This window comes from Anabrus simplex, chromosome 1 (genome assembly GCF_040414725.1).
Source record: "Anabrus simplex isolate iqAnaSimp1 chromosome 1, ASM4041472v1, whole genome shotgun sequence".
Classification (NCBI taxonomy): Eukaryota; Metazoa; Arthropoda; class Insecta; order Orthoptera; family Tettigoniidae; genus Anabrus; species Anabrus simplex.
This window is the reverse complement of record NC_090265.1, coordinates 377109468-377253646: the sequence shown is the minus strand read 5'-3', so window position 1 is coordinate 377253646 and position 144179 is coordinate 377109468.

Below are 144179 nucleotides of genomic sequence, written 5' to 3'. Positions count from 1 at the left end.
CGCCCAAATAATATAATTATGACTATTTCTCCAAAGGTTTTCAGTACCCTTTTGAAATCCGTACCTCGTCGATTTACTGCATTTTTCTCGACTAGAATGTCTCTTATTAGACGATCAACTCAAGAATTTTGGTATGTCACTGCAATTCCATAAGGATACTCTTCTAGTCCTTGCTGCAACACCGATGGGTATGTCAATTAGTTTGGATGGCATTGTGATTAGAATTCCTCTTCTTCATGTGCCATGTCCTCGCAGAACATTGGCGATCAGTAGCATGATCTGTTGATTGTTCATAGCTGTTCTGAACAGAATAAGCTTTGTCACCCCAAACCACTGGATCAAGTTGCCGAGCCATGATGTCCTACTTCACCCCGGACCACGTTTTCCATTAATTTTCCCTTGGAGTATTACTTGCAGAAGGTAGTATTTACTGTTCCGCATCATATGACCAAAGCATTCTAGCTTCCTTCTCTCGATGGTAGTGAGAATTTCTTGTTCTTTGTTCATACGGAGCAAAACGTCTATATTGGTCATTTTAGCTGTACAAGATATCTTCAGCATCCTTCGGTACGTCCACATTTCAAATGCTTGCAATTTCTTGCGCATGGTCTCAGTTAGTGTCCACGCCTCAACGCCGTACTGTATAACAGAATGCTGAAAACGTAGCACCGGGGTAGTCGTGTCCGTAGTGTAATGGAAAGGTCACGGCTTGCCAAAAGTTTTCTAGGTCTCTGAAAAGAACTTCTGGCCTGCTCAATTCTGCATAGGATCTCGTGAGTGAGGTCCCAGTCATCATTGATGTGACATCCCAGGTATTTAAATGTTGCCACTTGGTCTTCATTACATTAAGCCTCAAGCCCATGGCGCTGCTGGCTTCAGTGACAGCATTAAATAGTTCCTGTAGATCCTGGAGATTGATTTCAAGTAGCACAGTGTCATCGATGTACCTGATGTTATTTATGATGAAACCATTAACCATCAAGAGCATCTCGAAAAATCTTTTATGATATTTAAAAGCATGGGGGAAAGAATAAAGTCTTGGCGAACTCCTTTCATAATTGAGATTTCTTCCGAGGCACGACCATCAACTCTTATGCCAGCACTCTGGTTCCAGTAGAGATTACCAATAATACGGATGTCCCGCCCATCAAGTCCTAATTATCGAAGAACGTTCATAAATTTATCATGGCGGACTGTATCGAAGGCTCTTTCGTAATCGATGAAACAAACACATCGACATTGACATCTCGGCACCGTTGGACTAATATCTGCAGACTGAATAATGCCTCTCTAGAACCAAAACCATGTCTGAAGCCAAACTGTGAGGTTCCGATATTTTCCTCACATTTGTGATAAACTGTCGCACGCAAGACCTTTAGGAATATTTTCAGAACGTGCCTTATCAAACTAATTGTTCCATATTCATTACAGAATTATGCATTGGCTTTCTTACTATTGAGAAATAAAAAGTTTAACAATTACAGCTATAAAGGCAACTGTTTACGGTAATGGTGATGTGACAGAGATTGCTATTTCAAAGGTAAACTAAGACAATATTCATTCCATCGCAACATCAGCCTCGGAAGAAGGAGGAATCATTTCGATTCCTCACAGAAATGGAATCGATAAAGAAAGGGGAGATACATGAAAGGCGAAAATTTGAAGGACTTCGTAAGTAGCACGAAGTTAAATCTGTCGAGGTCGGATGAAGAGTTTATCGAGAGAGAAATAGTGTCCGTTTTGCGTTTTCTTATTCTTCTTCATGTGCCATGTCCTCGCAGAACGTTGGCGATCAGTAGCATGATCTGTTGTTTGTTCATAGCTGTTCTGATCAGAGTAAGCTTTGTCACCCCAAACCACTGGCTCAAGTTGCCGAGCCATGATGTCCTACTTCTCCCCGGACCGCGTTTTCCATTAATTTTCCCTCCGAGTATTACTTGCAGAAGGTGGTATTTAGAGTTCCGCATCATATGACCAAAGCATACTAGCTTCCTTCTTTTGATGGTAGTGAGAATTTCTGGTTCTTTGTTCATACGGTGCAAAACGTCTATATTGGTCATTTTAGCTGTCCAAGGTATCTTCAGCATCCTTCGGTACGTCCACATTTCAAATGCTTGCAATCTCTTGCACATGGTCTCAGTTAGTGTCCATGCCTCAACGCCGTATAACAGAATGCTGAAAACGTAGCACCGGAGTAGTCGTGTCTGTAGTGTAATGGAAAGGTCACGGCTTGTCAAAAGTTTTCTAAGTCTCTGAAAAGAAGTTCTGGCCTGCTCAATTCTGCATCGGATCTCGTGAGTAAGGTCCCAGTCATCATTGATGTGACATCCCAGGTATTTAAATGTTGCCACTCTCGCGATCTGTTCCTTCGCTGTTGTGAGATTGCGTTTTGAGGAACAAAAATAGAATTATCAGCCGCTTTCAGTGATAATCAAAGCTCGCCTGGTAGCCATGATTATTAAGGCGTTGAAGTCTATATGTACTGACACCGTGGTTAGCCGGTTCGAGTCTCGTTGGTCGAAACAATTTTCACCATCAGAATGTTGGAGGTGGTGGAACACAACTTTTAATCACTAGATTGCTTGTCAAAAGCCTCTAATAAATTCCAAGTCTTTCCATAGTGCTCATATAGAGTGAGGGCATAGACGCTGTTGATGGTGATTCGTCCGTCAGATGGGGACGTAAAGCTTTGAGCGGGCAATTTGGTGTTATTCGACAGGAGTAGGCTACGTGCAGACACTGGATTTCACCCTCTCCCTACCTCATTATCGTCATCATCATCCAACATCCAGACGCGCAAGTCGCCTATGGTTATCAAATAGAAAGACCTGCACCAGGCGAGCCGAACATGTCCTCGGACACTCCCGGCACTAAAAGTCATACGATAAATAAATAAATAAATAAATAAATAAATAAATAAATAAATAAATAAATAAATAAATAAATAAATAAATCAGAGAGAGAAAATGGAAGGGATCCAACATTTCGAAAAAGAAGGTATCGGCCAAAGAAAGACAACGGCCATGAAGGACGTGAAAATGAAAGACTCCCTAGGCCTCGAATGCTCTAACACCGTCGGGGTCGGAAAAGAACAAGGGTTGACCAAGGTAGATAGGATGGGATAGATAAAGATGAGAAGCCTGACACAAGTAACCGAAAGTAATGCCAGGACTCACCTAAGGGCCTCGTGGTCGACAACCGACGCTCCTAAGTTCAGAGTCCCTGGCGTCCCTTTCAGTCACCTCTTAAGACAGGTGGATGTTATTTAACTACCCCGCCCACAGGAGGCACTGGCCCTCAGATTTGCATTTTCATTTATAAGGTATCTCGGATAATAAAAAAGAAGCGAGTAGCCGGAGACAGGAGGATAAAGGGAGCTCCTGTGTGAATACCTGCCGTGTCAGATAAAGAGAGGTATGCCCGAGGAAATACTACATATACTACATTAACACATATCGCATAAGAGAAGAAATACTGCATTTAATTCTACTTAGAGCTATACTGTTGATGCGAGTTACTAAGTCCCTTGCAGCCCCACACCTTTCTTAAAGAAATCCCTGCTAACTACTCTAATAGTTTAAAGATGCAGAAGAGTCAGAAATTCTGTCTCGCAGGAGTTCTTTTACGTTCTTATATGCAATACCTGATCAACAGTGTCTGGGCACCTATCTGAAATTTCACTTAGACTTATCCATGTTACTTTCACTATCATAGGACATTTATATGGGGTGGGTCCACCCTTCGCCTTTATGACGACTTTAACTCTGCTGGGGAAGTATTCAACGAGGTGTCGGAATATATGTGGATGAATGGCAGCTCATTCTTCTTCAAGGCCGAAACCAGAGAAGGTAATGCTAGACGTTGGAGTCTAGAGCGAAGTCGACGTTCCAACTCATCCCAAAAGTGTTCCATTGAATTCAGGTCGGGAATGTGGGCAGGGCAGTCAATTTCAGGAATGTTATTGTCCACAAACCATTGCCTCACAGATGCAGCTTTATGAAAGGGTGCATTGTCACGTTGGTACAAACAATCATCATTTCCGAACTGGTCCTCTAATGTACGCAGTACCTAATGGTTAAAGATGTGTTCATATCCTTCCGTATTTAGAGTTGTTTTAAGCGCAGTAGGAGACCACACCCTTACCACGAAAAACACCCCCATACTACAACACTACCTCATCCGTACTTCACTGTTGGCATTACACATGATTGCAGGTAACATTCTTCAGGCAAACTCTTCCACCCGATTGCCAACGGGTGATTCATCACTCCAAATGACTCTTTTCCAGTCGTCCACTGTCCAGTGGCCTAACTCTTTACGCCACCACAAGCGTTGCTTAGCACTGACTACAGAAATGTTTGGCTTATGATCAGCAGCGTGACCATTGTACCCTATTCTTCTTTTAACTCCCGTCGCACAGTCATTGTGCTGACTGTACTGACTTCCAAAGTACTCACGAGTGATTCCTCCCGCTGATTTATTGCGATTATTTATAACCACTCTTCACAATGCTTGGCGGTCCCTGTCCATCATTAAATGAGGTCTACCTGGTCTTGGTTTAGCTGCGGTTGTTCCGTCGCGTTTCCACTTCACAATCACATAACCAACAGTAAACTTGGGAAGCTTTAGAGGGGTTGAAATATCCCTGATGGATTTGTTACTCAAGTAACATTCAATGACTAGTCCACATTTGAAGTCACTGGGCTCTGACCGAATTATTCTGCCGTTACTACTTCTCTAATGACAACACATTACTCCCCACCTCCTTTTTAATTCCGCATTAAATAGGGGTGTCCGGATACTTTTGATCAGGTATTGTATTGTATTGTATTGTATATCCTATGCAAGCAAGTTCTGCTCTACATAATAAATCAACAAGTAAAACCGTTTCTGCAACCTCAGATATCCGCTGAACCAGCAGGCTTGTTGCAGGTAAAGGAACACGAGAGTCTGTCCTGAACATGAGACAAAAATTGAGAAATGTCGCAAGTTTCGTGTCCCTGGCTTTATTTGCTTCCTGGACTACAAAAAGGCCTTTCATTGTGTTATGTGGAACAAGTTGTGGCAAGTGCTAAAGGAATTTGGGATTCCACTGCATTTAATATCGGTATTGAAAAGCCTGTATAAAAACCACGCAGCAACCATAAGGGTGGATGGTGATCTCTCAGGCATTTTCAATGTGACAAACGGAGTAAGGCAAGGTTGTATAATATCACCTCAACTCTACAACATCTATGCAGAGTGTGTCATCAAAAGAGCTCTCTTGCATCCGTGAGATAGTGGGCTCGAATCCCACTGTCGGCAGCCCTGAAGATGGTTTTCCGTGGTTTTCCATTTTCACACCAGGCAAGTGCTGGGGCTATACCTTAATTAAGGCCACGGCCGCTTGCTTCCGACTCCTAGGCCTTTATTGTCCCATCGTCGCCATAAGACCTACCTGTGTCGGTGCGGCGTAAAGCCACTAGCAAAAAAAGAAGAGAGCTCTCAATGCCTGGAATGGTGGAATCTCGATCGGTGGCAGAAAAATAACCTGCGCTTTGCAGATGACACTTCCCTCATCGCTGGTAGTGAAGAGGAACTTCATGACCTGCTTAGAAGGGCTAAGAACACTAGTCTTCAGTATGGTCTAGAGATAAACAGCAAAAAGACCAAACTAATGGTAATTGATCGGCAAGGTCAAATCCAACTTACGGGATGCCTAAAGGACCTGGATATAGTTAAGGAATTTGTATACTTGGGGTCTGTCATTATGTCTTTACTGGCGAGATGTAGTGTTTACAGTGCACTATGTCTTCTGGTATGGGCTATATCAAATTTGTTACTTTCACTGACGTGTCTCAGTCTCATCCTTGGCTTTGACAATATGAAAGTGACTGAGGTATGAGTGATGCTAGTAATAACAATGCTTATGCAGCCAGTCCCTGTTATGAATGGTGTGAAAATATCGCTCATAGGGTCGGTTGGTGCATGCATTTCAGTGGGCTTAGAAGACTGATATGTAATAGCAACGGCTGGCCCGGTGAGGAAAGCAACGGGAACTACCTCACTCCTCATTTCCCTAGTACGCCTCTTCAGTGACGCCTAGGCTATTTATGACAGCTGTTGGCGGAGCTGCAGAGGAACAAACCAGCCTTCGGGATGAATACCCAACATACATACGGGTCTGTCATCAATGACACGGGAAGCTGTGATAAAGAGGTAAAAATACGTATTGTCGTAGGTCGTGCTGCAATGGTTAAACTTACTAAGATCTAGCAGAACCGGGCAATACCAAAAGCCACGAAGATGCGCTTAGTAGAATCACTAGTGTTCTCCGTCTTTTTGTACGGCAGTGAGACCTGGACCGTGAATGCTAAATACAAAAAGCGCATTGATGTCTTTGAGATGTGGTGTTGGCAGAGAATGCTCCGTGTACCCTGGACAGAAAGAAGAACTAATGTTTCCATTCTGGACGAACTCTGCATCAAGAAACGCCTATCTTCCCGTGTGAGTGAGCGTTACCTCCAGTTTCTTGGCCACATTCTAAGACGAGACGGAGAGAACTTGGAAAAGGTCATTTTACAAAGTAAAATCAAACGCAGTAACCACGAGGAAGAACAGCAAGCAGATGGATAGATAAGGCGAAAAAGATCACTGGTCTACCACTTCAGACCATATTAAAGAAATGTGAAAACAGCTCGGGATGGAGACATCTTGTCAAGTTTGCAACACGGAAATGATAGAGTTATGAGGTCACGACGCTCAGTAATGAGCACAACGACTATTGCTGATTATTGTATCTGCCAACATGAAGATGGCATATAGAAGCACCTCCAAATACCTTTGGACTAAAACGGGGTCAAACCTGCCAACCTGGCTTAGCAAATTGTGACCTGTACCGGAAGCTAACTGTGGTGGAGTGTTCATCTCCACGGGGTCAGTAGTAGTACAAATGGTTCAAAATTGAGTCTAAGGCGTATGCAATAATATTTCGGTAGTGTTCGTGACATATTTAATACAAAACAAAGGTACAAATATTAATTGGAAATGTAAGAAGCAAAAATGAAAATTTTTATGATACCTAGTAGTATATTTAAATTTAAATATGACAGTGATTTTAACCCCTCCCCACAGTCACCAGACCTGCAGCTGTAGGCGACATCCCGTAGTTTTCGATGTTCACATCATATTAAGGGCGCGTTCGCTACCTTGCCACTCCCAGCCCTCTATTCTTCAACCGTCGCTAAAAGCCTAAAGAAGTTAGTGCTACATTTAAACATTAAAAGGAAATTAAGATATATTAATAATAAAACAATATGGATTACATGAAGGGCATAAGCAGGAGGAAGATATAATAAAACATAGTGGGGGCCGACGACCTTCGATGTTAGGCCCCTTAAAACAACAAGCATCATCATCATCATCATCATCATCATCATCAAAACGTAGTGGGAACAGAATTATCTTACTTATTTTCAGGGAATTATTGAACTTGGCATAAGATTCAGGAAGTTTGCTTCTGGCCAGGATAAAGAGAGTTATCAAAACTTTATGACAGTCGAGAATAGTAAGTCACTGAGTTACTTCTGTTCTTTTTACTAGACGTTACCCAGCTGCAACAGGAGTTCACATTCTTGCCTTGGGATTATTCCCAGCAGAACGGGTGTGCAAAGCTCTGGACGTACCTAGCGCCGGTCAATATACCCTCCCGAGACGTACAGGAGTATTGTATCTTAGTATCACGTGTCGCTAGGAGAACTTTCACTCTCGAATTCATTTTTAAGGGATTTTAATGTGTATATTTGGCCATGGACTCATACACCTATAACCTACAGTATGTGTTCACACTTTCTGGTTGCCTGTACTACGCTAGAATGTTAGAGAATCTATGTATGTATAATTGTCAGGACATATTTTATTTTTTTACAATTTGTTTTACGTCACACTAACACAGATAGTTCTTATCGTGACGATGGGATGGGAAAGACCTCGGAGTGTGAAGGAAGCGGCCGTGGCCTTAATTAAGATATATCTCCAGGATTTTCCTGGCGTGAAAATGGGAAACCACGGAAAACCACCTTCAGGGATGCCGACAGTGGGGGCTCAAACCCACTATCTTCCACATGCAAGCGCACAGCTGCGCGCCCCTAACCGCACGGCCATTCCGCCCGGTCAGGACATTTTTAGATTATGACTTCATAAAAAGTTAAAGTTGTGGTTGATATAGGGAGTGGAAATTACATAGAATCTGCGTACTGGTTTTCTACTTTATCTATGAAAGCTTGGCAGAGGAAGTAATTGAAAATGAGGTACTATCCCAGCGTTTACCTGGAGTTCGCTTCGCAAGATGAGATAAAAACAACAAAATGTCAGCATATTTGTTCCTCATGACTGATTCACGGGATCTACAGTTTCAGGTGATCTACAACATTTTGTATCAAGCAATTCACATATATCAACAGCGGGATTCAAACTAGGGTCGACATGGTGCAGTGTCACTGGTAATATCACGGAAATACTGTTCTCGACTGCTGGCAACGTCGTATCAAAACTAGACGTCGGAATTTGAACTTATGATTTAAGAACGTTTAAGTTTCTCTTTCCTATCGTACAGTGTACGGCTATGAAGGTAAGCATGCAAACCGGTTGTTGGATTCCATTCATCAAGGCTATGACGAATTCCATAATCGAACTGGAACACAACACACTCGCCATTCATTTTTCCATGCAGTCTTGTGTTAACACTGTTCGAGGCGTTGTTCCATGCTATGCTATTTGCGGACGTTCGTGCATGGCCGTTTATGTTCCCTATCCAACTGCAATCCAAAGATGGTTGATATTAATACTACTCGTACACTTTATTAGCTCTGATTTGTGCCACAGGTGCTGAGCATTTGTGACAGGCATAGTTCCTTTACTGTGTTGATCTGACTGTGAACATGTGCGGTTTTAGCGCACAGACGAAACTTAATAGTTATGGGTCCCTACAAATAACCATTACATCTACCATCGATAAATAGTTAACATTAAATTTTCAGTTCTTATAATGTTTGAATCCCACTGTCGGCAACCCTGAAGATGGTTTTCCGTGGTTTCCCACTTTCACACCAGGAAAGCCCAACTCCAAAGTACAAGTTCCTTTCAATTTATACGAAATATTAGGATTATGGAAAGGATACAGAGAAAAGAGAATACATAGTTGAGAAGATGGAAGAAAATTAATTCTAGGATAAATAAATACGTAACTTATTCGACGAATGGATCCTAAATAGGAGTTCTTGTGCCAATCACACACTGTATTGGGCTTAATGAGAAACTCAGTCAAAATATTAGAACCGGGCGAGTTGGCCGTGCGGTTAGGGGCGCACGGCTGTGAGCTTGCATCCGGGAGATAGTGGGTTCGAATCCCACTGTCGGCAACCCTGAAGATGGTTTTCCGTGGTTTCCCATTTTCACACCAGGAAAATGCTGGTGCTGTACCTTAATTAAGGCCGCGGCCGCTTCCTTCCATCTCCTAGGCCTATGATGGTGGTGGTGGTGGTGATTATTGTTTTAAGAGGAAGTACAACTAGGCAACCATCCTCCTAGGCCTATGACATCGTCGCCATAAGACCTATCTGTGTCGGTGTGACGTAAAGCCACTACCAAAAAATATTAGACAAAGAAGGGATTTTTTTTTTAATTCCAGGGAAGAAGGTACAGATTACGAAACTTCTTCAATACAAATTGTCTGAAACTGTTAACGAATGTTGAATTGGTGACTTTGTGGACATTTAAGGGGGTTGTAGATGGCCTTCTTACAGTTGAATTGGTGACTTGGTGGACATTTAAGGGGGGTTGTAGATGGCCTTCTTACAATATCAATGTTGAAAAATAAGTGACAGATTTAGCCAAACGCCTGTCAAATTGGGATGACAGGTATAGTTGGCATACATTATGAATAAAGACTATATATTCCATTAAAACTATTGATGTATTACTGTTTACTGTGTTACTTCTTGTTTCCGAATTTGGCCGCCTATGGACCACATTGAACTTTCTTCTTATTCTTCTTCTTCTTCTTCTTCTTCCAGAACCTCTTCATCCTTTCACTTCTGATCTTTCTTTCCTTCTCAGATATGACCAGTTTGGGTCTACATTTTGGTGGTTTCACCTGGAATGTTTTGATGCTGTCCACTCGGCTTCTGAATTATTTTCTGTTGTGAATCATATCCATTGTAAGTTCACTTTCTATTGCATCTCTTTTTACCTCTTCTACCCACTTCATCGAAGCTTTCAGTCCAGTGATGTACTTGAATATTTTCTTAGTTAGTCGTTTCTCATCCATTCTTTCTAGATGCCCATAGAATTTTAGCCTTCGCTTTCACATGGTGACAGTAATTTTTTCGGTGTGTTTGTAGAGATCATCATTTTTTCTATTCCTCCACTCCCCATCAGCATTTTTCTGTGGTCTGTTTACTGTGTTTAATGATGATAGTATTATTAATAATAACAATAATAATAATAAGACCACTAACACATTTCATGTGAAATCGAAAGAATTCCCAAGAGCACTCGTAAGCAACAAAGAATCTGGCTCATGCAGTGTTCAATCAGAGCAGGACTTAGTAGTTGCCAACAAGTCCTGTGCTTTTTCTAGTGGTTTAACGTCGTACTAACACGTCGAATTTTTTCGGCGGCTCAAGGATGGGAAAGGACTGGGATTAGGAAGGGAGTGGCCGTAGCCTTAATCAATGTACAGCTCCAGCATTCGCCTGGTGTGTAAATGGGAAAATACGGAAAACCATCTTCAGGGCTGCTGACGGTGGGATTCGAACTCACCATCTTCCGAATACAATCTGACAGCTGCGCGCCCCTAACTACACGGCCAACTCGCTCGGAGTTCTGTTAGTAAGGAGCTTTCAGATAATGTGTGAATGTATTCGTAATGTTCTACGAGAAAGGACAAGAGAGATGTCACGGTATTTAACCCAAACCACAACCATGGCACGTGCCTTTCATGGGTGATCTAAAACATACATATCGAGGAAGATCTTCACTCGAATTGACAGTCTTGGGTGGAATGTCAAAAACTTTACTTTCGCATCTGAGTTCATTTATGTGCAGAAGATGCACTACATATTACATTTCCCAAACACAGTATAACGTTAAACCGTTACATCAAAAGAATCCCAGAATACATGCTTGTATACGTTCCAAACATCTCTTATGGTCGAGAGTTAAAGGTTTACTGGTAATCATTTTTGAGTAAGTTCATAACACTAACCTAAGGATTTACATTCTAATTTAAAAGTCAGGCCTATATTGTTCTGGAAAGGTGTCCAGTCCACTGCTTGTCAATGAAACTGGTGGTCACGAGCATTTGGATGGATGATGCAATAATTTTGAGTAACACCGTAACTGCTGTCAGTATGAAAAGTAATATTTCAAGTGTAATACATTTTTGAAGCAAGGTTGGTTTGACAATAACAAAGAAAACTCTGAAACATCTGAGCGACCGGTTGAACAGTACAATTGGTTGTGGGATCAAATTCCGTCTTTATCAGTTTTAATTTAAGGGTGGATATCTGCGAGAAAACTCTATAAATAAATTTGTTTGCACTTTAAATCTCATTAGGTACAAAACTGCACTACCTCGACGTCTCTTAAAATGGAGTTTGAAGCGACATTAAAGAAATATCAAAAGATTTCCAAACAGAGACCATTGACGAGCGGCAATACTAAAATGAAAAATGACCTAACTTACAGAAACTGCGTTCTGTTAAATTCATCGCAATATCTGTGTGTTTTAATATTCTATCCCTAATTCTATACAAAATTACAAAAATTTCATCGGTGGTACTGAGCGTGATTTCTGCGCGATACTTGAGGCAAAGGATTACATAGTAAGGCATCATATTGAGTAAAGAAGTTCAGTTATTTCTAACTGAAAAAAGTCATTTTTATAATGTCACAGGGTGAATACAGGTGTTCCGTTACGCTGGTTGTAAGTCCGAAATTACCTCAGGGGTTTGTCATGTGTTTTGAATGTCGTCCAATCACGAGGACAGAGCTATGTAGTCTTCCGCAGCATTCAACAAGTTATATCTGAGCGTGCCAACATCTTTCGCTGTGTCGGCTACCCTATGGTCAAGATTTTATTCTCATTCAGAGTTAGAAAAGAAGGGACGTGGATAACGTTCGCTATATCAACTGCTGAATGTTACCTAAGTTCTATGGACATTCATGGTATTTACTACAAACATAGAATAAATCCCATTTGTCAGTAATATATCATTCCCTCCACACTGTTTTATCCACTGGAAATAACTGAGAAGTAGATAAAAGAAATATGCATTGCTTCCTTATTATGAATGTCATATTCATTCGTTTTCTTGCCTATTTTCTACGAACAGAAAATATTAATAATAATAATAATAATAATAATAATAATAATAATAATAATAATAATAATAATAATAATAATAATAATAATAATAATAATAATAATAATAATAATAATAATAATAATGTTATTGGCTTTACGTCCCACTAACTACTATTTTACGGGTTTCTGAGACGCCTAAATACCGGAATTTGGTCCCGCAGGAGTTCTTTTACGTGCCAGTAAATCTACCGACACGAGGCTTAAGAATTTGAGCACCTTTAAATACCACCAGAATGAGCCAGGATCGAACCTGCCATGTTGGGATCAGAAGCCCAGCGCCTCAACTATCTGAGCCACTCAGCCCAACGCGAACGAACAGAAAAATCTCAATATAATTCTAAGTGCGACTTTAAAATGATGTAGAAAAATATTATTTCTGTAGCAAGAATAAATCAATATATTCTTAAAATGACTTCTTTTTTTGTGCCCACACCATTAAGAAAAGAAAATGACAAAATCTTGATATCTATCTTCGTCTAGTTTACTCATTAATGATGAATATTCTTTGTCTACAGGACTAGTTAGAAAACCGCCAGTTAGATGTCACCTCCAGTCTGCTACAGACCTAGTGTTTACTCATTGAATTTTGTTTTGGCGGGAAATGGGCGTATGTTTTAAACTGGTTCCCGTGAGACAGCAATATAATTCACATTTAATGGTGAATATTAAACAGCAGTTTCAAACGATTGTCTATGATCCTGCCACATCATGCTCACTTACTAGTATTGCTGAATTATTGTGGGAATCATTCTGGCTTTTTTAGTAATCCATAAAGCAATCTCTGTGTTATATTGTAATCATAGATACGGGGCCTCCAGTTTTATGTGGAATCCGAAACAGGCGAACAGGACATTTAATTTCAACAGTCCCAAATGCATTGACCGGGATTCGAACCACAGCCACCTTAATGAGAATTCAGTGGCAATGCTGGTATATAAATCATTTCAGTAACTACATAATATTGCAAGAAACGTACGTCTTTAAATACTATGCTGCTGCTACCACGGGTATTTACACATGACAATTACAGTTATTTTAAAATTATTATTAAACTGATAGCAAAAACTTCACTATAATTGTCCGAGTCACGTACATCCGACATAAAATAATTACTTCACTAACTTATAATATAACTTATAGATCTAGCACTTCACTTGCACTATTAAAAATCACAACAAAGTATATTATGGTATAATTTCAAATAATTATAGTGATATTTTATGTGCGAAAGTTGGCCTACCTGTATCATAATTAGGCGCCTCTGTCGATTCAAAGTATGGCGGTTGTTGATAATACGGAGGTTGGTAACAGTGCGGAGGATTCGCGTGGTGATAAGGATAGTGTTGCTGATTGCGATATTCCAGATAGTTACAGCAATCCATTGTTGATAAAGCTGTCAATGCTGTACCCTGATTCACAAAATTTCGTTAAGAAGGTAAATGTCTTTAGTTGTTGCACGCTAAAGTGAGGTTAGGTTTACTCATGCGGGAACATCTATGTTGGCGGGACACATGAACAGCTAGTAGACACCAGACTACTCTCGTCTACTTTGATCCTTAAATCATTCAACACACAAGAGTCTTTATAAGTAGTAATTATAAAAGACAAGATAAAATATAACTAGGAAACACTGGTTATATAAAATTGAAAGGTTTTTCTCATCTTTCTAAAAAGAACAATTTCACTGATCCGTTAACGAGAAGTGCTCAGTGGTCCACTGATCCAAGATACGTAAAATGATATATATATATATTTTTTTTTTTTCAGATGTTACTGCAACAGACTACCTGATACGGTTCAGTACGAAGTAGAATTAAGATTATTATAATTAACTAACTTTCTGTCTGATGGACTTTTATTAATAGAAAAGGATTAATAATAAAGTTGATACAACAGACTTTTCATCTTCACAGTCAATAAATACAAACTTCCTTTGTGTCATAGCTGTCAAAACACCGTAGCAAACACTTTTCACTCTTATACTTCAAGCTGTAAACGATTCTTCTAAGGGTGAAGGGTAGATCTCTCCGTCAGTTTAATACAGCTAGTCTCATTAACTGTCAACACTCCACTCTTATCATACTTTATCTTCGAATAACACGCGGCAAAATACTTTTTCTCGGCAAGTTTCTTGCGTTTTAGTCACATACGCTTAAGTTAGATTAAATGACAGCCCAAGATATTTTGTTAGTGAGATAAATCATTAAAAAGGTGATATTTTAAGCTGTGTCAGCCGAGCTGCTATGGTATTGTTAGGCAGCGCGAGTAGGGACTGAGAGCAGTGCGCGGCGCCCGCAGCCTTGGTTCGTTCCGTTCAACACAGGCGAGGCGACTGGAGAGCGGAGCTAGATAGGAGGTCAGCCGACAACACCATCCACGGCCAAATCAATACCTTGACGGGGAGGCGGACTTGCCTGCCTAGTTGCCTGCAGCCTAATATACCCCACCCCTCCCCTCACCCACCGCCACCCCCACCACCACCACCGTGCTTCTACCATATTCTATCACATAGCCTATACAGGCTGGGTGACTGCCTTGCTTACATGTCTCTATAAACTCAACTAGATAATAATCACTGAGCAAGCTTGGTTTTCACTTGATGGAGAGAAATATCTGTCACATCGATTAGTTCGCTCAAGTAATACTGTTTTGTAACACGGAATGTCAAGCATATGGGATATATACAGCTCAAAATGTATTCCTCAGTTACATGACATTCGTAAGTTAAGATGGTATGTTTTTCATTTAATCAGTTTATTTTATCTACAATTTCATATCATTTATGTTATTTATTTATATATTTATTTATTCGCCCACTTCTTTAGCTGAGTGGTCAGCGTACTGAACTTCGGCTAAGAGAGCCCTGGGTTCGATTCCCGATCGGGTCGTGTATTTCAACTACATATAATTCCTCTATCTTGGGGTCTAAGTGTTTGTGTTCATCTTAATAGTCATCTCCCCAACTACACACTACACTACTAACCACAACAAAAACACGCAAAATTGAATATATTCCTCCATGCACGGCTGGCGTCCGGAAGGGCATCCCGTCGAAAAACTGGGCCGAATCCACATAAAGTGTAAACTCCAAGAAATTGGAGAAAAGTCCAGGAAGACGGATGTATTTATTTACTTTTATATGTGTATTTTTTCGCAAACCCGTGACGCAACAGTCCATTAAGGGCTTGGCCTGCCACAACGGCTGCTGCCGAGCCTGACTACCTGCAGATGCTGCAGTGCTACGCGGGCAGCGTGACAACATACTCTGTTTATCGCTAGGCTTTCTTGATCAGGTCCGCTACCCCTCGTATCAGGCTGATCTTCAGTTGGTCATATGACGCTGAGTGAAATCCGTTCCTCTCCACAGTCCAAAATCCCTCACAACTGGCTGGGAACCGAACCTGGAGGATTTCAGGTTATAGGATTCCTGTGGGTGAGGACGGTGGAATAACACCCACGGTATTCCTTGCCTGTCGTAATAGACGCCTAAAAGAGGCCCCTAAGGCTCTGAAATGGGGAGCGTGGTTTGGCGAACACGGGGCCATTAGCTTAGTCCTGGCGTTGCATCCACTTACTTGTGCCAGGCTCCTCACTTTCATCCATCCTATTCGACCTCACTTGGTCAATTCTTGTTCTTTTCAACCCCGACGGTATTATAGCATTCGAGGCCTAGGGGGTTTTCATTTTCACGCCCTTCCTGGCCGATATCTTCATTTTTCCATTGTTTTCTCTCTGATTAGCGTTAATAGAGGATGGTTGCCTAGTTGTACTTCCTCTTAAAACAATAATCACCACCACCAGGATAGAAGCAATCACGCTGCATGTACACTATGGAAAGGTATACCGTACTTTGGCACACAAGTACTGTATATTGACGAAGACTGTGAAAAAGAATTTGTGAATGCTTTGGTCACCATTCTTTACGCAAACATAAAAAGCTCAAATACTGTGTATTCTATTGTAATGCCAAACTCGTAATCATCTATATATATAAAATAACTTTGGCTGACTGATTCATCATCGCCAAGCCAAAACTACTGGACATAAAGAAATTACATTTTGGGGATATATTCACATTAAGATGTAGGTGCTCGCTATGAGAGGATTTTTGGATATTCCGTCGCTAAGGGGGTGAAAAGGGGGTGAAATTTTAAAATGCGTGCATCTATATCTCAAAACTTTAAAAGTTTACAAATATAAAAATTGGTATTTAGAATCTTCTTTAAAAATAAGAAAACACAAATTCTTTGTTTTCAGAAAATCCCAATAGGAGGGGTGAAAAAGGGTGAAGAAGGGGTTCAATGCCTTTAATCAGGATACCGGTACTCATATCTCAGAAATTGAAGATATTACAGACTCGAAAATTGGTACTTTTATCTCTTTTAAAAATAAAGAAACACGTATTTTTTGTTTTTGGAAAACCCAGTTAATGGGAGGGTGAAAAGGGGGGTGAATTTTTGAAATGAGTGCATCCATATCTCAAAACTTTTAAAGTTTACAGATGTAAAAATTGGTATTTAGAATCTCCTTTAAAAATAAAGAAACACGTATTTTTTGTTTTCGTAAAATCCCAATAGGAGGGGTGAAAAGGGGTCTGACACAGATAGGTCTTATGGCGACGATGGGACAGGAAGGGGCTAGGAGTGGGAAGGAAGCGGCCGTGGCCGTAATTAAGGTACAGCCCCAGCACTTGCCTGGTGTGAAAATGGGAAACCACGGAAAACCATCCTCAGGGCTGCCGACAGTGGGGTTCGAACCTACTATCTCCCGATTACTGGATACTGGCCGCACTTAAGCGACTGCAGCTATCGAGCTCGGTGTTGAATGCCTTTAATGAGGATACTTATAACTCAGAAAGTGAAGATATTACAGACCTGAAAATTGCTGTTTGGGATCTGCTTTAAAAATAAAGAAACACGTATTTTTTTTGTTTTTGGAAAATCCAATTAATGGGGGTGAAGAGGGGGTGAATTTTGAAAATGAGTGTATCTATATCTCAAAACTTTTAAAGTTTATAGATGTAAAAATTGGTATTTTGAATCTCCTTTAAAAATAAAGAAACACGTATTTTTTGTTTTTGGAAAATCCCAATAGGAAGGGTGGAAAAGGGTGAAAAATTGTTTTGAATGTCTTTAATGTGGCTACTTATATTTCAGAACCTGAAGATATTACAGACCTGAAAATTGGTATTTGGGATCAACTTTAAAAATAAAGAAACACGTACTTTTTGTTCTTGGAAAATCCAATTAAGGGGGGGTGAAAAGGGGGTGAATTTTTAAAATGAGTGTATCTATACCTCAAAACTTTTAAAGTTTATAGGTGTAAAAATTTGTATTTAGGATCTCCTTTAAAAATAAAGAAACACGTATTTTTAGTTTTCGGAAAATCCCAACAGGAAGGGTGGAAAAGGGAGAAAAAGTGGTTGAATGCCTTTAATGAGGCTACTTATATTTTAGAATCTGAAGATATTACAGACCTGAAAATTGGTATTTGGGATCTACTTTAAAAATGAAGAAATAGGTATCTTTCCGTTTACGAAAAATCCATATAATGGGCGGGGTGAAAAGGGGGGTGAATTTTTATAAATGAGTGTCCCTACATCTTAAAACTTTAAAAGTTTAGAGATGTAAAAATTGGTATTTAGAATCTCCTTTAAAAATAAAGGAACACGTACTTTTGTTGTTTTCTGTAAATCCCAATAGGGGTTGGGGGGAGGTGTAAAAGAGTGAATAATGGGTTGAATGCCTTTAATGAGGATACATATATTTCAGAAACTGAAGGTATTACAGAACTGAAAATTGGTATAGGGGATATCATTTAAAAATAAACACGTATTTTTTGTGTTTGGAAAATCCAATTAATGGCGGTTAAACAGGAGTGACAAAGTGGGGTGAATTTTTTGAAAGACTATATCTACAGAATATCTGAGAAACGTAAAATATTACAGACGTAAAAAGTGGGTATTTGGAATCTCCTGTAAATGTAAAGAAACATAGGTGATTTGTTTTTGGAAACTCCACTTAATGGGAACTAAAAAGGGGTGAAATTTCAAAATGAGAATTTCTACTGTATATCTCAAAAAACTTAACAAGTTACAGAAGTGAAGAATGGTATTTTTTATCTTTATTAAAAATAAAGAAACGTGCGATTTTAGTTTTCGGAATTACCACTTGGGTGGAGGGGGGCGGTAAAAGTGACTGAAAATGGTGTTGAATTATTTTAATTAGGCTACTGATATCTCAAAAATGAAGACGTTACACATGTGAAATTTGATATCTGGAATATGCTTTAAAAGTAAAGAAAGACGTATTCTCGGAAAATCCAATGAAGTGGGGGGGGGGGTGAAAGTATTGAAAATGAATTGACTTAATTGTATGAGAATACATACATCTAATAAAAATTAAAGTTGTTACAGACGTGAAAATTGGTATTTGGATCTCCTTTAAAAACAAAGAAAAACGCGTTTGGGGGGGGGGAACCATCTTGGGGGGCGGGAGTGAAAAGGAGTTGAATTCCTTTCACGAGGACACATAAATCAAAAACTGAAGAAGTTATAATCGTGATAATTGGTATTTAGAAGATCCTTTACTATTAAAGAAAGAAGTATTTTTGCCGGAAAATTCACTTAGGCTTAGGGGGGAGGAGTGTGAAAGGAAGTGAAAAAAGTTAATTATTTTTATGGGGATACTTATATCTCAAAACTGAAGGTAATAGACGTGAACATTGGTGTTTGGAATCTCCTTTAAACATAAAGAACCACGCCTTAATTTTTTTTGGGGGGGGGGGGGGTAAATAAACTTAACGGCGGTGGGGTTTAAAAGGAGGTGAGCACAATTGATTTTACTGTTCACAATGTACTTATAAGGAGCCTCCGTTGCTCAGGCGGCAGCGCGCCGGCCTCTCACAGCTGAGTTCCGTGGTTCAAATCCCGGTCACTCCATGTGACATTCGTGCTGGACATAACGGAGGCGGGACAGGGATTTCTCCAGATACTCCGGTTTTCCCTGTCATCATTCCTTCCAGCAACACTGTCCAATATTTCATTTCATTTGTCATTCATCGATCATGCCCCAGAGGAGTACTTCGGCAGCCGGCATAATTCCTATTGTCGCCGCTAGATGGGGCTTTATTCATTCCATTCCTGACCCTGTCGAATGACTGGAAACAGGCTGTAGATTTTCGATGTACTTATTCTGATCATAAACCGATCATTTTTAATCTTTCTTGGGGTTCGTTTTCAACAGCCATATTTTCCTTCGGAGAACGTTCTTAGATTACAATAGATTCTCCTGCCAAATAAATAAAAATGTAAACACATTTGAAATAAACGATAGGAATGAGATTGACCGTCAAATTGTTCACCTCTATAATAAGGTCAATAATGCACGGAAGTATGTCATTCGTATCGTCAGAAGTCCCGCACACTTGCCCACGCGCGACAAGGGTGCTGGTAACATTGCAGCAGATGTAATTTACCCCCAAGTAGCGGTCTTTCATCTTGCTGTGGGGTCCAGAATATCTAATAATAATAATAATAATAATAATAATAATAATAATAATAATAATAATAATAATAATAATAATAATAATAATAATATTAATAATGTTCTGGACCGTCGTCGAATGTGCGGACCGGGCTGGAAACGGGTTCTGGCCGGGTAATGATTAAGAATGCAGTACGGCCGCGGGTTCAGTACCGCCAAGGCATCCAAGACGACACCACGCCGGATCTCCTGAAGGATATTATCCATATTAAAAATGCTTATAGGAAAAGATGGCAAAGATTTAGAGACCCAACTGACCGGGTAGAATACCTGGACCTAGCCCGGGAAGTACGAAATCGATTGCTGGAAAAAGATTGAAAAATGGGAGGAACGTTGCCGTAATCTGTCAGAAAACGAGTCAGATCGCGAATTTTGGCTGAACCTCGCAGAAAACGAGTCACATCGCGAGCGAATTTCGGCGGATTATATATCTAAAACAATAAGCATTCAATTATAAATTTCAGTATAATACCGTAGCGAAGCACGGGTATCTTGCTAGTCAGTTATAAATGTACCTACGAAGTTAACACAATCAACGTTTTAACATCAAGTTATTCATATTTTCCGATCCCACCATAGAGAAGCAGATGGCAATACGTGTGTTAGTAATAATATTTTCTTGCACATACTTTTAATGTACAAATTGAAAATTAAAATAAACCCACAGGATCAATACGCAGGCGAGATTCGATCCGTGGATCACGAGCTTGTGAATTTGATGCCTTGCCCGTTACGCTGCGCGTTTATTATGGGAATATGTTGCGAGTTGGTCTTGTGAGGCACTCTCGAATTATTCCATTTTTTCGCAGTTGGATGAAAGTTGTGTCTTGCAATTTGAACAGGTGAAAGTTCTCGTCGCGACCTACACGTATATTGAAAATGGATCGAATCTGTGGGGACGCGTTAGCACAGTCTCCTTGTCACATATATACTCCGCCGCAGAATGGGTGATGAATGAAATAGCCATTCGCAGCAAGATACAGTCGCAGAAGTTGCCGAATGTTGCTGGGACTGCAGACTAACAGGCAACTCAACTTGCTGTAACGCTGCGTGAGGGTTATGTTTATTACTCAGGGCTCAAACAGTTTTAGCGCGTAAAAATCCAGCCTAGCCAAATGCGCACGAATGGAATAGCCACTTTATACGAATGGTTTACTTGTGGATACTGCTTATACTTTGAGAAAGTAATCGAAACGAACGACAAACAGCTACGTTTTATTCACAGCAATATCCAGATAAGACAACATCTAGATTGCAGTACATTCCTTAATGTAGGAAAGAGACTACGCCAGCATGATACGCCACTGTACACGTAGCAACTCGTCCAAAGAGATCCGGAGGAAGTGAATGTAATAAGAACACCTGTTGCCGCAGAGTATCGTAGTTACTTTTTAAGATCTTTCAATTCAGGCTTGAGTAAACAACTCTACTATTGCCTCGAATTTAGTGTTTACTTCAACACTTGGATAATTTTGGCGTTTCTAATATTGGTGGTGAAAGGCCATCATTTTGGACTGATGCAGATGATCATCCTTTATCCACTGCAACATTTGAATGATAATTCTAATAATTTTTTTCTAGGTCATACAGAGACGTATTACTTGAAAGGTGTGTTAAACAATCAAGTATATACCGACCAGCTGTGCAACGATTCGATTCTGCTATCATAGGTGATGAGTTTTTAACTAACTATACTACGCAGCCTGAAGTATCACACATAAAACTGCAGAGTATTAATCTTTCGTTTTAGTAATCCTAATATTTTTCTTTGACGAGTTAAATTATATGATTATAAGTTACAGGCAATTACCATCTTTATGTTCCTGATAGATAAACAGCAGAATCCACTCTGTTTTGTCAGACTTTTATATTAAATGAGTAGCCACATTAATATTTGAAACCACGACTTCATTGACAGCTTTATGACGTAGTCGAAGTGCGCTAGGACTGACATCTAAAATAAGGAAACAATCAACAAATGATAAAACTGCAGAATACAGCGGAATATTTCTGGTAAAAGGTGAGGGCCGAGTCTGAAGACACGTATCGTATATGTCAACAGCTGCAGCACTGTTGAAATGCTGACTACCAAATGCCGTATGCTGGGTCACTTTGGAAGAATATCATGCACCGTTATCATTCATCCTACACTCGCACATACTGTACTGTACGGGAGCCTATGTTTTTACCCAGGATTCATCTGTGTAAAGAAGTTGTGTTGCACAGAAATACACTGACTGACAGAGCAAATGCAACACCAAGGAGGAGTGGTTCGAAAGGGATGAAAGTTGGGGAAAAAACAGAGACGGCACGGACGAATAATTGATGTTTATTTCAAACCGATATGCAGGTTACACAATGCGCACGGCATCGACTCAGTAGGATGTAGGACCACCGCGAGCGGCGATGCACGCAGAAACACGGCGAGGTACAGAGTCAATAAGAGTGCGGATGGTGTCCTGAGGGATGGTTCTCCATTCTCTGTCAACCATTTGCCACAGTTGGTCGTCCGTACGAGGCTGGGGCAGAGTTTGCAAACGGCGTCCAATGAGATCCCACACGTGTTCGATTGGTGAGAGATCCGGAGAGTACGCTGGCCACGGAAGCATCTGTACACCTCGTAGAGCCTGTTGGGAGATGCGAGCAGTGTGTGGTCGGGCATTATCCTGCTGAAACAGAGCATTGGGCAGCCCCTGAAGGTACGGGAGTGCCACCGGCCGCAGCACATGCTGCACGTAGCGGTGGGCATTTAACGTGCCTTGAATACGCACTAGAGGTGACGTGGAATCATACGCAATAGCGCCCCAAACCATGATGCCGCGTTGTCTAGCGGTAGGGCGCTCCACACTTACTGCCGGATTTGACCTTTCTCCACGCCGACGCCACACTCGTCTGCGGTGACTATCACTGACAGAACAGAAGCGTGACTCATCGGAGAACACGACGTTCCGCCATTCCCTCATCCAAGTCGCTCTAGCCCGGCACCATGCCAGGCGTGCACGTCTATGCTGTGGAGTCAATGGTAGTCTTCTGAGCGGACGCCGGGAGTGCAGGCCTCCTTCAACCAATCGACGGGAAATTGTTCTGGTCGATATTGGAACAGCCAGGGTGTCTTGCACATGCTGAAGAATGGCGGTTGACGTGGCGTGCGGGGCTGCCACCGCTTGGCGGCGGATGCGCCGATCCTCGCATGCTGACGTCACTCGGGCTGCGCCTGGACCCCTCGCACGTGCCACATGTCCCTGCGCCAACCATCTTCGCCACAGGCGCTCCACCGTGGACACATCCCTATGGGTATCGGCTGCGATTTGACGAAGCGACCAACCTGCCCTTCTCAGCCCGATCACCATACCCCTCGTAAAGTCGTCTGTCTGCTGGAAATGCCTCCGTTGACGGCGGCCTGGCATTCTTAGCTATACACGTGTCCTGTGGCACACGACAACACGTTCTACAATGACTGTCGGCTAAGAAATCACGGTACGAAGTGGGCCATTCGCCAACGCCGTGTCCCATTTATCGTTCGCTACGTGCGCAGCACAGCGGCGCATTTCACATCATGAGCATACCTCAGTGACGTCAGTCTACCCTGCAATTGGCATAAAGTTCTGACCACTCCTTGGTGTTGCATTTGCTCTGTCAGTCAGTGTAATTCAAATGGCAGTTTTGAAGAATGGAACAAAGTATGCTTGCATTTGGAAACAAAAACACGAAGCTGAAAGGCTATCACGAGTGGTTTCTACAACATAATCAGATGGAAGTGGCTGAACAATGTGTCGGGTAATTAAATGGCAGGAACTTAGCGCTAAGTACTGTAATACATGTGGTCGTACGTATGAATGGATCTATTAGTGCCATATACTTGCTCAGTAGACGCACCTCATAATCTAACATTCTTTTTTTTTTCTTTTCGGGATTGGGATGGTAATTTTTATAGGGAAGAAAGCGTCTTACTCTCGCACGTAAAATAATAGTGTGTAGTTCTTTTTTTTTTTGGTTTATTAACATATTCATCAACTGCATGCTCCATTACAATTTAAGTAATACTACATGCATTAGTGTTCTTTTTGTAGTCGTAATTACATTTTTCTCTTCGTTATGTTACCTATACCTACGTGTTTGATTTTAGTGTGTCTAGCCTAGATACATGTTACAGTTCTTTCAGTGATAGTGTTCTTTCTTGAGATAACTATGCCCTACATCAGATTATCAGAATTGATGCACTTCACAAATGGTCTAAAGAACTTTAAGTACTTAAGTTCATTCTTGCTTGTAGACCAGTGCCCTCCCGAGTTGATTACATTCGTCTTCAGGTTTATCCTTTCGTGTTTTAATAATTCACACTCATATTGGATGTGGTCCACACTGCGTTCCTTCGCCACACCGAAACGTCGCATGCTCATGGATTTTATAGTGTGCGATTTGAGGAACATACGTTTCAGAACTAGCTTATTAATTGGCCACCAAAGGGCTCAGAGCAGTTCTGGACGTCTGGAATCTCTACTCACCTTGATAACCGTATTGAAGATCGTACAATCCACAAGTTGGTCGATGAAATCTCCTGATGACTACCGGCATCTTGTTGAACAATGCCAGGTTGCATACTTGTCGTGCAACCCGTAAAAGGGGGATTCAAAATACGTCCTTGGTCATAATTCAGAGAGCACTCACCGCCACTTAATAGGCCTATTCTCAAGGAAAATGCCAGTCGGACGTCCCTTAAAATTTCTTCCTGTTTATTTGTTCTTGAGATTTCACGTTCTAGGACGCGTTCTCATGTTTCAACCAGTTTGCCTAGGTCCTATGCTTAATAGTGGCAAAATATAGGCAATATTATCCCGAAATAATCGATATGAACAAGGACATTAGTTTGTGACATGTAGAATATTCTGGTACGTCACTTAGCAGATTTGGTCTAGTGAACTCTGGAAGCCTAACTGGTGGAGATTTCAAGACAATCTTAAATGGTCACAATCCTCTTGGAAGGACAAAATCAGTAGGACCATTCCATGGACTAAAGATTCAGACACTGGATCCATAAGTTTAGGATGTAACAACAGCACGGCTCCCAGACACAAACGCTAGCCGCAGGTATTTACAGGATAATGATAAATAGTCCACCACATACCGATGACAAAACGATTCAATATTCTGATAATATAGATTGAAAGGATAGTACTGTAAATTCGACAGATCTCTGATAAGGGCGACACAGCCCGCGGTTCCATGTTTCAAAATACTCAAATACTTTCCTTTTGTGGTCATGACAGCTCAGTAGCATCATATCTGATGTCCCATCAAGAAGACTAACATTCGCATTTCTGCTCATGCTTGTGAGATTCTTAAAATGAGAAATGAAAACTCTGTACAGAATTGTCCATAAGTAACGTGGCCCCTCCTTATTTCATTTTATTTTATAAGTACAACAGAAATTAACATTTGATTTGTCATAAGGTGTATTAACGTCATTCAGTGTGAACACCACAATTATTGTAACAGAACTGAATAGGACGCCATGGTCGGTGAAAAGTTTTGTTGTCAGCTTGCATTCGGAGATGGTGGGTTCGAGCCCTACTATCAGCAGCCCTGAGGATGGTCTTCCATGGTTTCTCATTTTCACACCAGGGAAATGCTGGGGCTGTACCTTAACTGAGACTTCGGCCACTTCCTTTCCACTCCTAGCCCTTTCCTATCACACCATCACCATAAGACACATCTGTGTCGGTGCGACATAAAAAAAGTAAACGTTTTGTAGAGAAAATATTCCTCCTCCTCTCACAGCAGCCCGAAGTTCATCCGATGTCGGCAGCACTGTTGCCCGACTTTTCCTGAATCCCCACAAGGCGTTATCTGGAGTGGACAAGCCAGGGCTCTTTGGTGGCCAGGTAATGAGGGGCCCGTACAGCCTCCGACCCACGGCCAATCCACCAGTCTGGAAAGAATTCATTAAGGCATTCTCTAAAGCTCATAGCAAAATGCGCATCTTATTGTGGGATTATGGTATCTGCTATTCCAACTTCCATAAGTTACGGGTAGAGCCATCGTCGGAATATATCTTCGTACGACTGCCCGTTAAGGTAAGACAACTCAAACGGGGGTAAAAAAATTCGTTTTTTTAATTTTTCAGTCATAATTAAAGTTTTGGGTCTTTAGAACACGGATATGAAGTTTAAAATCAATTTGAAGCATAAATAGGGTCCTATCTCGCTTATAAAGTACAACCATGTGCAAGAATATGGCACGCCTCTTTGTGCAGGGTTGCTTTTCTGGGCTTCTAAACTGCAAACTGTCAAGTATACATCTCTAATCAAACCCGTTCACTATACTGCACTATTAACACTACCTGTTGGTACCATTATTAACTTACAGGTGACCTTCTGTTGTTCCTCAAAAGGGCGCTAAATAGTTTTGTTTACTTTGTACCTCACAAGCGTACTAAGGCGTTTTCTTTACTTTCTTTGTCGATAGTCATATTCTAGTAATATGGGCAGATATAAGGTGTTTGGCAAAAGAAAGTCTACTGGAAATGTCCATACGCACAGAAACAGACAAGAAGGTAATAATGAAATGTTGGTAGAGGAAAAGTGCTACACATGTTAGGCGTAAAACCTGGATGGAACACAACCACCATTGTGAAAAGTTTGGACAATTTACGTATTTACAAAGCCGACCTGGTGGTTGAAAAAAATGGCAAACAAAGCCAGAAATTTGAAGATAAATGAGGAGAAGCAGAAGGAAGATGAAGATTATGGAGCTGGAATGTTTTAAGGTTGAAAAATATTAAGTAAAACTTCAATTCAAATTTTCTCTGTTCCACATTATTTTTATTTCGGTGTACATTAGTCGAATACTATCAAACCTAAACCTATGAAACTTTAAACTGGTGTTACTGGCGTCTCTAAGAGTAATAATAGGAAGGATTATTTTTCCATTGTTAGTAGTTTGTATTTTGTTGTGAATTATGTGTTGTTGGTTTTCATTTTTTATGTTTACAAAAATCTACATAAAATAAAAACTAAGAGCATTTTAAAAAAATTCTTCCTATTACCAAACATATATAGAACAACCTCAAAAAATTTTGAGACTGTAACTACAGTACATTTTATGTAATGTGCACCAAAATTTGGCAAATTTAACATGGGCGGTATAAGGAGTTATGTCTTACCTTAATAGTATTATCAACAATATAGTTCAAGGTGTGGTTCGCAGTCATACTGGTCCAATCATAACATGTGTGAGGGATTGTCCTTAGCCCACCACAACGTTGCGATTTCTTAAATTTTCGGTAAATTGTTCACTAATCTGTGAATATGACGTTATTGCGATCGATCGATCAATCTATCAATCACTACCAATCTGCGTTTAGGGCAGTCATCCAGGTGGCAAATACCCCATTTGTTGTTTTCCTAGCCTTTTCTTAAATGATTTCAAGGAATTTGGAAATTTATTTAACATCTCCCGTGGTAAGTTCTTCCAATCCCTAACTCTCCTTCCTGTAAACGAATGATTTCCCCAATTTGTCACCTTGAATTTCGACTTTATCTTCACATTGTGATCTTTCCTACTTTTAAAGACACCCCATGCAAAGTTATTCGTCTACCGATGTCCTCCCACGGCATCTCTCCACTGACATCTCGGAACATACCGCTTAGTCGAGCTGCTCGTCTCTTTTCTCCCACTCTCCCAGCCCAAACTTCGCAACATTTTTGTAACGCCACTCTTTTGTCGGAAATCACCCAGAACAAATCGAGCTGCTTTTCTTTGGATTTTTTCCTGTTCTTGAATCAAGTAATCCTGGTGAGGGACCGATACACTGGAACCATACTCTAGTTAGGGTCTTACCAGAGACTTAAATGCACTCTCTTTACATCCTTACTACAACCCCTAAAAACCCTCATAACCATGTGCAGAGGTCTGTACCTTTTATTTAGAATTCCATTTATGTGATTACCTCAATGAAAATTTTTCCTTCTCTTAACAACTCGGTACTGACAATGATTCCCATAAGGAACTTTCACCCCATCATCGCAGTAATTAAAACTAAGAGGACTTTTCCTATTTGTGAAACAACCTGACTTTTAACTCCATTTACCATCATACCAATGCGTACTGTTCATCTCACAAAATTATCGAGCTCATTTTGCAGTTAATCACAATCTTGTAACTTATTTATTACTCTATACAGAATAACATCATCCGCAAAAATCCTTATCTCTGATTCCACTTCTTTACTCATATCATTTATATATATATAATCATCCAGATCATAGCGGACAACCGAGCTCGATAGCTGCAGTTGCGTAAGTGCGGCCAGTATCCAGTATTCGGGAGATAGTAGGTTCGAATCCCACTGTCGGCAGCCCTGAAGATGGTTTTCCGTGGTTTCCCATTTTCACACCAGGCAAATGCTGGGGCTGTACCTTAATTAAGGCCACGGCCGCTTCCTTCCCACTCCTAGCCCTTCCCTGTCCCATCGTCGCCATAAGACCTATCTGTGTCGGTGCGACGTAAAGCAAATAGAAAAAAAAATCATAGCGGACACTGCGCTAAAATTTCGCTTGAGAGACACCTTTTATACTCCCTGACCTCAAATGCCATGTGTTGGATATTTTCCAATAAAATCAGAAAGAGAATGTCCACCTGATGGTTGACAATGTACATTTTGAATCATAACTCAAACCGTGCTTCCATCTAATTAAATCAACAGATAAAAGTAATTAAACATTTTTCTTACGAACTGATTAAGGAGATCTATCATTTTAATTCCGTAAGAGAGGTGGCTGTCTGGTGGATTATCTCACTTCTCCTCGATATAAACGTAACCGCGTACTTTGCTAGCTTCATAAAATTAATATGTATTAACGACTCATGAATAATCGTTATTCATTCGACATTGCTGTTTATATTGTGAAGTTCCTTCCGTCTGAGAAACTACAGTATATTTGGAGTACACTGTGTTCAGCACTATCTAGGAACTCAAAAATGTTTTTATTAACTTTACTTTCCCTTAATAATCAACACCACCAACGCTCCACTTTATAATCTGCGATGTTGACCTCAGTCATCAATGATCTGCATTTAGGGCAGTCGCCCAGGTGGAAAATTCCCGATCACTTGTTTGGCATAAATGGAAATTTAGAGCTCTAAAAGTTGTTGGTTAGTCGTGGGATTTGAGTGTAAATATCATGTAGTGTAGATACATTTATTTGGACAGTTTCTAAACCATAAGGAAACAGGAGTATCCAGGAGAATTTCTTAACATCTTTACTACCCATCTGATATTCAATATCCGACAACGAATAATTTCAATCATATTAAAGGAACATAAGCACGCGGTCTCACCATTTAAACTATAAATATAGGAGCTGTGGAGTACGAGGCAATTGTTACAATTTTTCTTTACGTCGCACCGACACAATTAGGTCATATGTTGATAATGGGATCGGAAAGGTCTAGGAGTGGGAAGGAAGCGGCCGTGGCATTGATTAAGGTACAGACCCAGCATTTTCTTGGTGTAAAAAATCCTTCAGGGTTGCCGAATGCAAGCTAACAGCTCCGCGACCCTTCGCCGATTCGCTCGGTGTATGTGGCTATATTTACGAACTCAAGAAGCACCTTAATTCATTAGTTTTTATAATAATCGACCAAATACTCATTAGACTGTAAGTGAATTAATTACTTCCCATTTAGGGAGATAACTAGACTCAGTTTGAATTACTCACTGATACTTGGCAAAGAATTTGAAGACTGGCTTTGTTTCCTTTGTACTCCATTATTAGATGTTACTTCACCCCTCTGTTTATTCAGCTGCTAGACTCATTCACACTTCCCCAGTAGGTGCGCTTTCAAATGAAATAAATGAGCACGGTTGGTAGGTATGTGTTTATAATTGGACAAGCTCAGATTACACGAGTCACCAGTAAGTACGGGTATACGAGCTTTATAAATCTAAGAGCTTTTAAAAGATGTGAAGTCTTTCAAGAGAGGATTACTTATCCCCTGGATATAAAACGTAAGAGCAGACCATCCACTTTAAAAGGTATCTCAATGAATTAAACGACCCCAGTCATAATAATCCTAAGAGGGAATAACCCTCATAAAGGAGGAGATTGCACATACAGAGTATGGGCCACACGCTTTTGATAAAGTCAGTCAATTCACGAAACATCTATTTCAGAATGGTCTCCCAAAGCAGTCTTAAAAATTTCCTGGCCTAGTTCTCTAATTTACGAAAATCATGATCTATCTCACTACATAAAATGTCATCTCTTTCGCAAATGCCAAGTAAGAAATAAATGTTATTAATAATACTAATTTACATTTCATGGATAGAACAATGTTGTTCTGATCTGTTCCCAATAAATTAACTTTCAAAAAATGAAAATAAAAACTGCTATTTACAGCGTTATATTAATTAAATAACAATACAATATAAATAACTATCTAGTACCAGTTGGTAACTATTAACTCAGCGAATTTGAATGGGGGAAAAGCGGCGAATTATCAAGGTACTCGGATAATTAATACAGTCAGAGATATATTATTCAGTTATTATCACAGGTCTGAAAATTTCATATTAGTGGTATATATGAATTACGGTACGATCAGCTGAATATGAGGTTTCTCCGCTCGAAAAGTAAAGATACACACATTTATCCCACCATTGAAAGTGCAACAATATGTGAAATTGCTAAGTACTTGAAGTTTCACTGAGCACTGTCACCGAATGTGTTAATTTATGACGATATTTTTTGTACAAGTGCTGTTAAACCGACTCAGCTCCATGGTCAAATCTGCTGACTGTCCACAATGATATATAGAGAAAACAATTTTTCGTAATTATCCACAATAAAGAATACGCTTGATTCTAGTACATTACTAGCTGATGTACCCGTGCTTCTCTACGGAATTCTACATTGTATACAGAATTCTAGGTTAGGTAGTGTGCAAATTGTGAATATTGAATTAAATTGCATAGCTATTAACGTTACCCCCAGAAACGCGATGGAGAAGTCACCAGTCTTTTCTCATGTGAAGACTGAGTTAAGGAATTTTCATTATAATGGTAGGTCCTCTAGCCTCAACAATCAAGTCGGAGAATTTCCATTACAATGGCAGACACTCAATCTCCACCTGCCTTTCTACGTCCTCAGAAAGACTTGTGATTTTCCAAACTGAAATCAACATAGGTCATTACAATGAGGTCAGTAGAAATTAGAAGCAAAGCCATAATATTAAATACGAGATCAAATGAAAAACCACACAAGTTCTCACTTTTAACAAACAGTACTTCGATGCCGATCTGACAGTCTTAAGTTCCAGACCTGGAATGACCAGGTCGCAGACAGCAGTGAACACTCCTCTACTACTACTACTACTACTACTACTACTACTACTACTACGACTAAATGTTTTCATTCCTCCCTGCCATAATTTCATTAAGTGTGTGCACTGCTCATTCCAATCAGCGCCTCGGAGTAGGGATCGTACAGCTGGAATACTATGATGAACCAGTGGGTTACGTACCAGTAGTATCAGAAAATGTATGAACCAGAGGATTGGCATGCTAAAGAAGAAAGTTATTTAATTCCTCCGCTATTTCCCGCCAATATTTAGGCAGGCTGTTAATCTCGGTACGCAGCAGTACTCCCATCTATCTGAGATGAGTGGCACCATAAGAGACAAAGAACATCACAACAAACAATGTTCAATAAAATGTTATTCTTGATTAATTTTATGAGGTTTCGATATTATAGGCCTTCATATTTAGTTTTCTTTCGACTCTGAAATGCCATTCTCATCATAGTCGGTAGGCCTACGGCAAAACTGAAGAAAACATAAATGATCGGAAATTCTATTCTCTATAACTCTTTTTATGTAGTACTTTTCGATATGGTCAATTAAATGAAATTGTGTATGGCTTTTAGTACAGGGAGTGACATGTTCCGCTCGCCAAGTGCAGGTCTTTTGATTTGACTACCGTAGGCGACCTGCGCGTCGTGATGAGGATGAAATGATGACGAAGACGACACATACACCCAGCCCCCGTGCCAGCGAAATTAACCAGTGATGGTTAAAATTCCAGACGCTGCCGAAATTCGAACCCGAGACTCCTGTGACCAAAGGCCAGCACGCTAACCATTTAGCCATGGAGGCGGAAGATATGATAACATTAGGTATTTAAAAAATTAAATGTTAGGCCCTTTCCCCTAAACTACAATTTCAACCAGGGCAAATAAAATTATTTACATCCTAGACTGTAGTTTCTTTTTCTCCAACTCCACATACCCATTTTCATTAAAATCTGTTTACCCATTTTCTCGTGGCTCGGCGTTGGTGTGAACTTAGCAACAAAAGTACTAATTCATCAATATCTGCTATCATAGCCGGTACGATAAAATGTATAAGACGTAAATGATCGAAAATGTAATTCTATATAACTTTAGTTACGTAGTATTTATCGATAGTATCACTACTGACATAAATATTTGAGAATTCAATTTTAGGCCTTCCTCTAAACTAATATTTCACTCAGTGGCAATAAAATGATTTATAGCCTAGGTTGTAGTGACTCATTCCCTCTTTACATGCCGATTTTCATTAAATTCTCTTCAGCCATTTTCTCGTGATGCGCGTACATACATACATACATACATACATACATACATACATACATACATACATACATAAACAGACAGGAATTACGGAAAATTAAAAAGTGCATTTCCTTGTTACTGCGGACACGTCCCATACAGAAATGCCATTCTTTTTAAATTCTGAGCAATGTACAGACAGAACTCTTATTTTTTATATATAGATATCTTGCGTCTTAGACCCAGTAGGGAAATTTGAATTTGAACTCTTCTTCATCTGTAAAACACACACGGCATTTTTATACTCTAGGCTTGAGTCCTTTAATGAGGCAGCATTTAGTTTTGAAGTCACAATTTATTCGTGGTTTCCTTACATAATTTTAATATAATTAAATACTATATTTTGGGACAGCACAAGGCAGTCAGGGTAAATACAGCATACACTATCAAGCGTGGAATGATTACAACAGGACAAGATTCCACACATGAAATTCATGCTCACAAAATCAACCCATAATTAACCTTCAAGCTTGAATGAAATATTTACAATTATAGGATGCTGCTACCCCCACCCACAGAGGGTAATACAAATACCTTGAACTGTAAATGCCTAAAGGTTTTTAAGAAGTGCCGGCATTTTGACCTGGAAAAGGATCCTTCACGTTCCAGTAAATCTAATAGCACGATCTCTCGAATTTTAATACTTTTAAAAGTAAGGAAATGTACAAGAATTCGATCCAAAAATTCTGCATAGAGATGGGTTACGTAAAAAGGAACCGTGCATCATATTGGGTATCACGAACAGAGTGACATATATCTGACTCCGTTTTTACACGTTGTACACTAAGGATCAAAGTAAGCTTCAGATAAAATCACATTTTCTCCTACAACAATTCGTCACCAGATTTGTCACAAGTAGATATGTAAGCCAGTAATCCTCCTTCCCGTTTTCCCACGGTTTCAGCAGCTCACATCCGCAATCCGTGTAAAACACACCAGCACAAGCCATCATGCAACACTCGTACTGCAAATAGATAACCTCAAGAAGAAGATTTTTTTTTTTGCTAGGGGCTTTACGTCGCGCCGACACAGATAGGTCTTATGGCGACGATGGGATAGGAACGGCCTAGGAGTTGGAAGGAAGCGGCCGTGGCCTTAATTAAGGTACAGCCCCAGCATTTGCCTGGTGTGAAAATGGGAAACCACGGAAAACCATTTTCAGGGCTGCCGATAGCGGGATTCGAACCTACTATCTCCCGGATGCAAGCCCACAGCCGCGCGCCTCTCCGCGCACGGCCAACTCGCCCGGTCAAGAAGAAGAAGAAGAAGAAGAAGAAGAAGAAGAAGGCTTTAAGCTCCTCAAAAGAATATAGGCTACATTTGGCCAAAAAGTTACAGCTTTTACCAGAAAACTTCAAACTCTTAAAATTTGAGGCATTTCACATTAACGGACGTTGGAGGTTAGAAAGCATGTTCAATGTTTGAGTAGTCATGGTTTCACTTAAACTGCCCATAAATATGTTTCTTGTCATTGATGATTATGATTCTACTGGGATTAGCGGACATATTTTTAATGCTATTTTCGGGGCGTCGACCCATGTGGATATTTTGCCCCTACTGGCACCATATTGTATGAACCTGCGTGCAATTGGAATGGCGGTAGTGTGGAATGTTGTAGCGGACATATTCAATCATCAGTTATCCATACTGCGAAGGCTGCATGAAAATATTTTTTTCCTGTGACAAAACTATTTGCAAAAAGCAGTACTTATTATTGTAACCACTTCAAAAACTCAATTACCGTAGTTAAATTATTCTTCGTAAGTTATAAATAATTACTTTACAACATTTCAAAAAACACTATATTTACAAGTGTTTTTTCGACTCCTTGATGAACATTCAACAAACTGGCCTTTGGTTCGGGGGCCCCGGTTCGATTCTGGACTGGGCCAGAGATTTTAAAGGCGTATGGTAAATTCCTACGGCTCGGCGACTGGGTGTTTGTGTTTTTCCCAACACATTCCTCCTCATATTCACCCAACACACCACACTACAAAGCACCATAGAAACATGCAATAGTAAATAGATCCTCAATATAGGGTTGGTGCCAGGGAGGGCATCCGGCCGTAAAAATGAGCCCCGCCCAGATGTTATACACAGTTCACACCCGCGACTCCACCAGTGTACGAAAAATGGTAGAATAATTATAACGGTTTACTTCTTAGGAAATAAAATTTAATATTTCTTTCATAATAGAAGAATACTTATTTGGACGGGTCCAACATGCAGGGTTATTCAGCTAAGTTGTCCATGGTGTCATGGTGTTAGTATCTTCCGAGATAATGGTACTCACTTCATTTTATTAATGGAACTACATTGTTTTTCTACACCCAGCGTTAAAGATACAAACGTTAGAAATTTAGCCACGTGATTATTTTGAAAATAGAACAACTACTTGTCCAGAAGATATTATATATGTAATGTATTCAAATGTGCGTCATATTCCGGCTGAGGACTGCCCTATTCGATTCTCACTACGTATGAAATAGAAGCTAGCTGTTGACATGCAGACTTCCTGAAACTTCTTCTGACAGCTAGGCATTCGCTTTACTGAGCCCGTAAATACACTATGAGAAAATATATAATGTTTTACCCCCTTTAATATCACCGAAGGTTACAAATAAAGGAAAAACGGATATGCGACGGGTTCTATGGGACAATGACGTGCCATTTAACCACACAGGACTGAACGAGCTAGCTGCGCGGTGTGGGCCGCGTAGCTGTTAGCTTGCGTTCGGGAGATGATAGGTTCGAATCCCACCATCGGCAGCCCACAAGATTGTTTTCTGTGCTTTGCCATTTTCACATTTTTAATGAAGGCCATGCCCGCTGCCTTCTCTTCCTATCTCATCATCACCGAAAATCCACCTGAGTTAGGGCGAACACTAGGAAAATATAAAAGAAAATCGTACATGATTGACATCAGGAAGGAGATCTGCCCTTTAAACAGGGCCAGATCCAGATGCGTAGCACGGATCGCAACACTTTCTTACCAAGTTGTGGGAAAAGTGGCAGAGAAAGGAGAAACAATGAACAAAAAGAAAAAAAAAGAAAGACTTAGTATGAGGGATAGTAGTTTGAAAGTAATAGTGACAGTGGGAGTGAGTATTATTTGAAGGAGTAGGTCTACTACTAGTACAACTGGGCAATCTTAACACTAAGCAGAAGGGAAAAAAAGAATTGGTTCGATCCTTCGAAGAATGAAAAAAAGGAAAGAGAACTGCCATGAAGGCCGTGAAAATTACAGACTCTCTAGACTTCGCGAACCAAATACCATGGAGATTGGAAAAGAACAAAGGTTGACCAAGGGAAGTCGGACAGAAAAGGAAACCCGTCGCATATCTGTTTTTCCTTTACCTGAAATCTACGGTGATATTGAAAACCTACGACCTGTTTTCCAGTCAATGACCGGGTCAGGAATGGAATGAATGAAGCCCCCACCTTGCGGCGAGGATTGGAATTGCGCCGGCTGCCGAGACCTATCGCACTTCTCTGGGGCAATGATTAATGACTGACAGATGAAATGAAATGATAGTGGAGTGTGTTGCTGGAATGAAAGATGACAGGGAAAACCGGAGTACTCGGAGAGAAACCTGTTCCACCTCCGCTTTGACCAGCACAAATCTCACATGGAGTGACCGGGATTTGAACCACGGTATCCAGCGGTGAGAGGCCGGCGCGCTGCCGCCTGAGCCACGCAGGCTCTACGGCGATATTAAAGGTGTTAAATAATTCAGTTAATCATAGTGTATTTGTGAGCACAGTGGAGCGAATACCTAGCTGTCAGAAGAAGCTGAAGGAACTCTGCCTGTCAACAGCTAGTTCATGTTTCATTCGGAGCGTGAATCGAACAGGCCAACCCCGGCTGGCAAATGCTGCATGTTTGAATAGATTACATTTTCCTGATAAGAACTTGTCTGACTTTCGTAATAATCACCGCGCTGCTATTTTAACGTTAAAGTCTAGACATACAGTAGAAAACAGCTTAGTTCTATTTGAAAAACAACTTTAATGCTGTTATCTCAGCAGATACTGATATCCTGGAAAAGTATTGTAAATTCATTATGAGCCCCTAGGTAACATTACTGGAAGCGAAAACAGGATGTCGATATCTTGAACGGTTCAGGAGTTATTTCAGGTGAACTTATTAGCTGAATAACCCTGTATATCAGGGGAAAAAATCAGGAAGATTCTAATCAAATTGTGACGGATTATATTAAGAATAAAAACAAAATTGCTGTGGAGAAAATGAGCTGTTGGTTACATACTTGTCACCTGTGCTTGGGTTGTGGGATTGAATCTTTATTTCACCGAGCTCGATAGCTAAAGTCGTTTAAGTGCGGCCAGTATCCAGTATTCGGGAGATAGTAGGTTCGAACCCCACTATCGGCAGCCCTGAAAATGGTTTTCCGTGGTTTCCCATTTTCACACCAGGCAAATGCTGGGGCTGTACATTAATTAAGGCCACGGCCGCTTCCTTCCAACTCCTAGCCCTTTCCTGTCCCATAGGACAGAAAACGGGTACAAACGGAAGCAGACTCAATTTAGAGTTATCGAAAACTATGTTCGAAACGGTGTGAGATTTTGAAAGAACTTCACTGACGGAAAAAACGAAAATAATGGTTAAATTTACTGAAAAGTAATAATTTTCCTTTAGGCTATTGTTCCGATACTGTGTACTTTTGCTGTTTTATTGAAAAAGCATGGATACGATATATTAGTTTCTCTTCATCAGACATCAGGTCAAAGAATAGATATATTCACAAACTGTAATAGTTCAGATTAATATATTTGTCTAAGTCACCGATCCAAAGCATGAAGATTTTAGTACTGTACACACTTTATACACTGTTTATAGCTTACTAGGAATAAATGAGAAGCCACGAAAGGAGGTAGCACAGGTCTAAACAATAAATGGGCACTTCTGCAAAGTGGTTATATAACCTGGTGAATTTTTAAATATAGATGGAAATTTGACGTGGATAAAGAGAGCTTGTTTCACAACTTGAAGAGAAGAACTGTCTGGAGCCAGGCGTTCGCAGACGTCATCTCCGATCGCAGACCTCCTGTCACCATTCTTGTCAAACATGAGTGGATGGATATCTGTAATCGATCACAAGTCTCTCAGTTCACTCAATATGGGCATGCGGAACTCAAAGAGGGGAAAGCGATCCACGGGTGGCTCGTACATGATTCATAAGGTGGTAGAGATGTACATTAAAAGTGGAAAAGTTACCTTTAACTTATAAATGAAAAGGATAAAACTATTAAAACGGTGGAGGACGCATCTATATGAATACAATAATTTTTTTCAATTATTTTATTAAATTGTTTCTGAATTCAAGGAATCCGTTGAAGGTAGGTCTTCAAACTTCCAGAAAAACCTATAAAATATTTTGATTTTCACAAACCCATTCTCCATATATAGAGAGAATATTATATCATATTTCACTGATTTGCAGTTTGAAATTTTGGAGTTCCACAACAATACCACAATTCACACCAATTTTAAAGAGGTACTTAACAATCCAGCTTCTCTCTGGAAAGGTGATGGTGGTGATTATTGTTTTAAGAGGAAGTATATCTAGGCAAACATCCTCTATATAACACTAATCAGAGGGACCAAATGAAAAGGAGCCCGTCACTTCGAAAAATGAAGATATCGGCCAAAGGTAGACAAGAACCACGAAGGGAAATATTGTGTATTGCCGTCCTCGCGCAGGATAAGATTCCTATCCACAGGAAATTTCTTTGGTGAAGATTCTAGCTGGCCGCCTCTGTGGTGTAGTGGTTAGCGTGATTAGCTGCCACCCCCGGAGGTCCGGGTTCGATTCCCGGCTCTGCCACGAAATTTGAAAAGTGGTACGAAGGCTGGAACGGGGTCCACTCAGCCTCGGGAGGTCAACTGAGTAGAGGAGGGTTCGATTCCCACCTCAGCCATCCTCGAAGTGGTTTTCCGTGGTTTCCCACTTCACCTCCAGGCGAATGCCGGGATGGTCCCTAACTTAAGGCCACGGCCGCTTCCTTCCCTCATCCTTGCCTATCCCTTCCAATCTTCCCATCCCCCTACAAGGCCCCTGTTCACCATAGCAGGTGAGGCCGCCTGGGCGAGGTACTGGTCATACTCCCCAGTTGTATCCCCCGACCAAGAGTCTGAAGCTCCAGGACACTGCCCTTGAGGCGGTAGAGGTGGGATCCCTCGCTGAGTCCGAGGGAAAAACCGAACCTGGAGGGTAAACAGATGATGATGAAGATTCTAGCTGACATGCATGAGTGAAAAAGTATTTCCATTATGAACCGCTCAGAACTCATTGACCAATATCTGAAATACCTCCTTATTTTTGCAGTTTTATGCACCCCAACACCGAACAATGTATAACAAGGAAATATGAATGACCCAAGAAGAATTATGATTTATGATCATCCACAAACATTACGCACTGACCTAGCTCAGCACATAGGCCTATCGCAGGGAGAGCTGACGTATCATTCCCTGACTCGACACGTGTTATCTACTCGATGCATAATGATAGAACGAGAATGAATTACTTGTACTCATTAGCTGAACGATCATTGAATCATTGGATATTGAATGAATGCCTATCTTCTCAAAAGCCGTGCCACTCAACTATCAAGCTCTTCTACAATGTACCAGACGAAAATACAATAGAAAGTCGCATAATTTACATGGGAGTGTTTCAGTGGTTCTACACTCAAGAAAGTTCGCATTGCCCCATAAGTAGTGTCAGTTTATTGCTAACATGTATATTCATGTGCAGACCGGAAAGCCGACCCTTAAGTTGCTTGTGAATATATCTGTATTTACCTCTACCTATATTAAAAAAAAAAAAACACGTCAAACTGAAATAGTAAGCAGCATTTTTTATGATCTTTTAGCACCAGTACAGAAATACACCGTTACCATATTATGACCGTCCGGCTCCATGGCTAAGTGTTTAGCGTACTGGCCTTTGGTCACAGGGGTCCCGGGTTCGATTCCCGGCAGGGTCGGATATTTTAACCATAATTGGTTAATTTCACTGCCACGGGGGCTGGGTATATGTGTCGTATACATCATCATTTCATCCTAATCACGACGCGCAGGTCGCTTACGGGTGTCAAATCAAAAGACCTGCATCTGACGAGCCGACTTTCTTCTCGGACACTCCCGGCAATAAAAACCGTACGCCATTTCATTTTTCACCATTATGTCCACTCTGACCACGATCATGCATTACGCCTGGAACGTGCATTTTTAAAGGTGATTGGCAGCGTGATATACACAGGGAAGGTCTAAAAGCTCACCGTTAGCTGCGTCGCCGGAGTCCGAATGTGAAATATGAGCGTCCTCTCCAAATCTGGTGTCAAATTGTGATGGCACGGTGAATTGGTACCAGCATCTCTGAATCGGTGCGGCTACTTGCCTGCTATCATGTCACTTTTGTGCGAACGTATCGAGAAAAGTAACGGTGGGTAAACAACGAAGCATCGTCTAGCCTTGAGTCGACAGGGGTTCAATCATGTCAGAGACCAGCAAAGGCCATCGCGTTATTGTTCGTAGTGACTGAAGCCACAGTTCGAGAAATCACCCAGAAGAAAAATGGTGACCAGGCCAACGTTTCACAGCACACGTTTCAGCGAACATTCTGCGCACGGGACTGCAGAGTCGAAGACCCAGTCGTACCCCAATTATGACCATACTCCACTGACAACAGTGCATAAGATGGTCACAAAATTGTCGGCAAAGAACTGAGAATGATTGCAAAAAGGTTTCCTGGATCAATGAATCCAGATTCATCAAATCAACGGTCAAGCGCATGTTTACCATCGGAGGATATAGCAACTGGTTGCACTGTTAGGCGGAGACAGGCCGGTGGACAATGTGTGATGGTCTGGACGATGTTTTCATAGGACATTCTGGAGCCCATTTTTCCAACACAACAATGTCTGACAGCTGTCCGGTATCTGGACGTTATTGAGAACCAAGTTCATCCATTCAGGTCAACAATATTCCCAGCTGGTTACGGCAGCTTCGAATAGGAGAGTGAAAAATGCCACTCTACCAATATTGTAATGGACTGGTTCGAGAAAAATGACAGTGAATTTCCTTTATAGCCACGGCTCTCAAACAACCCGCGTATGAACCCAATTGAACATTGTGGTCCAACTTCAAGAAGCAGGTTCGTTCTAAGTCAACAACGCTCCGTAGTGTACGCGAACTGGAAAACCTTCTGTCACGCCAGTGGTATGATATATTCAGAGATACCTTCCGCCAACCCTGTGAATCGATGTGTGGTGGTAAAAGTGGTGGTGCTTCACCGAGTGGTCACGGTTCTACAGGCTAGAGGTAGTTCTACGCCGTATTAGGTAAGGTGGTCGTAATGTAATAGCTCATTGATGTATTTGAGTCATCTTCTCAACATTATAGTTGAAGTCCATTGTGGCAATAAGCACAACATCAACAATAAGTGTGTCGGCACCATCACTTTACGTCAAGAAGGGGTGTCAACGAGGTAAATTGCTTGACGAATGTAGCATTAGTTAATCCACACAAGCCGTCCACGTTGTACGGTCACTATTTTCCAAAAGATAGCTCGGAGGAACCCGAGCTGGATGCTACATCACTGAATTAAGCGTCCGTGGTTACCTCAGAACGTCACGTATTCTGGCGAACCGATATACTGGCTGCATGATGTCAATCTACATTTTCCACGACTATGCCGAGGTCAGTCCTTTACAAACATCCCGTTACAGAAGTTCAAGAAGTCCATGCTGAATGGACACACCAGAATTGGTGTAAGGTGATGTTTACAAACAAATGTTACACAGACGATCGGGCTGTATCATGTAATACGGTATATTTCATATGACGTGCCCAACCATACTCGTATAAGCTGCAGAATTGCCAGTAAAGACTGGACCATGAAGAGCTTGATGACCTGATAGCGGTATGCCATTGTGGATAAACTATTCGAGCAAGGATACTTACTATATAATATTTCGTTATTAAATATGTATGTGAAAGAATCCAGCTGAATAAAAAACGATGGCAGCTTGTACAGAATGTTCTTGCTTTTGGTTTGTCGAGCAGAAAATAGCGCAAATGTACTATACTTTTATAAATCACATCAATATTTGTGTTATGTGTCATGAACAAAATACTTCGTAGAAGAAACCATTTTTTTAAATCTTTACATACGTTTATCGTCGTGTTGAAAGTGTGTTTTCTCTATATATCATACAGGGTGTATCTAAATTCTACTGACAAAAAGTTAGGGATGTCATTCGTGTCATGCATGAAACGATGACGCAATCGAATTGGTGAAAAAATACATGTCTTTTCGAGAAAATGAGGTTGTCCGCCTCCGTGGTGTAGTGGTTAGTGTGATTAGCTGCCAGCCCCGAAGGCCTGGGTTCGATTCCCGGCTCTACTACGAAATTTGAAAAATGGTACGAGGGCTAGAACGCGGTCTAACTCAGCTTCGGGAGGTCAACTGAGTAGAGGGGGTTCGAATCCCTCCTCAGCCATCCTGGAAGAGGTTTTTCGTGGTTTCCCTCTTCTCATCCGGGCAAATGCCGGGATGGTACCTAACTTAAGGCCACGGCCGCTTCCTTCCCTCTTCTTTGTCTATCCCTTCCAAACTTCCCATCTCCCCACAAGGCCCCTGTTCAGCATAGCAGGTGAGGCCGCCTGGGCGAGGTACTGGCCATCGTCCCCAGTTGTACCCCCGATCCAGAGTCTGCATCTCCAGGACACTGCCCTTGAGGCGGTAGAGGTGGGATACCTCGCTGAGTCCGAGGGAAAAACCGACCCTGGAGGGTAAACAGACGAAGAAGAAGAAGAAAACGAGGTTACCTTTTTACTACCGGGCGTGCGATTCAAAGTGACGAACTCACCGTATTTGCTGTTCTGCTGCCCGCTGCTGTGCTTCAGGGAAGCGAGGAGAAATGGGGTGATAATGCTCCGCGCGAATGTACAAGTTTATTCGTTCGACTCGCACAGAATTTTCCTTGTCAATTATAGGTAAAATCCACAGTTAGTTCATTAAGTAGCCACAAAAGCACACACAGCATAAGACCATAGTAATTAAGACACACGATTCACCCGACCATTTCTCCTCTCGCCTGTTGGTCTCAGTAGCGTTCTTTATGATTTAACATGCGCGAAGCTGGATCGCTGCCGCCACAAGATCGTTCATTCATTTACTCACGACATTGTGAAAGGAATGAAATACTGAACGAAAGAAACAATACGTCCAATAATTTGGTGGTGATGGTGGTGGTGGTGATTATTGTTTTAAGGGGAAGTACTACTATGCAACCATCCTCTATACAGAGTGTTTCTAAATTCCCATTACAGACTTTGAGACCTTGCAGAAGGGACCACGACAGTTAAGTTTACCATAGGAACTTGTGTTCGGAAACGTACCGTCTTCCCGCTACCCGCAAAAAAAACCCCACTACAGCACACCTTCACAGCTCCCACATTTTCGGCGCTCTGTCCGACTCCTGCTGCTTGTCGTCTGGGTCCAACTACAGGCGAGGCTCGATGTCACAACTACCGGCGTCAACACAGACACGGTACCTATGTATCATGTTCTCGTACACACTATCACCAATCCCTGGTCCTCCAACATCCGGCGCAGCCATAACCCGCGCCAGTAGGTCTTCCTCGGATTACACAGGAGTCTCGTAAATCAAGGTTTTCATTTGACCCCTCAGGTAGTAGTCTAGCGGTGTTAAGACGGATGAACGCACACGCCAAGCAATCGGACCACCACGACCTATCCACTGTTGCCCAGTTCTTTGGTGCAGATGATCTCGGACCGCAAGTGAAAAATGAGGCGGTGAAACATGAGCTGAAACCACATGGTTTGATGCACATGCCGTGGCACATCGTCTGAGAACTCATGCAGTACGTCTTCAAGAAATACCAAGTACGCGGCACCCGCGAGATGTCGTGGAAGAAGGTATGGCCCAATCCCACTTCTATTCAGGAACCCTGTCCAAATGTTCACACCGTATCGTTTCTGAAACTCATGGGGGCGCACATGCGGGTTTTCAGCAACCCACACATGACTGTTGCGGGAATTGAAAACGCCTTCACAGGTGAACTTTGCTCCATCAGTGAAAAGGATCCGCCATGGGAAGTGGGGATCATCCACACAACCAGTGGAACATCTTGTAATAATCCAGGCAGTGATTCTACCAAGAAACGGTAGCGTTTCTCACCGATCAGACAAGGAGGAAGGATATACGGCCCAAGTGAATAGTCACCAACAATGCCGGCCCAAATATTGACACTAAACCGATGCTGAAATGTACGCACTGCCGTCACATGCGCTCTGGCACAGCGAATACGGCGAGTTTGTCGATTTGAATCGCGCGCCCGGAAATAACAAAGTAGCCTAATTTTTCTCGAAAGGAAAACTTTTCTCCGTCAATCTGATTGCGCCATCGTTCTTTACATAACACGAAGAACATTCCTGATTTTTTGTCAGTATAATTTAGATAAACCCTGCATATCTCAAGAGACGTAACTGCAAAAGATTCTACGGCTTAATTAATTGACTCAGTTAATTGAAAAAAAAAGAAGCACTTAAGTTTTATCATTTTCGTCATAGGACGAAGAAATGGACAACACTTTTAAAGTAATAACCATGCTGTTTGCATACAGTGACAACCACTCGGAGCTGGAGTATTGAGATATACAATATCAGACTCTACTTCCCAGACATAGGAGATGCCCTCAGGATTCCTCAAAACATTATGAATATTCCTCAAAATTGATATATAAAGGAAGGCAACTATAAAGAGCTCCTGTACTTGTACTGTTGCGTTTACAAGCATTTAACGGATACCTAATGCCACTGCATTCAGATAATACTGTGAGCATGTTTTACATCTTTATCTCTATTCCTCCAAAACGGATGTTTAGGCGCTCAAACAAAAGCAATGGTATTGTATAACTTCCTCGCCAGTACACGTTTCTCAGAAACAATTATTGTTGTGTGTTTACACAGAATTTGTATATACATGGGAGGGGAATTATATTTGATAATTAAAATTAAGCGATAAAATATTAAATGCAAGCTACATACAATAACATGCGTTCAGTCGTTTTTGAGTGACTGTACAACCGATCTGTTAGGCGCTTGCTTTGTCAAGAATACATATGTTGATAAAACTCCAGTGTGGGAAGAATAATGTATACAAAATCTAAATCTTAAGAGACACTGGTCATTATTCTCCAGCTAAATTTTACTACTTTTGTTCAAGATTATTATATACTGGCCGAGGCGTTAAAGGCGTGCTCGGTTCGGCCGGAAGGCCGTGAGTTCGAATCCCCATCAGGAAATCGTAAAATTTAAGAAACGAGATTTCCACTTCCGGAGGTGCACATGGCCTGAGGTTCACTCTTATGGGGGACGAGCTTGGGACACTGTAGTCATTAGTAACATAAATTAGGTATCTTAATGGTGCTCTTATAGGGGCTGCCTGGCCGAGGCGTTAAAGGCGTGCTCGGTTCGCCCGGAAGGCCGTAGGTTCGAATCCCCATCAGGAAATCGTAAAATTTAAGAAACGAGAATGTATATAATACTGAAGGTATATAATAATCAAAGAGCTAAGATGTGATTCGAACATTTATTCTCTGTACATTTTATTTCATGTTTTCGCGTCTGACCACTCTCGGCTAGCTCTGCTATTGTCACTGGGACTTCGAAAGCTATGGTGCCATTCATTTTCACCTTTCAGAGTCATATATGTCATAGTCTAACATCGCTAGTCGCGGACTCAATATATTTCACTTCACCTAATGTTCTTTTTTGTTGTTTACGAGCTTGGGACACTGTAGTCAATAGTAACATAAATTAGGTATATTAATGGTGCACTTATAGGGGCTGTTAAAGGCGTGCTCGGTTCGCCCGGAAGGCCGTGGGTTCGAATCCCCGTCAGGAAATCGTAAAATTTAAGAAACGAAATTTCCACTTCCGGATGTGTACATGGCCCTGAGCTTCACTCAGCCTACACCAAAAATCAGTACCGGCGGCCGGGCGTAGAGCTAACCACTTTACCCCATCACGTGCCGAGGATACGAATAGTGGAAATCTTTACCTTCCACCCCTCCAAAGGCCTTCATGGCCTGTACGGAGATGACTCTGCTATTAAAGGTGCTTTTATAAGGTAAAAGCAAATTCATATTTACGAACATCAGATCATACATTTCGTCTGGAGCATCTCAATAATGTACGAATGAATGTGTACATAGCTTCCTAGCCGTAAACCTCGTCCAATCTGTGCTTGAAAGCTAAAGTCTACAAAGTACCTTAGTCCAGAGTGCGGTGATAAAAGGAAAACCAAGAAATCGCCGTCTAAAAATGCACTACGGAGAGAATGAAGCACTAAAACAGGTAAGGCAGACATTGTGGTTCATAGACATGCCATAGTAGCGAGAATGCAGTGCTATAAGAAGTTACATAGAGGTAAGAAAGTTTTAAGAATATTACATTACGAGGGATAGAAAATGTCTTTGCTGGCGAGATGTAGTGTTTACAGTTCGCTATGTCTTCTGGTATGGGCTATATCAAATTTGTTACTTTCATTGACCTGTCTCAGTCTCATCCTTGGCTTTGACAATATGAAAGTGACTGAGGTATGAGTGATGCTGGTAATACCATTCCTTATGAAGCCAGTCCCTGTTATGAATGGTGTGAAAATATCGCTCATAGGGTCGGTTGGTGCGTGCATTTCAGTGGGCTTGGCAGACTGATATGTAATAGCAACGGCTGGCTCGGTGAAGAAAGCAACGGGAAACTACCTCACTCCTCATTTCCCTAGTACGCCTCTTCAGTGACGCCTAGGTTATTTATGGCAGCTGTTGGCGGAGCTGCAGAGGATCAAACCAGCCTTCGGGCTTAATACCCAACAACAGGAATAGAAAGATAAATGTGTCAGTAAAGTTGTTGTTGTTGTTGTTGCTGTTGTTGTCGTCGTTGCTGTTGGTTTTAGTAGATGCATTACATCGCACCGACACAGATAGTGTCAATAAGGAACGGAACACAGACAACAAAGATACGGCGGCCGGTAAATTACATACTGGATCCCTTAAAACAACAATCATCATCATCATCATCATCATCATCATCATCATCATCATCATCATCATCACAATTACAACAAAGTTATACAGTAATATTAGTGCCTGGTGCTAAAATGGATTTCATTGTTTGATAAACTCTTCAATAATTTTAGGGGCTAAATTTTTTATTATTATTATTATTATTATTATTATTATTATTATTATTATTATTATTATTATTATTATTATTATTATTATTATTACCGGTATTATAAAAATAAGCTAACGTGTACGTTTCACAAAACTCAAGCTCATAAATCAGAGGGAGTTAAAAGGTGCGGTTAGTACCACAATCTTCCAAATTGTCTCAATAGTACAGGAAAAACTTGCATTTATTAAACAGTCAAGGGAAACCTATTTATTTTCAAGATCAAATCGTTAAATGACACTCCAGTAATTTCAGGCGAAGGCCTAAGCGAACCCGCAATACATTCTGTACTTTGCAGGTTGCTAAGTGACTAACACTTTCATTAATGATTACTACCTGTAAAGCCAGAGAGTATACACTTCCTTTGATGATGGAAGAATACTATTCTCTGCTGATACCTACTCTTTGATTTTCTGATCTTCCCCAGCCTCTGAATACACTTAACAGATGGCAGAACGTTCCTAATAACTAACATACTACTAAGCGAAAGTCTACGTACGTACAGACGGAACGGTATCGAGTCGACTAGCCTTCGGTATGACCATTAATAAAGCGCAGGGACAAACTCTTTAAAAAGTGGCTAGTCTGCTTACCCGAACCAGTGTTCAGCCCCGGATAATTGTATGTAGGACTATCTCGGGCAAGATCGTTCGAAAATGTTAAGATCCAGATACGGCCGAATGGCCGAAGTACAAAGAATATTGCATGGAAAGAAGTGTTATAAACTACATTACCGAACCCCATGGCACTACAGCCCTTGAAGGGCCTTGACCAACCAAGCGACCGCTGCTCAGCCCAAAGGCCTGCAGATTACGAGGTGTCGTGTGGTCAGCACGACGAATCCTCACGGCCATTATTCTTGGCTTTCTAGACCGGGGCCGCTATCTCACCGTCAGATAGCTCCTCAATTCTAATCACGTAGGCTGAGTGGACCTCGAACCAGCCCTCAGGTCCAGGTAAAAATCCCTGACCTGGCCGGGAATCGAACCCGGGGCCTCCGGGTAAGAGGCAGGCACGCTACCCCTACACCACGAGGCCGGCTTATAAACTACATTACAGGTATTAAATGTTCATGAAACGATTGAAAAGGGCAGGAAAAACAATATGACTACGACAGGCATGTCAAGACGAGTTATCTGACTGTTTATAAGGAATGTTGCGGAGTAACACGGGTTCACAAGTTATTATTATTTCTCGTAATTTCCAGCAATTCACTTGTTATAAATGTCTACTTGCTCGTTGTTGGTTTTATACAGCGTTCGTAAAATACAAGGTGCTTCTTATTTTCCATGCCCCTACGACCATCAGGAATAAAGGCATTCTTTGCAAACAATCCTCACCAAAAAAGTATCTGTGTTGATTTATTAAGTTTACTTAGAACATTAGAATGAAAGTGTTGCCCCAGCACAAAAAATAACTTGAATCAAGTATATTCATGTAAAATTCTGTAGATTCATCTAGCTCAGGGGTAGCCGACCCGCAGTACACAGCATACAACTTGTTATGTTCAGAGTTTCAAATATGCCGCTCTATCCTGTCGTAAGCCTCCCCTTCCAAAGATGCTATAAATAGTGAATATTGTGTGTTTCTAATTATTCGTTTAGGATTAGAAAAGGATAACAATGCTGTTGTTGTTGTTATTAATAATGATAGAAGGAGGAAAGTTTTTGTTCAAATATCAAATCAACTGAAAAGTATATTTTCCTCGTAGGTAATTGTTCAAGAAGTAATCCAAAAATTAAATAGCACATTGCGCATTAATAATAATAATGATCGTATGGCCTCAGCTACCGTGTGCAGACATTTCGATTTGACTCCATCTGGCTGTCTGCTCGTCAATTTCGACGTTCCGTTTTACTCTAGGTCCGTTAGATGGCAGACAGAGTAAACCGGATCTCTCTTGAGCGTCTATGGCTGAGATTTAATTAATTTTGTCGGGTAAATACCAAATGTATCACCAGAGATCTTTTACATGCCGACATCCTACGACATAGAGTGTCGAATGGACTTTTTTTCCGCCCTTCAAACTCCGACTACCTCTGCCGGCTTTGAACCCGCTATCTTGGGATCCGGAGGCCGACACTCTACCACGGATCCACAGAGGCAGAACTGATCGCACCGAAATGAAACGAGCTTAGTTCCCAGTGAAGATTCTGGATATGCTTTGCTCACCAGTTCTTCGATATTGAGGTTCGTAGATGAAGTTTCCAGAATCAGGTTTTTAAGATACTGTTCACTGATACTTTTTTCCCATCATGCTCAAGACAGAAAAAAGTTTTCCACATACATGTATGTCGATCCGAAACTACAGCAGTATCGTAGGACAATGTCTTGCAGCGCTGGAAACTGCGATAGAAGATTACACTTCCAGTTCCAGAAGGCGATAAATTCTTCGTTAGCTGGGTTTACAAGGACCTCTCTGAACTTGCAGAAAATTAGTCTGTTGTTTTTACAATCTGCATTACGTCGCACCGACACAGATAGGTCTTATGGTGACGACTGGATAGGAAAGGGGTAGGAGTGGGAAGGACACGGCCGTGGTGTTAAATAAGGTACAGCCCCGGCATTTGCCTGGTGTGATAATGGGACACCACAGAAAACCATCTTCATTACTCTGTTGTTCTGACGCCCCAGTACTTCTGGTCTGTACATAAGACTGGAAATGAAATATGTCCTCTATAGTTTCAGGGGAGGGGTTTAAGAAAATTTAAGGGAGGGGGACGTACCTATCGTGCTCTACTAAAAAAAAGAAGACAATAAAAATGGCGGCACATGAGAAATATAGTATGTTTTGATATGTCAAGTTTTGAGATATGTTAATAAATTGATATATGCTATGTTATTTCTTTGCGCGTACCATGCAAATGTTTTTGTTTGCCTTGGGTCGGCCTCCCCTGATCTACTCGGTCACTGAGTAAAGACTGTCGAGGTCTATTCCAAATCTGAATGAAACTGAAAATCGACAGCCTGTTTCCAGTCATTCGAGCGAGTAAGGAATGGAATGAGTGAAGCCCCTACCTAGCGGCAAGGATAAGAATTGTGCCGCCTGCCGAAGTCTGTCGCACTACTCTTGGACAATCTTTAATGACTGGCAGATGAAATGAAATGATATTGGAGAGTGTTGCTGGAATGAAAGATGACAGGGAAAACCGGAGTACCCGGAGAAAAATCTGTCCCGCCTCGACTTTGTCCAGAACAAATCTCACACGGAGTGATCGGGATTTGAACCACGGAGTCTAATGGTGAGAGGCCGGCACGTTGCCGCCTGAGCCACGGATGCTAATACTTGGCTCAAAGCATTCAAGAATTTTTTCGTACCATTTGTTTTACGTTGCACCCACACGGACAGCTCTTATGACAACGATGGAATAGGAAATGGCTAGGAATGGGAAGGAAGAGATCGTGGCCTTATTTAAGGTACAGCTCCAATGTTTGCCTGGTGTAAAAGTGGGAAACCACGCAAACCATCTTCAGGGCTGCTTATAATGGAGTTCGAGCCAACTATATTTCATAGTTCTGTGACTCAAACCACGTATCCATTAGCTCAGTAAAGAAAGTTTCAATTATTTACCAACCACACAACTACCTCACTCCTCACCTTGCCCAGTACCCATAATTATAGCACCACCATTGGTTTTACAGTTCCCTTGTAACTGCATAGTCTTCGGTGATACTATTTCAGGTCCACCTCTGTGGTGTACTGGTTAGCGTGATTAGCTGTCACCCCCGGAGGCCCGAGTTCGATTCCCGGCTCTGCCACGAAATTTGAAAAGTGGTGCGAGGGCTGGAACGGGGTCCACTCAGCATCGGGAGGTCAACTGAGTAGATGTGGATTCGATTCCCACCTCAGCCATCCTGAAAGTATTTTTCCGTGGTTTCCCCACTTCTCTTCCAGGCAAATGCCGGGATGGTACCTAACTTAAGGCCACGGCCGCTTCCTTCCCTTTTCATTGTTTATCCCTTCCAATCTTCCCATCCCCGACTAAGGCCCCTGTTCAGCATAGCAGGTGAGGCCGCCTGGGCGTGGTACTGGTCATTCTCCCCAGTTGTATCCCCGTACCCAATGTCTCACGCTCCAGGACACTACCCTTGGGGCGGTAGAGGTGAGATCCCTCGCTGAGTCCGACTGAAAAACCAACCCTGGATGGTAAACAGAAGAAGAAGAAGAAGAATATACTATTTCAGGATGCTTCCAGGCTGATTACTTTACAGACAGCTGCCTCTGTGCATCCGTGGTAGAGTGTCGGCCTCCGGATCCCAAGATAGCGGGTTCAAACCCGGCAGAGGTAGTCGGATTTTTGAAGGGCGGAAAAAAGTCCATTCGATACTCCATGTCATGCAATGTCGGCATGTAAAAGATCTCTGGTGACACATTTGGTGTTTACCCGACAAAATTAATTAAATCTCAGCCATAGACGCCCAAGACAGATCCGGTTTACTCTGTCTGCCATCTAGTGGGCCTAGAATAAAAAGGAAGGTCGAAATTGACGAGCAGACAGCCAGATGGCGTCAAATCGAAATGTCTGCACACGGTAGCTGAGGTCATACGATTATTATTATTATTTTACTTTACAGATACTGACTAACGCATAGAAGAAGTACATACTGAACCCTTGAACTTAATACTAATACTCACTACCTGTCCGCGATTCCTTTGTATTTAAAAATCTGTTGAAGTGTGTAATTTAAGCTTTAGAAATATCGTGTATGTGTTAAACGAGCTTTATGCAGTGCACTCGTGATTCCAGAGGGTAGTGAGTTGTGACGGAGAGGGTGTCGCCTACCAAGTGCTTCTATATCAGCCAATTGATTACTTGATCAGTGGAGGAAGCGTCTCGCTCACCATTTCAGGCAATATGATAGTCTCTCCGGATATCGCCATGGTAACGCTTGTTAAAAGCTTCTCGTGGATGTGACTTACAAACGCCAGGGTTATACGGTAGGAGATTGAGCATTTGAATGCTGAAGATGAAAAATACTGTTTACAAACTGTAAAAGAAACTTCTGGTGAAATTTTATTCAACAGTCTGTGAGATCCATGAACCTCTTCGTCTGAAAGAATGGACAAAGGAAATGCTTACAAATAGATCAAACAAAACAAACCGGTGCTAACGAAAGGAATTCAGTACCGGGAATCGAACCCCGTACTCCTAGGGTGGCAGCTAATAGTGCTAACAGTTACACTAAGGAGGCGGACTCTTTCGTAAAGCAGTCCGATCTATTTTTATCCAGGCCTACAGTGAAACATTCCAGATAGTAATTGTTGTGAGCCTGATGGCAAGCATACCACTGTTGAGGTAGCCATGCTACGTTCTTCTCAAAGACGACCTTGTATTTCACAGCAAACCTCAATACGAAATATAAACCATTAAGCCTTCACGTATTTTTTATGTATGGTGGATGCTTCTGCTAGAATTTGTTCTGCGTCACACACAGACGAATGTTACTGTGCAGCACTAAACGCCAGAGTTCACCCACTGTAGACATTTTCTCTTGAATATTTGATGTTGTCGATGCAATATCGGACAGTATGATGCACTGCTGAACAACCTATGCGGCAGGAACTTCATCAGCTATGGTCCTTGTTCGTCTGTTAGGTAGTAATACTACCGAGCTCGTTATCAACATCTAAAAGTAGATGAACACGTGTTCTGTCGCTGTTTCTTCAGTAAAAAAAAGTAAACTGGTGTTCTAATTCCGAGGTGGTGCAGCTCTTTTCAAGCACTACCCCAATGGAGATGAGCTGCTGTATGTGCCTTCTTTTAACCACATACCAGCCCTCCTGCTAATCTTACATTTCTGGCAGTACCGGGAATCGAACCCCGTACTCCGAGGGTGGCAGCTAATAGTGCTAACCGTTACACTAAGGAGGCGGACTCTTCCGTAAAGCAGTCCGATCTCTTTTTATCTAGGCCTACAGTGAAATTATTATTTAAAAAATAATCAACACAAGATGAAGACTTTTTACATCCAATGTATCCACCTATACATTCGTTAATATGTTACTGTCTTGAAAACTAATTGATCGCAAAATTTTGTTTTTAATATTATGAATGGGGAGCGGTTGGTAATTGAAAAAGTGTCCATTTCCAGCAGTTAATGTGGAAGACACTGTGGTTTTCAATAGCTCTTCTCTGTTCCAGTTTAACAATATCTTAAACTTCAACCATCGATCATGATACAGTATAGACATCTCTGTTTATACTACGAATATCTGTGGACATAGTTATGAGCAGTTTCACTTTACATGCTGTAAATTTTAAGTTTACTTTTACTAGCACTATCTGACATCGTAAGAAGAAGTGAGACGGTTTCCTTTATCGCCCTTAAAATCATATCGTTCTCGACCAGGCTTGGAGCTTAAGAAGCAATCATTCAAGTTCAACAACTCACTTAACAGACTTCAAAGTGAAGGATCGTATCATTAACGGAACGTTAATTCACAACACAAGTCTATTCAAGGAAGTGTTAGGCAGAAAGGAAATTGAAAATCATAAATGAAGCCGGAAAAACTGGCTAAAATAGCCAAAACAAGTCGTGTGTCCCAATCGTATATAAAGGCTTTTTTGAAGTATTCCTAAAATATATCTCATGCGCGTCTCGAGAATAATAGTTCTGTGGTGAAATACAAATTTAGTTAAAAATAAAAATAAATAATATTTAAAATTAGAGGTCTTTATATAAAATTCGAGTTTTGCCAAATTGAGGGATTTCTCGTCGGAGTAATTTCCTTGTTGTTAATATATTCAGCGTTCTGAGTCCTGGAATTGCCTCTACTTACTGTACCTGTGCCAGGCTCCCCACTTTCAGCTATCCTATTACTGTACCTGTGCCAGGCTCCTCACTTTCAGCTATCCTATCCGGCCTCCTTTGGTCAACTCTGGTTCTTTTCCGTTCCCGGCGGTATTAGTTTCCCGAGGCCTAGAGAGTCTTTTATTTTCACGCCCTTCGTGGCCCTTGTCTTGATTTGGCCGATACCTTCATTTATCGAAGTGTCGGATCTCTTCCATTGTTTCCCACTGATTACCTAATGTTAACAGAGGATGGTTGCCCAGTTGTACTTAAAATAATCACCACCACCACCACGGGGTATAAATATAATACGATGAAGATGATAAGGGTTGAATCAATAAACTACAGCCCACAGCTGTTCTCATACATGGATAAGCACGCTTAGCACTCTCAATAATACAACTGTAGCCTCCAAACGCTTTCCGCAGAATGGCACGTTCGTTCTTCAGCTGGTCTGTTAACAAACGAACAAGAATTTTACACGAATGATGAATAACGTGGTTTCACGTGACTCTTACTCAGCTAAGATCCTCATGGTTGCCAACACAACTCCGTTTTTGTATCTTTTTTAATATCGTGTAGGTTTAGGATTCATATTTATAGGGTTTATAATTAACATTTCATTTAGCGTCATTATTATCGTCATCGTAATACAAGTATGTATGTTCCGTGTTTCTATCTTTCTAATATTGTGTAGGTTTGGTATTCATATTCACTATTGTATTCTTTATAGTCTCCCGGTTTTATTTATAGTCAAATATTTTCGGGTATTTCAGTATGAGATGCAGTGTGACGACCACGGGCCCCGAGATGAGTTCGGCATTGGTGCCACTTACTTGTGCCAGGCTCCTCCTGTAATCCTTCCTGTGTGACCTCCTCTCGAGTGTCGAGTGGGCATAACGTATGCATTTACTGTACGTACCTGATGAGAATGCCGTAAACATTGTGCTGTAACACACACATATACTTCCTGACCACGGTAATTTAACCACTTTAATCCTTTCTCATAAATCCGTACGAGGAACGGGTACTTTAGCTAGACCTACGTTTTCGACAGCACGAAAGGTGACATGGAGGCTCTCAATATTAGGTACATATGTCCTTAAAGTTAGTATTACGTGATGTTGATGTTATATTCAAAAAATTCTACTACTTCACCATCTTACTGACAGTGACGGCAACATCAGGTTTGGCTAATAGAGCTTTGTACTTACAATTCGAATAAATTGGAAACAGCAGCACCCCATGCAAATTTAATGGCTGGTTGCTATTAATATATTTTCATTCTAAAATCATACTGCCCCTGTGACACACTTCACAGAAGGGGACATTAATACAGGGCGAGCCTACCCTTTGTCTTTATGATAGCCCCACTATTGCCGGAGAGACTTTCTACAGGATGTCTGAATGTATCAGGAAAAATGGCAGGCCATTCTTTATAAACGATAGCAGTCAGTGTAGTTCGCAACGTCGCATGTTGGGGTCTGGAGCGACGTAGATGTTCTAGTTTACTGCAAAGGTGTTCTAAGAGATTCAGGTCAGGATTATGAGCTAGCCTGTTCATTAATGGAAATTTACTGTTTATAAACTATTACAAACAACAACAACAACAACAACAACAACGTTACTCATTTTACGTCCCGCTAACTACATTTAGGATTTTCGGAAATGCTGAGGTGCCGGAATTCTCTCTCTCAGGAGAGTACTGACAGGAAGCCTTCACCTTCATGTACCGCCGGACAGAGCCAGGATTAAATCCACCAGCTTCCCTACCCGAACAGAACTTGCTTTTTTTTTTTTAGATGAGGATACCATAATACTGGTACAGGCAACAGTTTCCACCGAAATGGTCTCGTAACATAGATGGTACATAATTTGTCACTGTGTCCCATTCCGAATTTATTGCCGAGCAGTATCAGAAGAGAGCTAAATCCATTCCATGAGAAATATTCTCACACAGTAAATGGCAAATATAGTTCTCGTAACAATTAAACCCTCATATTGGGCTGCCACAGGGTATAGTGTGATTCATCACCCCAAAACACACGTTTCCAGTTGCCCGCTTTCCGCTGCACCACTCTTTATATCACTTTAGGTGGCGCTCAAACATTCACGGGAGAAATGTTCCGTTTACGAGCAGTTGCTCGACAAACCCCTACCTACGTAACTTCCGGTACAATCTCTTGGTGCTGTCTGGACAATTAATAGCACTGCAGAACTCAATGTATCGTGATTTTCAAGAGCCACTTTCTTCAACGCTTGACGGTCTCGGTCATTAAATGTAGCCCAGCCAACCATGATTTTGACAGGGAGGAGCACTCAGGCTTCACTTCGCAATTACGTTTCTAACAGTCGACTTAGACAACTTGAAAAGGGGTTAAACATGTATCTAAATATTTATTACTGACACTTAACTACCAATAACTATTCGATGTTTGAAGTGACTGAGCTCCCCTGGCAAACGACAGGCCCAGGGCGAATTATACTTATTTACTCAGCGGTATCTGGTCATTGTGTCCTTGTACCATTCCGATATAGGCGAGTCGAATCACAGACAACTACACTTCTTTTCTTAATCTGTTTACCCTCCAGGGTCAGTTTTTCCCTCGGACTCGGGGAGGGATCCCACCTCTACCGCCTCAAGGGCAGTGTCCTGGAGCTTTAGACTTTGGGTCGGGGGATACAACTGGGGAGAATGACCAGTACCTTGCCCAGGCGGCCTCACCTGCTATGCTGAACAGGGGCCTTGTGGAGGGATGGGAAGTTTGGATGGGACAGGCAAGGAAGAGGGAAAGAAGAGGCTGTGGCCTTAAGTTAGGTACCATCCCGGCATTTGCCTGGAGGAGAAGTGGGAAACTACCGAGATCGATAGCTGCAGTCACTTAAGTGCGGCCAGTATCCAGTATTCAGAAGATAGTGGGTTCGAACTCCACTGTCGGCAGCCCTAAAGATGGTTTTCCGTGGTTTCCCATTTTCACACCAGGCAAATGCTGGGGCTGTACCTTAGTCAAGGCCACGGCCGCTTCCTTCCCATTCCGAGCCCTTTCCTGACCCATCGTCGCCATAAAACCTATCTGTGTCAGTGCGACGTAAAGCCATTTGAAAAAGGTGGAAAACCACGGAAAACCACTTCCAGGATGGCTGAGGTGGGAATCGAACCCACCTCTACTCAGTTGACCTCCCGAGGCTGAGTGGACCCCGTTCCAGACCTCGCACCACTTTTCAAATTTCGTGGCAGAGCCGGGAATCGAACCCGGACCTGCGGGGGTCGCAGCTAATTACGCTAACCACTACACCACGGAGGCGGACGATAACTACACTTACGGAGAAAAATCGATCTGACATAATTACAGTGCTCAGGTAATGCCACTCAAGAAATAAAACCGGCATGGAAATTTTTGTTTTAAATTGGAAGGAGGAGCTGGGGTCTTCTTAAAGAAACAATTTTGATTGACTTAATTGATGTTAGACGATCTGAATAAGACCGAAAATAAGTTTGGTTATACGTAAGCCAAGACCTGCGGTGTTCGAACTGGTATTCGCCTTCTTCGTCTACACCGCTTTAGCAGAGAAATTCCCTCATCGACGGAATGGTTTACTGTTCTTAATTTGGTCACAGACATTTTTCATATCTGAGATGTAATAGTGCGGATTCGAAGGATCCGGGGAAATTTAACAATAGATCTTAGCAATGAGGATTTTGTCAGCGTCTAAGAAATTCGTTTTGAACAATCGGCAGTATGGTAGTGATGTCTTTGGAATACCTGTGCAAGCGGATCTTGCAACTATAGAGCATATCACGTCTAACGCACGCCAAACAAATACGTATTGTTTAGTAGCGGCCTGAGCTTTATTACACAGTACTCTACGTCCTTTTGTACCAGGAAATGTGGTCGTAGCGATATCTAGATCAAAGTTTACTTTTACAGAAGGGTGACTAATTCCTCTATTTCGGGGTCGGAATTTGTGACCTTACAGGATATCACAATCCCAACCGTCACAGAAAGACGCAATAGTGAATAAATACTTCCCCATAGGGTTGGCGTAAGGAAGGGCATTCGGCAGTAAAGCTACCCTAATCCACATTAGCGCTGACTCAAGATTTTAGAAAAAGGCAAAGAAAGAAAAAATTAAGTGTTTTTAAAATTAGTTATTCTATGGATGAAATTGTTGAGGAACGCTATGATGAAAATATATTTTATGGAATAACAACTGAATGTCTGGTAGTGTCAACCCGACTATATAAGAAAATTTTAATCTACTATACTGAAAATTTTAATAATAATAATAATAATAATAATAATAATAATAATAATAATAATAATAATAATAATAGGATACCGAGTGGACGGGCCGCGCGTGTTGACGCGGCACGGCTTTGGAGCCAAGCTCTGCATTCGGGAAACAAGTTGGTTCGAACCCCACCGGGGGCTGTCCTGAGAATGGTTTCCTGTGCTTTCCCATTTTCATTTCCGAGCAGGTGCCGGAACAGTACCATTTCATAGGCCATAGCAATTTCCTTCCACCTCCTTACCCAATTACATTCATCACCATTCATTTCATCTTCATTAGTTCAACTGACGTTGACGTCAGGAAGGGCATCCAGCCGTAAAACAAGCTATATGATTTCATTTCCCCTCATCCCCGATCCCGTATCAGGATGGACTAAGAGGTAGCCTTACATTATTATTATTAATAATAATAACATGTCAGGTTCGGAATACAAAACTGGAACAGGTTGATCATTTAAAGTATTTAAGATGCGTATCCTCCCAGGATGGTAGCGTAGTACGTAAGATTGAATCAAGGTGCTGCAAAGCTAATGCAGCGAGCTCGCAGTTGTGATCAACAGTATTCTGCAAGAAAGAAGTCAGCTCCCGGACGAAACTATTTTTACGGGAATGAAAGATGCGTGGACTCAGGATATATTATTCATAAGTTAGGAGTATTAAACATAAAAGTAGCGAGCATGACCGCTGGTACAAACACGTGGGACCAATGGCCGGGAGGTGCTGGGAAAGAGCAGGTAAATGCTAGGAGAATGAAACGATGGGTGAAGTTGTATGTACATACCAGCTTCGGTGGTGGAGTTTTGTGAGGTGAATGGAGGCGGAGTTACCTAGAAAAATAATGGACTCGGTTTTAGAGGGTAATAGAAGTAGAGGAGACCAAGACTACGGTGGTTAGAATCCGTTTGTACGATTTAAATATACTGTAAGAGGTATAGAACGAGTTACGATTAGAGGATTGTGGTGGCGTTTATTAAATTCACAGAGGCTTGCAGACTGAATGTTGAAAAGCATAACGTGTGTGTGTGTATGTGTGTGTGGTCAACCCTTCTCTACGGGGTTAGCGAGTTTTCACGACTGGGTGCCCTTTCTGACATCATCCTTCTTCGAGGAGTCAATGAGATGAAATGAAAGACGTTTTATATGATAGTAGGAAGGGAGAGGGTGTAACCTGGTGCCGGCACACAGCCTACTTCTGACGAATAGCACCAAGGCTTAACGTCGCTGTCCGACTGACGAATCACCATCAACAGCGTCATATGCCCTCACTCCATACGGATAGGCTATTGCGGAGAAGTTTGGGATTAAATCCAAAAAACCCAAACCAAACCCCACGGCACCTAACACCCTTGAAAGGGCATTGACCTGCCCAGCGACAGCTGTTCAATCCGAACGCCTGCAGATTACGAGGGGTCGTGTGGTCAGCACGACGCATCCTCTCGGCCGTTATTGTGGGCTTTCGAGACCGGAGCCACCATCTCACCGTCAGATAGCTCCTCAATTCTAATCACGTAGGCTGAGTGGACCTCGAACCAGTCCTGCGGTCGAGAGAAACATACCTGACTTGGCCGGGATTCGAACCCGTGGCCTCTGCGCGAGAGGCAGGCACGCTACCCTTACACCACGGGGCGGCACTTGGAATTAAATCCAGGCTTTCGAAACGCAATCAAGTTATTATCATTTTTTTACCACCAACTCTCCTTTCCTGCCGGCCAACATTCTGATAGTGAAAATTATTTCGACCAATGGGACTCGAATCAGCTAACCACCGTGTCAGATCATTAGACTTGACACCTTAACTATCATGACTCCAGGCGGGCTAAATCTGTAAGATGTATGCATGAATAATAATAATAATAATAATAATAATAATAATAATAATAATAATAATAATAATGTATGTGTATGTTCAGTCCTCAGCCCTAAGGCTGGTTGGATCCTCCACAGCTCCACCATCAGCTGCCATAGATGGCCTAGGCATCACTGAAGAGGCATACTAGGGAAATGAGGAGTGAGGTTGTTTCTCGTTGCTATCCTCGCAGAGCCAGAAGTTGCTATTACATATCAGTCTGCCAAGTCCACTGAAATGCGTGCACCAACTGACCCTATGAGCAATATTTTCAAACCATTCATAGCAGGGACTAGCTGCACAAGGAATGGCATTACTAGCATCACTCATACCTCAGTCACTTTCGTACTGTCAAAGCCAAGGAAAATACAGGGACAGATCAATGAAAGTATCAAAATTGCTCTAGTCTATACCAGAAGACATAGTGCGCTGTAAACACTAGGTCTCGCCAGCAAAGAAATAATAATAATAATAATAATAATAATAATAATAATAATGTGCCCAACCCTTGTCACGTTTCTACACGAGGTGAGGCATGAAGTGAGATGAATCTCTGTAGGGACGTTTTACTACCGTATGTCCTTCCTAACGTTAGTCACATCAGAGGAGTTAATATTAAATGCATGACGTGCTAGGGTAAGAGGGTGAAACCTGGTGCAGGCACACAGCCTACTCTTGTTTAATAGCGCCAAGGGGTCTACTCACGGCTTGATGTCTCCATCCGATAAACGAATCACCAACAGCATCACTCCAGTGCGGAGAGGTTTGTGCATTTGACACGCATGCTAGTGATTATAAATTGTAAACCACCACCTCTCCTAACCTGCCTGTCAACATTCTGATGGTGATTTTTTTTTCGACCTGCGGGACTCGAACCGGCTAACCACGGTGTCAGACCATATAGAGTTGATGCCTGAACGATGGCTAGCAGGTGAGCTCATATTATCCCCAGTAATATACATTTGAATTGTATGTATGTGTATGTTGGGTACACTTCCTTATTTTCTGAAGTTTCTTAAATTTAATACTTTTCAGGCTCCTCCCTAAGGTAGCTGCGGTTCGAATCCCGGGTATTGCATATTGAAAAGAAAAGTCTTATCCCTGTGGATTTTGTTCTGGAGATCTTGCACCCCTGATATTTGTATCAACTTGTATATGTAAACTACAAACATGTCTTTAAAACATACAGTTCCTTTTATTTCCAAAAGCCAAACTGAAGAATGAATTCTTGACCACTATATGTGAGGGTGTCAACGGCCGTAGCCGTGTTGAAACATCGGGTCCCGTGAGATCTTTGAAGTTAAGCACCATTGGGTTTGGTCGAGATTTGGATGGGTTGCCACGCGCTGTTAATGGGGGGGGGGGCGGCAAGGGAATGGAAGAGCGGGAAGGAACTGGCCACCCTACCGTACGTAAACTCCGCCTCAGGCAAACCTCTGCGGAGGTTCGGACCTGCCTTACCTTATATCTGAGGGTGCATGAAAATCATGTAGGCCTACGAATTAATGAGGCACGATATTTTGTCCACACTCAGATCTCATGATACTGTTTTGTACGAGTAAAGGACTCCATAGCTTTTCAAGTACTGAGAAATCTGGAACTTATTTTACTGAACGAACATGTTATCTTAATAATTCCTTCAGAGCCGCGACACATACTAATACCGGTATGAGTTGGGTTAATATCAAAATTTTGAAAGGCAGTTGAAGCCTTAAGTTCATATTATGCAGATATGGTCCATATCCAGAGTTTAGACGTCATAAAGAAAGATGTGACATCGTTCTTGGAATGACGACATAAAGAAAGCGCAGTGAAAACCTCTTTATGGTACATTAATTCTTTATTTTACACGTAGATTTGTATGGAAATGAATGATGCGTCTCGTTTGGCGCGCGACGTGGCTGCTGTGGGTATTGACACGGCGGGCCAGAGTCCCGCGCGCGCGCCCGTCAGAGGTACACCCGCCATCAAAAGTCAATACAGCCCACGGTGACGCGCGCTCAGGGACACGGATTACGTCCACCACGTTTGGGATTACATGCAGGATACCCACATCAGCATTATTTCAAATTTGATCACCGTGTGCATTTCTTGCCCATTTGCTTGCTAAATTTATCAGATGGCGAGGAAAAATGACCCATTTACGCAGAAAGTTCAATCTTTATTCACTAAAGTAGAAAATAATTCAGTAAAATCATCACTTGCTAAAAGTATATGAAATATTTGATACTCTCACAACGTATTAAATACAGCAATTAACTTTTCAGTTGTTTTGCCACCGAGCGGTTGGGGTCGCGCAACTATGAGCTTGCATTCGGGAGATGGGTTCGAACCCTACTGTCGGCAGCCCTGAAGATGGTTTTCCATGGTTTCACATTTCCAGATCAGGCAAATGTTGGGGCTATGCCATAACGAAGACGACGGCCACTTCCTTCTCACCCCTAGCCTTAATACCATTCTGTGTCGGTGCGACGTAAAGCCACTAGCAGAAAAAAAAAAAAAGTATTTTAACAGATATAATTTTAATTATCAAAATATAATTCACCTCCCATGCAGATAGAAATCCTGTCGATACCAACAACAAACATTATTAAGTTCAATTGTTTCTGGGAAACGTGTTCTTGCAAGGAACTTATACAACGCCACGAGTTCATTCTTTTTTAAGTTTTTTTTTTTTTTTTTTTTTTTTTTTTGCTATTTGCTTTACGTCGCACCAACACAGATCGGTCTTATGGTGACGATGGGACAGGAAAGGCCCAATAATGAGAAGGAAACGGCCGTGGCCTTAATTCAGGTACAGCCCCAGGATTTGCCTTGTGTGAAAATGGGAAACCACGGAAAATCTCTTTTTATTTGATTGCACGTTCAACCGTACAAAAATTGGCCGTCACAGATGACTTTCTTGTTTAAAACAGGATTCGGCAAGTGGTAGAATTGAAAGTATAATCTCTTCGGTCATCGGATACCCACAGTTCACGAATATCCTCCCGTTTCAACAGTGTATAAAATCAAATATTTCTTTGCCAGCCAATTTTGGTGCGGCTGGGTGTACATGCGGGTACGCGAATTCTCCAGCTGCTTTCCTTGTCATTGGTATGAGGTCTATCTACACGTGCTGGACGACAATGATAATTTACATGGCAACGACCTTTTTTAAAATATTTTTTTCGCGTAATATTCAGTATTAAAACCTAGGGAGATCAAGATGAGTTCGAATCCACCGTCAACCATTCTCGAAGTTGTTTTCCGTGGTTTACCTCTTCAACTTCAGACAAATGCCGCGATGGTACCTTTCGCAAGGCCACGGCCTCTTCCTTTCCATTCCTAGCCTGTAAAATTACACCTACATCCTTAAAAAGAAAGCATTAAAACCATTAAGGTGAGGTCCAATTAATAATATAAACATCAAACGACCTACTGTTTCAGGAGTAGTGAGTTTCTAAGAGATGAAATATTTTCACAGCACACGTCGCCATGAAACAGGATGCCAACACACACATGACAGCGCGCTTGTCACAGTCTGAAGGTTTGAAACTGATCTTGCATGAGTTTGAAATACGTTTTCTTTATTTCTCCACTGATTACTACGCATTAATCGATAATAATTCAAATATACTCCTGTAATATAGATTCCCACTGTTAGGCTTTTTAAATAAATAAATAAATAAATAAATAAATAAATAAATAAATAAATAAATAAATAAATTTAACAAGTAAATTAAGTTAAAAGTTCTGGGATGATATTGTTACTATCAAAACGCAGCGTAATGGTTTGAATGTATTTTAACAAGCAACAATATGTCATCTCAACTCATCCCGTCGAGCGTACTTCAAACACTATCATTATTTTCATATATTTGGATTTGCATAAAAATATATTATTTGGCAAAGTTTCACTGTTTTATGTTGAATGCTGGAGGAAGAAGAGAACTCCAGACTAACATTTACTTTTGTGTTCAGTTGAAGTTACTCTTCCTTCAAGTTTTTCCTCAAAAATATCTAAACACATTATTATTATTATTATTATTATTATTATTATTATTATTACTATTATTATTATTATTATTATTATTATTATTAGCATATACACTGCAATTGGGCGATATCCTGGTGGCAATGCTTACCTTCAGCAGTATAATATAAGCACATATTTGCCTAGAATTCTCATTTCGTCGCCATAAGACCTATCTGTGTCCGTGCGACGTAAAGCCAATAGAAAAAAATTCTAATTATAGAGTGTTTATCTTATTTTTATATTTCATATAATTAATTGTTTATTTTGTGTTATTGTTTGTTGTTAGGTATAAGAGAGGACCAGGAATCGTAACTTCGCCGCGATTATTGAAGGCATCTAACAATAATGATAATGATATTAATAATAGAAAAATTGAAACAAATTGCATTACGACAATAATAACAACAAAATACAACAAACAATTATGTGAAAACAAAATATTACAAAAATGTATCCAAAAAAAAGAAAACAACAAAAATGTTCATACCGAGCTCGATAGCTGCAGTCGCTTAAGTGCGGCCGGTGTCCAGTAATCGGGAGATAGTGGGTTCGAGCCCCTCTGTCGGCAGCCCTGAAGATGGTTTTCCGTGGTTTCCCTTTTTCACACCAGGCAAAAAATGGAGCTGTACCTTAATTAAGACCACGGCCGCTTCCTTCCAATTCCTAGGCCTTTCCTATCCTATCATCGCCATAAGACCTATCTGTGTCGATGCGACGTAAAGCAAATAGCAAAAAAAAAAAAAAAAATCATATAACGAAAGAATAAAAAGTAGTGTCGGTACATTAAAACAGGAAACAAAATATGGTGTCTAATTTCTCCGTGGAGTAAATGAAATGATCATAAGTATGTCTCTCAATTAATAAAACTCAGACTGATAACGACTAATTTATTTGTATTATATCACAAAGGTACAGAACCTTCTATATGTCTCTCAGTCAAGGCCATCCATCGATACTTCACATCACAACCTGCACGGTTGCTTAGGTAACATCGCGTAACACATTTTGTATTGCTAATTTCGTGTTGCGAATTTTCAGACGACCATCAACCATAAGGAATATTTATGTAAAAAATGACAAAAGTGACGCAAGCAGTGTAACATAATTAAAAGCAATCGCATAGAAATGAATAGAAAAGTTGAGGAAAATTACTTAAAATATTCTCTTCCATGTAGCATAACAAAAATAACGCAGTCACAAAAATTTACAAAATATTTGATTACATGTAAGGCAGCATGATCAAGATGTCCCACATATAAGTAAATTGTCTGGCAGATAACCACAAAGGACACAAGGAAATATCCCCAGAGATCACGATCCTCAAGAATGAGGGAACGTAGAGTAGAGGGGTAGACTTTAATGAAAAGGAGTGCTTCACATTCATTCGCATATAAAGCCATAGATCACAATTTTTCATTATTGTTATTATTGTTATATTTACATTGTTCGAAATCCTCCCCGATCCAGTTATCTACTCAATCGACATTAAAGTGGCCACATCATATACATTTAGTGAAATACTTTATATAATGTAGGCCTAGTATGTTTGGGTAATTTAAGTATGCCGTGAGTATGTTGTGGCCTAGCGCCGTAGGGTCAAAATTGGATATCATCACATTTCTTAGTTTATCATGTAATTTAATTTAATTTTATGAGAATGGAAGTTTGACTTTCAGAAGTGTATTCTCATAATCACGAACCACGAAAATATGTTATGAATTTTGTTCACACCATTCAAAGAAATTATCTTTCAATTACAAACCTAATCGACATTCACAGTTCCAACACCACAACCGTATCTCCAAGAACATACTATTCTACATTTCAAGTCGAGGGGCGTGATCATCACAGTGGGTTAGCTACTGGCTTTCCACTCGGACGACCAAGGTTAGACTACCGATGGATTCTACAGTGAATTTTTTAGATTAATAACCACATAACATCAAGAATGTTATTCGGCCTTAATCCTAGGCTAAAACCAAAATGTTCCAGGGTGACTCTAGCTACCCAGTAAATAGCTGGAGTAATCTCGGGAACGCCTTTGTTCTACATTTCAAGCCATACGCTCTCACTCAACTCTCAACAATGCATTCGGTGGCCAATTTGATCTTGTATACATTTTTTTCTACTTGTTTCACGTCGCACTAACACGTTGAAGGTTTTGGGGGACGGGAGATGGGAAAGGGCTACGTTTGGCCGTGGCTTTAAGTAACATATAGCCCCAGCATTTACCTGGTGTGAAAATGGGAAACCACTGCAAACCATCTTCAGGCTACTGACGGTGGAATTCGAGCCCACTGTCTCCCCAATGCAAGCTTACAGCTGCGCGATCCTAGCCACACGGCCGACAGTAGCGAATGGTTAATAGATAATAATGACGTGTCAAAAAAGTTTTGATATTTTTTTTTAATTTAGGACTTCGGAAGCATGTCCTCGCTCTCGTGTCGTCACTGGGTTACTTCAGAATATGTGAGGATGTATACTTGCAGTTTGATCAACTCTTGGGACTAGTTTATTTGGATAAGAAATCTTATTACGAGCCATGCAATCGTTATAAGAAAAGGGAGAACTCATTCTCAAATAAAATGTATATGAATTACTTTCTAGATCTGGAGGGACAATATCAAAAATGTTCATGAATATTTTCAGAAAATTTGGCTTCAATTATTTTAAGTTAGAAATACAATCATTCAATGTTCTCACGGACTTGCCAATAGTATATTAAACTCCTGCATGACAACATTTCCGGCTCTTCGGCGTCTCCGAAAATAATAATAATAATAATAATAATAATAATAATAATAATAATAATAATAATAATAATGCTATTTGCTTTACGTCCCAATAACTACTTTTACGGTCTTCGGAGACGCCGAGGTGCCGGAATTTAGTCCCGCAGGAGTTCTTTTACGTGGCAGTAAATCTACCGACACGGGGCTGTCGTATTTGAGCACCTTCAAATACCACCGGACTGAGCCAGGATCGAACCTGTCAAGTTGGGGCTAGAAGGCCAGCGCCTTAACCGTCTGAACCACTCAGCCCGGCGTCTCCGAAAAGCATAAACGTAGCTGGTAGAACTTAAAACCATTATTATTATTATTATTATTTATTTTGTTAATGATGTGATTGCATTATTTAACACAATCCTTACTATAGTTCATTTGATTATCTACTAGAGGTAAAGTAAAGTAAACTCGTGTCCTCGTCCTGAGGTGGTGCAGCTCTTTTTAGGCACACCCCCATTGGAGGTGAGCTGCACGTACCATTTCAACCACATACCAGCCCTCCTGCCATTCTTAAATTTCTGGCAGTACCGGGAATCGAACCCGGGCCCCCGAGGACGGCAGCTAATAACACTAACCGTTACGCTATGGAGACGGACATCTACTAGAGGTAATATAGCACAACGCTGACCTATCGTAGAATGCCCGTGATTTAGGCGATACCAAAAAAATGGCTTCTAAACAATTCCTCGTGAGTGATGTAGAACTTAAACGCTGGGAACAGAATTTAAACACAGAATCACTCGTAATATCTTTGGTAGCCCAGCAGCTATTCCGACTCTTCACAGTTGAGAGGAAGGTTGTTTGAATGAGTTAATGAGGGCAACTCTCGTTTTCCACAGTGAGCAGCTAGGACCACGACAAGGTTCCTACATCTATATATTGATCGGGGCCCTGAAGAGCTCTAGCTCTGTGGGCACGTGGTAAGTTCATGTGGGAGCCGGTAATAGCTGGATACATATCAAACAACCCTCCAAGCATTTACCGCTATATTTATTAGATACATTAAGGTTGTTCTTTACTTACAGAAGATGTGTAAGAAGACATACAACCTGAATAATTAAAAATACTGATGACTTCGCCATTTGTTACTAACGCAGATACTGCACGAGACATGTGCTGTCATGTAATTAAAATATCCATGACTAGCACCAAATATGTCATTTTCAATTTATTTTCCTCTCGAAATACATTTTTAAAAGGATATCCTCATTCAAACAAAGGATATGTGTATTATAATCACATATTAATGTAGATATATTTTAAAGTACTGTAAGTTAAAATTAAATATTGTGTTAAGACAGTATTCTACAGACGTATATTTTCTTGTCAGTTTTCCTTCAAGTATTCATTTTGGCGACGGAAGATGGGAAAGGGCTACGTTTGGCCGTGGCTTTAAGTAACATATAGCCCCAGCATTTACCTGGTGTGAAAATGGGAAACCACTGCAAACCATCTTCAGGCTACCGACGGTGGGATTCGAGCCCACTGTCTCCCCAATGCAAGCTTACAGCTGCGCGACCCTAACCGCACGGCCGACAGTGGCGAATGGTTAAGATATAATAATGACGCGTCAAGAAAATGTTGATACGTTCTTTAATTTAGGACTTCGGAAGCATGTCTTCGCTCTCGTGTCGTCACTGGGTTACTTCAGAATATGTGAGGATGTATACTTGCAGTTTGATCAACTCTTGGGACTAGTTTATTTGGTTAAGAAATCTTATTACGAGCCACGCAATCGTTATAAGAAAAGGGAAAACTTTCTCAAATAAAATGTATATGAATTACTTTCTAGATCTGGAGGGACAATATAAAAAATGTTCATTAATATTTTCAGAAAATTTAGCTTCAATTATTTTAAGTTAGAAATACAATCATTCAATGGTCTCATGGACTTATTAGCAATAGTACATTAAACTCCTGCATGACAACATTTCCGGCTCTTCGGCGTCTCCGAAAAGCGTAAACGTAGGTAGTGGAACTTAAAACTATTATTATTATTATTATTATTATTATTATTATTATTATTATTATTATTATTATTATTATTATTATTATTATTTATTTTGTTAATGATGTGATTGCATTATTTAACACAATCCTTACTATAGTTCATTTGATTATCTACTAGAGGTAATATAGCACAACGCTGACCTATCGTAGAATGCCCGTGATTTAGGCCATTCTTACACTGATTGAATTTACAAATGTTTATCAGACAGGCATTACACGCACTAAGTGGTTCGTGGCGATGATTTTTGCGTTTTAAAGTGAACAACAAACTGATTATCGTAGCCCATAGAAATATTAATTAAAAGGTTCTGAACCTTGGAGGAATGAGATCAAGAATGGAAGTGGTGGTGATTTTTATTTAAAGAGGAAGCACGACTAGGCAACCACCCTCTCTGAACGAATTAAGTGGAAACAAAAATGAAAAATAAATTATTTATTCAAGGAACGAATATGAAAATGAAATATAAAATAAAACAAAAATTGTTATTAAACCGAAATCGAGACAAACACATCAAACAGAAAAGACCGTACTGTCGAGGCTGGTAAAGAACAAGAGCTGACTAAGGGAACCCAAGTAGAAAAGATGGTGAGACACCATTATTAAAAGAAAACTCGGGCTTTTAAAATTCAATTCAGAGTTTAAATTAAGCATAATAAATCTGAGTTTTTAAACACGTAGTGTCGTATAAGATATCTGATGTTTCATTCATTTCTGTGTAGGACATCGCCAAGGCAATCAGACAAACAATAAAATATAGTGTGTGGCAAAACAAACTGTACTGAAATTATTGCTCATATGCTGTCCACGTTTCCCTAGCAACCAAGTACAATTGACTACATTTTATGAAATGCATCGTGAAGTGACTAACTGCTGAATTTCTGATTGTTCGTTGCATATCGACTGTCTGAACCAAATACCGTTTTTCCTCTTCAATAGGCACTGCATTAACGAACATAGCTATACTCCTTAAAAAGAAATACAGATAAATGTTGGAATTCTTCTGATTTCATGCTGTATGTAGACTCTTCCCGCAGGCTGGTTGGATCCTCAATAGCTCCATGATCGACTGTCATAGACAGCCTAGGCTTCATTAAAGTGTTGTACTCGGGAAATAGGGAGTGAGGTAGCTTTCAGTTGCTTTCCTCACTAAGCCAGAAGTTGGGTCTCGAAATAGCGTTATGTACCAAAGTTGAGGGGGGAAATACTGACCCGCAGCACACGTATCACTTAGAACGAACCTTAAATGAGAGAACCTTTCTAGTCAGAGTTCTAAGCTGAAATATTATCACATAGCTGTTTTACTAGGTGCACGAACGATATCAATCTGCCAAGCCCACTGAAATGCTACACTTTAATACCGTTCGCAACTGGGACTGGTTGCGTAAGGAATAGTATTACTAGCAATGCTCATACTTCAGTCGCTGTCGTGTTGTCAAGCCCAAAGGTCAGACTGGCACAGGCCAACGAAAAGTAATACATTTATCTCGGCCCTTACCAGAAAACAGCGCAGTGTAAAAATTTGGTCTAACCAGAAAAGGATCTGGATTATGACCTATGTTTTGTATTGACTACGAACCTATTGTAGATGATTATAATAAAATGGTACGTTGATATAAACTTCCTGTGTCCAATCTTATTTATTATTATTATTTATTATTGGACCTTTATGTTTCTTTATATATATCCATGATATGAGTAAAGAAGTGGAATCAGAGATAAGGCTGTTTGCAGATGATGTTATTCTGTACAGAGTAATAAATAAGTTACAAGATTGTGAGCGACTGCAGGGTGACCTCGATAGTGTTGTGAGATGGACGGAGGGCAATGGTGTGATGATAAACGAGGTTAAAAGTCAGGTTGTGAGTTTCACAAATAGGAAAAGTCCTCTCAGTTTTAATTACTGCGTCGATGGCTTGATAGTTCTTTTTGGGAATCATTGTGAGTACCTAGGTGTTAATATAAGAAAAGACCTTCATTGGGGTAATCACATAAATATGATTGTTAATAAAGGGTGCAGATCTCTGCACATGGTTATGAGGGTATTTAGGGGTTGTAGTAAGGATGTAAAGGAGAGGGCATATAAGTCTCTGGTAAGACCCCAACTAGAGTATGGTTCCAGTGTATGGGACCCTTACCAGGATTACTTGATTCAAGAACTGGAAAAAATCCAAAGAAAAGCAGCTCGATTTGTTCTGGGTGATTTCCGACAGAAGAGTAGCGTTACAAAAATGTTGCAAAGTTTGGCGTGGGAAGATTTGGGAGAAAGGAGACGAGCTGCTCGATTAAGTGGTATGCTCCGAACTGTCAGTGGAGAGATGGCGTGGGAGGACATCAGTAGATGAATAAGTTTGAGTGGTGTCTTTAAAAGTAGGAAAGATCACAATATGAAGATGAAGTTGGAATTCAAGAGGACAAATTAGGGCAAATATTCGTTTATAGGAAGGGGAGTTAGGGACTGGAATAACTTACCGAGGGAAATGTTCAATAATTTTCCAATTTCTTTGCGATCGTTTAAGAAAAGGCTAGGAAAACAACAGATAGGGAATCTGCCACCTGGGCGACTGCGCTAAACGCAGATCAGTAGTAAATGATAGATTCGTTTCTTATTTGATCAAAATGTTAAGTTGAGCAAATATAGCTCTCAGAAATAATGTTTTTATTATAGTTGATTGCTCCGGTTCTCACAAACCACGGCCGATTCCCTCCTCCTCCTAACCCGATTTCATTCATCAGCATGAATATAATCTTCATTAGCTCATCGACTGAGGTTGGCATCAGGAAGGGCATCCGGCAGTAAAAACATGCCATACAAAATTCATCTCTCCTCATTCCAAACCCATTGTCAAGAAACGGGGCTAAGTGGTAGGCGAAATATTCCAATTCTACACTCCATACATTACGTCCAGATTCACTGTAAATCAATGTTAGGTGTGAATTTTAATCCCAAAACCGCTTAAAGGTAATTCTTATCACCAAGCTTCCTCACATTCTGAAAATAATGTTTATCAGGGAGCAATTTGTACAATGATATAATAATATACTGTAAGAAAATTTTTAAACAGTGTATGGCTCTTTAATTAATTTGTGATATCCATCTCAATGGCAGTTAAGGTCTTCGAACAGGGTGAGAGAAAGAAAGTAATATGATTTTACTTGATCAAAAAGTGAGATCCGTCTCAGTAATGAACCCTCTTATTCATGGTTTACTAATCCTCTTACGTCTATAAGCTACGCTGCTGCTTTGTGACCTGCTTATAGTCTTCTACTAAAGATGTGAGATTTCTACTAAAGATGTGAGATTTCTACTAAAGATTTGAGATTTTGTGCTCATATCTAACAACTAACTGGGGACAGTAGATTGCTTTATTTTATTCTGACAACAATCGGCTTTCCCTTGAATAATATGCTTCGCTTCAGTTAGAATTCTGATATAAAAATGGTTTACAGAAACCACGAAGTGGAGAGCTTGTACAAACTCTGCTTCGTTCTCTTCGCTAAGAACATAGAAGTTAAGAATTACACATTACTGTGAACTTTTACATTATGCTCACTCGTTCAAAAGTCGTTGGGTATAAGCGAAAGTATTCATAAACTGCATGTGCGGCTTGTCACAAATCTTCAATAAAAATACAGATAGTTTATGACCTAGAACATTAATTATATTTCTCGCTGAAGAGTGAAGAATCACCTACGGATATAAATTATGCAGTCTTTACTTTCGACCAGTTCTTCTTCAGATGATCGATGAAGTCTTTTGGCGAGCACTTCCATTTCCTTACACTCCGCTCCGATAATGCCCACATATTTTCTATGGGATTGAGGTCTGGAGACTGTGGCGACGTTGGAAGTTGCTCGCAAACATTACAGTATACAGCGGTCATTCTTTAGTTATACGAGCCGTATGCTTGGGATCGTTGTCTTTTGAAAAACAAACGAGTCATCAAGATTTAATTTCGCAACACTGGCTAGCAATTATCACGGAGTACTTCACATACGCTGTGGCAGTAATACGACTCTCAACAAAGCCAGTTCTCCCACCCCAGCATAGCTCATACAACCCCACACCGTGACATGACCTCCACCATGCCTGACAATTGGTACAATGTTCTTAGAGTCAAATTATTTATTTGATTTACGCCACATTCGCCGCAGATCTTGTTCATTTGTATTTGTTCACAATCTACTGGACGGCAGCATGCGAGAGGTCCAGTTTTTTAGCAATGTTTCGGTAACTCTCTCTTGTCTTAAGGAAACGATTCTTTCCCTCACAACAATCTTCAGTTCACCCGATCAACGTAACATTCCTGTACACCATTAGTTCCAAGCATTAATACACACCGTTATACTAAATACACGATGAATGATTTGATTTCAGCCGTCAGTCGGCAACGTTTACATACCATATATGGCTGCGATTTAATTGCACGAAAACGTTTTTTGTATGTGTGTGATGTTAAACAATAATTTGTTATAAACCAGGGAATATCGTGCGTACACTCAATGTACATCACAATTAATTACTTCAAACAGAAGTGCATCTGTAGTGTTAGTATAAATCGGTTACTGATATTTCCCGTTTGTGTATCGTTTGTAAATCCTGTATGTATGAATTTTTATTGTACCCATTATAGGTGGCACAAATAATTTCGGAACTTCAGCTGCCGTCAGAATGTTTCCCCTTATAGTTATTATTTCATACCGTTTACATGCAGAATGCAATATTTCAACTCTCCTCTTAAGACAGAAGATATCGTGGGTGTATTCAAAATTCCTATTCCAAGCAGTGAGATAGTGCGCAGGGAGCCATAAAATAAGGGACTATTTTAGTCAAATGAAGCCGAATGATATGTAACTATATATTCCTGCAGCATCGAGTAACTACCTCTCAAAGCAACAAAATTAATAAACTTTCCGTCCTATTTAGTAATTTACATATTTTTTTAGCAAGTTGCTTTACGTCGCACCGACACAGATAGGTCTTATAGCGACGGTGTGACAGCAAAGGGCTAGGAATGGGAAGGAAGCGACCGTGGCCCTAATTAGGGTACATCCCCAGCATTTGACTGGTGTGAAAGTGGGAAACCACGGAAAACCATCTTCAGGGCTGTCGAGAGTGGGGTTCGAACCCACTATCTCCCGAATACTGGATACTGGCCGCACTTAAGCGACTGCAGCTATCGAGCTCGGTAATTTACATCCTTGCTGCGAGCGTAAAGGAATATACTTAACAGAGCAATTAGCCTATTTTATACTGTCTGTGTAATGCAGTGGGGTGGCTCTATTTTAACACATAGCGTTATGACTTGTAGCAATATGTTTGTTTTTTTGCGTCGCACCGTCACAGATAGGTCTTATGGCGACGATGGGACAGGGAAGGCCTAGGAATGGGAAGGAAGCGACCGTGGCCTTAATTAAGGTACAGCCCCAGCATTTGTCTGGTGTGAAAGTGGGAAACCACGGAAAAACATCTTCAGGGCTGCCGACAGTGGGGTTCGAACCCACTATCTCCCGAATACTGGATACTGGCCGCACTTAAGCGACTGCAGCTATCGAGCTCGGTAATTTACATCCTTGCTGCGAGTGTAAAGGAATATACTTAACAGAGCAATTAGCCTATTTTATACTGTCTGTGTAATGCAATGGTGTGGCTCTATTTTAACACATAGCGTTATGACTTGTAGCAATATGTTTTTTTTTGTTTTTTTTTTGCGTCGCACCGACACAGATAGGTCTTATGGCGACGATGGGACAGGGATGGCCTAGGAATGGGAAGGAAGCGCCCGTGGCCTTAATTAAGGTACAGCCCCAGCATTTGCCTGGTGTGAAAATGGGAAACCACGGAAAACCATCTTCAGAGCTGCCGACAGTGGGGTTCGAACCCACTATCTCCCGGACGCGAGCTCACAGCTGCGCGCTCCTAACCGCACGGCCAACTCGCCCGGTGCAATACGTTTCAAAGATGATAAAGAAATTCAAAACGTACAATTCTGATAAATGAGCCAAGGCATGATAATTATATACAACTAAAGCAATAACTTCAGTGAATTAATACATCACTAAGTCACTTCAATTTTCTTTCAAAAGAGAATACATGAACAAGAGAGGCTTGAAATAATGAAAGACTAACAAGCGGCATTTGTTAGTGCCTGTAGTACATGCCTATTTTGACCAAAACTGCCTATTTAAGCGCCTAAAACGATATTCTTTAATTTTTGATATGTTATATTATTATACCTTTTACTTCGATATATCTTGTTGGTCGACGTGCAAAATGAGCATAAATTTACCTGGACAATCTACAAACATCTATCAAGTTTTCACAGTACCGATAAAACTAAAAACCAGAAAATCATAACGAACATTCAAACTATCCTAAATGTATATTTCAAAACAGCAGATTGTGCATCCTTATAAAATTTTACTTCCCTCCGCACGCATATTCCTGCGCTACTCACAAAATTCCTATCCGCTTAGTAGAACGAGATTCTGACCTAAAATATCCTCACTATCAGTTTATGATTAAATATTTCGGTTACTCGGCTGAAAGGTCAGTGTAGTGGCCTTCGATTCAGAGCATCCCGGGTTCGATATCCGGCCGGGCTAAGAATTTAAATGCGTCTGGTTATTCCCTTTAGCTTAATAAGGAGATGGGTGTTTCTGTTCATTTTAGTACACATCGTCATTTTCATACAACACACCACACTACAAACCACAACTGAAACACGCAATACTGAATACATTCTACCACATAGGGTTGGCATTCGGAAATGCATCCGATTATAAAACTGTGCTTAACTTACGTGTAGTGCCGACCCCAAGTACTGTAGATCAGAAAAAATAGGAATACATTTATGATATACATTTCCACATATTTAGAAACAACCTCATGCATTTACAGGCTGTCACTAAAAAGATGGTAAAACATATACTTTTTTTTTGCTAGTTGCTTTAATTCGCACCGACACAGATAGGTCTTATGGCGACGATGGGACAAGGAAGGGCTAGGAGTTGGAAGGGAGCGGCCGTGGCCTTAATTAAGGTACAGCCCCAGCATTTGCCTGGTGTGAAAATGGGAAACCACGGAAAACCATTTTCAGGGCTGCCGACAGTGGGGTTCGAACCTACTATCTCCCGAATACTGGATACTGGCCGCAATTAAGCGACTGCAGCTATCGAGCTCGGTCATATACATTTTTATCTATACAGTTCTATTAATTGAAGAAAACTATATGAAGACACAGTATGATTAGTGTGCTTTAGAGGTGGTGTCTCAGGATCTTGATTGGAGCCTCGGAGGACAAGAGTCACAATTTCGAGGATGAACTTCATTGGGAGTTGGAAGCGCTTCCACGTGGCGACAGAGTGACGAGGTATGGTACCACGAGCACCAACCATTATCCCTATTATTTCAACTTCCTGAAGGTGGTACTTAGATCCTCACAGTCTGATCTAAGATGAATCCTTAAGAACTGTTGTCTTTAAAGGCTATGATGTCAATTACCTGCGCCCTACCGTTTATGACCGCTCCGTGCACCTCCTCATGAACATTGAATCCCTTCTTTCTCAGCTCTTCGGCAATGAAGTATCTGATCTGGTGTTGCCGCGTGTAGAACCATCTTTCTCCCGCAGAACTACGGCCACTCGGCGGAGCATCGATTCAACGAGGGGGTTGAATGATTTTTATTAGGATAATGGTATCTCCAAAACTGAAGATATTACAGATGTGAAAATAGGTATTTGGAATCTCCTTCAAAAATAAACACGTATTCTTTTGTTTTCGGAAAATATAATTAGGAGGGGAGGAATAAAAGAATTGAAAAATGAGTTGAATTCCTTGTTTGAAGACACTTGTATCTCAAAAACGAAGGACGTTGCGGGCGAGAAAATAGGTATTTGGATTCTCCTTTAAAATAAGGGCGCATTTTATGGCAGAGAAGGGGCGGTGGGGGGGGGGGGTTGGAATCAACTTAAGGGAGTGTAAAATGAGTTGAATTCTTTTTATGAGGATACAAATAGGAAGTGTACCCCTAAAGGGTTTTGACTGGGATGAGGAATGATGACAAACATATGCTTATATGAAACTCGTTGAATTATTAAAATTTCAAGTGATATCCTAGGTGTTAAATAACAGAAGGTTTGAAACTAATTTAAAACCGCTCAGAGAGTTAAATGGGGGTTAATATCCGGAAACAAATATATTCATTCCTTCCTCCGAAACGGTTTGACGTACGAAGACACAATTCCAAATAGCGGTATATATTTTAAATCCTAGGTGTAAAATAGGAAATATTTTTTAAACGTTCAACCCCTAAAGTGTTAAATGAGGTCAGTTTCTTAAACGAAATTATTCATCCCTCCAAAAACGTTTGACGTACAAAGTTGTAATTTTACGAAAAGCGTCTTCTTTTATGTCCTAGGTGTAAAATATCCTATCCTTCAAAATATTTCTCCCCTAAGGAGTTTAAATGATAGTTGGCTTTCAAAAACACAATATCCATTCTTCCGAAACCGTTTCAAGCATGAATTTTTTTTTATGAAGGGTGGTCTTCTACATCCCAGATTTTAATAAATCTTTAAAAACATTCACCCCTTAGAAAAATCTTCATTCCTCCACTTCTGTTCGACATACAAAATCAAAATTTCACAGGTGGGTCGCTTTTACATCTTAGATGTTAAAAAAAAATAGGGTTTAAAAATTCAAATTCTTCCGCATGGGGATGAAATCAGTGTTGGATTAGAAAATAATAATTCCCTCAAAACCGTTTGACGTACGAACTGAGGGCGTATTTTACAGGCTCACTGACAGTGGACTCTCCTAAATGTAAAATTTGAATAATAAGTGTCAGTTTAAAACCGTAGCGAAGAAATATTTCTTAAATTCAACTAATAAGTATAGATAATTTCCGGAATTGCAGTTAATTTTCTGTGACGACTATTGTCGAAGATGATACTTCGTCCTGAGACAGAGATGTAAGGGAGAGGTACTACAGAGAAGCCCGACAAAACTCCTGTTATTGATTGACAGGCCGTCCAGTCCGATCGCTGTCCCAGAGTTCCACTTTCTTCTACTCTTCTTGGAGTCAAAGAATGAAGCACTTATTTCTGTAAACTCACTCACTGCCATATTTCGTTTGCATTATTCAAAGTAATTTAACAGCAATCACATAATATTTGCTAGTTGCTTTACGTTGCACCGACACAGATAGGTCTTATGGCGACGATGGGACAGGAAAGGCCTAGGAACGGGAAGGAAACGGCCGTGGCCTTAATTAAGGTACAACCCCAGAATTTGCCTGGTGTGAAATGGGAAACCACGGAAAAACATCTTCAGGGCTACCGACAGTAGGGTTTGAACCCACTATCTCCCGGATGCGAGCTCACAGCTGCGCGTTCCTAACCGCACGGCCAACTCACCCGGTCATAATATTTGGTTATGCCTCTTAGACTCTTAGACAAAAGAAACAATATTGATCTATCTGGCATTTGCTGTTTCCAAAATCATTTTGCAATAATGTATTTAAATTCTTTAACTTTCATAGTAAAAGCAAATACAGTATAGACCTATAAAAATGAAAACAAACCTCGAGACAATTCCATTATTCAATGCTTAATTTTACATGGTGGGTCTTAGGTGGTGGTGGCGGTGGTGGTGACTCTTGTTTTAAGAGGAAGTACAATTAGGCAACCATTCTCTATATAACACTAATCAGAAGGAAAAAGTGGAAGGGATCCGACACTTCGAAAAATGGTATCCGCCAAGGAAGACAAGGGCTACGAAGGGCGTGAAAATGAAAGACTTCCTGGTATTCGCAAACCTAGTACCGTCGGGTTCGGAAAAGAACAAAAATTGACCAAGGAAAGTCAGATAGGATAGATGAAAGTGAGGAGCCTGGCACAAGTAAGTGGAAGCAATGCCAGGACTCAGCCAAGGGCCCCGTGATCGCCAACCCACCCTCTAAAGTTCAGAGCCCCTGGGTGCCTTTTAGTCGCCTCTTACGAGAGCCAGGGGATACCGTGGGTGTTATTCTACCGCCCCCACCCACAGGGGCTGGTGAGTCTTTGGCTATGAAGCCTGTTGTTCTGTATATTTTTAGTAATTATAGTTAGAAGTGAGAACTAACAGACATACATGTAGCGAGGATAATTGGTGGTAAAAACAAGTAGGAACAATGGTAGGAGGGTACTCTGAATGAGGAAATAAAGGATGTTAGGAATGATGGTGTGATTATTGTTTTAAAAGGAAGTACAACTGGGCAACCTAGGCCTCGAATGATCTAATGCCATTGAGGTCGGAAAAGAACAAGAGTTGACCAACGGGGGTCAGATAGAATAAATGAAAGTGGGGACCCTGGCACAAGTGGAAGCAATACCGGGACTCAGCTAAGAGTCCCGTGGTCGCCAGCTCACGCTCCCAAGTTGAGAGCCCATGGGCTCCTTAAAGTCACCTCCTACGAGTGGCAGGGGATACCATGGGTGTTATTCTATCACCCCCACCCACAGGGGGTAGTGAGGAATGAACTCGGTGAATGAAGCTGTACGCACGAAAGTGTTAAAATGGGTATGCAGTGATTTCTAGAGAACACGTACGACGATGGTTGCCTACGGTTCAGAGGGCCCCAGGTTCGATTCCTAGCCAGGTCGGGTATTTTAATTTCATATGGTTATTTTCTCCTAGTCCTGGGACTGGTTGTGTGTGTTCGTTTAAATACACATTTACATACGACACACAACTATACCAACCACCACAGAAACAACAGTGAATACTGTACATCCCTCCGCGTAGGGTTGCTGCTACGAAGGGTATCTGGCCGCAAAATTGGACAAAATTCCACGCGAACTACCAACTGCATGAAGTTTGTAAAAATAGGATAAGGAGAAAGAGGAAGGATTACTGTGCCCAGCAACAATAGTCTGATCTTGATATGATCACTGCCTTCATGATGAACAGGCCGTACTCTAGCTCCGATGACGTCACGCAAAGAGGCGAACTGTTTCCTCCTTCCGACCTGTGCAATGCAAGGACATGATACTTCTGTATCTTGAAATTATGAAATATTCACAAATGTTGTGTTAATATAACAGGTGAGATCATTAACACCTGTAATGGCATCATAACTCATAAGTCAGGTCTATGTAATTTGAGGAGATGAAGCTTTGAAGTGTGATCTACGCAGTCAAATCTCGAGGGTTTTACTCGTCAATGTAACCAACAAATAATTATTATATATTAACACAAATTTGGAGACAACAAACGTATAATAATAATAATAATAATAATAATAATAATAATAATAATAATAATAATAATAATAATAATAATAATAATAATAATAATAGTAATAATCATAATTGTTCCGAGGTTTGGTGGATCAGCAGAGGTGAAAAGAAGGTGCGGGCTTGAATGGGTCTAACTACAAATCCAAAATTGATTTTAAAACTTTAACAAGGTTATATTTTCTTTCCAAAATCAACAAGTAACAGAGTAACAGGTACCAAGTAGCAGAGAAACAAGTAAAAGACGCACAATTTTAGTACAATTTACAGTTCTTGGGCTTTGAACCCCACTCTTTACATATGGTGAGCTCTTGGCTCAAATTTAGAAGTTATAACTTTACATAAGGGCAGAAATCCCCTAGTACATGGAGCGCTTGCCCCCACCTAGCACTTTCAGGCCTCCTAGAGGCACACATCAAAATACAAGAAAGAGCAGACCCGCTCTCAATTTTACAAGCCTATCAAAGGCCACAATAAACTTTACTTCTAACTGCCCTCAAGGCACACTTACAAAGAAACAGGGGTACCTTGTACCCAACCTACAGGGCCTTCGCATAAAGGAAAAACAACAGATTAAGTTACTGGCCCAAAGAACAGTAAGGACTGGAGGCGTGAAATTGCACTCCTAAATACACATTTTAAAACCTACGTGGCGCTAGGCCGAAATACACAGGGGTTAATCCTAAGCTAGGGAGGTGACCCGTATGAGAAAACTTTAACACATTAAGGAAGAGAAGAAACTGTTATGAAAACGTAGTCACCTCAACTTCAAAATGAAGGGGAGCTCGAGAGGGTAAAGCACTCTCTATCCCCGCTTTACAATTAAAGAGAGTTGTAGTTTTTACATAGACTGAAATGGGGTTTACATTTTAAAAAGGTTGGTTACATATTAAATGTTTCGAACCTTCCCCGCGAATTAAACTGCTGAGCTAGCAAGAAAAGACGTTAAACGGCCATTACCTTTTTAAGAGCTGCTTCCAGAAGAAAGAGGCGCTTCCCGTCTCCTGCTACATATCCACACACTAAGCTAGATGTTGTACGAGTGGCCAGGAGACCAGGAAATCAGCAGTTTTTAAACCTTCGTGGAAGATTCGAGACCTTTCCTGAATGAAACAGCCACCCCCACAACCTTTTATTGGTCGGTTAAAATGTACACGTCAAAAATGAAGAAACCTGTGATAGGTGGGAAATTAAATACAGAAATTATTGTTTGGCTAGCTTCAAAATAGGCGGAAAGAAAGGGTTAATATTGCCAACCCACAAATGAAAGAACGAAATTTAGTAAAGAACAAACTTATGAAAACAAACATTCTTCCAAAAGTTCCTTCACTTCGCACCAGGGTGCATGATCATAGTGTTTTTTTTTTTTGCAGTGACATCTATAAGAGAATGTCTACACTTGCTGATCAATGAGAAACAAAAACAAATCGAAATACACACAGTGACATCTTCTGATAAACAGTTGAGTTGATTCCGTTTTAAAAGTTCAGAGTTTCTCCGGTAGAGGAGTTTCAATTGGTCCAAGATTTGAACTTGCGTCGTAGAGGTGTACCGCCCGGTACAATAATAATAATAATAATAATAATAATAATAATAATAATAATAATAATAATAATAATAATAATAATAATAATAATAATAGAATTTATCTCCACACCTCTAGATGGCTATAAATACAGTAACTTTCTTGTTTCTTTTTTTTAACTTCTGGCACTATCTTTCAGACCCTTCCTTCTACACAACCATTCGTATATTTTTTTTCGTTTAGGAATAGCCAATGTTTTCCAAAATATTAATATACTGACTAGCAAGATCTGTTAGTTACTTCCCACATTCACGGTAATTGCCGAGGAATAATTTCTTAATTATTATTTAAGTACTAATTATTTAATTATTAAGTTTCATTGCTTCTAACATCTATATATTATCTACCAACAACAGTTAAATTTTAAAATTTTAAAATGTATGCATCAAAATGCGAAAATCATTTAACAGAAGGTTGCATTTAGTTCTACATTTTTATTCTGTGTTTTGCTTTTACTCGCAACATTACTAACCAATGAAATAGCCGTATGTAGGTTCAATTGGTTAGTGTCCACTTTTATGCTTGTCCTGTATCAACAATAAAACGCTCTGCTGTAAATCTGTGTAACAAAAAAGTCAAAATCAGAACACATCATCAGGTTGGGAAAATGAGTGAAACATACTATTTTATTCTTCGTAACAGGTAGCCTACATTTTCGATTGGGATTTTCGTTTTTCATAAAGGTATCCTCCCCTCATACGAAGGAAATGAAAATATTAGTGTATATTTACTTGTATAGTTGTATTATCGCCATACTATGCACACGTTCTTACCATTGTGGCAACTGCGAATTGTGTTTAAATCGGTAACAGATTATATTCCCACAAAAACGTGTTATACGATAAGATTTAAATTATAAATTCCATGAGAAGTATTACGCCCTTGAATTTACATTACTTATCACGTGAAGATATCATACCGAAACTAAACTATGAGGTCTCATTATCTTAATAACAGGTGTTTCAGTAAATCCTGATGTGATAAATTTAAAGAACAAACATGCAATATACTTAAAAATAAAGTTCTGTCTTTCAACAGTCAAAATTATCCAAAGAATGCTCCCGATCCTTATGAATTACATTCACAAGTACAGCTTGTAACATTCGCTTAGCTCGCCTCAATTGATGAGCTGATGGGCTTGGCGCTCTTTCTAACAGGCAGGCCTGTATTTTACGAGGGCAGTGGTATGATGTAACAATAGCGCCGCCATCTTGAGGTAGGTATTAAAGTCATATCTCGTGGGTAACTGTAGTTCTGGACTCAAGCATTATAGCACGTCGGGTGAAGTGTCATTTCATCCGTCTTGGTGAGATATGATGCAAGTACCCTCATATACGACGAAAATAATCAAACAGAAGATTTGAGAATTTTGTTATGCCAAGTAGTGCGAAAATCGTCCTCTTTTCGAAAAATGTCGCGACATATAGATTAAAATGGCTTTAAAATTATTTTGAAAAGCGCATTCGAGAGGACAGTTTGCCGAATTCCAAAAAGTCCAAAATCACCAATGTCGAACGTCAATCGAATTGACGGTAGCGTCTCAAAGTTAAGGTGGCCGAGCGTCGTACTACTGGAGCCCCAGCCAGTGTGCTGCAACAGACCGAGCGCAACATATCGTACTCCCTCTCCACGAATGCACAGAGAAGGCGGATCGTGGTTATCGTGGGAGTTACTGAATGTTTCCGATGAATAACGAAGTAACGTAAATAACGAGCGCTCGGGTCATAGCAGAGCGATCGGTGTTGATTGAAGGCTTCTCTCATAAGAGTAGGCAAACTGTGGCTCTACCCAGTAAGCCTATACTTAAGCGTCAAGATGAATGTTAATGATGATAATATAAGACTGTCGACATAAAGTAGATGCGTGGTCACTGTTTCAGCTGATGGTAAAAGAATGCAAGACACAATGCTAAAATGATGTGTTTGTAGATAAAATCTAATCATGAGAATTTATAGTAACAGAAAAAAAGAAGAAAAAAGCTGTTACAGACTTTGCTTGGACTAAATTCGAAGAAGTAAGAGATGGAAATACTTAAAAATGCAAGGGGTTTGTCCAGTGCTTCTCATGTAAGACAATTGAGCATTTTTAAGAAGACACATGTGCTCTTAGTTCTTGCTAGACACGTGAGTTATCTACCGAGCTCTGGTACGAATAAAGTTCATGCATCACCTGAGATGAAAGAAATGTTTCAAGACGTTTGCGTTGAAGTAAGTGCAGTGGATATCAGACCATTTAATATCTTCAATAGACCACAGTTCACAAACTTAATTCAGAAAGCTATTGATTTCGGAGCAAAATATAGTAATGTTGATGCTGTTTACCTTTCAAGTAAGCCTATAATAATATCACTGGCCTGTAAGACCCGTGCTCTCGTGATTAAGGAGGAAATAATTCCACAAATATTAAAAAGGTCAGAAAAAGAGTTCTTGCTGCTACTACTGAATTTTTGGCAGATCATTTTCATAAAAAAAATGTTTGACTCCTAACAGTTCATTATATAAATAATTTTCTAATAGAAGTATATTTCATGCTGTATCCGTCAAAGAGCATTAATTAAAATGTAAGGAAAGAGCAAGCGGTTGAATAAAAGAAAATTGCGGTTAATCAGCTGAGAAGCGACGCGGTGCTTAGCAAAGAATAACACTACACAATACTGTTATGACAACTTCCACTCTGAAATGAAATGGCGTATGGCTTTTAGTGCCGGGAGATCACAGGATGGGCTCGGATCGCCAGATGCAGGTCTTTTGATTTGATACCCGTAGGCGACCTGCGCGTTCATGCTGAGGATGAAATGATGATGAAGACGACACATACACCCAGCCCCCGTGCCAGGAAAATTAACTAAGGATCGTTAAAATTCCCGACCCTGCCGGGAATCGAACCCGGGACCCCCGTGACCCAAGGCCAGCACGCTAACCATTTAGCCATGGAGCCGGGCATTTCCATACTGATGTTATACCACATAATAGCACCAATTGAAAATAAAGGTAATGGAATAAATAAATAAATAAATAAATAAATAAATAAATAAATAAATAAATAAATAAATAAATAAATAAATAAATAAATAAATAAATAAAAGCTAATCATGAGAATTTATAGTAACAGAAAGAAAAGAAGAAAAAAGCTGTTACAGACTTTGCTTGGACTAAATGATACTGCCGTCTTTTACGCTCAGATGCTACCGTTAGCTTGTACTGCACGTATATACACGTCACACTACTATTTCAGTAGATATTATATTTGTGGTATAGCTTACACTCTTATACGTATCGCAGCTTGAAAATGAGCGCTCCGTTATACCGGGGAGCGATCGGCCGAGCGACCGAAGGCCACATCCGAACGCGAACGATTATTCACGAAGAGAGTTCGGATAAAGCGATCTCCAATATCTTTATCCATCGCTTTCTTGCAGCTCACTAGACCCAGCCGGACACATCTACTGCACCAGTGGTGGAAAATGAGCTGGATCTCAAGGATGTGGCTACTGATCTACCGATAAGTCCGGCTCCTTAGCTGAATGGCCAACCACATGACTCCGGGTTCGATTGACGGTCGGGTCAATACACACTTTCATTCACATACATGTCACACCTTTAACTACCACACAAAAACACAATAATGAAGACATTCCTTCATGTAGGGATGGCTCAGGAAGGGTATCTGGACGTAAAACTGGGCTTAATTCATATTAATATCAGCCCCAGATAACGAAGGAGCAGAAGAAGATGAAGGAGATGAATACTGTTCACCCTAGTGATGACGAAAAGAGGCTCTAGTCCACCCATCAAAGTTCTTCCAACTCTCCGTGGTACTAGTATAGATTTAACTGTCGCCCGTAACATTGACGTCAATCTCTTTCCATATGTAAGTAGCGAGATGTTACTTTTCATATCGCAGATCCACAGTACATCAACATTGTCTTGATGATGTACACATTTGTTTACAATGAAATAAAAGGTCAATAATGGAATTTCCAAAATATGCCGACAAGATATATTATTTGGATAATAGGTCTACCAATCACGCGGTACGATATTCTACGTCATAATTTATCGCAGTGACTCCGACACAGTCCCGTTCAAATTCTGGACACATTCCATGCTTCTTCCCCTTTTTCGGCGTACACCGCCATTCAATAGAGGCAGAATCCACTTTTCTTTCCAGACATGTAGCTGATGATCTAACTGTCGATGATCCTCAAAGTGAATTATTAATCAATGAGTGCGTTTTTTAAAAAATCTATTCAGAATTTTGTTCTTTCTCCTGATACTAAATACCTGCTGTAAGATATCTTTAAAGTAAGATTGATAAAAATGGTTACTTGCATTCCGACTGCCCCTAGAGTTTCTAATATATTCAATAAATACTCAACCGCCCCAACTCCACGGCACAACAGTCCTAATGGGCCTTGGCCTACCAAGTGCGACAAATCCTCTCGGACGTTATTTTTGGCTGTCCAGACCGGGGCCGCTATCACACCGTCAGATAGTTCTTCAATTGTAACCATGTAGGCTGAATGGACCTCAAACCAGCCCTCAGATCTAGGTAAAAGTCCCTGAACTGGCAAGGAATCGAACCCAGGGTCTCTGGGTAACGGACAGGCACGCTACCCCTACACTACGGGGCTGGCTCAATAAATACTCACTACAACACAATTTTGGAATATCAAATTACGAATAAAGTTGCCTAAACCCAGTTAGACTTGTTGCTTTACAGAAGTTCCGAAAACTCAGTGTTATAGAGAGAACTTAACATTACTTCTACAAAATGCAAATCAGAATTCGCTTATTTCAGTAATAACACAGAATATATTTTATAGAAGTATTCCGACGTTATGTTGGGGTGCGTACAAAATGTTCAAATTAATCCACAGCTATCGCCGGTCAGGGATCTGTAGAAAGCGGTGTGCTAGCCTATTTTGTACTTAAAAGGGTGAGTGATATCTAAAAGTTACTACCGCATTCTAACACGTCTAGCTTATCACCTTGTTCTGATCGACTAATTCACCTGTAAATTAGGTCTTCAAATTATTTGAATTGAAATATATGCCTCGGTATTCTTAGGCAACAACTTGATTATGCTATGGACACTCTTTGGGGACTGAATAGCATAACATTTTCAGAATACGTATGCAACAGGGATGTGGTGAACTACATATTGATCTAGTAAAAAATGGAATTGAAATCCAGAAAGAAAGAAAAAAAGCAAGAAAAAAAAGAAAAGAAAAAAGCTGTAGTAACTTTAAAGGAAAGACAGACTTTGTTACAGTGGTTTGGAGGAAGTATACTTTTGTATCTAAAACGATGCTGTTGAACATACAGTAAGCTGGTTGCAGTTAGATTAATATTTTGAGAAGCCGTTATATGTTTTCAAAACCCTCCTCCTTCGACCCATTGTATGCGGAAATTGTCGGCCGTGCGTTCCGAGAGACGTGCCCCAGAATAAATAATACCTGTTTCGTGAGTGATGTGGGGATTGCGGGGGAGAAGGTTAAACACAGTATCCCTGCTCCATCATCCTCGCCACTTAAGGACTATGTTCAAGTGCTAATCCGGGCTCAGCTCTGTTACATACATCAGGCTGCTTCTTGTTTCACAGCGTACTAAGTACCGCTACACAAAACAACGTTAGCGTGTTTCTTTAGTAGTGATAAGCTCTTGAGGCGATTTAACCAACTCTCGATGGATCTTACATGCTTGCTGGTTCAGCATTTACGTGATGTCGGAGTGGTAATGATTCGTATATTAAATTTACTAGCCGTAGAGCGATAAGTACCATTTATCGTGTCAGTAGAGGATCATGGAACTCATTCCTATTGGAAGTAAGGGTGGATTTTCTTGATTGATACAAACAGCTTACACTAGGGGCAATATTTCTCTTCAAAATTATATACAACGAAGTATTACAGGCTGGACAACCGGTAAGTTTTTTCTAGGATGTTGCTAGTGGTGGCGATGATTGTGGTTTTAAGGGGGTAAAACAATGGTATCACCAGTCCCGAGATACATTAGTAGATGATCCAAAGATTAAAAAATCACATCATTCGAGCAAAACATGGGTGACAGAACATTAGCGCGATTCTGTGAAATAAAAGGAAAAATGAAAAAGACCGAAAAATTAACTACAAATGATTTGAAGAGAGAGTTTGGTAGTTGATGAGATTAAAGCTCTACGAAAATCAGGAATGTCCATGCATTTTATGTAATAAAAATGGGAGTAGCATGCCTACTAAAAGACGCTGAAAAAACAGAAAATCAGACGAAAAGTATTAAGTATACTCGATAACTTTACATTATAATTGATACTGACAATGAAAGGCAAAAGTCTGGCAAAGTGGGGTAAGGATCAAAGTAAACTGGAAGACGATCGACATAAAAAGATGAAAAATCCAGGAAATGCCCGAGAAAATGTAGTTAATTAAGGGGGGAAGACCCAGCTTAACAACGGAAAAAAGAAGGTTAATATTCATTCGATTGTTAAATATGCTACAATTGTTGTTGAGAATTCCTGCACATATCCCAGTGTTGGCATGCTTCCTGGCAACCGGAAGCAACTTCAATAATGTCAGAATTTGAATAATGTTAATATATATCACTGTTTTCCTTATAAATTCCAAGTTTATAAGAATTTTCGTACTTTTCCTTTTTAAAGTGTGTATCAAACCTCCAGCTACAAAATGAACCTCAATCATTAACATAGACTGTAATTCGGATTTTTTGTTGGGTTTTTATTCCGAACACCAGAAAATATTAATATTTTTGTAAATAAATATGTTATATAAAATCGAATTTCAATCCCATTGATCTGAATGAGATATAGATTGTAGTACAACACTATGGAAGGAAACTCTGAAAAATTCATAATTATCAGTGAAACAGTAAGGGAGTTATGAAGGAAACCGTTAAAAAGGCGGGAAATTTTGAACATTTTATTTTGAAATGTTGTAATTATAATTTTGACATTGCTGAAGTTGCTTCTGATTGCTCTGAAGCATGCCAATACTGTGTTATGTGTAGCATTTTTCAACTACGTTTGTAGCATATATAACAATCGAATGAATATTGGCCTATTTTCCCTGTGTTAAGCTAGGTCTCTCCCCCTTAACACAGAATATTTACAAAGAAGAAAAAGTATAAATTCTGCAGATAATCTGTATTGGTTATATGCTGGAATACGTCAAACTCAAACAATTATAGCTTGATTAATCTTACAACATATTCGATTGGGATATATTTTGTGTTAATTTAAAGATAAAGTAACTAATTGCTTAATTATATTGGTAAGGATTAAGTGTCAGGGCCTTTAAATGATTATCTCTCATTACTGGTCATCTTTAGCTGAATCTATTTCTGTTAACTTGTTAAAGGCATAGAATAAACTGAGCTAGGTATTTATAATTAACCTACCACATGTTTCTAGAATTGGCTGCTGTACCCATCAAATTCCCAGTCCCCTGTGACAAATAGGCCTACATAACTTGAACAAATCTTGACGAATATGTCTGCATCCAAACATGTTGTACCTTCCACACGATTAAGAAAATGTCACTCGAAGATATATTTTACAACGTTACACTATCAATTTCAACATAATGCTAGAAGCTGGAAAATCTGAATAATACGTAATTTAAAGATAACCCCACTTGGTGTTAAGGTACGACAATGTACGGTCAACAGCAGCACGTAATCCATCCACTGAAACAGACACTGACAAAATTATGCACTTCATTCTATCAAAACGTTATAAATGCCTGCAGACACTTATTGCAAAATGAATAGAATATAAATATCATATCTCAGGACTATGGTAATACTTATAATGATTTATGATATTAGAAAGTGGAAAGAGTGTGAGATGACAGCCTCCATTCAGTTAACGGTTCAAATAATATAATACCGTATGGCTAAATTTGGTTACTTTTAAATTCAGACCACGTAAGTGGCCTTCAGGAATAAACCATCTACACGAATTTTATGGATAACTCACGAAATTGCTTACATAATAATATTGTAAAACACTGAAATACTCGTACATTAAAGCGCATTAGTGAAATACAATCAGTGAGTTAAGAGGAATTTATACCAACTGAAGCCCAAAATACACATGCAAAATTATCATTCAAAAATTTCAATCTCTCTCTTCAGATAGTCGAGAATTCTTCCTGTTAGTTCACTTACAGTTCACTTCAGAATAACTTTTCTGTAGCCTGGAAGCTTTATGTTGCAAGATTCTAGTAGCCATTATTTTACGGATACAATTTTCTCTTATTTACTAATTTTTTCTTCTTCCTGGTCTTTTTGCCAATTTATTGTGTATTTAGCCCCATTTTAGGACCAGACGCTCGTCTTCATGCCAGTCCTGTATGGAAGGATGTGTTTCTGTGGTGGTCCAGCCCACGGTAGGAATGTTGGTGTTCTTTTGTAAAATTTATTCAGAGTTTCGTGAATATTTTTTCCTGTTTTTTTTTCAAAATACCATGCCCGTACGGGAATCGAATCCGGGCCAGAACGCAGACCATTCAGCCAAAGATCTATGGGAATTGAATTTTAAAATTGCTGGAAAGGTAACGTTAAGAAATGTAATAAATGAAAGGACTTTAAACAATTAGTATTAGACGGATTAAAATGCCATGATGCTAGGATCCATGATCGATTAAAATAGAGAATTATTAATGACGAAATTGATGTTAAGAAAATGATCAGAACTTTCCAGACAACGTGAAGACGTCGGCTGTTGGCGTGAAGAGAGTTACACCACGTTCTTTGTTTGCGCCTGTTTACGTCGGCATCATCTTAGAGAAATAAAGCACAAGGAAACTGGAGCAAACCTTATCCCTCATTTCTTAAATGGCTGAATCATCAGCTCCGGTTTCGATTCTCGGCCGGGTTGGATATCGCTTGGCTCGGGGACTGGGTGTATGTATTGCCCCATCACATCCGAAAGTCATACACAACCTACAATACACTAACACACAGTTTCTTCATACACTGCTGATGCCCCTATCCTCGTCGAAGGATCTGCCTTTTAAGAGCTGCAGCGGGCTAGCCATAGTCACACGAAGTTATTATTACACTTCTTATGTCTCGTATTAAAATCAATACGGATGCATGTCTACTAAGTATTACAAGTTAAATTTAAATAATAATAATAATAATAATAATAATAATAATAATAATAATAATAATAATAATAATAATAATAATAATAATAATACCCTAATGCATACATGTTTGTTATAGACAGTTATGCCTTTCAGCGTTCATTCTGCAAGCCTCTGTGAATTTGCTAAACGCTGCCACAGCCATCTATATGTAACTAGTTCTGTTGCCTCTTTAAATCGTTAGAAACCGAGTCTAACCATCGTCGTCTTGGTCTCCACCTACTTCATTTACCCCCCACAACAGAGTCCATTATTCCCCTAAATAATAATAATAGTAATAATAATAATAATAATAATAATAATAATAATAATGCGTTTAAGCAATTTGGATATCAACAATCTTATGCAGAGATCATGGCTTCAGAATCAAGTCATGACACAATGGGTCTCTTACATGAAAACATCTCTGAATGCCCACCGAGCGTGCTGTTACTGCAAACTTGGATACAGGAGGAGAGCACTCAAACAACTACGTATCAGATTCAGCTTCATTCTTTAAATTTCCTCAGTGATAAAGGAATGTTGGTACCATCCTGTTGCTATTGGCTTTACGTCGCACCGACACAGATAGGTCTTATGGCAACAATGGCACAGGAAAGGGCTAGGACTGGGAAGGAAGCGGCCTTGGCCTTAATTAAGGTACAGCCCCAGCATTTGCCTGGTGTGAAAATGGGAAACCATGGAAAACCATCTTCAGGACTGCCGACAGTGGGGTCTAACCCACTATCTTCCGAATACTGGATACTGGCCGCGCTTAAGCGACTGCAGCTATCGAGCTCGGTCCATCCTGTTGCACTACAGTGCATACATTAGTGGTAATTACTAACATGAGAACACCATTTGTACATCGTACAGTACAAAGCACCGGTTGTCAAAAGGCGTGCCATGAAGAAAATAATGCATTGGAAAAGTATAAATACACAGAACTAGGCATGTGTATTAAAACATTAGTTATATCATTTATTAGCCTTAGAGAACTGGAAAGATGTAATATAAAATGAAAAAAAATATAACCTTAGAAAACTGCAAAGATGTAATCTAAACTGAAAAATGAAGGACATTCTGTCAGTAATTACGTTATTGTTGCAACCCAGTGGGAAATATGGGAACCCGTAATACATATAAAGAAATATTTTATTTTCCTACTTTAATGTTGATCAGTACCGAAATCCCTGTTCGCACATTCAGACCTACTTTTGGTAGTATGAACATGGCAAGAGTTATTGCCATCTTTCTCGAGTGTTCGAGTGTTTCATACTTTCATCTAGGGTTCGTGACTGCTGCCTAGCGTTTGAAGTCACTCTAAATATGGAGGAATGTGCCGCCAAATTCCATAACGTGAAACAGTGTACCACTCAGACGAAAAAGGTTTAAGAACACATGTTATATATGGAAGTGGACATTATATTTTCCTTAGGATCAAAACGGAGTTTCATTCTTCATAAAATTTTCACCAGCGTTCGCGTGTGTTACCATAATTGTGAAATTGCTAATGCCCAGCTTTGTACAGTAGCAGTTGGAGCATTCAACAGGTGCTGCACCGCGCCACAGGAAATTATTCGTGCTGGACCGACAATATCACATTCCGTAACCTTAGATAGCCTCGTGTTTGGATTCTTCAGGAACTCTTTCCGAGAACAAAACCGTTTTAATTTTCATCTAGAACAGACTGTGTAAGTTTTAGGAATACATTTTGTCAAAATGATAGAACTGTGGATTTGTATAACTAGGGAGTGGGAAAGAGCAAACGTACGTTAAACTTTCAAGTGATGTGCCTCTAATTCTGTAAAGAAAGATAGGTATTAAACCTATCAAAGGGATTCATAAGTGGAAGTAAAATGGGCATAAACAATCCATATTATTGCTCAAATTGTATTCAATTTTGGCGACTTGTAGAGGAAAATTTCTTAAATTAAACCATCTTTATTGTTTAAATGTTAATGATGAACTGGAGATTTGTTTCAAAAGCTAAAACACAATATTTCCTAAGTTATTAATTATCCAATGAAGGCAGGTTCGGAGGTAGCCACTAAAAATTCTACAGGATCAGTTTTCTGGAAGTTCGCAACTGGTAGAAACTAGGAAACTGGTTTGCTAAATCATACCAGTGGGTTCCCTAATTGGACCACAAATCGCCGGGTTAGAACAATACTTTCGTAATTAGCATTTTTAAGATTTTACAGTAGAGTAAATTAAAAGTTCCCGTGTATGCCAAGAATCCCCATGGAGAGTTACTGCTGTAAGTAGGCCTATTGCCTAGAACACTTGACAGCCATAAGTCTCCCTAGTAATTTCCGGCATACGTGAACATTTAATTTGGTTTAATGTAAGATCTTGAATATGCTAGTTACGCTAGTATTGCTCTGAACCGTCGAAATACTCTTTCTTAGACAACCCAGTACTTTCACATACTATGAGATGTTTGCCATTCAAACAGTGGCAAGATATATATATATTGAACCATTCTGTTCATTGGAACAATTGTATTAAGTTGAGTATTGGATATTGAAATCACACAAGACCACCCACGAAGCCGATGTCTTACAGTATATGTCATAAAGGGGTCCAGAAGAAGCGTTCTTATGTGAAGTGAGCGCGAGCGTCATTATGAGAACTCTCCAGAACTCATTAAAAGGAGTTATGTCCCAAGCCAAGCCTCTTGATGAAGATTGGGGACGCTTTCCAGTTCCCGGCTAAACTTATTATAGGAGGGAAGAATGAAATAAATTAATATCTTTGGTTACGGAAGAGTTGCATTGGATTTGAGACAAGAATTGCAACCTGTATTATTTCTGCTTTATTTTGAGAGGCATTAGGGCTGCATTCATTAATGCATTCGCTAATTGGAGCTCATGATATAATTAATGCGGGAAAATTTCCCGGGCGCGCTAAGATTGCACGCAGTCAAGCGGCGTGATGACGCTACCCGGAATTATAAATTAAGGCCGCCAGGGCATATCAGGGTCATTCTTGGCCCGAAAGGCTGCGTGAACGAATCGTCATACTGCGTGTTGGTACTGAGAACAACGCTTTGTCTTCAAGCTACACCGACTACCCGTACTGCTATTTCTGCAAGGAATTACCCCAGCATCAAGTCAGAACGAGTGTTTGACAGCATCATTGCAAAGAAGCCACAACCAGGAGCTGAAGCCAACACAACAACGGGCATCGATCCAGGAACGTTGGGAGCACCTGATCAGCACAACATCGAAGGGGACACCTTCCGACTACAGAGGGAGCTGTACGAAGACGCCACACAAGCAAGAATGTCTCCAAGTGGTCAACACTATCTGATGCCAGCTCTGCAGTCTATCAGAATGTGGTAGATCCAGTGGTCCACAGGGATGGCCGCTCCGCTATGTTCCCGATAAATTAAGGTCAGAGCTTTCCAATTCTGTTTCAAGCATGTCATTTAAATTTAGATAGGAATATGGGGGCCGTCAGTCAACAGATTTGTGGTAGTAGGATAATTTCCCTTGTAATTTAGAGCTAGGCCTCAAACTCGAACCCCGTACTTTAAGGTAGATGTTATTTGTAGAGTCCTTGTTAGCGAAGTTATAGTTCATTTTGATTGCGTTATTTTAACGTACGTGTTTTGTAAGGGTCTGATCGAACTCATTTTGGTCATAGGAGGTTAGTCTACAGATAGGTACTTTGATTAGATCGCATTTAGGCATTTGTTTCTGCAGACGTAGAAGTGTATTGTTATGACCAAGTCGTGACCAAGTCGTGACCAGTAATTCACCCAGATTCACTGATAGAGCGAGCGAGTCCAAATATTTAAGAGATTTGAGCCCATGAGAGGCAGAAGTAAAATTTGCAGTTGGCATGAGAGAGCCCAACTATTGAAAGTTTATTGAATATATTTTGGAAATGCCTAGTATGGCCATGTGACGATCGCTTAATGATTAGTGTTTTGTAGCACCAGGATTTAGCCCATGAGAGGCATAAGTAAGATGAGCGAGATTGCTGGAGGTATTGAGACGAGGGCAGATAGCCCAGGTATATTTAAATGAGGGCTTTAGCAGCTGACTACGTGAAGTGTTCTTTTGAAAGGCAAGACTTTAGCCTGTCACCCCGTTTGAGCTCATAAATTAGGGGGCTGCCGCAAGTGGAGTGGTGAGGGTGGAGGTCATTGAGCTTGACGTCACAGGCTTGTGTGTTGGTCGTCTGCAGTATGTCAAGTATGCCGGGAGGGGAAGAAACGACCTTCATGTTTTGAGAGCAGAGAGAGAGATTTGTTTTATGTCCTATTTGTTTTACGTAATATTTTAACACTGGCCCGTTGTATCCTGACACCCATGTGTGTGTTGATTGGGTCCTTTCATATTGTGTGCATAGGTATCTTGGACGCCTTACCTGTCATGGGACTTGGGTTCGTGACCGAGTCAGGTCATTGTATATTTTGTGGTTTTTGTTTGCACCGGGGTTCGACGGCGCGAGGCATTGTACATTTTTATGGGAATCATTGTTTTTGTGTAATTAAGCAGATACCCATCATTCTAAACTTCGTTACTTACACTATTGTAACATGCTTGTTGCAGCTCACGTGTTTTCGTGAAGGCAGTGAACTGGTAATCATCGGCTCAGCGTCATTTTACCATCTCATTTTGAAAAGCTCTTTCATTTGTAAATAATTCAATTTTATGTAATAAATCCCTATTTGTTAAACTTTGAATGCAGCGGTGTTTTCTGTTAGATATTTAATTTTTAATTTAGCCGAATTCTTACCTGAGTAGGCACATGTCCTAGTGTTTTATCTTTATGTTGCCCCGTTATACCCATGTTATCCCTGAGAAGAGCGCTCTCCCGGCTGATTGAAGAGGACTGTGTTCAGGTAAGACTATGTGCACCAGCTCACGTCTGTGAGAGTTCGTTCACTACTGTACTCTGGGTTCGAGACCGGCCTTCGCCTGGACGGAACTTTAAAGTGCATTAGGGCACAATATATATATATTTTTTTGAGGATACTAGAAATTAAGTGCCAAATACAACAGTTCGTGATTCATTACACATACAATACTGGTAGAGTTGTGTATGTACCGGGCGATTTGGCTGTGCGGTTAGGGGCATGCAGCTGCGAGTTTGCATCCGGGAGATTGTGAGTTCGAACCCCCACTGTCGGCAATCCTGAAGATGGTTTTCCGTGGTTTCCCATTTTCACAACAAGAAAATGCTGGGGCTGTACCTTAATTAAAGCCACGGCCGCTTCCTTCCTACTTCTAGCCCTTTCCTATCCCTTCGTCGCCATAAGATCTGCCTGTGTCGGTGCGACGTAAAGCCATTTGTAAAATAAAGTTTTGTTAGCCAACCGCATGGTGAAGCCCCTATATCTTACTCTGGTGCCTCGGGTTCGATTTCTGGCTAGTCCAGGTATTTTAATTGTGGATTGACGGCTGGAGCGCGATTCACAAAATCTTGTGAGATCAAATGAAGAGCTGTCTGATACGAAAGACGCTGTCCCGGTCAGAAAATATACTGCTAAGGGTGTCATCACTCCGACCACCTGGCACTCCAGTATCATTAGGTCATTGACCGGGCAGCAGGGTAAGGCCTTAATTAGGTGATCAGCTATATGTGTGCGGCGTTTATGGGGTTTTAAGTTTCTATATGCTAATACGTCCTTTATAACTGCTTTCACCTCTATTTTATATCGACCTCGGTGATGTAGTCAGTTGGTAGGCGTCTTTATGTTCCAAGTTCTCAAGACAGTAGGTTCAACCTCTGCTGAGGTCGGTCGTTTAAGGGTGTTTAACTGGAAAACTGGGTGTTTTGGGCTCCTGGCACATTAAAGACATTTTATGGGACAAAACTTCGACATTATTGTGACTCTTACAATTGACACTTATTGAAGGGATATTAAAATACAATATTTCTCCATTTTTATTCCTGCCTTTTCTCCTGCCACTAGACATTTAGAAGTAGGGACCTAATACATACAGTATGTTTATCTGAATTGTATTTAGCTGATACTAAAACATCTTATGATGATGTCACTATGACTTTGAACTGCCATCCTCAGCAGACTCTAGTTCACTTTTCTTAAACAAAAACAAAAGTAGTTGGAGTTAACCTTCATTGTAATTTTTGTTTCATCAAAGGTGTTAGTAAAACTCGTGAATATATGATGAAACTGGTAGTAAATGAAGTATATTGATATACTGTAGCTACCACTAGACAGTGTGCAGTATGTCGTTGAGCTAAATTTACATATTTGTAGTCTTCTCGCATGATTCAGAGTGAAAACAGTTATCGTTCCCTCTTCTCTACTTTGAAGCTCTAAGCCTGGTGGAAGTCCCGTAGGAGTGCTTGTTAACATGAGGTAATTGCTCCATCCGTCCACTGCAATGGGAAGATAGCAAACAGAATGAAAGAACAAAAAAAGGTCAGCAGATAGCTCTTGTTGGTAATGTATTTCACCGTCGGGGAGAGGTAGAAACGTTTTATTTTTTACCATTTTGTATGTACTGTAAATAGAATAAATCAGTATATTTTCATTCTTTCCTTCAAAAGTAAATCGAAGCTTGTAGGTCTACGTAGCTGTTGATATAGTGATCATAAGTCACAGGACATTCAGTTTTACATGGAATTAGAACCACAGGGAAAATTACTTTTTTTTTCCACATGTATTGGCTGGAATTCGGACCTGGGCCACCTTGATGAGAAGCCAGTGATTTCTCCTCCCATAATCTACTGATATAATAAATTACTAACTCTACCGTACAATATATTGAATGACACATGTTCCTGAAATTTCACCTCGTATAATGTTATATATTTAACCTCAGTCAGGTGGGATGAGTGGCTCAGACCCCAACTTGGCGGGTTCGATCCTGTCGCAACTGGTGGGTGCTCAAAATATTTACTGGGACTTAAAAGAAATCCTGAGGGACTAAATTCCGGCGCATTAGCGTCTCCGAAAACCGTAAAAGTAGTTAGTGAGACGTAAAACCATTATTATTATTATTATTAGTATTATTATTATTATTATTATTAACTTCCGTAAATCCAGGAAAAGTTTCCTCCAGACATCAAAGCCCTTGAAAGGACCACCAAATAAGGCAAGACTTTCCTTGTAGAAATCTAAGCAACAAGAATGGATGGAGCCGCGTGAACAACTTCCGGATGGCTACAATGAAGACTGGAATGTTTGGAGGTCCCTTAACCGATTAAGAACTGGTGTCGGCAGGGCTAAGTCCTCACTTAAATTATGGGGCTTCACATCAAAGGACAGCAAGTGCGACTGTGGTGAAGAACAAACAGTGAGCCATATGCATCAATGTCCTCTCTGCCCATTTTCATGCTCAGAGCAAGATTTAATGCTTGCTGATGACAACGCCCGAAGTGTGGCTCAGTTTTGGCACACACAAAAAAAAAACACAAAAAAAAAACCATCTAGATGTACAGTAAATTTGGTCTATTTCCTTTGTCTGCTAATTTTTGTAAATAGTTTAATTATTACTGTTATGAAGAGACTTTTCATTTTTGTAAAATTATTTCATTAATTGAAGTTGGCACTTTCTAAGCCTATTTCCAATTGGTCAGATGATTCTGTATTGTTGAAAATGGTTACGCATGCAACAGTCATGTCCGTCATCAAGCTGTGATGTCGCATCATTAAGACATATCAAATGCAATAAAGTATAGAAGGCACCAAGTTCCTTTACTTCAAAATCAAAAACAAACAATTACTTTATTTTTAACTGTATGATTAAGTATGCTTCTGACACGAGTAAATAAATAAAATTAACCTCCGTCAACTCTTACCCCTCGTACGGCGGGCAGGTTCCGACATCACGATCTTCTGCTGAGTTCCAACATATGTTTATTGGAAGAATATCGCAGACACTACTGTATGAATAGATCTGGGAAAAACATCAACATCCGTTAAAACATTATTGTTCCAGTTTTCCATTCACTTCCTTTTCTCACAATGGTGTTATATAAAATGAGATGATTCGAGGTGTTTACTGCTGCAAAGGGAAAAACAACTGAATTATAAGCCGCTCTTCTCTAGTCTAAGGAGATGGCTAGTATGATTTCAATGCATGGGGTCACCACTGTAAAGAAATGTTCGAAAAATTGTAAACGATCACTCCAGCAATGGTGAGATAGTCAAAGTCGTATATTGTGAGATTTGAGAGAATCGCTCTTCCAATATCATGAGCCAAATCAGTCAGATAATTTACTTTTGAACGAATCATTCCAGATCAACCCTCCTGGTGGCCATAATCGTTAAGTCTATATGGTCTAATACCGTGGTTAGCTGGTTCGAGTCCCGTTGTTCGAAAAACGTTTCACCATAAGAATATTAACTTGTGAAAATATAGATTTTATAATTCCGCCTTTACAATACTGTAATTGTCTTTGTTACAAAGACTACATTAAATTACACTCGTGAAACGTGTTTCGACCTCTTATAGGACATCTTCAGTCGCAAATACAAATACATAACATTAAAAATAAGGCGAGGACACACTAAAATAAGTAAATGCAAAGTCTTTGTATACTGTGACGCGGCGTGATAGCGTCTTGTCAATCTTGGTTAAAATGGTGTGGTGTGAACATGATATGAAGCATGAAGTCCAGTTAAAATCATATGTTAAAACTGTTGTTCAAAACAACGAATTGCCAATTATAAAACTCCGTAAGTGGCTTTGCAAATAAAATTATGTGCATATTGTACATAAAACAGTGTTGATGTGATGCCACATTGTAATAGATTTCTTGATTAGGAGGTGGAGTTATACTGATGCAAGTTGAACCTGATTGCGTGTTGACAATAGGAGCCTAAAAAGAAAAAGAAAATATGAATGAACTCCTATTGTCCTATTGTCAACACACAATCAGGTTCAACTTGCATCAGTATAACTCCACCTCCTAATCAAGAAATCTATTACAATGTGGCATCACATCAACACTGTTTTATGTACAATATGCACATAATTTTATTTGCAAAGCCACTTACGGTGTTTTATAATTGACAATTCGTTGTTTTGAACAACAGTTTTAACATATGATTTTAATTGGACTTCATGCTTCATATCATGTTCACACCACACCATTTTAACATTGAAGATTGACAAAACGCTATCACGCCGCGTCACAGTATACAAAGACTTTGCATTTACTTATTTTAATGTGTCCTCGCCTTATTTTTAATGTTATGTATTTGTATTTGTGACTGAAGATGTCCTATAAGAGGACGAAACATGTTTCACGATGGTGATTCGTCGGAAGGGGACGTAAAGCCTTGAGCAGGCCCCTTGGTGTTATTCGACAGTAGTAGTTCTTCTGCCGATACCAGGTTTCACCCTCTCCCTACCACATCCAGCCGGGCAGGTCGCCCAGAGACGTCAAATAGAAAGACCTGCACCAGGCGAGCCGAATATATCCTCGGACACTCCCACCACTAAGACATACGACAAATGAAAAAATCCAGATCGAGACCAATAGGGCCTATACTGTAAGTGGCCATCGCATATATCTTTTTTATATGTACTCAGCGAATACGCTTACGTGGTACAGGTAGTGTAGCTGTAAGCCTGCACCCAGCAGATAGTGGGTTCGAGTCTCACTGTCAGCACAACTGAAGATGGTTTTCCGCGGATACCCATCTTCACACAAGGCAAATGCCAGCAGGGCTACTCCTTAATTCAGACCACTGCTGATATATTCCCATTCCTAGTTCTTCTCCATCCCAGGATTATTCAAAACTCGTATGTTAGCGGGACGTTAAACGGACAGGAAAACTATTGAAAGTTACTGCGCCCATTATAACAACAACAACAACATAATAATAATAATAATAATAATAATAATAATAATAATAATAATAATAATAATAATAATAATAAATCTTCCGTAAATTTCCTCTTGCCTTCAATAAAATAAGGCCTCATTTAGTTCCCTATTTATTTCCTATATAAACACCAGACTTATTACTTTCTATAGGCGTATATAATTTATTTCTAACACAGCTATAAAATCTATTGATATATTTAACACTGAGTAAAATAAGCCGACCAACTTGCCTCAGGAGAGGATACACCAGCATTATGACACTTTTCTCAACCGAATCAGTGCATGCATCCAGGCCATAGGAGGGTGCAACGACATATTGCCAAGTTCTTTGTAAATTTGACTCGATTTTCTAATCACGAACATAATATCACACACCCTCTCAAGATGTGAAGTTACATTTCGTTTCATCCTTCCCTTCTGGGTGCTTCAATTCTTTTGTCAGGCAGTATATGTATTGGCTCATGATATTGGAAGAGCGATTCTCGCACATCTCACAATAAATTATTTTAAACTCAGTTTATAGATTATGACGCTCATGAATTCTACACTAGTTACATAAATGGTTCTTAATAATATTAATTAAAAACCCTTTCGAAGCATGTAGATAGACATCATTAATCAAAGTGTGTCACAGGCCAAACTTTTTACAGATTGGTAACAAGGGCATTTATCCTTCATGAATATTCTCTCTCCCTCTGATGATTCTGTCAGGAACAATTAAGTTCAGAGAGGACCTTGGCTACAGAACGTCAGTTAGAAACCCAGTTTTACACTAAGATACATCACAACAAACGTATGCCAATATATGGAAACACAAAGTAGCTCGAACTAAAACATTAGACTTTATATTGCATGAGCTGTATGAGCCTCCGTGGTTCAGGCGTCAGCGCGCCGGCATCTCACCGCTGGATATCGTGGTTCAAATCCCGGTCACTCCATGTGAGATTTGTGCTGGACAAAGCGGAGGCGGAACAGGTTTTTCTCCGGGTACTCCGGTTTTTCCTGTCATCTTTCATTCCAGCCAAACTCTCCAATATCATTTTATTTCATCTGTCAGTCATTGATCATTGCCCCAGAGGAGTGCGACAGGCCTCGGCAGTAGGCACAATTCATGTCCTCGCCGCGAGTTGGGGGCTTCATTCATCCCATCCCTGACCCGGTCATTGACTGAAAAACAGGTTGTAGGTTTTCATTTTCATTGCATGAGCTAAACTTCGGAAAAGCAAATATGGACAGCAAAAACATGAAGCGCCACCATACCGTGTCAAGACCAACGGATTGAAAAGGACATTATTTTTTCCTGTTTAAGACATTGAAGACCAGATATATAAAAGTGATTAACATGTTCGCCAATCATATGAGACTACATTTCAAGAACATGTCCTTTTTAATGTACTATCGAATAATTGCCTCAGTTATATCAACAGAATATGAAAGAAAGAAAAGAAAAGAAAAGAAACTATAGAGGCTTACTCTGTTTGCATATAAAGTGGTCAAAAATAAAATGTTACCTCTCCCTGACAGCGAAACATATTACAACCAGAGTAATCTGCTCACCTTTTTTCTTATTTCTGTTTGATACCTTGTTTGTTAAGAAGGAAGCCATACTTTTCAGTGTCGACTAAGTTTAAATTAAACTTAAAATATTTCCAGTCTGCCTAACACACAATTTCAATATACATTTTACACTATTACATACCTGTAAAAACACATTATTAAGCAAGGAATAAAATACACACTATTAAAGAAAGAATGGCATGTTCGTCACATTCAAAGAACTGTTTATGTTTGTTTCTGTCCAGACATCTATGAATTTGAAATTTGGAACTTACCTTAATGAAGCCCTCCTTTGTCACAATTACAGCTTCCAAATACTGAACGTGACTTGATAAAATCTGATGATGTTTTTAATAAGAACGAAACATGTCATTTTTATTTCAGAATGTTCATTTTATTGCTCGTTTAATAATGTGGTGTTTTTACAGGTATGTTCTAGTGTAATATTTATAATGAAATTGTGTGTTCAGCAGACTGGAAAGCTTTTACGTTTGCTACCTTGACATTTTAAAGGACTTATGCAGCAATAACCTCGTGTTAATAAGCACTCCTATGGGGTGTCCACCAGGTTTAGAATTTCGAAGTGAAAGAGAGGGAACCATAACTGTTTTCCATACACTGAACCTTGTGAGGAGACTACAAATATGCAGGTTTAACTCAACGGTATACGCTGCCTAGAGGTAGCTACATTATTAGCCTTTCTAGAATATACTAAAATTTATTACCAATGTCATTAAATATTCATCAGTTTTATTAACAACTTTGATGAAACAAAAGTTACAATGCAGGTTTACTCCATTCACTTTGTAGGTAATAGCTTGGCACATAATTAAACAACGCCTAAAGAGTTCACGCAGTAAGTTCGTGTTACATGTGATGGTGTAGTTCTTCTTGTTATTGTTTCTGTAGCAGTTTTATGTTGAGTAATTTTGATCAGTTTAGTGTGTGTGTTTGTGTGTGTGAAATTTTGTGTAACAACCTGTACCAATCTTATTTTTCTATTATTGTGTGAATGCTGCCTGCTGTCATTTCTTGATGGATACAGTACTTTTGCATCCATCTCTTGGCACAGACCAGAGTAAAGTGTAGCTTCCACCGAAGTCCCAGTCAACATCCATGGCTGTGACAATATCGAAGTTGCTGGGGTATGGGTAGTGCTGAGTAATGACATTCAGAGCATGACTAGTGCATCTGAGTGTTATGAAAGGTGCTGCTCATAGAGTCAGTCGTGCTGCAATAGTACTTTCTGACCCAGTGAGGAAAGCAATGGCAAACTACCTCACTCCTCATCTTGCCTAGTACGCCTCATTTTGGTACTTCCATTGGTTTTTGGGGTTTTCTTATAACCGCATAACCTTTGGTGGTGCTATTTGAGGATCCAACCAGCCTCCGAGCTGATGACCTAACAGACAGACAGATTGTGTGAATGTTTACTTAACTAGAACTAGGACTAGGAACGGCTGCTATTAGATGCGGTAAAAGCCACGAACCACGAAACAAAAAATAGTAGAAAGGGGATTTCCAATTCTGAAGAAGGACAGATGTTCTCTAAACTTGCACCAAAAATGAGTACCCGGGGGAAATAGCGACCGGACATAGAGTTAACCACCCTATCCCACTCAGTGTCGAGGGAGTAGAAGGGTTTTCGTTTATTTTGCTTTACTTTAGGAAAAAAAAATACAGTTGCGCAACCGCAACATTCACCTGGAGTTGAGATTAACAATCAATGAAAATTATTTCAAGTATGGCCGAAAGGGGAATTCTTAACTATGATTTTGTTCCTGGTTTTTCCGTCACTCGAACTTCGTTACGGTTTTCGGAAGAAGTGTAGGAATTTCGCTTTCCTTTTGTGTGCATTTATATCTACTAACATGAGGCTGGCGAATTTGAGCACCTTCAAATCCTAGCGACTGAGCTGGCTTTGAATCTGTCATCTTGGGCTAAGTACTCCACCTCCTGGGCCCATCAGCCCTTTGGGGGAATTTTAACCCACTTCTATATTCAACTATTCTTCCTAAGGCTGAATGCATCCCGTTCCGTCTGGTCATCCGTATGAGCCAAATATCTCCGAAGGGATAGGTGGTTTGAAAACTACCGATATCGGTGCGCTTCATTACGCTCCTCTGTCGGTCATTATTTGAAGTAGTTATTTAATGGATCAAGAGAAATAATAGTTAATTATTAGTTCTTTAGTTTTAGGATATAAAACATGTTCCGAGTAATTATGCGGAAATTTGACTAGGAACTCGAACTTTTCTCTTATGATAGTGCTAACACAGATAATGTAAGGGGATACGGCATATGGTTAGGTACAAGTGGTAATCCATCGAGTACCAACCGTGCCGAGATTGCTTTTGTGAATGCAAAGGCTATGCCGTATGTATATTGCGCTAATTTATCTTAGATAAATTAATAGCAGTTGATGGTTTGTTTGAATTACAGCATTAGTTGTATACCCACCTCAACAAAGCCAAAATGCTACAAGGGAGAACCGATTAGGAAATTCCTACAGACTTGTTTCAAGACTGTGGGGTTTCACACTCAATTATGTATCAAAATTATGTCATTTGATAATTGGGGCATTAACACAGACCATCAGCACCAAAAGAAGGAAGGAGGAAATAAACGACCTCTGACCTGTAAATCTTAATATCGCGACATGGCCGGAATAGAACATGAGTTGATCACGCGATGCTTAACGGGAGAGATGCCAGGTGGAGGTTGCTAGCAATATGAAACAACGCCTGAGTTATTAGTGCCCTTATAAGAGCTCACAGCGCCTCAAAATTCGTTACTTCAACCAGATTCCTCCCCAGCGAAACACTGGTAATTTTACAGCTGAAAAGGCCTAAAGAGCTTGAATAATTTATAATGTTACCAATTATATTTTTTGTTTCCTTTAGAGTCTACTATGGACGTCAGACTCGTTGGCTGAATGGTCAGCGTACTGGCCTTCGGTTCAGAGGGTCCCGGATTCGGTTCTCGGCCGGCTCGGGGATTTTAATCGCTTCTGATTAATTCTTCTGGCTCGGGGACTGGGTATATGCGTCCCTCCCAACGCTCTCCTCATCATATTCAGACAAGATACCACACTACCAACCACCACAGAAACAGGCAATAGTGCTTACATCCCTCCATATAGGGTTGGCGTCAGGAAGGGCATTCGGCCATAAAACAGGGCCAAATGCCCATATGCGACGCAATTCGCACTCGCGATCCCACAGGTGTGGGAAAAAGCGGCAGGAAAAGAAGAAGAAGAAGAAGAGTCTACTATGGACCACGTTAAGCGTAATTCATTTCTGATTTTTCTTTCGATCAGCCCAGTATTTCTTTTTCCTTTCGGAATTGGCTTCTTTACGTTCTTGCGACCATGTGTTGCCGGTCTGTTTCCTATTTCTGTGATCTTGGTTGATCGTTTGATCTCGAAAACCTGTGATTTTGTTGATGGTCATCCTATAATAATAACAATAATAATAATAATAATAATAATAATAATAATAATAATAATAATAATAATAATAATAATAATAATAATGTGCGATACTGATTTACTCATATAGCTATGAGGGTTTATTGAGGTTGTAGTAAGGATGTAAAGCAGAGGACGTATACATCACGGGTAAGACCCCACCATTTAGACTATGGTTCCAATATAGGCTATGAGATCATCAGCAGGATTACTTGACTTGAAAACTGGAACAGATTCAAAGGAAAGCAGTACGATTTGTTCTGGGTGATTTTCGACAGAAGAATAGTGTTAAGCAAATGTTGCAAACTTTGGGCTGGGAAGAGTTGGGGGTAAGAAGACGAGCTGCTCGACTAAGCGGTATGTTCCGAGCTGTCAGGGGAGAGATGGATTTGAATGTACTTTATTAAGGCGTATCTGCCATGGTAACTAGGAACCCTGTTGATGGCTGCCTAGGTCTTTCGAGGTAGATCAGAATCCTTTTTTTTTTTTTTTTTGCTAGTTGCTTTACGTCGCACCGACTCAGATAGGTCTTATGGCGACGATGGGAGAGGATAGGGCTAGGAGTGGGAAGGAATCGGCCGTGGCCTTAATTAAGGTACAGCCCCAGCATTTGCCTGGTGTGAAAATGGGAAACCACGGAAAACCATTTTCAGGGCTGCCGATAGTGGGGTTCGAACCTACTATCTCCCGAATACTGGATACTGGCCGCAATTAAGCGACTGCAGCTATCGAGCTCGGTCAGAATCCTTTGGTTTACCCGTAAGCCATGGTAGTTTGTACACACTGGTTGGCCACTGGAGACCCTTTGGTAGGTTTAACCTTTCAGTACCCTACACGCAGGGACGAAGATACGGATACTCAGCCTCAGTCACCGCGAATGCGGGAGAGGAGGGGGAATTCGTGGGCGCAATATATGTTTAAAACTTATACAGTTAATCTTATTCAATTTCAAATACGAGACTGTCTATATCCATCCATCCATTATCTAAAGGCTAAGCCTTGTCGCTGCAGCCACATCCCAAGATCTTTAGCAGTCCTTTCCATCGTGACATAGGAAGCAAAACGCCAGCTGAGTGATTATGTTCCTAAGGTATGAGAGACGTGGTCTTCCTCTCGACTTCTTCCCTAGGACCTTTCCTTCGAAGACATTCTTGAGAAAGGTGTCATGTCATAGGACGTGTCCAAGAAATTTGGCTTTCCTCCGCTCTACTGAATAAATTAAGGTCCGTTTCACCTTTTCAAATATGTTTTGGATTTCAAATTATTTGAGAGTGGCGACGGTTGCACACCTGTTTACACCTGGAAATATTACATGCCAACTTTTGATTCTTGATTGTTCAACTGTTCCAGGCCCTTCTTGACCCCGTGAGAAGCCGCATACACGTGCAGGGCCAGTTGAGCTGATTCAATTCAGTGCAGATTTTCATTTTTTTCTTTTTTCAATAGTATTTGACACCACTCCCGATATTAACAAAAGTTAACCATTTAAGCACTGTTTTGCGATAAGTTGTGGTTGATCAGAACGAAATTCATATAATCTGAAACTAAAAGATTCGTTCTAGGATTTTTCCCTGTGCGTAACAATTCAGCATCAGGACTAAAGTAATTTTTAGCAACATGGAACAGACCTAATCAAGTGTAGAGAGCACATGATGACGCAAGTGTAATTGCCGGTGCTTACAACTAAATACAAGCACAAATTTGAAAACGCAAAATGTGTTCGCTGTGCAGCTCAGAGTAAAAATCGTGTTCTAAATTATAATAATAATGTTATTGGTTTTAGGTCGTACTAACTACTATTATATGAGCACCTTCAAATATCATCGAACTGAGCCAGAATAGAACCTGCCAACTTGAGCTCATAAGGTCAGCGTACCACCGATTGAGCTACGTAGTTGTTGTTAGGGACCTATGCCTACTCGGTATAGGTATAACCAGTCGATCACATAATAAACACTCACAACTTCTGTAGAAAGAAACAATATTACGCAAAGTACAATTTCACACATTACAGTCAGTCATACTTGTTTTATCAACGATCACCCTGACAACAGCCAAACACTCATAGAGTAAACGTGACATACTCCCACCTTTTGATACCAATAAAAAAGAGGCGAGAACCTATTTTAACTCTTCTTCCACTCCTGGTGAAGTTGCGGCTGCCGAGACTTACTGCCTCAGGAACCGAATCACTGGGTAAGGCCATTTCCTCATTCCCACCTTCAACCACCAATGGATAAAGGTGCCTCGTAGGACGGATGAGTTTTCCTGAGGATGTCTTCACCCGAACTACCCTGATCACTTCGTCCTTACCTGGAAATAAAGCTGTCACTCTCCCTAGGGGTCAGTCGATCCTTCTTTTGTCATTACTAACAATGATGACCACATATCCATCCACTGCCGATCAGGCTCCTTACCCGATGAACAGCGCAGAAGGCTACCCAAATATTCAAATCAGAATCTTCTCCTCAGTTCTCTCAGCTGTTGAAGGTACTGAAACTTTCTTGAGAGACTGACCTAATCAAGTTTGTCTAAATCTAGAGTACCAATCACGGGAATGTCCTAAAGAAACATTGACGGAGTTAAAGGTACCAATTCATCACGACTTTCTGAAATGTAGGTGAGAGGTCTGGAGTTAATTACTGATTCACAATCAGCTATTACAGTCATCAGTTCCTCATATGTCAAGTTAGCCTTGCCTAAAACACGCTTTAATAGTTTATTGACCATTTGTACAATGCACTTCCAGAATCCACCCCACCAAGGAGCTGAAGGAAGACTAAACTTTCATTCTATTTTAGTAACCGATGTTCCCACACCAATTTTTTTTCAATCAATGTTGTCGAACAATTAGTCCCATTTGGTTGTCCCATTGTCACTTCAAATCACACGAGGCCTGCCTCGACGGGCTATGAATCGCCTAAAGGCTGGTAAAAACCCTGTAGTCGACAAAGTCATTACTAGTTCAAAATGGACTGCTCTAACAACTGCACATGAAAAATCCAAATCCAATCCTTGTCTTTGGATTTTAGAAATAGTGGTCCACTCCTACCACTTCAAATACACTTGCACCTCTCACACGATCTTCTGAAATGGCTGGCGTTTCAGGAACTGTTTTTTTCATTTCGAATCTTCTACATTGTATACATTTCCTGATGACTTTGCAAATTGTTCTTCTTCCCTTTGGTATCCTAGTAGTGCTCCCGCAGTATGGCGAGTAGAATCTGAGCACCAGCATGAGAAGCTCTCAAATGATGTTCTCTCATTATCACCTCAGTCAGAGGGTGATTTGATGGCAATAAAACGGGCGTACGGAAAGAGTATTCATCCTTTAATTTCACACAATACAGTCATACTTTTTTTTTTGAGCAACATGGCAGCAGCCAAACACTCATAGGATAAACGTGGCAGGTGTTCTTTGCTACCCTACAAGTTCTGCACAACTTTTCCTCATGCCAGTGAAGCAAACTCGTATCCTCGTCCCGAGATGGTGCAACGCTTTATTTTTTTTAAGGTATACCCCAAAGGACGTGAGCTGGAAGTACCATCTTAGCCACATACAAGCCCCCCTGCCATTCTTAAATGTCTAGCAGTACCTGGAATCAAACCCGGACCGCTGCGGACGGCAGTTAATAATGCTAACCGTTGCGCTACCGAGGCGGACATACCAATGTTAAAAGATGGAGTGCTCTTCATGAATATGACTTTCCTTTATGGAACCTCAAGCGGTTGTGCCCAACAAGATATACTCCAAGAGACGAAGCTTTAACAACGATGCGATTAAGGTACAAAGATATCATAGAGTTAAAATTTAAAAATCGTCAAGCAGAAGAAGAAGAAGAAAACCGAGGTCTGAAAAGGCAACACGAGAATTTCAATTTAATTTATTGAGTTGTAAGAGTTTTTAAAATATTATCCTTCGTAACCCTACTGAGTAACGACAAAGTGCATTAGACGCTGATACCTGCTTGAGCAACGTTTATGAGGGGATAAGACAATTAAGGGGTTCTTTTGAAGAAATTAAGGACTCAAATACATAACTTGCACTCTCATAAGGAACAGAATCTCCTTTTCAAAAGAGGCGTTGTAGTGCAAAAGAACCTAGGCGAACTTAGCCATGACGAAAGGATCGAAGATAGTGAAAAGAAGTTCAAAGTTGAAGTTTATTTTGAAGTGTTGGGCATTCTAATTTTCCGAACGTTTTGTTTCCTTCAGACAAGTAGATTAATCAATTTGAAGTTTTGAATGCAAGAATTTTAGCGTTAATGACGGTGAGCTTTGCCGCTTATCAAAATGTTTAATTAACCAATATAATAGGGATCTGATGGATTCTTTTCTTCGTTAAATGGTTAGTTCCCTGGGCCGATGACTTAGATATTAGGTCCCTTTAAACAACAATCACCAGAACCATTGTTCAGTTCTAAGAAAGGAAATAAAAAACGCCATTATTGTCAAATAACTTTGACAGCCAACGTTTGTACAGCTTACATTTTATTTACCACATTGCATGCGACAACTGCGATGGCTGAGATATCATTTTCCAAACTGGAGTTACCTTAGAAGTACAATATCACAGGAGCGATTCAGTTGACTTTCTGTTTTGAGCATTGAAAAAGACATAGCTCGTGAGATAGATTTTAATTTGATTATCGATTCATTTGCAGCATCATATTCACGTAAAAAGAAGTCTTAGATACTCTAAGCTTTTCTCTGGCTTTTGTGAAATGTTGTGTAAAATGAGGAAGTTTATTAATAATGAATTGCCGTAATAACATGAGTACTAAGTGAAACGGGAAGGGGGAGATAAAGGAGGCGTAATGCTTCAATCAGAAGGCTGACAAGCTTGCAATGAACATTTCCATTTTACGTCGCAAAATTTCAGGTGATTTATTGGCAGAAGTCGTCTTCCCTCTCTCATAAATTTTAGCAGTTTCGATGAAAGACACGTTATCACATGTACATCGAACACGTTTTCAGATATATCCAAAGTTTTAAGTAAATATTTCAAATAAATTTTATTTTCATTAACCGTAACGAAATATGCCTATTTCTTAGAATTCCTTTGCTTTCTTTTCACATCATCTGTCCATTATATTATTTTTACTTCGCACACTTTTTACGCAACGCAATAATCAGTCTCTGCCTTGTAGACCTAAAGACCAATATTCATTAAACAGTGATACTCTGTCGCCTTCTGATAGTTTTTCACAGCTGTCTGGACGATGTTTAGCTACGCAGGGGTTTGATTGTACACGTTTGACATTTCTTACTTTTCCTTTGTGACCTAAGTAACTTTTCCAAAGTCCTTAATCTCTCTGATCTGCTAATGGCTGGTTTCCTCCTCTTCTGTTCTATTCCTCACTTTCCACTCCATGCAATCATTTTCTTAATTTGAATGTACGTCATTGTCAACTTCAGAACTTCTATCCGAACCATAGTCATTCAGCTCAAAGTCAGAATCATTATCATTATTACTAGAATAATCAACAACACACCTGGCGAAGAACATCGTCCATTGAACATTCCCCAATAAGTGTAATATTATTGACAATGACTGCACTGGTAATGCCACAAATACCAGGATGAAGAGTGTGTACTTCTTCCTCAAACACAGCATTGCTACTTACATTTGAAGCGCCTCCACTATTTACAAAGTTATTATAAGCCTCACTATGTTTATCAGTTTCAATATCATCACTGACAAATCTTCTTTCAGGTTTAGTTGTAAAACTATTCATGTAATTCCTCTCACTTTCTGGACAATGAACTTCAATATCCGAAGTTGCCGGGCGAAAATCTACATAATGAGCTTCAGTTCTACTTTGATTTAACCTTTTTCTTTCATCCACGTTCATCTTCGCACACATTCCATAATTGTTTTACCTCTAGCCGTGATTAGAGCGGTAAAAATGCAATTCTAAGAACTAGTAACTTTTAAATGACCTGCACAATCATTCACCTAACATAACACTGAGGTACAGGAAGCACTCATTAAAACCTGTTAACAGTCACTAATATGATATTTGTTATTGTAAGAATTAAATTAAATTAAATTAAAACATTATTGCTCCGTATCACAGTGTCAAAAGAATACACTTTCTCCCCTGTAACAACAACTAGGAAGGAATATAAAATTAAAAATAATAATAGGGCAGATAACGTGCTACACTAGGTCTACTCCATCACAATCGCCATTATAAGAATAACGCCCTTTTTTTACACTTCTAGAATGCTGTTCACCCACCGATAACACCCTCATTAGAATTCGATTCCTAACAATATACTGTATATTGTTGATTCCTTTTTCCAATGCTTCATCGTTCCCCGAACGCAGTAATAATGAAACTGGTTATTCCGATGTTGAAGCTTCCTAAGGTTCGAATTACAATAGTGTGAAAGAAATATCAACCATGAAAGTTTTGAAGTATGAAGAAGATATCAGGCCCGTTCAAGGAACAGTCGGAGGGAAAAACAGAATATTGTCCTTGATCCTTGTAATGATTTATAAGTAAAGCAGTGATGCAACTGCCAACCAGGGCCTTGGCGTGCCAAGATGACTGTTGCCTAGCCAGATGGCCTGCAGGTAGTGGAGTTTTATATGGTCAGCGGGGAGATACTTCAGCCATTTTGCTTGGCTTTCTCGACTGGGCCGCTCTCTTTCGTATCAGCTAGCAGCTCAGTTGGTCCCATGAGGCTCAGCGAACTCCGTTCGAGCCCTCAGTCCAAAATTAAAATCTTGAACTGGCCGGAAGCGACTTAGAGCCTCCGGTAAGAGGAAGGCACGCTACCCCTACCCCACGGTGGTTGTGGTGATTATTGTTTTAAGAGGAAGTACAACTAGGCAACCATCCTCTATATAACACTAATCAGAGGGAAAGAAATGGAAGGGATCCGATACTTCGAAAAATGAAGATATCGGCCAAAGGAATACAAGGGCCACTAAGTGCGTGAAAATGAAAGACTCGCTAGCCCTCACTAACCTAATAGCGTCGGGGTCGGAAAAGAACAAGAGTTGACCAAGGGAGGTCGGATGGGATAGATGAAAGTGAGGAGCCTGGCACAAGTGAGTAGAAGCAATGCCAGGACTCAGTTAAGGGTCCCGTGGTCGCCAACCCACGCTCCAAATCTTAGAGCCCCTGGGGCCCATTTTAGTCGCCTCTTACGACAGGCAGGGGATACCGTGGGTGTTATTTTACCGCTTCCACCCACAGGGGGACCCTACCCCACGGGACTGTCTCGATGTTTTATAACTTATTCCGGAAGAGGTATGCTACTCTTATAACCTAAAAAAAAAAGAAGCGGAAGAAGAAGAAAAATCAATGGATACGGAATTTGATAAAGTATTGTAATAGCTGTTGCCGTTCGCGTCGCTCTCATTTGTGAATAATTTAATGTTATTGGCTTTACGTGCCACTACCTATTTTTACGGTTTTCGGAGACACCGAGATGACGGAAGTTAGTCCCGCAACCGTCTGAGCCACTTAGTCCGGCCCCTCATTTGTGACCAACCACGTTTTAAACGTGAGCGAGACCAACGTCGGTTTAATAGCTAGAGATTCAAGAAGCTAAAACATCCGGTAGTCAAATACACTTTCTGTGGATAAAAGGACACAGTGGAATAAGGGGCAATGAATTTGTAGATCACCTCGCAAAAGGAAGTATAATCAGAGGAATGTTTCAAGGCATACAGCTTCCATATACTGTACTGACTTTATTCCGCTAGTTGAAAGAAGAGCCTATGCCCAGTGGAAAGATGAATGGGCAAGAACTAACCACCAACGAAGAACACATTACGCAACACTGCAAACAACAATACAGAAAAAACCCTGGTTCTGGAAATACAATATTGCAAGGAGACATCTAACAACCATCATCAGGATGAGGCTTGTATACGGATGCTACCCTCACCAGCTCCACCCCATCGGAGTGACTACCTCGAACGTTTGCCCACATGACGATTACGATGATGTGGATCTGAATCATATAGTATTTTCTTGTTGCAGGTATGAGCAACAACGAACAAAGCTATGTTGGGAGATCAGAAGAATGCACATACCCGGTGAGACACGGGGCGAAGGGGTTTACACCAGCAGAGCCAGTGACGCAATGGTTACCATAGCAACTGTGTTACTATCCAGGCGACTTTATATTATCTTCTACTGGCAGCTCGTCGCTCTTGTCAGTTGTAATCCACGAAAATGCAAAGTGAGTCAATGTTTTCGTGTAGCAGATACAAGCAGATAAGAGCCGATCTGTCTGGGCAGAACAGGAAGTTCGTGCTTGCAGGCTACATTCCTCATTGTTGCATTCTTCTCATCTCTGCACAGTACTTGCACAGCTTCGGTCACTACGTATCCCATTCCCCACTAACGTCAACATTATTCTTCAAGACCACGATAACAAAATCTACAGAGCACGGATCCCGTTTCTACAAGAAACCAATCCCATAAACCCTTATGCAAAAGCCACCAACTGAAATAGTTCATAAAGATAGTCTCCTAACTGTTACACCCCATTAATTAACGACTACCTTTCTACCATGGCCTTCCCACCCTGTACCAATGCCATGACTGGCCTCATGGCGAGAAGACATAGCATCATCCCTATCCTTCTCACTACCAGCTGGCTAAATGCTGTATAACCAAAGGCCATTATTGTAAAAAATACTCTGAATGATGTTTTTATAAGTACGCGAATTCTTAAAACATGTCATATATTGCCATGTTGTACTTTTCTTTGCAACTGAGTACAAACGTCTCAAGTTTTCTGATTAAAAATAGACCTACGTTGTTTTTTGTAACAAAATGACAGTTTTGAGAATTTTAAATTTAGGTCTCATTTTCTCTTTAGTTTGAAGTTAACATTTTTGGAACAGTCTCATTTCCATAGCTTAGCTTGTTAAATGTGTCCTGCTTCAGAGTCCAAGTCTCAACACCGGGAAGCAGCATGAAACATTACATAACTCTTTGTTACGTGTTGTTGGAGTTTTAAATTGATATTATTATTGCATAATAATGTCCGGCTCCATGGCTAAATTGTTAGGGTGCTGGTCTTTGGTCACAGGGGTAGTGGGTTTGATTCCCGGCAGGGTCGGGAATTTTAACCGTAATTGGTTAATTCCCCTGGCACGGGGACTGAGTGAATGTGTCGTCTTCATCATAATTTCATTCTCATCACGACGCGTAGGTCGCCTACGGGCGTCAAATCAAAAGACCTGCACCTGGCAAGCCGAAGTCCTTGGACACCTCCCGGCACTAAAAGCCATACGCCGTTTCATTTCATTGCATAATAATGAAGATTTCTTGAAGGTGGTTCTATTTATCTCTACACGTATCTTAATTTCTATATACGGATTATAACAGTTGGTAATCCAAAAGCATAGATATTGTTTTTCTCATGTTGTACGAGTTAGTTTTTGGGTTTTCATATATGTATCCTACTGAGTCATTTGAGTTGCTTTTCCATCTTCTCGGTGTTTATATTTTGACTCATCTCTTTAAGAATTGTATCGAGCCAATTTTAAAATTGCTGAGAGATGAAATTTCTCAGTACTTGTAGAAAAAAAAAAAAAAAAAAAACCTTCCCATCCGCATATTGCAAGGTGTTGATTGGTTCTCCAGTAATCCTTACTTACATTTCTGTAGCATATATTAGCGTTCTCTTAAATAAGGAACCTGAGCAATGGGCAATCACAAACATTTTTGTGATGTATATTCACATGTTGTTGTTGTTGTTGTTTAAAATTTGCTTTACTTCACACCGACACGATTAGATCTTGTGGCTACGATAGATGGGAAGGGGCCAGGAGCGGGCAGGAAGTGACCATGGCCTTAATAAGGTACAGCCTCAGCATTTGCCTAGTGTGAACATGGGAAACCGCGGTAAAACATCTTTAGGCTGCCGACAGAGGGGTTCGAACCCACTATCTCCCGAATGTAAGCTGAGAGCTACGTGACCCAAACCACGCAGCTACTCGCTCGGTGACCTTTGTTTCTGTTATTGTACAGATTTCCATTCATTTTGATATCATCGTCATAGCTTCCAAGTGATAAAATAACCGGGTAAGTTCGCCATGACCAATTCGGTTAAATGCAATGTCATAGGCTATATTTGTACATTTTGTTTGTTGTCGGAATTCATGTAAAATAACTTCGGCCCAAAATAGGCCGACATCAGTGCATCGTTTCGCATCCAGTATCTTAAGTTGTGAAGATATGTTTTCAGAATAAAAAATCATTGAATAACTTTACTATATATGAATGTTGACTTCGTCAATGGGTTTAAGAATTTCAGACATAATTTCATCTAGTCCACGAGCTTTTTTGTCTTTGAGTACATTTATTGTACGAATTACTTCCGAAATTTTGATTTTAGGTCCTTCAGAATATTTTGATATTGCATTACCAGCAGCTCGCTTATCTTTAACACCTTCAACATATCCTATCCACAAGTTAGGAATTATTCGCCTAAACGTTGCAGGTGTGTATTAAAATTTTTAATTCCGACAACGAACAAAATGTACACCTGTAGCCTATGAAATTGCACTTGACCGAATTAGTCATGATTCGTTAAAAGACGTATTGATAAACTATCTTTTTTAAATATGATGGTTAATTATTACTAAATATTTGATTTAAACTGTAGTTATATTCTTCGAACTCGTATTTTCAGTTCCTAGAATGGTCATAGCACGATGGGTTCTGCAATTATTGACTTCAGAACAGAAATAGCAACAGATGGGTGAGTTAAAATAACATTTGAAGTTGTGTCAAGTCGAAGAAGTACAATTTTTATCATCTGGCCACGATGGATCAGTACTTTGTCCACGTGATCCTGGAACTACGGTAATGAACAGGCAATGGGAATATACACCGTCGCCGCCATCTAAAACGATGAAGTCAGATATCTACAGGAAAGATGATACTGAGCGTGTTCTGTTAAAGCAGTGTCATCATCACTGATGGGTACTTCCATAACCTTCGGACAAAATAACGGATGCAAATCAAGTCAAAAGATACACAGAATGTCGGGAAAAAATGCGCAACTTCTTGAATGCAACGCAGCGGCTCGTGCTGTTCATGCTACGGTGACATCTACTGCCAGTTTGAGATACAAAAATTCTCCCTAATTTACCTTCTTCACCACAACTGATAGAACAGTGACTTTATGGTTGAGGAAGCTACTCCATCGTAAAATATTCAAAGACGATGACGTCATATCTCTAGCACTGAGTTTTGCAAACAAACAAAATGAGGCATTAAGGTACCGGTACTTCTATAACAATTTACTTTACGCCGTATCGACACAAATAGGTTTAGGGTGACGATAAGATAGGAGAGGGCTAGGAATGGGAATTAACCGGTCGTGGCTTTAATTAAGGTGAAAATGAGGAAACCACGGAAACCCTCTTTCAGGGCTACCGGCAGAGGGGCTCGAACCCGCTATCTCCCGAATACAAACTAACAGCTAGCATCATCACTGGGAGAAATGTGCTGGTTTGCAGTGGGCTGAAGTACTGACCCAATTAAATTTTTTTTGCATGTATATCCGTTCTTTCACTGTGACAATATGTTATGATCCTTCCAAAGATAATCCTACGACAAAAATACTTCAGTGAAGCGTAGACAGTATAATTCTCCCGTTCTTTTCTTACGCACTCATGGTAAATACTGGGGTAGAAACTTCTACCTAATTCTGAGACTCTCTTCTTATTCCTATCCATAAATTTATCACAATTACAAACGTTAAATAAACGCCATAAAAACCCAGACTACCAGGACATGTTTTCACAAAGACTGACACTTCCTTTGCCTCACCTCGCCCTGAATAAATTATCAATAACAATGAGAAATGCTGTGTAACGTCAGGACGAATACTAGAACAATAAGTGGTTGTAATTTCATAAAACATTTTATCTAACTAGAATGAAGCACTGTATGGCCATTAACTGCGTAACGATGTAATCCAATTTGTTGGCTATATAGAGCACTAAATGTGCAATCAATCAAACGTGAAGGGTGAGTATAGCGGCTATTGACGATCTTTAAGACTAGCATTACAAAGCTTAACATAACAACCTGTTAACTCCGCGACGAGTAGCTTAGTTGGGAGACCTCCTACCGAGATAGAAATAACAGCCTATTCAAGCATTCATAAATCTTTGTCGTAACAAAGTGAGTAATGTATCTGGAGGTAAACAACTCTCTATCGTGCGAGAGCCAGTGACAGCCCGGCTCGCCTGGCCGCTACGACTTGTTGCACATCGCGTCACGCCGCGTCACGCCACGTCACGCTACGTCACGCCAATTGCGTGTGGGACACGCCGTCCCCTGTGACTGGTCCATTTGTCCTAATATGGAACTGAACCTATCAAATAAGCAATCCGGCTCTCAGAAGACATATTACCGGGCGAGTTGGCCGTGCGCTTCGGGGCGCGCAGCTGTGAGCTTGCATCCGGAAGATAGTGGGTTCGAACCCAACTGTCGGCAGCCCTGAAGATGGTTTTCCGTGGTTTCCCATTTTCACACCAGGCAAATACTGGAGCTGTACCTTAATTAAGGCCATGGCTGCCTCCTTCCCATTCCTAGACCTTTCCTGTCCCATCGTCGCCATAAGACTATCTGTGTCGGTGCGACGTAAAGCAAATAGAAAAAAAGACATATTGTTTATTTGGCAGCCAAACACCGAGCGCGTTAGACATTTACCTCATGTTGTTAATGTTGGTTCATGTAAGGGGATTCGGGACATCGCGGTCAGCAGTGCAGCTTTTTGTAGTTATGATGCCTGTATTTGTAATTACGTGCGACTAGGAGTGAGAAGGAAGCTGCCATGACCAATCTATTTGGTACTAGACATGGGAGGTTAACCTGCAGCGCGAGCTTGTCCCGCGTTTTGCGAGAGCTTGATGCTTCACTGCGCAAAACACCAGGGTGGTTCCCTTACCATTTATTAAATTCGTAAACTATCTTATTTTTTTTCCAAATTAAATCAGCGAAGAGGGAGTTTTAGCTCTGACCTGAAGGCAATACCGCATCCAGGACCAGTTAGTCTTCTCCCCCTCCAGTGCAGTTAAACAGAGGTTTTCTGACTCATCGGGTAATCCTAGGAAACAGATGAGTAAGAGGGCATAGTTTTCGCACTGGGACTCTCCATTTACTCGCCCCCAACAACAACAAAAAGCAACACTGCATTGCCAGGACTTCGAACTCTGTTACCTGGAGGTGGTTACAATTCAACTTGCCTTACTTAACCATTTTTATGTGGAAAACGAACGATCGCATGAACTTAATGCGGGCATTGCCAAAGACATGGGGATGAGAACAATGAATAACAAATTCGAATTAAACCCTTTTAATGCATTGCCATATCAGGGACAGCCTTTAATTTTCAATTCCTTGGAGTTGACATCTGTGTGAATTCGGCCCGGTTTTACGGCAGACTGGGCGAGTTGGCTGTGCGGTTAGGGGCGCGCAGCTGTGAGCACGCATACGAGAGATAGTGGGTTCGAACCCCACTGTCGGCTGCCCTGAAGATGGCTTTCCGTTGTTCCCCATTTTCATACCAGGCAAATGCTGGGGCTGTACCTTAATTAAGGCCACGGCCGCTTCCTTCCCATTCCTAGCCCTTTCCTAACCCATCGTCGCCATAAGACCTATTTATGTCGGTGCGACGTAAAGCAACTAGCAAAGTTTAACGGGAGAATGTCCTTCCTGACGCTAACCCAATATGAAGGGATGAAATCTTTTAATCCATAATGCCGACGCGTACTATAGTTTTCTGTCTAGAGTGAAGTAGGGAAAATTTAATTGTAGCTACATAGTATTTGGGGTATATTTTCAAATAGTTCAATTTCAGTTTGGGCAAAGTTTTCTCAGATTATGGATCCTCTCAGAAAAAATTCCGTTGGTTACGTTCATTGTCTGAATTGTTTTTCCATATTAAAATACAAAAGTAGTTCTATTTCGTCTCTCCGAAAACACACGTGCCAAATCCAGACCTAAGATGGTAAACTACCCAAAAGAAGACTAAGACAACATTTTGAAGGAATGTTTTCTGTGCCCTCAATTTTAAACCTCGTTTTAAACTGTAGAGGATGGGGGGAGGAGGCTTCATTAATTCGGCAGACGTGCTGCTCAAAATGAGAGCCATGTGCGGAGGGCGTACTACCACCTAAAAGTAGTTTCGCATCAAATACAACTTTGCTGACGATGTCAAGGGCAGTTTTAACGTTCGGCATACGAGGCTAATTCTTAAGAAACAGCTGTGCCTTATCACAAATATGCTGACTGATAAATACAGACAGTAAAATTACCTGAGAGTTACGTCTCAGCACATAGAGGTCACAGCTGGGCATTTCAACAATTGTGCTTTCAATGGCTAAATTTTCCGGAAGGCAGAACTAAAATCTGGTTAAATATTAGCTTCCTTTTTTTTTTTTTTTGCTATTTGTTTTACGTCGCACCGACACAGATAGGTCTTATGGCGACGATGGGATAGGAAAGGCGTAGGAAGTGGAAGGAAGCGGCCGTGGCCTTAATTAAGGTACATCCCCGGCATTTGCCTGCTGTGAAAATGGGAAACCACGGAAAACCATCTTCAGGCCTGCCGACAGTGGGGCTCGAACCCACTATATCACGATTACTGGATACTGGCCGCACTTAAGCGACTGCAGCTATCGAGCTCGGTGTTAAATATTAGAGAGTAAATAGAGCTAACATGGCAGGCCTCGACATTCATAAGAATGAACTAGCAAATGTAACCTTTGCCTCAGAACATGGGTAAATAATATTAATAATATTAACAAATACATTGCAATTGGGAGATATTCGGAATGATAGATCAGGACTCTCCGATAATAGAAGGCTGGACTTTTCTGCCCATTGCATCCATACGCTACCATTCTAAAGCATGTATTTGAACCGAAGAAGGAAGAGGTCATCTAGATTGGGAAACCTTAGAGGGACGTGTTTGACTGGGGAAGCACTTTCGTATACTCACGACATCAAATCAAATCAAATCAAAATCAAAATCTCTTTAATTGCAAATGAGGTGTCTACCTCGGTGGCAAATGGTACACTAAAATACATTATTGTCAAGCAGTAGATATTAAATTAACAAGAGAAGAAAATTTTCCCAAAATACAATATTATACAATTTATTTTAACATTTTTTTCTATTAAACACACAGCTCATCCTTAATCAATTTAGATTGTTTACAAAATTCTACTTATAATATCTCCTGTACTACTTACAAATATAGTCAACTGATATACAGTACCTATGTGGAATTACTTCAAATGGTACTATACAACTGGTATAAGATTAAAATTTACATTGCATTTATTTACTCTTTTTTTTTTTTTTTTGTACTCATTCTGGAACCTAAGTAGCATAACGACCTGCTGCGTTTTAACCAGAGCCCCTTTTGCCACCACTTTTCAGGGTTCCTGAAGGGCCTTCACAGCTACCGTAGCGGTCCCAGGGCCCTCGGAAGTCCCCACTGTACTTCACCCCTACAGGCAGTCCCCTACTTTGGCTGTCCAAACTCCTTAGAGCAGGGGATGGAATCAATTTATTCAAACACATTTTTATTTACATTAACCTGCACTGGTCGAATGCCCTTTCACATTTCATTTATTTTCACTGTCGCTGTTTATTCTCTTCTTGAATATCTGTACAGATTTTGGAAAAGGATCAAACACTAGCCCCGGTAAACTGTTCCACTCCTTCACACCCTTCCCAATGAATGAAAATTTACCCCAATCGCTTCTGCTAAAATTCCTTCTAATTTTATATTTGTGGTCAGTCCTGCCGATATAATTATTTTCCAACTGAAGCCTCTCACTCCTGTATAGGCTCTATATAATCCTATAAGTCTAGTTTTCTCCCTTCTTTTACTTGAAGTTTCCCACCCAAATTCCTTTAACATTTCTGATACACTACTCTTTCTTCTGAAATCCCCTGTTACAAATCTTGCTGCTTTCCTTTGCACACTATCTATTTCTTTTATTAGGTATTCACACTACCGACCATCATAGAAACACGCAATGGTGGATACATCTCTACACATGGGTGAGAGTCAGGAAGGGCACCTGGCCGTTAAACATTGCCAATTCCACATGTGTAACATAATTCTCACCTACGTCCTAGCAAGGTATGGAGATAGCAGTGGAAAAGATGATTCAACTTCATTTCAAAGTTTCAAAAATTGAATTAGTCTCTAACATGGCTAACATCAAATAGGTTACAACGATAATAGCGGAAGCTCTCTCGAAAATGCATAGCTTTCCGACGAGACAGCAACACTAAAGCTAGCCAGCACTTCGTAGTTATAACTATTTACAGCTCTCGTCCGCTCCTGTTGGATGCTATGCACCAGAGATCTCGAAATGTCACTTGTATACGAAAACGTATTGCTTTTAAGTTTTAAAGGAATTATGGAACAGGTTTTTAAATACAAAACGTTTGATCTGCTTGTTGTTTGTTGTTGAAATGTGTAGCAATCATCTGTTTTATTTACAAAGGCTTCATCGAGGATTGCAAAGTGCTTATGGGAAAGCAAGAAATAACAGTTTGTCACACACGTGTCATGTCCACAAACATTTCAACTCATACTCACATTTCTTTATTTTTCGGAAATCTATATTATTTAATAGCTACGAGATAAGGCATGAAAAGTGACATCCATTTGAGACCTATAGCTACCACTTACATAAGATACTGCCTGCAGTTTTCAAGTAAGGCATAATAAGTGACAATATACATTAAAAGTAAGCCTACTGTACATACGTTATTTTCCGCAAATTGAAGTTGAGACTTGAACAATTACTGTAACAATGTATGTATTACTGGAGACCATGATATCATATTTATCTTCAATTCACTTAGGTAAAAATGCATTCTATTTTTGAAAAATTAAAGATTAGGTTATGCACAGTGACAACTATGCACGCGCCATAATGCTACAAACACACGTGCATTAACAAGAAATCACACATGTGTTAATTCCTGTAATTTAACATTTTCGTTTTTCTGTAGAGATGTGTAGGAATCATTTGTTTTATTTACAAAGCCTTTATTGAGGAGTGCAAAATATTTATGGGCCAACAAGAAATAACAGTTTGTCACACACGTGGCATGAACACTAACATTACAACTCATGCTCACATTTATTTATTTTTCAGAAATATGTAGAAAGACTTTGACGCACTTTGCTGTCTGCAATCATAACAACCATATATGGTGCAAATACTGTCTCTTCCAGCCATTTTTCCTTAACATAATTAAATATTATTCACACTTGAAATTGTATTACTTCACTGCTCTTTGATACCCAGTTGTTAGTGTGCACTTCGAGCCACCAGAGGAGTCACAATCGTTGTCCCATGTTTTCACGCCTACTTTCCGCTAGTATCTTTGTAACCTATTTGCTAATATATTGTCATGCGGTTTCATAGCAAATCCAGTCCTTGTCTGCTCGACGTCTCCAGAGATAATCAGTTCGACATCAGAGAGCTGAATGTGTTTGTCTAGTGTGTTGACAGTCCACAGGGATCTGAGTAAAGCGAGGTGGGGATCGTGATCCGAGTCCCGATGGCAAACGCATTCTCTTCTCTTCACATTATAACACTATATTATTGTTGTTATTATTATTACTATTAGTTACGAATAAGCCCTTTTAGGACTACACAAAGTACTTAGATGGGTTTGTTTGCCTCCTACGCATCCATATTTCTTTTATTTTTCTGTGGACTTTCTATTTTCGGTCCAAGTTGATCCGTTTGTTTTCTTCGGTTTTTGCTCGTGGTTTCTTGTCATTTGTGAATTTTGGATCTAGAGGTCTCCCATTTTGGATATCTTCTACCAGTTTAAGATCATTTTTGATTTCACCGATCCATTTCCTAGCGTCTGTTTGGCCTTACTCCTCTTTCCTTTGAAATCAACTATTTGTTTTGCAAGTTTGCCTGGCTTCATTCTTTTTATGTCCGTAAAATTTAATCTGCTTTTTCTAATGTCACTAAATATTTGTTGAAATTTTTTTTATTTCCTCTTTACTTCTGAGTGTGTGTGTTGCTGGTCTGTGGGTTTATGGTCTAAAATGTTCCTTGCGATTTTGCGTTCTTCTCAATATTTTCTATTCTTCTTCTCCTTCTTATTATTATTATTATTATTATTATTATTATTATTATTATTATTATTATTATTGGCCATCCCTATAGGCACAATGGTTTCATAGTTAATGTCATGGAAGGAATGATTCAAGGTAAAAGAGGAAGAGGAAGTCCTAGACTGCAATATTCAAGACAGATGAGAGATGACGTAGGAACAGGCTCATATGTGGAAATGAAGAGATTAGCGGATTACAGAGAAGAGTGGAGAAGACGAATTGCTGCCAACCAATCTTAGGATTGAGAATTGAGAAGAAGATTATTATCATTAGTATTATTCTTTCTTTTTTTCTTTCTTTCTTTCTTTCTTTCTTTCTTTCTTCGATTTTGAACAGATGTGTATCACGTGAAGTGACTTTATGATTTTCTTCCTGCCTTTGCCTTCCTTTCTTTCCAGTATGCCTTCATTCTTTCACTGAGTTCCCTCCTTCTTTATTCCGTCCTGACTGATTTCCTTTCTTCCTTTTCTTTCTCCTGGATTTCCCACTTAGTCCTTGAACCCTTTTCTGAATATGGCTCTATAAAATATATCCTCACTTGTGATACCCAGCTCAGTCACATCCTGCTTAAATGCGACGAACCATGGGATTTTTATCGAAATGATCAAATATTCTTCGTTAGCTTTTGTGGATTCATCCAGACCAAATGGCAATAACATGTTATCCTTCTTTTTCTGATACCGTCATTTTTCAAATAAAGTTCTTTATTTTTACTTTTCCTCCATTAATTTTCATATTTCTTTGAACCAAGAATTGTTCTTATACTTTCCTTTCTTTTCATCAATTTCTCCTTTTTGAAGTCCAAATATATATATATATATATATTTTTTTTTTGCTAGGGGCTTTACGTCGCACCGACACAGATAGGTCTTATGGCGACGATGGTATAGGAAAGGCCTAGGAGTTGGAAGGAAGCGGCCGTGGCCTTAATTAAGGTACAGCCCCAGCATTTGCCTGGTGTGAAAATGGGAAACCACGGAAAACCATCTTCAGGGCTGCCGATAGTGGGATTCGAACCTACTATCTCCCGGATGCAAGCTCACAGCCGCGCGCCTCTATGCGCAGGGCCAACTCGCGCGGTCAAATATTTATTATTATTATTATTATTATTATTATTATTATTATTATTATTATTATTATTATTATTATTATTATTATTATTATTATTATTATTATTATTATTGCATGTGACTACTGCTACAAAATAAACATTGTAGTTTTCACTGAGCAGTTGATGCAGTCAGTGATGCTTTGTATGCAGCAATTCACCGACAAGACAGAAACTGAACCCTAAGCCATTCAAACTAACAAACCAGTGTGACTTTAAAAGCAGCGCTCGATAAAACGAGACAAGCTATAACACCGACAGAGATCCATACATACTGCATAGCACACTTGGTCCGTTCTGTTCAATTGGCAAGCTGTTAAACCGAGCCCACTAACAGTTGTCAACTATCCGGTGATAAACACTCCATCCACGCATCGTTCGCCTACTAAATGACTCTGTGGTTAAATAGTTAGTTTCTCGTTATCCAGGTGGCTGTTTGAAATCCATTGTTCGAATGACGAGATTTGTACTCTATGAGTAGCATCGTGAATGGCCAGCTCCTAATTGAATGAACTCCTGCGTTCTCAATCTTCAAAAAAATGCATTATTCAATGCACGGCATCGAACTCCAGCGTGCCTAAGTCATAGTCTACTGGGAAGCTTCGAACTTGGGACTGCCGAGGTTACAATCCAAGATCCGGTTTCCCTGAGTACAATCAAATCAAGATTTATCCACTTTCACTCCAGACAAAAATTGGCAGAGTATCGTAGCTCATTTCATGCCCTTGAGCATAACTCACAACCACAAAACCTAATAATGACAGTTAAACGTACTTCCACTGATCCCGAAGTGATCACTACTCACTTTTGATAATACGAGTAATATTGGCGTATGGCCTCCGAAGAGGTCAGTACGCTAACCATTCATCCGTAGAGCTGCATCCCACTTTTGATGCAACAAGTATACGCTGATGATGAATTAAGATATCTCCAACGTATAAAATGAGCATTATCAAGGACGTTGTACACAATATTAATGTAACGAGAAAATCAATCGGTAGAATATCAATAGAAACTAAATTTATTTCCAGTTGGATTTGTTTATACAGGGTGACCGACGGGAATCTGGCGTTTTTGGCATGGCTAGTACTCTCTCGGTAGGAGGAGTAGGGAGCGGATTTGTCAAGCAGGACACTCGCCATGCGTTGCCGTTTTAGTAGCTATGGAGCAGTGGTCGGTTAATAATGTACGGACAACAGGATCTATTGTTAAAAAGACGCCACCAGGTCCGACTAAGACAGCAAGAACACCAGAAAACATCGAGCGTGTGAGAGCCGCGGTGACGCGTAGCCCTGAGCGCTCAGCACGTAAACATGCACGCGAACTCGTAATGAGCCCAACTGAGAATCGTGTTGCGGCTGGGAACAGCACCACGACGCCCACGGTTGAAACGCACACGAAAAAGTTGCTGCACTGTTATAACAGACCCACCATTCTACACAGATGCGTCATACGCAAACATACGATGTTCGACCAACCACTGCTCCATAGCTACTGAAACGGCAACGCATGGCGAGTGTCCTGCTTGACAAATCCGCTCCCCGCTCCTACCGAGAGAGTACTAGCCATGCCAAAAATCGTCAGATTCTCGTCGGTCACCCTATATCATTAGATATCTTAACCGGAACATTGTTACTCTGTGTCCATTATACAGTCGTTAACATCTTCGATCGTCGTGCTGTTATCATTCGAATGGATTAGTCTGTTTGCCATAAAACCCACTGAACATGTATGGTATAAATGGAAACGAGCTGTTAATGAGCGTTCTGACCAACCCATTAATCTGCATTATTTATGTGGAACTGGCAATGATGAATGGGACAAATTAGACCAAAAATGGCTTGATAACCTAATAACGGTATGCCAAGCCGGATTGAAGTACTGTATGTATCCAAATAATGGGAAATGGTACGAGTTTTGTTAAAAACTTCAAGTAGGATACTAATGATGTGATCTTGTATAGTGATGTTCTCTATTTTGGTTTATTGAGCAGGCATTAGTGCAAAAGCATTATATTTACATGAAGCCAATCCATTTTTGTGCCCCCATGAACTATATACTTCATAGGTGATGTACACAATAATTTTATGTGCGTAATTATTTACATTTTTACCAAAAGATCGACTCAGTAGAGACCTATACCAAGCAATCCAGTCATACAAGGTAACTCTTTCTAAGAACTAGTTCATCGTTAGTACTGTACTCTCAAAATACCGCCATGGGGCCAGAAATGTTGTTTTTATTATGCATGGAAAAACGCTGGAAGTGTTACTACAATATGGCTTTTAATTGCTAAAGAATGCTAAAGGCTCTTCCACTTCAAGATCTCTCCCAACAGCTCTTCTTCGATTGGGAAGATAATGAGTACGGGAGAATCAGTCTCAATATTCGTTCGTCAACGAGGAGAGAATTGGACCCTATAGTGCTAAAAATAACGACTATACTAGCATATAAAGGGTAACGAGGACTTAACAAGGATCCCTCTCAATGGGGCGTCACCTACAGCTTGATGGTTGAGTACTCTTGTGGACAGGAATTTTATTCAGATGTACTTAATTGCTTCACATCCAAGCGAATTTTCTCATTTATGAAAATTTCCTTTATAGGCTGTATAGGTAAATGACTCACTCTTTAGTATGCAATGCTCGCCCTTATCATTCAACGAGTGTGAATGGTTCTACGTAGACAAGTGTGTTTTTGTAATGTTTTTATTTATTTATGTATTTATAATGAAAAGCATACAACAGAGAACAAGTCACCAATTACAGTATACTTAAAAAATTAATATACAGCAGTACATATACCAATTAAATTGTATTAATTGGGTTAATGATAGCGAGAAATTAAGAAATGAACACAATGATATTAAATATGGTAACAAATTTGTAATAATAATAATAATAATAATAAATGTTATTGGCTTTATGACCCACTAATAACTTTAACAGTTTTCAGAGACGCAGAGGTGTCGCAGGCGTTCTTTTACGTGCCAGTAAATCTACCGAAACGAAGCTGGCGTATTTGAGCACCTTCAAATACCACCGGACTGAGCCAGAATCGAACATGCCAAGTTTGGATCAGAACGCCAGCACCTCAACCGTCTTTGTGCAATAATCACTACTACTTAATTACTAGTTAATTGATCATATCTTTAACTTTTCTTGATGCCTAAATCATGAATCGGAGGTGATGGAAACAAGCCGAAATAAAAATCCACAGTTTTTTCCAGTCATTCGAGACGGTCAGGAATGGAGAGAATGAAGCCTCCTCTCGGGGCGAGGACAGGAACTGTGCCGGTTGCCGAAACCTGTCGCACTCCTCTAGGGCAATGATTAATCACTGACAGATGGGATTAAATGTTATTGGAGAGTGTTGATGGAATGAAAGATGAATGGGAAAACCGGAGTACCCGGAGATAAATCTGTCCCGCCTCCGCTTCGTACAGCACAAATCTCACATGGAGTGACCGGGATTCGAAACACGAAACCCAGCGGCGAGAAGCGCGCCCGCTGCCGCCTGAGCTACGGAGGCTCTGTTGCAGCCGAAATCTAGCTTCATAGTGTTCACGCCCATTCTGTTATACTTACTGCATTTCCTGTGAAGTGGTGAGTTACTGTGATGATGATGATGGTGATGATGATGATGATGATTTTTGTTTAAAGGGGCCTAAGAGCTAGGCATTCGGCCCTAATGGTACGAGGTGGAGCGAAAAGACATGATAATTACAAATTTTAAAATATCCCATAGACTAGAATTTAAACAAATAATGATGAAAAATCATTATGAGATTAAAATAATCAGTGGATCTAATTCACAATGCCTTATTTTCTGACAAAACTATAGAAAATATAGATTGCAATGGAATAAGGCATTGCTTTGAAGTACAGAGATATATATCATTCAGGTTAGGAATTAAATTAACGTTAAAATACACAAACACGAACTAAAATAGATTCAATGGGATAGAAGCGTAGTTAACAAAAATAAACTAATACAAAATACACTTTTACAAACGATAAAAAAAAGGCCATTACCCCTCATGAAACCGATGACGAGGTCTGCTGACTGTTCGTTATCTCGTAGGATGAGGGAAATGGCACTCGGGAGTTTTAGACTACGGCGCACATCAGCCAGGTCCACGCACTCCGTAAAGATGTGTACCACGGTTAAAAGACCGCCGCAAGTACACAGCTTGGGGTGTTCGCCCTTAAGTAGGTAGGAGTGCGTTATTATGCCGTGACCGATCCGAAGACGACATAATACCACTGCTTCTCTCCGAAAACCCCGAAGTGAAGTCTTCCATACCTTCGTAGTTCCTTTTATCGCTCTCAGCTTATTTATAAGTCCCAATGGGACATAACCAAATGTTTCAGCTGAGAGAGAATATCATTTTCTGGAACCTTGTAAGGCAAGAGGGGAAATGTAACAGCCTCCTTGGTAGCCTTATCAGCTAACTCGTTTCCCTCTACACCCATGTAGCTTGGGAACCACATAAACGTAATTCTGGCGCCGGCATCCGACACCCGGCCAGCAGGTCCTGGATCCGTTCACCAGAAGGTGCCGAGGGAAAGATGTATCTATAGATTGTAGCGCGCTCAACAAGTCGGTACACGGCAGAAAGTGCCGGCGCTCATCGGGCAGCGTGCACCGCAGAGTTTCACAGATAGCATAGAGCTCTGCTGTGTACACACTACAGACTGCCGGTAGAGGAAAAAGAAACCTGTTATTGTCGACAAAGAAAGCACAGACTACTCCCGCTTTTGCCCTCGAACCATCCGTGAAAACAACGACAGAATCGGGGTACAGGGCAACAACGGACAGGAAGAGTCTCCGATAAATGGAAAGGTCCGTGTTCTCCTTCGGGCCGGTGTGCAAATCCAGAATGATTTCAGGTCGTCGTATTATCCAAGAAGGTACCCTACTTAGTCATCTGACAAGACAAGGAACCGAAGGTAGATCAAACAATCTTTGGCTACTATCCAAGCGTATTCCAACCGGTTGCGTTGCTCGAGGGTAAACAGCGTACAGCCGACGGTATCCATTGTAGAATACGCAAGGATAGCTTGGGTGAAGTTGCATTTGTCGTAAATTTGCAGCACAGGACAGAAGCACTTACTGGCGTCTCAGGTGTAAAGGCACACCAGATTCAGCGAGCAGGCTAGCAATGGAGCTTGTACGAAAAGCTCCCGTTGCCAACATAACTCCGCTGTGGTGATTGCTATTCAGTTTCGCAAGGACGCTTTGCCTTTGCTGATCCATATGCTGTACTGTAGTAGCCTAACCTGGATAAAATATGTGCCCTATAAAATCGTAGGACAAGCATGCTGTCTGCCCCACCCCCCACCCGCCACCAAGTAGTGCCGCTAAGAAAATTCAAGATATTAAGCTTCTTGGAGCATTTTGCTTTTAACTGCCGCACGTGTGGCTCCCACGATAATTTGCTATAGAAAAGGATCACAAGAAATCGGTGCCAATCGGTGCCAACTACAGGAAAAGCGACATTCCCTGAATAAGATCAGGATGGGAGTGAAGAGTGCGCTTCCGGCAAAAGTGTACAACAGAGATCTTCGCGGTTGAAAACCGAAAGCCATGTTCTAAGGTCCACTGTTCTACTCTCCTATTTGCTTTCTGCTATAGTGCAGCGAAAAATCGTCTACATATAGCGAGGGTATTACTGCTGAACCAGCAGCAGCGACAATACTGTTTATGGCAATCGCGAACAGAATGACACAGAGAACCTATCCCTGTTGGACTCCATTTTCCTGAATGTGGTATTGCGAATATACCCTCGCTATACGGACAAGGAATAGACGGAGGGACAAAAAATTCTCAAATACCATTTATGCAGGACTGATAGGATTCTGTATCGCCATGTGGTGTCACAGGCCTTTTCTAAGTCAAAGAAAACAGCCACCAAATATTGTTTGCGGATAAAACCGTCCTAGAAAGAACTCTCCAGACGTACCAAGTGGTCAGTGGTCGAGCGAGCGGCTCGATAACCACATTGGTACTCAGATAAAAGTCCCTTTTTCTCCAGGCACTACACAAGTCGGCGATTCACCATTCTCTCGAACAGCCATTTAGTTAGGCAAATAGGTATGTAACTTCCTGCATATTTTTGCCAGATTTGAGGAGAGGAATTACTATACCCTCTCTCCACTGTGACGGAAATTTACACTCTATCCAGATTCAGTTGAACACCCCAAGGAGATAGAAAAGACTATCCTCAATGAGGTGTTTCAACATCTGATTATGGACATTATTTAGTCCGGGAGACGTATCCATACGAAGCGCCAAGGTCCTGCGGAGTTCCCACTCCGTACAGGGCACGTTATAGTCCTCTGAAGCTTGAATGGCAAAACTGAGTTGATGACGTTCTGCCTCCCGTTTCAGAGGTAAGGAATGACGATGGTAATTCCCGGAACCAGATACATTTGCAAAATGGCTTGCAAAATGGTTAGCAACCGAGCGAGCATCAGTCACGACGTGGCCTGCAATGGAAATTCCCGGTACTGAGGATGGCCCTTGTACTCTGTAAATACGTCGAAGTTTAGTCCACACTTGAGATGACGGTGTATGTTACGTCATATACGACATACCTTTCCCAGAAAGTTATCTTACTCCATCGAATAAGAACTCGCGCCTTAGCGTGGAGTTTTTTTTTAATGTTACCATGTTGGCCAGAGTAGGCTGCCCCAGGGGCTCTGAACTGTGGAGCGTGGGTTGGCAACCACGGGGCCCTCAGCTGAGTCCTGGCATTGCTTCCACTTACTTGTGTCAGACTCCTCACTTTCATCTATCCTATCCGACCTCCCTTGGTCAACTCTTATTCTTTTCCGACCCCGACGCTATTAGGTTTGCGAGGGCTAGGGAGTCTTTCATTTTCACGCCCTTCGTGGCCCTTGTCTTGCTATGGCCGATATCTTCATTTTTCGAAGTGTCGGATCCCTGCCATTTTTCCGTCTGATTAGTGTTATATAGAGGATGGTTGCCTAGTTGTACTTCCTCTTAAAACAATAATCACCACCACCACCACCAGAGTAGGCTGCCTACGGTACCGTTTATGACCGCAACGTCTTCTCTTATAGCCACTTTGATTTCTTCGTTCCACCAAGGAACGGGTTTTCGTCGAGGAGTCCCTGAAAAGAATGGGATGGATTCCTTACCAGCAGCAAGAACAACTTGTGTTATATAAGTTATATCGTCGTCTACACTCCGGCTGTTCGCATCATTAAAGACAGCGAATGATGTAAACTTTCGCCAATCAGCACGTTTAACAATCGATCGGGGAGGAACCTCGATGGATTTCTGTTTCAGGCAAAGTAAGAACAATAGGGAAATGGCCACTGTCACAGAGGTCATCACGTGTATTCCATTGAATCAGTAGGGAACGAGCGCTCGGCCGCAGAGACTAACATCAATGCGCGAATAAGTGCCATAAGCCGCGCTGAAATGCGTTGCTTCTCCTGTATTCAAAATGCATAAATCCAACTCTCGTATTAATCTCCCCAACTCTCTTCCTCTGGGGCAAGGCATTGTAGAGCCCCATAAATGATTGTGGGCGTTAAAATCAGCCAGAGAGAAGAACTGAGGTGGGAGCTGATCTATAAGATCAATTACGTCATTGACGTTAAGCGGCTGACCTGGTGGAAAATACACATTACATACTGTTGCTATGACAGGCAGCGGTACTCGTATCGATACTGTTTCCAGTGATGTTGTTAGGGTAACATCTTCGCTGCAGGTGTCAGAACGAACAAATATACCAACTACACCGGAAGCCCGGTGAGCATAATGTCATTCTGTGGAGTATAATCGAAAATTTCTCAAGACTGTATGATGACCTGGTCTGAGATTGATTACTTTAATACAGCAGCAAGAATAACTTGTGTTATATAAGTTATATAGTCGTCTACGCCCCGGTTGTTCGCATAATTAAAGGCAGCTAATGAGGTAAACTTTCGCCAATCAGCACGTTTAAGAATCCATCGGGGAGGATCCTCGGTGTATTTCTAATTAACTAGTGCAGTTCAGTCAGATGCATGTCATAACCGTTACAATTCCACTGTAACAGTGCCACAGTGTGGACTTCTGAGGTGTAGGTTAGAAGCAGCGAGATGATACTTAACCTACACTCACATCCCCATCCGAAGATGGAGATGAATGCTCGACGTGCTTTACCTCGTCACCAGATGAGGTGATGAACACCTTGAACTTCTTCGAAACATTCCGAGGGCGGGGTTTCTTCTTACAAGGGGAGCGCGCAGGTTTTCCAAGAGGATGTCTCCATTCGTATGAGAGGTGGAAGAACGCCGTGGATTCTCGTTTAGACAGCATATGAAGTAAATACCCAGCCCTGGTCAATGATGCCGCCTTCGTCAGCTTACCTCTTGAGGTAACGAGACGTTATCTTCTTCCCCTGCTGTGCCGGCGTAGGTTTCTTAGCCGGCACAGACTTGTTTGTGGTCGAAGGCTGGGATGAACCCTCTTAAAGCTTTTTCTCTTTGCTCACACGAGCAACTGCCGTCTTTGGCGCAGCAATGTTCTGGGAAGGTGTTCCAGTTGTAAATGACGAACCTGGGAGAGACTGTGCTATCATGCTGAAGTCTAGTGTCTTGGCCGGGGCATTCAGAGAATTGAACTTACGGCGCGCTTTCTGGTAGGAAAGACCATCCAGGGTCTTGATCTCCAGGATCTTCTTCTCACTCAGGTATACCGGACAGTTCCGATCTCGAGGGGAATGAAGACCAGGGAGTTCGCGCACCTATAAGGAGTTGAGCATCTCTTCCACACTTACCACATATACACGGAATCGAATAATGAGATATCATGTGTCCGAATCTCTGGCATTGGTAGCACGGCATAGGAGGCGGAATGTACGGCCTCACATCGCAACGATAGGTTGTAACCTTAACTTTCTCTGGCAACACTGACAATTTAAAGGAGACTATGAACGCACCCGTGGCAACGTCTTCACCGTTGACTTTGCGCGTGATGTGCCGAACGTGTGTCATGCCACGGTGCTTCATGTCTTCCAGCAATTCATCGTCAGTGTTCAGAACGAGATCACGGTGAAAGATAACTCCACGAGCCAGATTCAATATTTTGTGCTCCTTCACACTGACGGGGATTTCGCCAAAGTGGTCGCACTTTAGCAACCGATCTGTTTGAGCGCAGTGCTCTTCTAAAGAAGCAAACCACCATTGCGCATTTACTTAAGATCCTCAAGTTCGCCGTATACACCTTCGATGTGTCGACTGTAAAAGATCAATTTAAGTAGCTTGAAATCTTGTCCATCGGTTCTGGTAGCAACCGGGAACCTAAGGAAGCCGGAAACCTAACTAATACGCTGCGTTTGTTCCCATGGGGTTGCCTCCCTTAGGGAATCAAATGTTAAAGACTTGGGTAGCGAACCACTGGTGGCAGGCTGAATATGATTCGATGCCATGCCCGAAATCATCCTCCCCGAATGCCACCCACTCCGATCAGGGGCACTGTAGCCGAACCAAGCAGCTAAGGCAATACCCAACTGATCGTAGAAGGTATTGCCCGGGGACCGATGTTGGACGATGCCTAATACGAGATGACTGAGGCAATGAGCGCTAGAACTCCCTTCCTCCAATCACCCACAATAGCATGTACCCCACAACGTGTACAGAGTAATAAATATAAAGGAAAAATAAAAACAATATGTTCTTCTGGCATTCGGCTGTGCGGGGTTCTGTGTTGTCAGGCGGATGCTACTGCCCGGCTACACGGTGTTTCCACCCAACATGATCTGTGGGAATACAGTCGGGCTTTCGAGCGTAGTCGCACACGTAAGAAGTCCCTCTCCAAGCAGCACGCACATACAGAATTTTGAGTCGGTCTACAACAAACCCTCAAGAAAAATAAAAATTAAGAGGGATTACCTGTGGATGTATTCAACCCCTCCTATCCACAGGGGGTCCAACACATTGTACCAAACCACAATCCGCGTCCGCGCCTAGGTCGCCCCTTTTAGCCGCTTCTTACGACAGGTAGGGGATACCAGGGTTGTATTCTACATATGCGTACTCCACCCGCAGGGGGTGAGTCGCCTCTTATGACGGACAGGGAATACCGTGGGTGTATTCTTCGTATGCGTCTCCCACCCACAGGGGTTGTGAGTTACTGTGATTGGCTTTTTTCACATTTTCATAGTACAACGTAAATGAAACTCGCGTTTTCGTCTGTGGCACGTTGAATTTTGATAATGAAAGAAAATACGAATTATCAAGTATGTTATTTACAACTTTGTACATAAATATCATATCGCATAAATCTCTACGTGACTTAAATGGGCATCCACGAGCAGACATTCCGCAAACATCTCTAATATAATCAGAATGCTTTCCCACAGCTTACATGCATCACTTGTCAAGCTGCGTGATTTACTTGAAGAAAATCTCAGTTGTTTATATTGTTCACGTTCACATTTGGGTGTTTTATTTATTTATCGAACACTATTAAGGCTCCCCAGACTACGGCTTCATGTCGTAGCTTTGATTCCTGACCCAGTTTTATCTGCAGTCAGGTGCTTGTGAGCGCCAGACACCGACAGTTATTTTCAATATAATCCAGTTTGCGAGTGCCCAGGCTTTAACATACAACGGTAATATTCTACAGTACGTCAACACTTAGAAGTAGTCATTTAAAGAGTATTGATTTTCGAAGTAGAATTGTATGTTCCTGCTTCTTACTCATCATCCGATCATTCGCCACCAACCAGACGAAGGATATTACGAAAGATTAGGACTGAACGAGTTGGCTACACGAAATACGTTGTGTAAATGCTGGAGGCAGCGGGTTCGAATCCTACTGGTGACTGCTCTGAATACGGTTTTTCGCTGTTCCCCATTTTCACATCAGGCAAATAGTGGGACGGCACCTTAAATATTCCCACGGCTGCTACTTACCGATATCGTCTATATCCTACCTGGGTTAAAGCAACGTAAAAACCGACAAACCGCTAGAAAAGAAAAGGCATAGGTGCTACGAACTTTGAATACACTGTTGTATGTCCGTCGCTCCCTTCTCGATCCGCCAGCCAGCTACACGCGTGCCAGTGTGTTATTCTTCGAGCCTCGACGCGCAGCTCTCAGTGCGCGTGCCTGGAACGTCGTGTGTGCTATAAAAAGGAGCTCCTAGTCTGTCCAGACGCCCACTGACCCTGGTGTCCAGCTCCAGAATACACCCTACGTCGAGCACGGAGGCTACTCCTCTTGAAAATGTGCTTCGGCCAGGTGGACTGAATTTCTGGCAGTAAGAGGTCTCACCTCGGGTCACCGCTCCTCTTGCCTATTCCGCTGTCCATGCCCAGTCTTACCATTATATGCCACTATCATTCCCTAGCTAATGCAAGCTCCCATTATCAACTTAGTTTCGCTAAGTAGGAACTCTTCAGTCATTGAACTTACGTTAATGAACTCAGACACTTCAACAAGGAAGGACTCTCTGAGATATTTACGTCAGTGCTTCTGATAGTTTTCGCCTATCAAGAACTTTTCATGTCACAAGGACTATCTTTCCGAAATAGTAGTGAACGTGAATACTCCAACGTGTATATAGTGTACAAAGACAGACTCTTTTTCCCAATTCATAGTTCATTTTGCTTCGAGATAACTTTCAGTTTTGTTAGTATAAATATTGTAATTTTACATGTGAAGTAAATAAAGAAGTTGTGTTTTTGTAAACCCAACCTTGTTTACAACATACACCTTACGTGGTGAACGTTTACAGAAATATCTCCGCACATTTCCTTGGCCCAGAAAATAAGATGCCTAAATACTGCAATAATGGAAAGACCATCACATATAATTTCTGTTTAATTTGTTTTGCGTCACACCGACACAGATAGGTGTTCAGGTCTTACGGCGACGATAGGATAGGAATGGGCTAGGAGTGGGAAGAATGATTAGTAAAATAATCTTAGTACTGATGCCCGCTGTTTCTCTCTTATCATTCTGCTCTTCTTTAAGACGCAGATAACGTCCTTCATTGTAACATGGCATAGATGAACCCTAATGTTTTAAGTTACTTCCGTTTTAAACGTCATTCCAAGATGAATTTATTTCTCTGGTGGAGGTTAATTGTATTAGGGGGAAAACCGTTGAGATTTTGAGGCAACGGAAGGTGACAAAATGAAGTGCTCTTAGGTCTTAAAGATAAGTTGGAAACAAGATTTGACCAAGCGAGCTATAGAAGAAATGATAAAGACGAACCTGGGACAAGTGGAAACAATGTCACACCATAGTCGATAAATAACCTCACAATTTGTGAGAAACATGAGAGGGAATTTTACACTATATCCATTCTAGTAAGGAAATTAATCCTGTGACGACAGATTCTTTTAAAGTTGTAAGGACCATTTTCAAGACTGTGTGCGCCTATTACGTAACTGATTTAGTATTCCTAAGCATGGTTATCCCACGCCACGTTGTTAAAGGGTGGTGATTATTGCTTTAAGGAAAAACAATGGTATTATCAATACCTCATAACACTCGATGGTGGTGGATATGGTGAATTCTGCTTTAAGAGGAAGTACAACTCGGTTATCATCCTCTCATAAAACTGGACGGGTCGAATTGCTCTGAACCCAAGGAAGATTCGATCACAGCCTGATCCGTAACATCTGAATATGTTCAAGAACTAGAGTGGGAAATACCTGGCATCTCTGCGACTCCGAAAGCCAAAGAAGTAATTATTATTATTATTATTATTATTATTATTATTATTATTAATATTAATACAACGAGTAAGAGGATATATAGCGTCTCTTTTATCCCAGAACGAGCGCACGGTGTTCGTACTCTGCACTACAGCAGCTGCCTCAGCCCAACTTACGTCGCGCACGGCCGCCCTGCTTTAAGCGTGTATAGTCGTACTCTGCGCTACAGCAGCTGCCTCAGCCCAACTTACGTCGCGCACGGCCGCCCTGCTTTAAGCGTGTATAGTCGTACTCTGCGCTACAGCAGCTGCCTCAGCCCAACTTACGTCGCGCACGGTCGCCCTGCTTTAAGCGTGTATAGTCGTACTCTGCGCTACAGCAGCTGCCTCAGCCCAACTTACGTCGCGCACGGCCGCCCTGCTTTAAGCGTGTATAGTCGTACTCTGCGCTACAGCAGCTGCCTCAGCCCAACTTGCGTCGCGCACGGCCGCCCTGCTTTAAGCGTGTATAGTCGTACTCTGCGCTACAGCAGCTGCCTCAGCCCAACTTACGTCGCGCACGGCCGCCCTGCTTTAAGCGTGTATAGTCGTACTCTGCGCTACAGCAGCTGCCTCAGCCCAACTTACGTCGCGCACGGCCGCCCTGCTTTAAGCGTGTATAGTCGTACTCTGCGCTACAGCAGCTGCCTCAGCTCAACTTACGTCGCGCACGGCCGCCCTGCTTTAAGCGTGTATAGTCGTACTCTGCGCTACAGCAGCTGCCTCAGCTCAACTTACGTCGCGCACTGCCGCCCTGCTTTAAGCGTGTATAGTCGTACTCTGCGCTACAGCAGCTGCCTCAGCTCAACTTACGTCGCGCACTGCCGCCCTGCTTTAAGCGTGTATAGTCGTACTCTGCGCTACAGCAGCTGCCTCAGCCCAACTTACGTCGCGCACGGCCGCCCTGCTTTAAGCGTGTATAGTCGTACTCTGCGCTACAGCAGCTGCCTCAGCTCAACTTACGTCGCGCACGGATGCCCTGCTTTAAGCGTGTATAGTCGTACTCTGCGCTACAGCAGCTGCCTCAGCTCAACTTACGTCGCGCACGGCCGCCCTGCTTTAAGCGTGTATAGTCGTACTCTGCGCTACAGCAGCTGCCTCAGCTCAACTTACGTCGCGCACGGCCGCCCTGCTTTAAGCGTGTATAGTCGTACTCTGCGCTACAGCAGCTGCCTCAGCTCAACTTGCGTCGCGCACGGTCGCCCTGCTTTAAGCGTGTATAGTCGTACTCTGCGCTACAGCAGCTGCCTCAGCTCAACTTGCGTCGCGCACGGCCGCCCTGCTTTAAGCGTGTATAGTCGTACTCTGCGCTACAGCAGCTGCCTCAGCTCAACTTACGTCGCGCACGGCCGCCCTGCTTTAAGCGTGTATAGTCGTACTCTGCGCTACAGCAGCTGCCTCAGCCCAACTTACGTCGCGCACGGCCGCCCTGCTTTAAGCGTGTATAGTCGTACTCTGCGCTACAGCAGCTGCCTCAGCTCAACTTACGTCGCGCACGGCCGCCCTGCTTTAAGCGTGTATAGTCGTACTCTGCGCTACAGCAGCTGCCTCAGCTCAACTTACGTCGCGCACGGCCGCCCTGCTTTAAGCGTGTATAGTCGTACTCTGCGCTACAGCAGCTGCCTCAGCTCAACTTGCGTCGCTCACGGTCGCCCTGCTTTAAGCGTGTATAGTCGTACTCTGCGCTACAGCAGCTGCCTCAGCCCAACTTGCGTCGCGCACGGTCGCCCAGCTTTAAGCGTGTATACAATCTTATATATTATAAAAGATGCTGGAAGTGTCATCCTTCATAATGAGGGACTTCATAAACACCATTAGGATTTTCTGCACACCAATAGCGAGAGTTATGACTGTTCACACGACCATTAAGATGAAACCAGCCCTCATCCGAGAAGAACACAAGCTGTGGGTCAAATAAACGATCTTTCAATGATCGCAAGATACCACACACAATATCTCACTCTTGTGGCTGAAGCAGCAGATTTTAAACAAAAGTCCCGTGTAAAATTGTACGGTTTGATGTGTAACCGCTTTGTAGCTCTGTGTGTATGTTTTTTTTGTTTTGCTAGGGGCTTTACGTCGCACCGACACATATAGGTCTTATGGCGACGATAGGATAGGAAAGGCTTAGGAGTTGGAAGGAAGCGGCCGTGGCCTTAATTAAGGTACAGCCCCAGCATTTGCGTGGTGTGAAAATGGCAAACCACGGAAAACCATTTTCAGGGCTGCCGATAGTGGGATTCGAACCTACTATCTCCCGGATTCTAGCTCACAGCCGCGCGCCTCTACGCGCACGGCCAACTCGCCCGGTAGCTCTGTGTGTAGAAGAAACCGAAAACCCTATTTGCGCTAATTTCGTGAATGATTTATTTAATGACCGTTCAATATTCCCACCAATATCATCTAGTTTTCCATCCGTTAAAACTGTTCGTGTGCGCGCATTTTTTTTATTAAGCACTGAGCCAGTAGTTTCAAATTTTTTTACAACTAGCAGATGTACCCGTGCTTCGCCACGGAATTCTACCTTTTATACAGAATTCTAGGTTAGGTAGTGTACACGTTGTGAGCAAGATTGTATTAAATTGCATAGCTTTTAACGTTACCCTAGAAACGTGACGGGGAATTCTCATATGAAAACTGAATTAGGGCATTTTCATTGTAAAGATAGGCCCGCTTGCCTACCATCAGTCACAATCAGGTTAGAGAGTTTTTATTATAATGCCGGACACTCACACTCCACCTGCCTTTTACATCCTCAGAAAGACTGTCTTAGTGGTTTTCCCAACTGGAATGAACATAGGTCATTACAATGGCGTCAGTAGGAAGTGCGCGAATAAAAGCAATGCTTTCATATGAAATAGTCGATCAAATGAAAAACCACACATTTTCTCACTTTTAACGAACGCTGCCGATCTGACAGTCCAAATTTCCAAATCTGGAATGACCAAGCCGCAGACAGCCGTAATCCGTGAACACTCTTCGTCTTTTTTCGGCGGGGAAGTCGATTAGTGGAGAGTCCCAGAGCAAAAACTATGTCTTTTTACTAATCTGCTTCCTATGAGTACCCGATGAGTCGGAAAATCCCAATTCAATACACTGGCGGCGGAAAAATCTATCTGACTTGGAGCTAAATTTTTCCTCCAGGCCAGAGCATAAATCCCCGCTAATAAAATTCAGTAAAAGTGAAGAGGAATAAACTTTTCTTAAGAAACGGCGCTTTTACGGGTTGAAGTTTGAGTTATTTAGTGAATTGTGGTGCTATAATTTGGAATAGGCCTAAATTGTAATTCTAGACCAGGTCATGCTACTATATTCAGTCAGGCTGTTATACATGGTACACAACAGTAATCAGTATAAGAGGCAAAGGATATCACAACAAACAATGGTCATTGCAAAGTTATTGTTGCTCAACGTTATGCGCTTTCGATATTGTAGGCCTTCATATTTAGTTTTCTTCCGACTCTGAAATACCACTCTTATCATAGTCGGTGCGGCAAAACTGAATAAAACACAAATGATCGGAAATTTTGTTCTCTATAACTTTTGTTATATACGGTAGTAATTTTCGATACGACCTTAACATAGGTATTTAAACATTAAATTTTAGGCGCCTTCCCCTAAACTATAATTTCATCCAGGGTGAATAAAATTGTTTATAGCCTAGACTGTAGTTTCTTTCCCCGACCCTATGGGCCTATACCGATTTTCATTACTATTAACCCATTTTCTCGTGGCTCGGCGTTGATATACACTTAGCAACAAAAATACAAATTCATGAATATCTGTGTTATCATAGCCGGTACGGTAAAAATGTATAAGACATAAATGGTCGGAAATTTAATTCTATATAACTTTATTTATATATTATTTATCGATAGGACCGCTAATATATAAATATTTGAGAATTAAATTTTAGGTCTTCCCCTAAACTACCATTTCACTCAGCGTTAATAAAATTATTTATAGCCTAGATTGTAGTGGTTCATACCCCGTCTTTGTATACCGAGTTTCATTGAATTCTCTGCAGCCGTTTGCTCGTGATGCGTGTACATACATACATACATACAGACAGACAGACAGACAGACAGACAGAAATTATGGAAAAGTAAAAAGTGCATTTCTTTGTTACAGTGGACATGACCGATACAGAAATACCATTCTTTTCAAATTCTGAGCAATGTACAGACAAAACTCTTATTATATATATATATAGATTACGTGAATCTGTGCACATAAAAGTGGCACTCCACCAGAAAATTACTGAAAAAATGCATCGCGTACTTAAAATAACTTTTACATACGAAAATACGGTTTTGCAATGATAACTGTCTCAACATGTTAACAGCTGAGATTCAGACTGGCTATTGATGCTAGGTCGAACACATGCACGTTTCTTGCAGGGTCAAGCAATATGCGCGCCTCCCATACAGCTGCTTAGGTCTCGAAGAGCAGAAACGCCGCTGGGCGGTCTGGATTTATAAGAGGAACCCCTATACGTTTCGATTCCTCAAAGAGGAGCGTATTGGATAAAATAAGATAAGAAAAGTAAAGATAAGTCCTAGCAAACCTAATACTCCTGCCAATAGATCTTTGGAGTTAACACCTTGTGAGTATTTAGCTGAGGACACATGTTCCCAGTTTGTAAAGTGTATGTTTGTGTGTCTACCCCTTAATCCATTAATTGATAGGGGTAGGGGATGGGGTGAGATTATATGGCATGTATTTACGGCCGGATGCCCTTCCGGAAGCCAACTTCAGTTGAGGAGCTAATCGAGATGAAATGAATGATGGTAAATGAAATTGGGTAAAGAGGTGAAAGGAATCGGCTATGACCTATGAATTTAACTGTCCCGGCATTTAGCCTGGAAGAGTGAAAACGGTAAACCACAGAAAACATTTCTCAGGACAGCCGACGGTGGGGTTCGAACCCACTCGTCTTCCGAATGCAAAGCTTGGCTTCACAACCGTAGCGCGTAAACACCCGTGATCGTTCCGCTCGGCCCAGCTTGTAATAATAATAATAATAATAATAATAATAATAATAATAATAATAATAATAATAATAATAATAATATTTTTGTCACCGGGCGAGTTGACCGTCCAGTTAGAGGCGCGCGGCTGTGAGCTTGCATCCGGGAGATAGTGGGTTCGAATCCCACTGTCGGCAGCCCTGAAGATGGTTTTCCGTGGTTTTCCATTTTTGCACCAGGTAAATGCTGGGGCTGTACCTTAATTAAGGCCACGGCCGCTACCTTCCAACTCCTAGGCCTTTCCTATCCCATCGTCACCATAAGACCTACAGTATCTGTGTCGGTGCGACGTAAAGCCACTAGCAAAAAAATAATACTTTTACGTCCACTAAATACTTTTACGGTTTTCGGGGACGCCGAGATGCCTAAATTTGTCCCGCATAAGTTCTTTTGCGTGCCAGTAAATCTACCGACACGAGACTGACGTAATTGTGAATCTTCAAATATGACCGGGCTGAGCCAGGATCGAACCGGCCCTCTTGAGCTCAGCAGGCCAGCGCTCAACCACCTGAACTACTCAGGCTGGCTCGCAAATTGTATCAGGTTCCCTTTTTTTCTCTATGCAAGTGGCCTTCCTTAGACAACTCTTACTCTCTTTCGATCAAAACGGCGTAATACCTATTACGAAGTCTGCGCAATCTTTCATTGTCATGCTTTGCATTACCCCTCTTCCCTTTCTTAAACCTCTTCATTCTTCTACGACTTGGAACTCTCCACTCGTAGGTATGGTGGTGGTGGTGGTGGGGATTTTTGCCTTAAAACAGGATAACCAGACGTCCTACATTTCCCGGATTTGTTTTACATTTCAACCCATGTTCGGAGAAACGTACAAAATCAGCTACGTTTTAAATGTTACGTAGTTTTGTTTTATTTTTCTCATTTTTGTTTTCTAAATCACATTTCTCGTCATTTCATGCCCACAACAAGGCGAAATGCATTCCTCCATGGTTAGAAAGAAGTAAGAATATCTCGAAATTGATATGGGCCATATCCCGTTCTCGAACGCATAGTAATCACCCACACGTACTGACGAGGTTCATTGACCCAGTCTCATTGACTACGTGTTGGAAAAACATATTTATTCTCCTGTGAAATACATGCAGATTGTTGTCGAAAAGCCAGGATGGTTAAAGCGTCTGACACGGTGGTTAGCAGATTCGAGTCTCGCTGGTGGAATAAAATATTTCTCCATTAGAATTTTGGCTGGCAGGGTAGAAGTGGTGGTGTACAGTTTCAAATCACTAGATTGAGTGCCGAAAGCCTGGATTCGATTCCAAACCTCTCTACAGTGCTCGTACGGAATTACGGCATATGGCGCTGTTGGTGATTCGTCCGTCGGATTGAGACGTTAAGTCTGAGCTTCGACAGGAATAGGTCATGTGCCGACACCGGGTTTAACCCTCTCCCTAACTCGTTATCATCACACAATATCCAGATGCACAGGTCGCCCATGGGATTCAAAGAGAAGGACCTGCATCAGGCGTGCCGAACATGTCCTCGGATACACCCGGCACTAAAAGCCATACGATAAATAATACCCTGTTGTAGCAAATTAAATATAAAGGTGTGCAAACTGTTAATGTTGTGTTTTTTTGTGTGATTTAACGTCGCACTAATACAAAGAAGAAACTATTAATGTAACATGTTAATTAAAGTAATTACAT